At 40.7% G+C, this 101,844-nt stretch overlaps 9 protein-coding genes and 1 long non-coding RNA gene across 11 annotated transcripts; 6 read left to right on the plus strand and 4 right to left on the minus strand.

Annotated features, from left to right (window-relative positions):
- Positions 1-7,851: 7,851 nt before the first annotated feature.
- Positions 7,852-23,544, minus strand: LOC111841398 (inter-alpha-trypsin inhibitor heavy chain H3). Its single transcript, XM_072718475.1, has 23 exons — positions 23,455-23,544; positions 17,754-17,904; positions 17,122-17,151; positions 16,829-16,852; positions 16,314-16,480; positions 16,113-16,217; positions 15,733-15,895; positions 15,489-15,599; positions 15,170-15,298; positions 14,076-14,192; positions 12,660-12,828; positions 12,319-12,444; positions 11,673-11,854; positions 11,204-11,389; positions 10,971-11,107; positions 10,590-10,750; positions 10,237-10,263; positions 9,912-9,959; positions 9,701-9,814; positions 9,282-9,483; positions 8,594-8,766; positions 8,175-8,286; positions 7,852-7,992 (listed from the first exon to the last, which is right to left on the minus strand). Exons 2-23 carry the CDS (start codon positions 17,841-17,843, stop codon positions 7,854-7,856), a joined length of 2,712 nt encoding a protein of 903 aa, XP_072574576.1. The 5' UTR covers positions 17,844-17,904; positions 23,455-23,544; the 3' UTR covers positions 7,852-7,853.
- LOC140577680 (uncharacterized) lies at positions 23,058-26,062 on the plus strand. The gene is made up of 2 exons (XM_072697771.1): positions 23,058-23,140; positions 24,233-26,062. The coding sequence occupies exon 2, from the start codon at positions 25,045-25,047 to the stop codon at positions 26,035-26,037; it is 993 nt and encodes a 330-aa protein (XP_072553872.1). The 5' UTR covers positions 23,058-23,140; positions 24,233-25,044; the 3' UTR covers positions 26,038-26,062.
- Positions 26,063-28,914: 2,852 nt separating this feature from the next.
- LOC111859265 (stonustoxin subunit alpha-like) lies at positions 28,915-40,145 on the plus strand. 2 transcript variants are annotated; one of them, XM_023841791.2, is made up of 3 exons: positions 28,915-29,054; positions 30,748-30,829; positions 37,884-40,145. In XM_023841791.2, the coding sequence occupies exons 1-3, from the start codon at positions 29,049-29,051 to the stop codon at positions 40,010-40,012; spliced, it is 2,217 nt and encodes a 738-aa protein (XP_023697559.2). In that variant the 5' UTR covers positions 28,915-29,048; the 3' UTR covers positions 40,013-40,145. The 2 variants fall into 2 exon arrangements, with proteins under 2 accessions (XP_023697559.2, XP_023697558.2); XM_023841790.2 differs by lacking the exon at positions 28,915-29,054 and having other exon boundaries at positions 30,710-30,829.
- Positions 40,146-47,807: 7,662 nt separating this feature from the next.
- On the plus strand, positions 47,808-55,675 carry LOC111859276 (cytochrome P450 4V2-like). Its single transcript, XM_023841805.2, has 11 exons — positions 47,808-48,071; positions 48,255-48,367; positions 48,738-48,823; positions 49,426-49,616; positions 49,866-49,935; positions 51,581-51,707; positions 51,850-52,023; positions 52,202-52,304; positions 52,500-52,634; positions 53,066-53,245; positions 54,894-55,675. Exons 1-11 carry the CDS (start codon positions 47,879-47,881, stop codon positions 55,055-55,057), a joined length of 1,536 nt encoding a protein of 511 aa, XP_023697573.2. The 5' UTR covers positions 47,808-47,878; the 3' UTR covers positions 55,058-55,675.
- Positions 55,676-57,415: 1,740 nt separating this feature from the next.
- Positions 57,416-60,227, minus strand: LOC140593538 (uncharacterized). The gene is made up of 6 exons (XM_072718454.1): positions 60,116-60,227; positions 59,791-59,859; positions 59,651-59,698; positions 58,976-59,020; positions 58,239-58,852; positions 57,416-57,719 (listed from the first exon to the last, which is right to left on the minus strand). Exons 2-5 carry the CDS (start codon positions 59,842-59,844, stop codon positions 58,265-58,267), a joined length of 735 nt encoding a protein of 244 aa, XP_072574555.1. The 5' UTR covers positions 59,845-59,859; positions 60,116-60,227; the 3' UTR covers positions 57,416-57,719; positions 58,239-58,264.
- Positions 60,228-61,759: 1,532 nt separating this feature from the next.
- LOC140593548 (uncharacterized) lies at positions 61,760-62,713 on the minus strand. The gene has a single exon (XM_072718476.1). It carries the CDS (start codon positions 62,711-62,713, stop codon positions 61,760-61,762), a length of 954 nt encoding a protein of 317 aa, XP_072574577.1.
- Positions 62,714-70,331: 7,618 nt separating this feature from the next.
- On the minus strand, positions 70,332-73,509 carry LOC111859277 (uncharacterized). The gene is made up of 8 exons (XM_023841807.2): positions 73,338-73,509; positions 73,150-73,210; positions 73,023-73,070; positions 72,196-72,243; positions 71,874-72,083; positions 71,692-71,724; positions 71,514-71,570; positions 70,332-71,413 (listed from the first exon to the last, which is right to left on the minus strand). Exons 1-8 carry the CDS (start codon positions 73,373-73,375, stop codon positions 71,099-71,101), a joined length of 810 nt encoding a protein of 269 aa, XP_023697575.2. The 5' UTR covers positions 73,376-73,509; the 3' UTR covers positions 70,332-71,098.
- A 10,663-nt stretch (positions 73,510-84,172) lies between these two features.
- LOC140577681 (uncharacterized) lies at positions 84,173-85,642 on the plus strand. Its single transcript, XR_011981831.1, has 3 exons — positions 84,173-84,238; positions 84,544-84,588; positions 85,189-85,642. It is a non-coding gene; the product is annotated as an uncharacterized lncRNA (long non-coding RNA).
- Positions 85,643-92,091: 6,449 nt separating this feature from the next.
- Positions 92,092-93,704, plus strand: LOC111859268 (uncharacterized). The gene is made up of 7 exons (XM_023841795.2): positions 92,092-92,149; positions 92,232-92,300; positions 92,430-92,480; positions 92,821-92,859; positions 92,961-92,993; positions 93,093-93,131; positions 93,309-93,704. The coding sequence occupies exons 2-7, from the start codon at positions 92,238-92,240 to the stop codon at positions 93,702-93,704; spliced, it is 621 nt and encodes a 206-aa protein (XP_023697563.2). The 5' UTR covers positions 92,092-92,149; positions 92,232-92,237.
- A 4,017-nt stretch (positions 93,705-97,721) lies between these two features.
- cnga1b (cyclic nucleotide gated channel subunit alpha 1b) lies at positions 97,722-100,432 on the plus strand. Its single transcript, XM_023841793.2, has 7 exons — positions 97,722-97,822; positions 97,941-98,003; positions 98,084-98,134; positions 98,222-98,290; positions 98,379-98,483; positions 98,787-98,893; positions 99,045-100,432. The coding sequence occupies exons 1-7, from the start codon at positions 97,722-97,724 to the stop codon at positions 100,430-100,432; spliced, it is 1,884 nt and encodes a 627-aa protein (XP_023697561.2).
- The last annotated feature ends 1,412 nt before the right edge of the window (positions 100,433-101,844 follow it).

The raw sequence follows: 101,844 nt of genomic DNA on the forward strand, positions 1-101,844 counted from the left end.
AAGATTTTGTGTATTTCATTACGTTGATTCAGCTGCTACAAATTATAAAAAAATTTTGTATACTCTTAATGTAGCATACATTTGTTTTTTATGTGAGTTGCTGGAAACAACTTTTGTACAAAGACAGACTGGGTTATTAAAAATTGCTGGAAATCAAATTGTTTTTTGCCCCCCCCCCCATCCGATTAATCGATTAATCGAAAAAGTAATCGACAGATTAATCGATTATCAAAATAATCGTTAGTTGCAGCCCTAAAAGATATAATTAAAAATTTTATGTAATTAACATACTTAAAACAGTTGCTAAATAATCATAATATATGAACCTATATTTTTAGAATTTAGAAGTGAAATTATGGGAACCACTTCGAGTAAATCCCTGGAGGTGGCAGCCCTTGGAAGACCCTTCCAGCTGGGGATGCTGTATGATGGTCGTAACGATTGTCTCATTCCAGGTAAGTCGCTAAATCAAACAACTATTTCTGGTTCATTATCAGATTGTGCAAAGAAAGATGAAAGAATCATGCAGCTCAAGTTTTCTCTGACATAGAGTCAATCAAAGAGTTGAAGGCAGAGGGTCCACTGAACGTACATGTGACCCTCACAACAAAGCAAAACGTTTTCTAAGAACAATATCTGTTATGAGCTAAGATCTTTCATAATTTCTTAAAGGAAAATACAACTCAAATTTTTTTAAAGTAAATATGCTTGCTTTTTAAAAGAAAACATTCAAGCAGGTTAACTGTAAATTGTATATATTTAAACAGTCGACCCTTCTGCATCATGACTTTCGCCATCTTGGTTTCAATATATCGCGGGGTCAGCTTAAGAAATTAAGCTGGAATTTTTTGCTAGTTTTTAGGAGTTTTGGGAAAGATGCAGCTGACACACAAAAAGAATTATTGAGAAAAATTTCACTTAAAGAACATTATTGCCCTATACAGGAATTACATTGTGGGATCATGAAGACCTTCAAAAAGACACAGATGAAAGAATTCAGCACAACACTGAATTTGATGTCATTGCATCTGATTCTGTAGAGGATAAGGCATGGGCTCTGGATGTTGATGCTTCACTAAAAGCAAGTTTCTTAGGGGGATTGGTTGAGGTACAGGGATCTGCCAACTATTTCAAAGACACAAAAGCTTCAAAAAAACACACACGTGTTACCCTGAAGTATAAAACAACAACAAAGTTCATGCAGTTGTCTATGAGTCACCTTGGACGAGGAAATATTAAAAACTCATATGTGTTTGACTGGGGAATAGCGACACACGTGGTAACAGCAGTGCTGTACGGTGCTCAGGCATTTTTTGTTTTTGATCGAGAAGTTTCAGAAACCGAGGACCAGCAAAAGATTGAAGGGAACCTTAAAATGATGATAAGGAAAATAGGACACTTGTCAATCGAGGGAGAGAGTATCTTAAAGCTGACAGACACTGACAGAGCTACTGTTGAAAAGTTGTCTTGTAAATTCTATGGGGACTTTGCTCTGAAACAGAACCCTGTTTCCTTCCAGGATGCTGTAAAAGTATACACAACACTTCCAGATCTGCTGGGTGAAAAGGGGGGAAACGCTGTGCCAGTCAGGGTGTGGTTACTCCCCCTGGAAATCTTAGATTCTTCTGCTGCCAGAAGAGTGCAACCAATCAGTCTAAGATTTGTAAATCAGACACAGAGTGTGATAGATGACTTCAATGAAATAGAAATGCAATGCAATGATATTATGAACAGAAAAGTTATTAGATATTTTCCTGAGATTGGCCACAGGGTGAAATCCTTCAAGGATATGTGTCTGGAGTACAAATCAGTTTTTCAGATTTCTTTGGGGAATAATTTACCATTAATTCGTGGAGGTATAAAAGAGGAAAGTGTGCTTGCAAATACATTATCAAAGAAAGAACAGTCTCCATTCAATAGAAATAAACTTAGTGAATGGCTAAACTGCAAAGAGGTAGAAATCAACATACTACAAACATACATTGATATGATGGAAAACACAAAAATAGTGGCATCAAAGAGTGAGCTTGAAAGTGAAATCTTCAAAAACAGAGGTAAGAATACAGTGTGTTTTGCATTCACATCACTGCATGAAGAGGAGGAACCATACCTGTCCTGCTTGTCCAGCAACTTAAAGCCTCTTTCAACTTCAATGCTAACAGAAACAACAGTGTCAGAAAAAATGAAACAACAAGCAATCCTCTTCACGGATTTTGCAAAGGCAAACAAGGAGAGTAAGAAAACACACTTTATAGCAGCATCCATCCCTAACGATAAACACAAAGGGGCAAGTATTTACCTTTACACAGCAGGAGTCCAAACAAATGATCACTTTGAACCCCCTTCGAGACCTGTAAAACCAACAGCAACTGACATCACTCATGATAGTGTGACAATTAAGTTGAATCATCCCCAGTATGGATCCAGCGATATCACACACTACCTGATTGAGTTCTCTGATCATGAATCAGATAGCTGGCAATTTGTTGAAGTACCCAAATCTAACCTAGAATGTACTGTGTCTGGACTGCTTGTCCACACAGACTACAAGTTCAGATACAAGGCAGTGTGTCCAGCAGGTGTCAGTTTAACCAGTGAAACTGACAGCATTAAAACTCTTCCCACAAGTCCTCCTGGTAGGCCAGAACAAACAGATGTAGACTCAGAGGAGATTACAGTTACTTGGAAAAAACCTGATATGGTTGGACATGGGATCAGCATTGAAAACTATGTAGTTGAATACAGAACTGCATCATGTGGAAAAAATGAAAATGAGGCAGACTGGATGAAAAAGACTAGTAAAGACAAAGTCTGTAATATTACTGAGCTACAGCCAGATACAACATATGATGTTAGAATTACATGCAATTGCGGTGAATCTGGTCAAAGCAAAGAAAGTCTGACAGTCTCTATTTCAACATTGTCAGGAACCACAACACTAGCTGAGAAGATAAAACAAAAGAGTGAATGTCTCAGCCAAGGGGTCCCCTCTGTGTACAAGGTTCCCCTTCAGGACATATGCACAAATTTAAAAGGATGCAAAAGATATGCTTTCGGCAAAGAGAACATTAGGGAACATCGAACCATTATGGTCATTGGGGCAACAGGAGCAGGAAAATCAACCATAATAAATGGAATGATCAACTATATTTTGGGTGTTAAGTGGGAAGACGATTTCCGATTCAAATTAATTGATGAGGGGACTTCAAAATCACAAGCGGAGAGTCAAACATCCCTTATCACTGCCTATGAAATTAATTATCAAGAGGGATATACAATAAGCTACTCCATCACTATCATCGACACCCCAGGTTTTGGTGACACAAGGGGAATTGAGAGAGACAGAGCAATCACTGAACAGATCCGAACATTTTTCACCTCCGACAGCGGTATCAGCGCTATAGATGCCGTTTGCTTCGTAACTCAGGCCTCACTGGCACGACTAACACATCCACAGAAATATGTGTTTGACTCCATACTTTCCATTTTTGGTAAAGACATAGCAGACAATATCCAGATGCTTGTGACATTTGCAGATGGACAGAAGCCCCCAGTTCTAGAGGCCATCAAAGAGTCTAATGTACCATGTATGAGAACAGAAAAAGGGATTCCTGTTCACTTCAAATTCAACAATTCAGCACTGTTTGCAGACAATTCTACTTCTGTCAATATGAAAAACAGCACTGAAAATGAAGATAGTGGTAATGGAAATTTTGACAAGATGTTCTGGAGTATGGGTGTGAAGAGCATGAAGAACTTTTTTGATTCATTAATATATTTGAAAACCAAGAGCTTGAGGCTAACTAGGGAAGTCCTCAAAGAGCGAAAACAGCTGGAAACTGCAGTCACAGGCCTGCAACCACAGATCCGAGCTGGTTTGGCCAAACTGGATGAAATCAAAAAGACCCAACAAATAATTCAGGAGCATGAAGCAGAAATAAATACAAACAAAAACTTTGAATTTGAAGTAGAGGTGATGATGCCAGATCAGATTAGTATAGAAGGATCTGGACAGTATATAACCAACTGTCACCAGTGTCATTTCACCTGCCACTACCCTTGTACTATTTCGGATGATAAAGATAAGACACGTTGTGCCGCCATGAACTCCAAAGGCAACTGCAGAGTGTGTCCTGGCAAATGTCACTGGAATGTGCATTATAACCAGAAATACAAGTGGCAGTATAAAAAGATGAAACAGAAGAGAACATCTGAAGAGCTTAAAGCAAATTATGAGAAAGCATCTGGTGCCAAACTGACAGCTCAGGAAATAATTAAAAAACAAGAGGAGGAAATTCAGCGTCTTCAAGATGAAGTACTGGATCTAATTGAAACATCGCAAAGATGTTTAGCTCGACTGAATGACATCGCTTTAAAGCCCAACCCACTTTCCACACCAGAATACATTGATTTGCTGATTGAGAGTGAAAAGGCAGAAGCTAAACCTGGATTCCTGCAGCGAATTCAGTCACTTGAAGCTATGAAGGAGCAGGCATTGATTATATCAAAGGTCAGCAATGAAGAAGAACTTTTACCACCTGAGGCAAGTAAATATAAGGAAACGCCAGAAGGGCAAAAACAAAAAAAATGGAAATTAAACTTATTTACAAAACATGGCAATAATGAATGATTTTTTTTTTATAGAATAAATCTTCTACCAAGGCAGAGAACAATAATTTCATTAATCACAAGAATGTGAAAAAAATATTTTAGCTTGATTTCATTTTCACATTTAATGAAGAAGAAAGAATTTGGGTGGGTTTTTTGTTGTTGTTTTAATGAATTTTTATTCATGTGTGTCTTCATTTTGTGCTTCCCTAAAACAAAACCTAAGTCTGCAAGTTAGCCACAACAAGTTCATCATTTTACTTCAGAAGGGTTTTGTTGTATATAACACCAACGTTCAATAAACAAGAGGAATCCTGCTTAAAAAAATCATTTCTCTTGATTGTTCTTGTTTAATTTACAAAAGAATGTGAATGAATTTGTGTTTGATAGATGTATTAACTTTAATCTATATCAGCTTGCAACTGGACATTTAATTATTTGATGTAATTAAATATTTGCAATACAATAAAGATGAAAAGTGAATGGTGCAGTATTAAAAAATGACTGAAATTATTATTAATTATTATTAATGCTAATAAACATCAAAAGGAACACTTTCCTAGCAAATAATATAATACATCTAATATTATTAAATAATAATATTTGATATCACTATCACCAATCCATCTCCCATAATCAGTTATCCAGTGCAGTGTACAGGGGAGACACCCTGAGTGTCATACCAGTATCACAGGGCTCACTATCACAAATCCATCTCCCATAATCAGTTATCCAGTGCAGTGTAGAGAGGAGACACCCTGAGTGGGATACCAGTATCACAGGGCTCACTATCACAAATCCATCTCCCATAATCAGTTATCCAGTGCAGTGTACAGGGGAGACACCCTGAGTGTCATACCAGTATCACAGGGCTCACTATCACAAATCCATCTCCCATAATCAGTTATCCAGTGCAGTGTAGAGAGGAGACACCCTGAGTGTCATACCAGTATCACAGGGCTCACTATCACAAATCCATCTCCCATAATCAGTTATCCAGTGCAGTGTAGAGAGGAGACACCCTGAGTGGGATACCAGTATCACAGGGCTCACTATCACAAATCCATCTCCCATAATCAGTTATCCAGTGCAGTGTACAGGGGAGACACCCTGAGTGTCATACCAGTATCACAGGGCTCACTATCACAAATCCATCTCCCATAATCAGTTATCCAGTGCAGTGTACAGGGGAGACACCCTGAGTGTCATACCAGTATCACAGGGCTCACTATCACAAATCCATCTCCCATAATCAGTTATCCAGTGCAGTGTACAGGGGAGACACCCTGAGTGTCATACCAGTATCACAGGGCTCACTATCACAAATCCATCTCCCATAATCAGTTATCCAGTGCAGTGTACAGGGGAGACACCCTGAGTGTCATACCAGTATCACAGGGCTCACTATCACAAATCCATCTCCCATAATCAGTTATCCAGTGCAGTGTAGAGAGGAGACACCCTGAGTGGGATACCAGTATCACAGGGCTCACTGACATTGACTCATCCCGCATATAATCACACACTGTTCACTTACAGTAGTGTTTGTTTATTACACAAGGAACATCACAAGACAAACACTGTGAGAACACACAAATTTTGTATATACTCAGAGACAAGGGCACAACCACTGTGCTGCCCTGGTCATAGGAGCTGTATTCAGGGGTGGAGGAAAGATTTTTGTGAATCTGCTACAGTGTTTGGGTGCGCCGTGCTAATTTACCTGTGGAGAATGGTGCGTCGCATTAGTTCCGCTTTTGGTGCTCACGTGTAAAATAAGTAATAAAATTGATTTTCATAAAAACACATCGTCCTGAACTGTAAATTCAAATTAATCGATAAAATCAATGTATCGCCCACCTCTAATTATATGTGGTGTTTTAATCATAATTTTTAAAAGAATAATAAATAGTTGAAAAAATATTTTTATCAGTGATTTTTTTTTTCTTTTGTTTTTTATTTTTTTTATTTTTAGGTTCTTAAGTTTAGCTCCTCACATTCCTCACCCAGACAGTTGCATAATATTGGTTTGGGTGATGAACTCTCTCAAAACAACTTAATGCTGCTTTACAATTTAAAGTCATTGGTCACCTGACCCCTGGGATGAATATACACCCTATCAAGTTTGTACCCCTACTTCCCTGTGGAGCCTGGAATAGGTCGCACGGTCCTACCCAAACATCTGAGTAGGCAACTGGAAGATGGATGGATGGCAAGTTTATCAAAAGAATACGTAAGAGTAGGCTGGCAATGCAAACGCACCAAGTTCCGTCTTATTTGTCAAAAGTATCGTCCCACCCAAACTGAGGGTATTATTGGCAGAAAATGTTTGTTTATAAAATGTTCATGCTGACGGCAGCCTAATTTTATTACCACCACAGAAAACCTGCCTCATTCCCTCTCTGTTTTCCTATCCTGCCACTCGCCCTGTACACGAGCAAAGTGAAAATAGGAGGGGGGAGAAGGGCCAGAAATAATAGACAAGACAATGCTGCAGGAAATGACCAAAGAAGCTGATGTAACACTTCCTGCTTGAATCACTTGAAAACGTAAACGCGTGCTTGAACTGTGGGATTTCTTTCTTTTGGCAGATTTTAATTTGTGGAGATGTTTTATGAAGTTGGCATTCTTCATCTGTTCACCTTTAAAGTGGGTCACCTCAAACACTGGGATCTCAGCCGCATGCAGACCCCTAGGAGAAATACACTAAATGGACATTTCTGAATGAAAGTGCAAAATGTAAAGTAGTTCCAGCTAAATGCCTATTCACAGTCTGGGTGGGACCTGTAGTCCTGTACAAACTCTTTTCCAAGCATTTGATAGATGCTGTTGACTGACAAGTGATTGGTGACCACTATACATTTAAGCTCCTAGGGATCAGTGTGTCCTCTTTGAATGTTGGGCTTGGGGGAGGTCAGTATGTCATTCAAAATTGCACCATACAAACTGGAACATGATGTTTCTACAAGAACTGGAGGAAAGAATAACAGCGATATGGAGGCAGATTGTAAGGCATGGGAACCACTTATTTGAATGGGTAAATGTTTCCCAGGTAAAACGAAATAAGGCAAGGAATATAAAATGACAGCAAGGTGTTTAAGATATTATTGGTTTATAGCTAACAGATTTTTGTCATACACATCAATATGCTGGTTATTAACAAAATTAAATTAATAGTCTCCATTTTGTCATATTTTGTTATTGTCTTTGAAGCATTTCAACGATTTGGCTGACGGTTTTGTCGCTCAGCTGGTCTTGAATATCTCGGACACCACATAGTCATGGTGAGTCCCGTCGATGAGGCCCATTCCATTGCTGTGCACGAACCAGCAGGGTACACCTTCACCATACTCGACATTCCTGCGGAAATCTCTTTGCCAGCCCCTGTAGGTCCGAGAAACATCCTTAGGTGAGCAACACTTCCTGGTATCATATGTTTCCATGTTTCTCTGTGTTGTATTATGTATGGTGTGCTTGTGATCAGGGGACAGATTCTGATGCACACGGAAAGAGAAAGGTGCTAAGACCAGAAGGCCAGGAAGAGAGAGATCTGTGCAGATATTTACCAGGTGACGGTGAGCTGCTGACCCTTCACCCTCATGGTGGCATCTAGTTTGTCTGCATCCTTTCCTGCATGCAGCTCACCAACCTTAAACTGCAGGCCGTGGTAGAATTGTCCTGTAGGGGGCAATGGAGGCCAAATAGTGTGGAACAATTAATACTGAGGTTCAGTTTAGAAGAGAAGTCAGCAGAAAAGTCGATTGTGCATAGCTACTGTTTTACACGTGACCAATGTCTGCTGTTTACGACCAGCAAGCTACCACTGAGGTAGCGCCCCCAAGCACTACTCCCCGGGCGCTGAATTAGCTGCCCCCTGCTATGTCACGATGTCACATATGAGTTAAATGCAGAGGACACAACCCCCGCAGGGGTTTCTCAGATGTTGTTGTTACAATCTCAGGGGACAGGGCCAGTCAGATCTTACCAAGGAGGCCATGAACTTTGCTGGAGAGAAGGTGGCTGTCTAGAGTATAGAAGCCCAGGTAGTCCCGGTGGTATGGGTGCTTCTTCCACACCCTGTGCAAGATGATAACAAACTTGGCCGAGTCCCTCATAGTGACAGTAAGACTGCGCTCCTTTGTGATCTCAATTTCCACGCTGCATAAGAAAGAGAAGAGAGAATCAGGTCGGATTCCTGATTGAATGCACTTGACAGAATCTCAAAACTGAACAATAGTGGTGTAAAGATGCATCAATACATTGAGAAGAATTGATTATGAAGGTGGCCTGTCGACTGTATGGATCCGTAATGTCAAAATTGATTTCTGGGGGTAAAATCCTTCTTACAGATAAAAATACTTCTAAACTCGCTTTTATGTGCTGCAGGTTTTTGTGCAGCGCCTGCATGCAAATTTCTGATGTATAGGATGGCAGGGGGATGTTCATAGTATTTTAGTACTATTTTGTGGTTTCTCTCTATCAAAATTGTGTCTTGAAAACAGTAAAGAGTCAAAAGAGAGCAAAATTTTCAAAACATGATTAAAAACAAGAGGAATCACAAGCTGGGGGGCTAGAAAATTTGCAACGATGCAGGATGATCATCAACCTGAACTTCAACCTGTCTGTCTTTGTGTAACATGCTCAGCATCTCTTTCAGTGTTTTTCAAGCTCACCCAGGGCCCCTGAAAGCCCTGTTGTCAGACCAGGAGAGTAAAGTCTTCCGCCTGTCCTGGGAGACAGTGATGCTTTGAGTGGTTACCTCCACTTCGAGGTTTAGCCTTTGGTGAGCTATCCCAAACCGTCCAAAGTAGGTGTGGACTTTGCTTCCTGGGTCCACTTTCTTATCCCCTATGGTCTGGCCATTGACCACAATTCCTGCAGAAATCACGTTAGTGTGAACCTACAGTTGATTATCAAATGATACTTTCAAATATTTACTTATTTAACAGCATTAAGGCATAGAATATCCTCCTCTTAAAAGTTGTGGAGTTTTATCAATCTTTTGTCCTCTGTAACAGATTTACTGTGGCTTATTGCAGCTTTTACCATAGTCACTAGGTCTTTTTCCAGTATTTCCAGACTAAAATCGCACCTGATAAAGGGTCTTTCACCAGGTTGAAAATTGTGCCTGGGACATCATCAATGTTAAAGCACAAAGTGTCATTCAGGTCTGCAACTTGGATGATAAAATGGGGATCTCCATCCACTGGGGAAAAAAGCAATTTTAGATGTATTTATTTTTCATGTTTTTCATTAATGCTAAGTGACTGCATTTGAAAACCACATAGAAGCTGTTGACATACCGCTTGTGACTGCATGGTAGTTAGCTGCAGGCTGGGGTATGGGAATACCTGTGTTCAGAAAAAGATTTATCTATTTATCTCTCACAGCAGCTACAAGCTTACAAAATAAAAAGTTTGATGTGGTTTTTTCAGAGTGATGCTAAATCTATTGATGGTTAACTTACGTGCAAAATGCATAATACTTTGCTAATATTTCAGCTGTATTATGTTCAAAATATTAAGTAAATTTCCTATATATCCCGCTGGGATAAAACAAGTTTGATCTCATTGACCAACCTGCATTCTAACGCAGAGATTATTATACTTAGAAGTAACTATAACTTACCAGCATAATTTGGCCTATGACGTTCATCTGCAAAATGACAAAAGTGAGCAGTGGTCATAACTTTACAGTACATGATTCAGGTAAGAGCTGGGATATTATTTATGGCTTTGATTTAAAGTTTATCAGAGGGTCATATCATATTGGCTGGTTTCCCTCAATCTATTTCTGTGTGATTGTAATATATTACTGGCATATGTTTACTATTTGTAACAAATTTCCTTGATTTTTCACCCGGCTTTGTCAATTAAATTAAATTAATTAGGAAATAATTTTGTAGCTTGTGGATTCTTATAAAGAAAGGCCATCTAGCCAAGACCCCAGAACACCCCCAAACTGAAAAGCAGGACTCGCACCCTCAGTCAGCTTGTCTGCAATCATGGCTTCCTCCGGTGTTTCGTCCTTCTGAGGTTTGGTCACCACCATGGAGGTAAGTGGAGTCACAAAGTTGTAATGCAGGGACAGTGCCAGGGCTTCAGCCGTCGCATTAGCCTTCTCCTCCACTTCACCACTGTCCCTGTGGAGGCCAACAAGACAAGAGGATCCATGATTACTCTGCCTCCTCATGTACTGTATGCATGCATCACATGGAAATCTGGTGGTTTAATATTCCTTAACCAAAACACACCAGAGACAGGGCTAGTAGCAGAAATTCGAAAGGCATACCCTAGTAAACAACACTAGAATTTTATCAGATTAGCATATTATACTGCCATGGCAATGACATTCAGCCCAACCTTTTGGCAAGTAACTGCTGAATAGTAAGATACGCCCACAGACGCTCAGTGAAGTCTCCGAAGATGTATTCCTTTTCTGGAAAGATGATATTCCAATCCTCAGCACTTGCTTGACCCTGGAACTTGATGTCATTCATCTGGAAAAAGTATAATGTGGTAGTTCTTAATTGTACTGTTGTGTTTGGGACAAAACTTTCCTACTTGGGCGCAAAATGATGGAAGTAATCTCTCACCCCTTGTGCAGACACCTCAAAGATGAAGTTTTGTAGGTCATCATCTGATACCTGCCCAGCGACCACAATCTCTGAGCCGTTGAAGAATTGCTTGAAATGGTGTTGGGTTAGCCTATTAACTGCATTGTGGGGGTAATTCAGGTGCACTTCGGAGAGCAAAGGGCTGGCCACTTCACTGTAAAAGCCCTTTGGCAGAGAGTAGCAAGAAATGAAACGCAAGATCAACACAGAGGTCTTTGCAAAGAAATGTCAACACAGAATAGGTGATATACGGATATGCTTGTGGTAATGAAACTGAATAGATTATCTGTTGACATGCATCCACTAAAACGTGTATTAACACCACATATTCACACTTCCAAGTAGTTTGAAAAAGACAATGATTGTTGTATTGCTTTGCTTTTCATTCCATATTAGTTACACCCTTATCCCATTTGCCCGCCAGGGGAATGGTTGGCTGACACAGTACCGTAAGCTGGAGCACAGCATCAGAATCTTCATAGATCCTCCTGGCTAAGCCATTATTCTGCTGGGCCATCACTTCCAGGAAATTGTATTTCAGATTAAAGCCAAATCCCAAGCAGAAGAGAGTCATATTCCCTTGGATTGCATTCCGCACATTACTCAGAATTGCTACTGGAGATGTCACCCCTATGAAACACATGCACATGGCATAAACATATATTTGTGTTAATTCTGATTGTATTTATATGGAAAATATTTCTGTTCAAGTAATCTTTACTGTTATAAATACTATTTTCAAATCTGCATTGAGGCATAGATTTCTACAGGTGTCTTAGTTCTCAGTAATAATGCTCATTTCTCATTTTTATTTACATTGCATACACTATTCTTCTACCTGAAATGGACCTTGGACATGTTATTATGTTCACGAATGGAAATACATTTCACTACCTATAAAACATGAAATTGCATAGAAATTTATTAAATTCAACTTCCTGAAATTCCAGTTCACTTTCAATTCTGCATCTGACTTTTTTTCGAATTACAATTCCTGATTTGAATTGAGACTGATGAGTTTATTCATGAATAGCCCTGAACCTGCTACATATAAACTGATGACTCTGTGATGGTGAAATATAACTGAGACAGACCTGAAGTGGGATCTCCATCCGTCAGGAGGATTATCATGGAGACACTGTTGTCTGGCAGCTTGTTTTCAGCAGCATCTTTGTAGAGAAGGTCTACAGCCTTCAGCACAGCCTGGTTGATATCAGTACCTAATAGGAATTGTTGGGAGGGGGTGATTAATGGGAATGTTCATGTCTTACCAAAACATTACAACCTCTGTGATTTGATTTTGAGAGTAAGATAATGCCAGACAGGAGGGGATGTGGCAGTAAGAGACAGAGAGACTTTGGAACTTTGGACAAAAAACTGCATTTGACTGCATTTGAGAACCACCTGCTTTGCATCTATACTTTGACATACTCACTCCATCTGGCTTCGATTTTCGAAACAAAGTCTTTTGCTTGAATCACATTCTCCTCTGTAGCCTTGACCAGGGACTCTTTCCAATACTTTATCTCATTATCGAATAAGATGAGTGTGAAGTGGTCATCCTCATGGAGATCATCCAGGATAGTGTGCAGAGCTTCACGTGTCTGATGCAATGGAAAATATGTGAGGAAGACATTAGAACAGATATATCTTATTCATCCCCATGGCAAATTGTGGTCTGCTCTCCATGAGACACACACACACAAGTTTGGGGTTAACAGCACAGGGTCAGCCAGCATGTACCACCTCTAGAGCAATTTGGGTTAGGGGCCTTGCTCTACTGTCCAATGGTGGCATCATTCTGCCAGGCATAAGATTTGAACCATCAGCTTTTCGATCACGGGCACACAGTCCTAAAACGCACATGAGCCACACAGCTAAATTTGAGTATTTATTCAGGTCAAGTCAGGCCAGGTTGGGGAGCTTGCGCTGATGCAGTGTGTTGTCACACTCATCACGTGATGAAACACCTCGGGATCCTAGCCGATGACCCCCTAGGCAGACACGTGATGACCCCCTAGGCAGACTTTAAGAAGTCATTAAAGGCCTGGATCTTTTTTTACACAGGTTACTCACAATCCCAGATACTGAGACTCTCCGCTCAGTCTCTCGAGAGCCCCGATCAGAGCCTCCATTGACGCCACAAAGATCACAGCATCTTTGGCAAAGTCAAGATCAGTAAATCTTTCTTCACCAAGAGATGGCCCACAGCTGCAGGATCCCACAACCCAAACAAGCATTGAACAGAATGGGAGCAAGAACACATCCCTGGGGAACCCCAGAATCAACTGAGGAGAATGTGGAGGTTCTCCTTCCACTCTGCACAACACTCACAGTACTAGTGTACAGGCCAGCCATGATGTCCAGCAACTTCAGGGGGATCCCACAAAGTCTCAGGAAGTCCCACAGGTAGACATTTATTTTGATGTTGGGTCGGTATTTAACAGGCACAAATGGGTGCCCTTTGACCTGAAGTATTAAAAATGCCTCCATATGAAGGTACTTGAAGACCCTGGTACTTAATTTGTGATACAGAGGATATTGGGACAAGTTAACAATATAATCATCATTTCTGCATGTCAGACTGTTTATTGTACCAGTGAACACAGAGTCGAACGTAACAGTTTATCAGATCAATCCCCCAAAATGAGCTGCTTTGTCTTGCCAAGATGCTGCTGCAAGGACATTCTGTGATACTTCACCCCAGTTGCTTCTGGGATACTGGCTGACCCTGTGCTCTGGTGCTCATTTGTGTGTCAACTATGAGCAAAAGTGTTTGCTAAATATAGAAATATACTCCCATAAATGGAGTTAAACGTATTCCTGAGGTAACATGATCAGGTCTCCTTACCTGGGCAATTTTTTTTCCATACATGGACCAGCTGATATCTATCACAAAAATGATATTCTTCTGTACATATGGCAGATCCGCAGGAGCAAAAAAGTGCACAAAATACCCGTTCACTATCTGGAAAAAAACGACATTGTTATCACACACACCCTCCTTCCTAATGCTTGTTTGCCTATGTTTCAGTTACAAAGTATCATCAGGGCACGTAATGTTATGGAATATAAAGGCTTTGATATTATAAAAAGAATGAAAATCTATGACAGCTATGAGAGCTATTAGTCTATGATAGGTTTATATATATATATAAAACACCACAGATTTGATATCATCACGGAGAGGCTCACGGCTCTGCAAAGGATTTTGGATGGCGGAGACCAGCATGGACATTAGAGGAGCTGCGAAATTACAGTTTCTCGCCTGAAAACCCAAACAACCCCATTTTATCTGCTTTTGGCTCCCCCCTAATCAGCACGGGCCTTGGCCAAGGCCGCTGCTGAGCTCAACAACTCCCCCTGAAGAACAAGGCAGTGAGACTCTCTTGCATTCCTCTCCCCCAACCACAAGGACACCCTACCCCCATCCCACGCCTTCGCCGCTTCATACCCCCAGTGTGAACGAGCGGGTCCTTGTACAGCGCGGATTGGCTGCAGGAACGGATGGCTGTTTGTCTATGCTGGACTACCTCCACCTCCCCATTCCCCTCCCCTGTTGCAAGTCTCGACTTAGTGTTGTGAGATGTGGTGACTATGTGCTTATTGCTGAGGTGTTTTTTTCTGTTCCTATATTGTACTTCCTACTGGAGTACAGTCTGGGGGCTGTTTTTTTTATTCACCTCCACTCTCCTAACGTAATCTGTTTCTCTGAGTTTTCCTACAGTCCCCTGTCTTCCTGACCTGTCTGCCCCCCTGTAATGTTTGTGTATGTATGGTCGGGTTGATGGCCTCCTTTTCGCTGGTACTTGTGACTAGTGACATGGTGAATTGCAACAGCAATAAAGGGAATCAATCAATCAATCAATCAATCAATCAATATATGTCTATATCAAATTGTATGTACTTTTGCACAGAAGGATCTCCAGTGAAAAATAACCAGACCTGTATGTTACCAATGTCTTTCTCTCGCTTCAAATCATACTTAATGAATAAATCTCCATCAATCAGTGTGCCATCACAGGTGGGACAGGTGCGTTGCTGCTCCACTGTTGGCCTGAAGGCCACGTGTGCCTGGGGGGGTGAGGGGGGTGGCAGAAGGGCTGGTGAAAAAGTGACTTCCAGACCTCACTGCTGCTGTTTTTTTTTTTTAACATTTCACTAACATTCTAACCACAAGCACAAATGGTTTTACTTTTAAATCGTTTGCTGCTCTTGGGCATTCTCTTAAAATGTTTAACTATATCCAGGCTGACCAACAGACCTTAGTGTCAGTGACAGTTTTCTCCACTAGGGGGAGCAGCTCATTTGTGACGAAGGTGCCATAAGCATCGAGAAAGGCAATGCCTTGGGGTTCATAGATGTCTGCTATGATCTGTTGAAGAAAGATCAAGGAACTGCACTGACATTTGTGTGTTAATGTCAAATAAGATACTCAAACATGGCAGGAACTTGTGAAGCTACAACCACAGCTTCTGATGTGTGTAATGTGTTTGCTCATCCAAGACCTCAAAATTCTGGACCAGCTGCTTGGGTTTGACCCGGATCATGAGCTCATACTGGCCCAATTGACGCTGAAGCAGCTCCTCATACGTCAGCATGAAGGTCACATCACTGTGTGCCGCAATGTTCACAGACACTGAGAACTTCTCCATCTTCCTGCCCGATGCTCTTTGGACACAAAATCAGAAAATATGTCAGATAGACATGGCTTTCCAACCAAACCAGACCAGATGTTATGTCAAGTAAGACACACTTCCAGATAAAGAGCCAGAATGTACCAAGATGTGCATGCACATGAAAGACAGTATATGAAAACAAAACACCATGATAATTTACATTCCTTTTATGCTGTGTCATATATGTCCAGTGGACATCCTTCTCGCACCTGACTAGTCCAGCTGTTTGGCCTCTGGACACAGCCTTTTCAAACTGCTCTTTGGCCTTCTCCTTTTCTTTCACCTCCCCCACATAGATTTTTCCTTCAATCTCCCTAACATGGACACACATTGGCATAGACACACTTTAAGCATCACAGCCTGTAGTTATCAGAGTGTCAAACATGGTGATAAAAGAGGGATGAACTTACATGCTGAAATTGGTGATGAAGGCCGTTTTAGGTAGCTCGACATCAAAAAGGACCTCTTGGGAGGTGTTGGCCCTGTTGACCACCTTAGAGGTCATGACAGTATGAGCAAAGCGAGACGCCACCTTACAGTTCACCGTCACACTTTGCACTTCAATGGCTCTCTGATCCTGAGAGAAAGAAGATTTGGGGGGGGGTCAGAGTTGTGTGTAAAGATTGATATCTTATATGTAGTGTAGCGCACTGGGTCTGGCAATTTACAGCAGTAAGTAGGGACTTGTGCTTCTCAGCATTACAGTGTATAAAATAAGCTGGTCCAGGTGTCTTTCTACCAGAAATTTGTAGCATAGCAAGATGATTTGGGAATGGGAAGGAGGATCACATGATCAAAAGGTCAAGGGACATGAGCAGATCTTTTATAGCTAAACATTTTTGTGGTCATATTTCCCGACCAGTGAGCTGAAATTATCATTAAAATTTCATGCTGTTGTAGTAGATGGATAATTCTTCACTCTTACCAACACATTTTCAGGGCTTCGTTTCTGTTGAATAACAGATAACAACATGAGAAGCTTAAACACAGCACGGCAAACAAAGAGAATTGATTTCACTTTGAAACTGCACACAGATCAATTGAGATATCCCCGGGTCAGTAATCTGATAAACATCCATCCCTCTCACATGGGGATTTTATTTTCACTGACTCAGTCAAAATGCTGTTTTTGCTGCATGCAGAACAGGGATTTTCGTCTGGCATTCAAGCAGACAGTTAGCACTGGTTAAGCGACAAGAAACCATTTTCAGTCGTTACCTTCATCACCCTTGGCTCAGTCTCAGGACCCTGGAAGTGAGAGAATATGGTGGATTACTGATGCGCTGGACAACTGCATGATTCCAAGTGTGTTTTCTGCTGGGTGCTTTGGGCTGAGTCCACAGCACAGATTTGTAGGTCTTTGCAGAATTCTGTGGTCATTGCATTGCCATACTGAATGAAATCTTGTTTGATTGTTATGTCTGTTAAATGAGGCTTTACAGCTTTAAGCTCTCATTACCACAGCACTTCCAGTGACTATTTGTGGTAGCACCTGGTAGCTTGTACACACTTGTATTAATAACCCACCACTTAACTGACATATGCATTTGTAGAGAAACTGTGATTTCTAGCATATCTTCTGCCTGTAGCTTTGTCCATAGCACAGCTGACATTGGGAATAGCATTAAATCATCACTGTAGATGATGTCAGCAGTGAATTACAGTCTATTGAAAAGGGCTGAGTTCAAAGATCTAAGATTCCAGTTCATATTCTTCCATTTATTCTTAATAATATCTCATTCCTGGGCTCCGATATTGGCGTAAAGCAGATTGATCACTCACAGAAGCAGGACAGGATCAGTGAAGGCACAGAGTAGTATGAGAGGAGCAGCATCGCTGTAGCTACTCACCTGAAGAGCAGTGTCCCGAGAGACGAGGAATGCGGGTGATACAATCGTGGGTATGCCCACACACAGAAGCAGTACTGTCCACCATCCCATCGTGGGGCTTCAAGGGTCTGACACACAGTCAACCAGAACACGCTGAAGTAACCCTCTCCCGCTGCAGGGAAAGGTGGTGGGGGATGTAAGGAAAAGTAGTAAAGATGTGTTAGCTAGTAATGATCAAGGGGGAAGCCAGGGAGAGAATGGGGGCTCCAGTCGGCACCACTAGGGTGATAAGGAAGATGATTGAATTACAATGATCAGAAAGTCTCCACCCTGTCCTGCCCCATCCCTGCCCCAGGCTCCTCACAGTCCAGGGGGTCACTGTGGGGGTTTGTTACAATCACACCCACTTCACGTATTTAACTGGACTCTGGACTGACTTGTTCATACTGCTTTGTGGTGTTCTCCTTTCCTTTAACCTCCCCCATTGATTTTTCATTCAGTCTCCCTAAAGGCACAAACATTTATGTGTGACAAAGGAATTGTGCCAGAGTCATCACACTTTAGGGGAAAATGTGTGAAAACTGGGAGTCACCGTGGGTAGCACTGGGAGTCACCGTGGGTAGCACTGGGAGTCACCGTGGGTAGCACTGTCGTCTCCTGAGTCATGTTTGAGTCCCAGCTCTAAATGTGGGATTTTTTGCCTCCATGCTTGTGTGAGTTTTCTCTAGATATTGCAGTTTCCTCCTGCATGCAGTTAGGTGAAATTGTGTTTCTAATATGCCCATAAGCACAACCTTCTTTGGCCTGTGACCCCTTTTTGACATCGCAAATTTCTGGCGACCCCCATTGACATTTTTTTTTTCTTGAATTAGTTTTTGGTTGTTTGTTGTAACATGTTGCAAATACAGAGTAGCCAGATTAGTGCACAAAGTCACATTTTATTTTCCCTGATCACATGTACAGTTTGGCGAGCTTGTCTTTACAAGGCTGAAATCATTTTATTTGAACTCATTTATATTTATTGATATTTATGAATGTGAAAGAATACAGTTGTTTAAGATTGTATATAGAGCTGGGCGATATGGCCTAAAAATAAAATCTCTTTTTCACAATAAATCCCATTTTTTCGATATTAATCGATTTTCCCCTCCCCTACTCAAAATCATGACTACAGATGACAAATAAATGGTTCGACACAAGTTTTAACTTTATTTTGTTTTTTTGTTTTTTCTTTAGGGTTAAAATGCAATCTGACAAGCCAAAAAAGATGCTTGTAAGTGAGATGGCAGACCACGCCATTATAAACAGTTTTAGAAACTTTTAGCATGTTAATGAATCCCGGCTTTTCCACAGTATGTATGGGCACCATGTCTTTTGTATTATACATCGCGACAGCGTTTGCTATCGCCTCCCACCGTGCCCCATTCTCATCATATGGCACACAGTTTGAAAACGTGTCAGGGAAGGTTGTTTGCCTAACTTTGTTTACACTTCTGCCTGCTCCTTTTCAAGCAAGGAAATCCAAAGGTGTAATATTATGATGGAGAATGTGGAAATGTTTTTTTTATCTGTTGTTTGTTTGAAATAAATAAGAATGAATGAATGAATTAATGAATGAATGCATGCATGCAGGTGCTTGAGGGAATGATTCTATAAGGCTGTAACTAATCGAAACGAGAACTGACTGGCACGCCGGCAGGGCAGGGTGACCTAATCGAGACAGATAGAGGGAGCAGACAGAGAACGTAAGCGGCCCTTACTTATGTTTAGCCTTCCAGAAGGACAAGTACTAACCGACCAACTAGAGCAAATGTCAAACATGTGGTTGTCACGTAGACGGAAGGTACCGAGAGAGGGGGGGGGGGGATGCCCAAAGGGCTTTAAAAGGGATACAGCTGATACATATGGCTGAGCTTCTTCCTGTACATGCTGAATGTATGTCAGATAGTCGCTCCCTGACCGCAATCGGTAAGAATAAACCGGTGACCTGCAACTTCTCCACGTCTCAGCTGTGAATCTCTTCTTATCAACGGACCCGGTGGGTGGCTGAACCCAACATGCTGCAGCTATTTTCATTTCGCTGGGAGCTGCAATTTAGGTGCTGGAAAAAAATTGTCGTGCTGCTTCCTTTGGTTGCAACAGTTTTTAAACAGACTTTGCAACGAGGACTTGTTTGGTCTGCGTCCGACGGCGCAAAACTGAAGCAGTTGTGAGTCCATAAAAGCGGCTATAAACTGATTCAGTGTTAAGGAGGTAATAATGCGAAATTGAGAAGATGGAATCGACGGTCTGCTAACTGGTGATAGGGCTGGAAATTCAAAAATGATAAGGGGAGTGATCTGAGATGGCAGTCTCAGATATTCCTCTAAGAGTAATGGAGAGACCATGAGAGATAATGAGGTCTAATGTGTGTCCAAGATGGTGTGTCGGCTTTATCCACTGAGTGAGACCAAAGTCTGAAAGAACAGATATGAACTCAGTGATCAGAGGGGCAACAGACATGAATATTATTGATTAATTCATTAAAATCTCCACAGGTCAAGATATTATCAAACTTAGGAATACAATCCGCTAAAAATTCAGAAAACTCTAAAATAAAATCCCTATTCTATTTTGGTGGGCAGTAAACAATAGCAATAACAGGGGACATGTAGCCTAATCTCAACCACAAATAATTGAAGCTCGAATGACGAATATATGTTGGTGGGTAAAGGGCGACATCTGGAGTTGTCTTTGTAGATAGATGAAAGGCCACCACCTCTCCTAGACACACGGGGGGAACTGAAGAATGAGCAGTCAGGAGGGAGGAGTTCTGTGAACGTGATGTTATCACCTGGTTTGAGCCAGGTTTCAGTCATCAGGAGAAAATCCAGACGATGGGAGGAAAAGAAGTCCTTCAGGATAGATGTATTATTTGTAAGTGATCTGGTATTCCATAGGGCCATACGTACTGGGTTTCCATCAGTCTGCAGGGGGACGCAATGAACGATCCCTGGATACAGCCTCGCCTGGAGATCAAAGTGGGCCGACAATGAGGAAGCAGAGACTCGGCACTTGGATCAACTAGTTAGAGTCACCGGTAACAGCACCCAGCATGTATGAAATAGCTGCTCCCTTCACATAAAATTCCAAGTGATGGAGAATAATGAGCAGCATGAGAGAACGAAGCGAGGAAAGTTCTCAATCTTACGTGGACTCCGCCTCTCTTACCGCGTCTTTTCCATCACCAGTTGTGGGGCAATACACAGGGAGGACGCTGAAAGGAAGCCGGTAAAGGGCCAGAAAAGGGCCTCGATTGTCCGTAAAAGTCACCGATTCACAGGTCCGTTAATGCGCTGTCGTGAATATTTAGGAGAAGTGAGCGATCGTACACTAGTAGCGATGATACTTTCCGTGGTGAGAGTAACGGAAACAACACAGCAGATAAGTAAAACAGGAGAGGCAGACGGCAAAAGCCACACACCGGCGCCATCTTACTTCAGTTACTGCACTGAAACTCATCATTTTATTGGTGAGGTAACAGCTTTAATGTACAAAAAGATCAGCAAATTGCAGAGAAGACTGAAAGACATACACGACCATTCATACATCTTCCAAACAGTACAGGTTAATAGGAAGATTAGGCCCAAGGCAATGCAAGGGGATACACTGGATGGAATGCCAGTCCATTACAGGTCATGCACACTATAAACAATTATAAGACCAGATCACTTCACCACATTTTTTTGGACTGTCTGTTACAAGCAGGCATGGTGAAAAGACGAAGGGACGATTCACGTTGCAGCTCAAACAAAACAAAGGACACAAGAAACAATTGGAACCAGGAGGGTTTAAACACAGGCAGGTAGACCTAAGGAACTAAAACAGAGAACAACATGGGAAGAAACACAGCAGCACAGGGACAAACACAGGAACAACTATCCAGAACAACTACAATGACCCACTGGGGAAGAGACAATGGGCGGAAACTAAATACACATGATGATGAATATCATATGAATATGACAAGTGTGAGGCATAGATATTAAACCAAACATTAGAAACGAAGAGTAACAAGACAAAGTAGAAGGTAATTAACAACACTACGGATTCAAACACTGGGAGATACTGGGAACACTGGCAAAACCGAACATAATAAAACTAGACACAAGCAGGCAGCAAAAGGTATCAACAAATCTGAAACCGAAATACATGAACACAAGAACATAACTTTGAGGAAACAGAATCAAAGGCACCAACAAAATATAAAAAGATCCAAAATGGTGAAGCTGGCCTCCAGCCAGCCTTACACCCATTATGGAGGGTTGATAAGAGAGCCTGCTTGGCCCAATGGCAAATGGCACAAGGGAACACAGACCGGAATAGCCAGCGGCACCAGCTGGACAAACAGGCAAATAACAGGCATGGTGGATCCTGACAGTCAAAGGGAAACTGCAGGTGATTGGAGAGAACATTATTAGCATTTTCCACTAGAGGGCAGACTAACATAATGAATTATTATTTCTACCATTGTTCCTCAGTCTTCAGACTGTAATTTGTTATATTGTTTAATGGTTGCCGGGCTCTATGTGTGCAGACTTTGCATAGTGTACATAGATTTTTTTTATTATTTTGCTTTAACCTGTTGAGTGAAACATTTAAATGATTTTATGTGAATTCCTAAGTAGCTGTAGAAATATTTGACTCACTTTACTCATAATTAACATAACATGTAATTTATGTACAAAACTAACTGGAATGAGCTTACAATATGTGTATTTTTCTGCAAATATAATGTAACAGGTCCCGGTCATGGACCATTACCAGACTGAATCCCTGTAAAACAGGTGAAAAGATGACGCAGCAAAACTGGCGCTTCTGGCTACTACAACTCCGCTCAGCAGAATCTTTAATTCACAAATGGCCGACATACATTTTGTTTTCCTCCCATACAGCTTTTCTTGCATTTACTTTACAATATCTGAGTGTCATTCTCACGTGACTTCAACCCAAGGATTAAAACGGTAAGTCAAATAACAAATAAATAATAAAACAGTTTTTACTTTTCCCTTTAACATTTCGCATGTTTGGTACCAGTCACTGGTCTGCAAAACTACAAAGTACTGTACTCAACTTAAAGAATACTCAATATTTTTATGCATAAAAATATGTTTTACATTTTTATAGTACGTAGATATGTTTTATACTTTAAAGATATTGAATTGTGTGTTGAAAAGTTTGATCTGTTAGACATGAAAATGATACTGGCGCTTTTATTTTGAAGCCTGTGATGGCAGAGGAAAAACAGGAAGCAGGAAGTATGAAGAACTGTAAAAAAAAAAAAGATGTGAAGTGTGGTTGCATGTGGGCAGTTTCTGCTGTGTAATCTAATTCAATCCATGGTGTGCATCCTTCAGAAAGCAATGGCTGTGAGTGTTATATATTCTTTACATGTTTGACATTTGTTAGTAACTAGTTTTTGGACAATTTTGGTATTTGTGTGAATTTTAACAGCTTAATGTGTAGTGCTCGTAAGTTATCATCATTGTACACCATGTTTATGTTAATGTAATTCGTCATAACTATCCTTTATATACCTAGTGGTTTACAATGTTAAGCATTCTGATTTACATGTTGCTTATATAGGAGGCCCTTTTTCTTTAGTTTCACTCCAATTCAATGTTGTAATCTTGACTTATCTGTGGTATATGAAGTCATTAAAGGAGCAAGCCCGTTCTCTTACCTGACTCTTGAAAAGGAGTTTGTGCTGGCTGTTTATCTCTGTTAACACTTCGGAAGTAAAACACAAAGAGAGAACAGTGCATAGATCATTTTGTCTTGGTCATTTATAAGCAGCTCGCAAGCTAGCGTACCTTCGGAGCGTGTTTAGTAAGGGCAGGTGACATAGGACGCTACGCTCAGAGCACACAATCTCCTGAACACATTGACCATTTATTTTTTTCTTAAAAAAAAAAACCTCTCAAAGAAGAATACTGACATTCAGTACTTGTTTCACCGCAGTCATGTTAATCTTCCTCATTCTACGTGTCTTTTTTATTTGACTTTAATGCACTTTATTTTACTTTTTATATGGACATACTTTTTGTTACAATTTTGTATTTGTCTGGAGAAGACGATTCAAAATAAAAATTAGTCACCATGTTAATCTACATCAATCCAAAGTTTTTATTATACTTTATTTTGCTTGTTTTATGGGACATACTTGACTACACTTTTGTAATGTGGACTAGATTTTGTTTACAGTTCCCAATAAAATATGACAAAATGCTAATTATATTTGCCTTTTTTAATTTATTGAAATGTAAAGAATTGTGTGAAATTTCATCATTTTGACTACTAACACCAGTATCGAACCGAACCAAATCGTATCGTGGGCATTTCTGAGGTTTCAAAAATAATTGAATCATTTGCTTAAGGAATCGATGTTGTATCGTATTGTGAGGAAAGCTGTGATTTACACCCCTAGTATTAACATACACGCTCTGTGTATCTTCACTCAGTTACAATGGGCAGCTACCCTGTGCACCGCCATGGACTGCCATCTGGTCAAGGGCGTCACCTACCCCGTGCCCCGCGATGGACTGGCATCTGGTCAAAGGCGTCACCTACCCCGTACCCCATGATGGACTGGCATCTAGTCAAGGGCGTCACCTACCCTGTGCCTTGCAATGGACTGGCATCTGGTTGAGGACGTCACCTACCCTGTGTTCTGCAATGGACTGGCATCAGGTCGAAGGCGTCACCTACCCCGTACCCCATGATGGACTGGCATCAGGTCGAGGGCGTCACCTACCCCGTACCCCATGATGGACTGGCATCAGGTCGAGGGCGTCACTTACCCTGTGCCCTGCAATGGACTGGCATTTGGTCGAGGGCGTCACCTACCCCGTACCCCATGATGGACTGGCATCAGGTCGAGGGCGTCACTTACCCTATGCCCTGCAATGGACTGGCATTTGGTCGAGGGCATCACCTACCCCGTACCACATGATGGACTGGCATCAGGTCGAGGGCGTCACTTACCCTGTGCCCTGCAATGGACTGGCATCTGGTCGAGGGCGTCACCTACCCCGTACCCCATGATGGACTGGCATCAGGTCGAGGGCGTCACTTACCCTGTGCCCTGCAATGGACTGGCATTTGGTCGAGGGCGTCACCTACCCTGTGCCTTGCAATGGACTGGCATCTGGTCGAGGGCGTCACCTACCCTGTGCCTTGCAATGGACTGGCATCTGGTTGAGGGCGTCACATACCCTGTGCCCTGCAATGGACTGGCATCAGGTCGAGGGCGTCACTTACCCTGTGCCCTGCAATGGACTGGCATCTAGTCGAGGGCGTCACCTACCCCGTGCCCCGCAATGGACTGGCATCAGGTCAAGGGCATCACCTGCCCCGTGCCCCGCAATGGACTGGCATCAGGTCGAGGGCATCACCTGCCCCGTGCCCCGCAATGGACTGGCATCAGGTCGAGGGCATCACCTGCCCCGTGCCCCACGATGGACTGGCATCTAGTCGAGGGCGTCACCTACCCCGTGCCCTGCAATGGACTGGCATCTGGTTGAGGACGTCACCTACCCTGTGTTCTGCAATGGACTGGCATCAGGTTGAAGGCGTCACCTACCCCGTACCCCATGATGGACTGGCATCAGGTCGAGGGCGTCACTTACCCTGTGCCCTGCAATGGACTGGCATCTGGTCGAGGGCGTCACATACCCTGTGCCCTGCAATGGACTGGCATTTGGTTGAGGGCGTCACCTACCCTGTGCCTTGCAATGGACTGGCATCAGGTCGAGGGCGTCACCTACCCTGTGCCCTGCAATGGACTGGCATCAGGTCAAGGGCATCACCTGCCCCGTGCCCCGCAATGGACTGGCATCAGGTCGAGGGCATCACCTGCCCCGTGCCCCGCAGTGGACTGGCATCAGGTCGAGGGCATCACCTGCCCCGTGCCCCGCAGTGGACTGGCATCAGGTCGAGGGCATCACCTGCCCCGTGCCCCGCAATGGACTGGCATCAGGTCGAGGGCATCACCTGCCCCGTACCCCGCAATGGACTGGCATCAGGTCGACGGCATCACCTGCCCCGTGCCCCGCAATGGACTGGCATCAGGTCGAGGGCATCACCTGCCCCGTGCCCCGCAATGGACTGGCATCAGGTCGAGGGCATCACCTGCCCCGTGCCCCGCAATGGACTGGCATCAGGTCGAGGGCATCACCTGCCCCGTACCCCGCCATGGACTGGCATCAGGTGGAGGACGTCACCTGCCCCGTACCCTGCCATGGACTGGCATCTGGTCATTTTTTAATAAATGGGTCTAGTTAGTAATTCAACAGGGATTCAAATAATTATTTCCCTCACTGTATATATTCATTTTCACACATTTATAGCATATTAATGTTTATATTGACTCAAAATAGATTTTTAAATAAACACAATAATACAGTGAAACATTTTCTTTTTATTACTTCATGCACCTTTCCCCTTTTGTCTACACACAATTCACAGTGCCATGGCAAGTCAGCGCCTGGGAGGCTTTGGCTCTGAGTAATGCAGAAATCATGGAACCATCGGTTCTATGAAAACAGAAACAATAGACCATCATTTATGCTTATTAAGTTTTTTAAGGTATGTATGTGCTATTGATTTCTGTGTTGGTTGGTTTAACATCATGAGGTCACATGGTGCAGTAGCATAATAGCTTTATTTGCACGTATACGCAATTTTTAGTTGCAAAAAATATTTCAAAAACACGCCTTGTGACACATGAGGCACATTATTGTCTGCACAGTTGGTTTGACATCACAAGGTCTCACGTGCGGGAGCATAATAGCCTTATGTACGTGTACACGTCATTTTTATTTGTAAAAAAAAAAAATCACGATGAATAGCCTTGTGACTCATGAAGAACGTTATTCTCGATGCTGCACAGGTGGTTTGATATAATTCACTGGAATGGTTGAAGCGCATAATAAGTTTGCATTTTGAATGTCAAATGAATGTTGAATATTAAACTGACTTTACGCTGGTTTCCAAGTTCCTCCTAACTTCTCGGAAGAGCTGAGCGGCACCGGCGTGGCGGAGGAGAGGAAGCGCAGGTACACGCGCACGTACTCCGCCGCGGGCACTCGTACACACATCGCATACTTCACACGCCCGTATATCGCGTCCGCCCTTTCCTACCTGCTCAACACCCACAAGTTTTCCCATTGTATGTTGTAACTTAATGTTGTTTTGTGCTTAATATGTGGCGTTGTATTTTGTGAAAATACAAAAACACAACAGACATACAATGAAAAATACGTTACGGTTCTGAAAACCGTATATGGCCATTCCCGGAGTGTGGGACTGGACCCTGTGTCTGCCTGGGGGTCGCCAGCCGGGATCCGGAGGAGTTTCGCTGTGTGGTGGGGGGCGGCAGCGCGCTGCATCAGCTCATGTCCCAACCCAAGGCCGGCCCAAGCCTTCAGGGGGCCCTAAGCAGAATTTTATTTGGGGGCCCCTCTGTGCCACCAATATGACTAATTATTGTCAATCCTTTATTATTCGCACACTATAAATCTAACACACCCAATATAAATTTTATTTTTTTGTAGCTGTGTTGCTTAAATCATACCAATGTTTTTACCCTTGCTATGATCTTTAATTGTAACAGTAGCAAACCCACAGGAGTAGTCAGGTGTTAATTTGCACTTTAACATTCAAAGTCTTGCAGTACCAGTTGGCATACTTAATGTGGTGTACTGAAAAGTGGCAAAATAAACTAGCATACAATGCTCTTACTGTAAACACTTTAAGCACTTTAATTAATTTTTTTTGCAACATGTAAAAAGTGCAATACAATCAACTTCAAACAAAATAAATAATATAATAAATAATAAAATATAAAGCTAAATACCAAAGAACTACAAATTAGTCATACAAACAGGATATTTTTATATGAAAAGACAAACTAACTCAACTTTACATTCCACCTCAGTATTCCACTTTCCTTTAAACTGTTATCAGTACCAAAGTTATAAAACAGAAGCTTATTTTTTATTATGCATCGATAATTTTTGTTCGTCTCATCCTTTTGCACGAGCATGAATTGACGAGCTGTTAGCTGCCGCTGCTGATCGCTTAAGCGGAAGAAGTAACATTACCTTGCAATTTAGCCTCGTTTCGTTTATACTCATTTTTTTTTTACTTACCTTTATCTTGGTGTTTTTTCTCTTCCTCTGATTTCTTCCGTTTTCTTTTCTCTACACCAGAAAGATATGTCCTTTTTTGTGACATTATTAATTGTTTTGCTGCAGTGACGCTGCTTCTTCAATGAATTTAAGTTAATTTACCTCAGGCATCGTATGGCTGTCATACTCCAACTGTGCATGCATCCTGCAGCAGCCAGTTAAATAATATTGCGTTGTTTTTTTTTAATTGAATAATGGATTTCATTACCAATATGATATCAACTGAAATATTAAACATATATAAATGAAAAAATAAAAATAAAAAAACGATGTAATTTCATGTACTCTTGGGGGGCCCCTGGTGGCCACGGGGCCCTAAGCAGCCGCTTAGTTCGCTTATGCCTTGGGCCGGCTCTGTCCCAACCTGACCTGTTCTGTTCTAATAACAGTCTAAGGTACTACTTGGGCTATCGCGCGCATTTTAATATGGATTTAACATTTCAGGACAGCAGACATCAGTTTAGTAAATTTGGAAATATACCTCTTGTTGCAGTATAATTGTGTATCAGATGTACAGTAACACTGTTCTTGTTTTCACGGAGGAAAAAAAATACATTAGTAGCTGGATCTTTATAAAATATCTGGTACTCTTTACAAAGTGTGGTTAAAATACTGTTACCCCACACAGCCTAGATGACACTTATAATTATCCCCAAACGAATTTAAAAACGAACTTTATGACGGGGTCAGTACAAATGTACAAAGGGTGTGTGGGATCAAAATGTTTAGTGGGGGGGGGGGTTGAAGAGTGCAATTAAAAGATTAGTTACCAGAAGTTTTAAATGAAAGTATAAATGTGTTACATTTTAGGACTGGGAGGGGGGGGGGCGTTTCCCCAGCATTAAGCAAATTAACTTGGTCAAAGCGTTGTAATGAGTCATTATCAATTTGCCTGAGATATTTATCATCACGTTATAACGCGAAACGGCAAATTTTATTGCCTCATACTGACCGCGGTCTCATACCGGCAGCTACACGAACCGAACCCGTACACTTCCGTTTACAGCACTGTCAAGATCAAACTAAAAAAATGAATTTCGTTACATAAATCGCTGTTCTGTTGTCATTTGGGGTCCAAGTCCTCTCAATGCAGGTTAGTCAATCGTTTATCATTTTGTTTAACTTAAACTGTAAATGTATTCGGATTGATATAGTTTTTAATATCAGCGTACGTATTACACTTTAATTTACATTTAAGATAAAAAAATAAGGGTATAATATCCTGTGGAAATGGTGAGTGACGATCGATAGGCCTACGTTATATGAGATATACCTTAAAAATTCCGAAGTCGGTTTGTAGCCTACTTATATGCAATATATCACCTAGAGTAGGCTAGCCATATGCATTATATGTAAATAATGCTTTCTATAAAACAGAAAAACACGATGTCTCTATTGCTGCACTGTTGTTCCACACCTCCAGCATTACGGATGGAGTTGCATTCTTGGTTCTTTGTGAGCAGTTTTCAAGTTTAAAAATAAAGGCAAAGAATATGACAGTTTTACATCCAGTCAGTTCGCATTCATGTCCAAAGTAAATAATATAGACTGATCGAGAGACGCCTGACAGTGGATGTAGTAGAACGATATTATTATCTAGTGTCGGGATTTTATATTTGCATTGTTATTTTCTGCAGAGTATTGTGTGTATATTACAGTCCGGTGATCCTGGTTAAAAATGAGTCGCAAGTCGACGCGCACTGTATAATGGCGAGTTATAAAAATGGTGAGACCGCTAAAATAGTTTAGAAATTCATCAGTTTTCAGTTTTATTATTAAGCAAGGGGCAGATATTTCATAAATTGATGTACGGCTATCGAAAAACATGCCCGGCCTCAGTCAGTTAGTATTGTGAACATGAGACTCGGGAAATAAGTTAAATATTCCTTGACGACATATTCCGTTATTTTAATTATTTCGGTTTACAAAAATGTTATTAATGATAAAGGAAACCCCATCAATAGTTCTTGGTCGTCAGGCTTATTGCAAAGCCATAGACATGCAAAGCAATGCTCGAAGAATGCAACACCTCAGATATCCAATGATTTTCAGTCACATTTTTATAGTGAATATTTTATATCGAAAATTGTTATGAAATGGTACTTATACTGAGCATGGAGTTATGATGAAATAAACCGCCTCAAGCTAGTTCTGTGGTTGCAGGGCAGGGACTTATAACTACAGGAAATACCATTTATATTCTGCTTAGCAACCAGACAGGTGTGGAGATGTAGTGATTTCCAGCCCCACAGTGGAGATCCCCCTAGTGGTGGTCGTAGCTCAGTGTTCTGCAGCCAGAACACCCAGGGGAGGTGTTTTGGGCATGTCCAACAATGAGGAGGCCCTAGGGCAGACCCAGGACATGTTGGAGAGACTACATCTCTCGGCTGGCCTGGGAACGCATTGGTATTCCCTAGGGGAGCTGGAAGAGGTGGCTGGTATGAGGGAGGCCTGGACATCTCTGCTTAGACTGATACCCCGCAACCTGACAGCAGATAAGCGGCAGAAAATGGATGGATGGATGGATGGATGATGATGATGATGATGATGATGATGATTGGGGCGACACGGTGGTGCAGTGGTTAGCACTGTTGCACACACCTCTGGGACCTGGGTTCAAGCTGTTATCAATACAATTTTAAAATGATTTTTTATTTTCCTAAATGTTGCTTGTATGCCTCCAAAGCTCAATTCAGAATAATTCATTTTAAACGATAGTTTAGTATTTTATGTAATTTGTGACATGAACACAATTATGAACTCAAATCATGGAAACTGACTCACAGACGCCCCTGGAGGTGGCAGCCCTTGGAAGACCCTTCCAGCTGGGGATGCTGTATGATTGCCGTAATGATTGTCTCATTACAGGTAAGTCGCTAAATCAAACAGCTGTTTCTGGTTCTTTACCAGATTGCATAGAGTTTTCAATGAGAGACCACATGTTTTAGAGCAGGGTTCTTCAACTCTGGACCTCGATTCCAAATCCAGGCCATGTTTTCAGTTCTCCCAGGTAGTTGTTTAATAATTACTGATTCTGATTGATCAGAGGCTTCACACCTGACTGACAGGTAAAGGAAGGCTGGAAAACCAGCAGTGCTCGGACCTCAAGGACCGTGAGTTGAATAACCCTGTTTTAGAGAGTTAAATCTATACTGTGAAGAGGCTCCACTAAGTGTATAGTTCATGTACCTTAACATGTACCTTAACAATACACGGAGTATAATTTCAAATCCCAGAGAACACACATGAACTGCAAATATGATGATATTTTTTTCATATCAAACAATACTGATAATTATTACAGTATAATTCAATTCAGTGTTTCTTTACTTCATTGTCAGATTTTTGCTTAAAGTTCCCTTAGAATTGCCTTTAAACAGATTCATAACATGGAAAAAGACAAATAAAAGACTGCAAACTGGAATTTAATTTTAATTAAAAAATCACAGAAAGCAAACGTTTTAATCGTAGGGCGTAACACTACAAAACGCCAACAATATGTTTTGTTTCTAGTTTTTTTTTCTCTGACTGCCTCGCTGTGCATTCTAGGGAACAGGTGTGACTAGGGTTGGGCGATATGCCCTAAAATTATATCACAATATTCTCAGAGATCTTCACAATATCAATATGTATCACAATATTCTAAAATTAATATGTAGGACACAATAAAATATGATGTGGTTTTGAGTTTTTCCAAATTGTTCTATTAACAGTTATAGAGAATGGTATAATGATAAATTATCTTGATGAAATTTGTGTAAAAATAATTATGCAAGGTAAATTATGCAAGAAAACAAGTGTTTAGGCTATATATCGATGCTCACAATATTCAAGTAGATGAAGATTAGAATGTTCATAGTCAAGATACAATATTTTATTGATATATTCCCTATCCCAATTTGCAAACCTCAATTATAAATTGCTTTGGATAAAAGTGTTGCATAAGTGAGTTCATGTAAATGGACCCTCACAACAACTTGGAATATGTAGTAAGTTGGTCATAATTTCATACATGAATGAAAAAAAAACAAATTATCCTTACTTTAAAGACAGGGATCAAGCAATATCACTTGTGAGCTGTGGTTATTAAAACAATTTACGGCGAATGCAAGGATTGGTGCCATAGGCTTTATGACTGGGGTGACACAGTGGTTAGCACTGTTGCGGCCCACCTCTTGGACCTGGGTTCAAGTCTCTGCCTGGGTTCCATGTGTGTGGAGTTTGCATGTTCTCACTATCATCATGGGGTTTCCTCTGGGTACTCTGGTCCCCCCCCCCCCCAGTCGAAAAACATGGACAACTGGAGTTACCAAATTGCCCATAGGTGTGCATAGTGTGTGAGTGTGCCCTGCGATTGGTTGGCACCCGATCCTGGGTTGTTCCCTGCCTTGTCCATGTAGTAATGAGCCAAGCTGCTGAAGGCAGGAAACTGAAGTGAGGACACTGGCTTCTGTCAACTCATAGTTCCACTGTCCAGAGACTGTAGCAGGCAGCTATTTGAGCTGAGATGGTCATCTGTTGCAATATGGAAGAGCCCGGGCGAACTCCTTGGGAGTCTTGTCTGTTGTCCCAGTATATGCTCCGGCCGCAGTGAGTGACGTCTCACTGCCGGAGACATTTTACTCACAACTTCACTCGGTTGTTGATGAGTGCCCACGAGGTGACACTGCTCTGGTCATGGGTGACTTCAGTGTGACCACTGGGACTGACAGGGCTGACTATGAGGATTGTGTCAGTTCCCATGGGTTTGGAGACCGGGGTGAGAGTGGCTCCATGTTCCTTGACTTTATAATAATAATTATTATTATTTTATGATGTTAATCATCATTTTATTAATGCCTGTGGGGAAATTGTCTTTTTTTTTTTTTTTAACACCTCCGTCAACTTGCTCTTTGCAAGCAAGCTGTCTGTGAAGGGCAGCCACCCATGGCAGCGCCCAGGGAGCTGGGGTTAAGGGCCCTGCTCAAGGACCCACAGATGTGCTGAGGCTGGGTTGGAACTGGTGACCTTCAGTTTACAAGCACACAGGCTTAGCCCACTGAGCCACATGCTGCCCCCCACGTCTGTGAAAGATCGGGGTTGCGGGTCACTGGATCCTGGTTCCAAGACCCTGAGTCGCATCTTTGGACCTGTTTCTTATGAGTTTTCAAGCAGTTTATGTGAGGAACTTGCAGACTTGGGTGCAACTGCTGACTCTAATGTGATGTGGGAGACCTTCCTTGGTAAGACCCTGAAGGTTGTTGGTGTTGCCAGTGTTCCCAGAAGGAAGTGTTTCGTCTCACAGGGCACCCTGGATATTATCGAGAGCAGTTGCAACGCACAACTTGGTGGCAACTCCAGTCTGTAGCGGAAACAGTGGCTATGAGTGTTCTGAGGGCAGATAAGGAGGTGTTTGTTAAACAAATCTGTGAGCAGGTGACACACCATCTATAATCTAGTTATCCACGTCCTGCTTATAGAGGAATCAAAGCACTTTGCACATCTGAATCTGTTCCTCGGAGACTTACAGTCAGGACTGGTGCTGGGACGATCCTTACGAATGACACTGCAGCTGTGACCCGCTGGGCTGGCTACTTTGAGCTGTTGTTTAAAGCTGACCCTCCAGCTAGGACGTTGGACATCTCTGGGTCACGGTTCTCAAGGCTGATGCCCCAATCAGCTGTGAACCGCCCAATCTCACTGCGATTACATGTGTGGTGAATCATCTGGGGGCAGGGAAGGCCGCAGGGATCTGTGGAATCCAGGGTGAACTTCTCCAAGCTGGTGGTAAGGCTGTCCTCTGAGCATTACAGGCAATCTTTGTTTCCATTTGGGCGTCAGGCATCATTCCTAATGACTGGAAAATGGGACTTGTAGTCCCTATCTGGAAAGGGAAGGGTGATCGCCTGGATTGCGGCAACTACTGTACAGGGGGATAACACTGCTTTCAGTGCAGGATAAGGTCCTTGCTAGGGTCATCTTTAATAGGATCCGTGAATGCTCGCTCGCCTGTGAAGTAGTCTGGTTTTATGCCTAAGAAGTCTACCACAACCGTGTCCAGGCTCTGAGGGTTCTCATCGAGTGCAAGCACGAATATTGGTTCTTTGCAGCCTTGGTTGATTTTCGTAATGCATTTGACTCAGTTGATCGAGTTCCCTGTGGGACATCCTGAGACTTCAGGGGACCCCCCCCCCCCAAAGTTGCTGGACGTCATAGCCAGCCTGTACACTGGTACTGTGAGTGCTGTGCAGAGTGGAGGGAGAACCTCCGCGTTCTTCCCAGTTGATTCTGGGGTTCGCCAGGGGTGTGTTCTTCCTTCTTCTGTGTTCAGTGCTTGTATGGACTGGGTTTTGGGCAGGGTCATGGGGTCCAGCAGCTGTGGGGCATCCGTTGGTGAAGAAGTATTTACTGATCATGATGATGCTGTGATCTTCGCAGAGTCAATGGAGGCTCTGACCGGTGCTCTCAAGAGACTGAGTGAGGAGTCTGAGTGTCTGGGATTGCAGGTATCCTGGACAAAGACCAAGATCCAGGCATTTAATGACTTCTTAGGCACAGCTGTCAGTGGGGTGAGCGGCATCCCCCCCTCGGCAGGGCGAGGAAGCAGCAGCGGCGAAGCACCAGGCAGGGAATGGAGGCGGTGTAGGTGTCCCCCCCCCCCCCCAGGGTAGGGCTAGGCGGCGCTAGTGTCGTCCCCTCCAGGCAGGGCGAGGAGGTGGTGCCGGCCGCATCCCCCGGTCAGGGTGAGCATGTGGCAGCGGCATTCCCCCCCCCCCCCCGTCTCTGCTTCCTGCGGCACGAGCGAACAGAGGTCTGCTCAGTATTTGGTTCAGGCGATGGGCGGAGCTCGGCAGGTACCTCAGGGACTGGCGAGAGTGGGGAGTCGGTCCCCAGGAGCTCCACACTGTTCAGTGGAGCCAGGGATTGGGCAATAGGAAAGACACCTTGATCACGGACAGCTAAGGCAAGGTAAAGCTTGGCGGCTGTTTCACCTGGGTCCATGGGGGACGGGTGGAGCCCCAATACCTCTGGATGCAGGCAGGGAACCTGGGGAGACTGGTGGAGCTTGTCAGGTAACTGAGGAGCATCAGGGTCAAGCTGCAGTGCTTCACGTCGACGAGGTAGCTCTCCACTAGCTCAAGTTCTTCCACTTCTGCTCTATACACTGCCTCTTGCAGGAAGTCCTCTACTTGCTCGATGAGCTCTTTCAGCACCAGACTACCCCTGTTCCACACTTTTCGGAGCAGGTCCTGACACTGACCCCATAGAACACACCAGGCAGGATCGGGGGACTCCACCTGGACGGGTGGAAGCTCCAGCAGGGTCTCCTCACCACCACAGGAGGCCCAGTACGGTGTCAACTCTGGAGCGGACACTGGGTCGGGAACAGGAACCACGGGAACTGTAGCTAGGATGGGAACAGGAACCACGGGATCAGGAATCGGGACTGGGACTGGAGCCACAGGATCTGGTGTCTCTGAGGCTGGGAGTAAGGGCGTAACTTTGGCTGGAACATCAGGGGGAGTTGAGGTCTCCACCCATTACAAGGGAAACATGATTATTGGGGGGGTTGTATTAGCTGGTTTTGATTTATTGGGGGGCTACAACCCCCCACCCCCCCCCCATAAATTACACCAATGGCTGGGAGGCAGGAAGCCATTGGGAGGCAAAAAATTGGGAGGGAAAAAGCATAGACTGCAACGGAACCCAGAAGGACACCCACCGTATATTCCTGTCTGCGGTCTCTCCGCTTTTTTTTCCTTCTGGCGTGCAGGAATTATAGGGGTCTGTTTATAGTCTGGCAGCACGATTGACAATGAAGGAGGAAACACACAGTCCAAGGCTACTTGCTGGATCATTACCCCAGAGATCCAGCTTCTCAGCTGGGTCAAATTCGTGAAGGAGGTGCAGATATTCGGAATAGGAAATCCATTCTAGGATCTCCCTTGACTGGTAAGCACTGGCTTGGGCCGTGGGGTGCTCCTGTACCTCAGGCTGTATGAGCCAGTAGATCACCTCATCCACCATGTCCTCAGACAGGAGAGGCATCTTTTCCTCTGAGTCCAGTCATTATGTCATGACTTGGGAAGGAGGGAGGCGAAAGCAGCAACACAATACAAAAGGGCAAAAGGTCAAAACAAGGCTGGGAGAGCAGGGGAGGAGCACAGGGTAACCAGAAGGGTAACCAGAAGGGTAACCAGAAGGGTAACCAGAAGGGTAACCAGAAGGGTAACCAGAAGGGTAACCAGAAGGGTAACCAGAAGGGTAACCAGAAGGGTAACCAGAAGGGTAACCAGAAGGGTAGCGCAGGCAGCAGGATCACACATGCAACAAAACAATGACCGGACTGGGGAGCTCAGGATGACGAGGCACTATATACACCACAGATGAGGGAGCAGACGAGAGGCACCTTGGATCATCCACACTATAGCTGTAACGAGAGGCAGGGTTAAACGAGGAATAGCTGTGGCTCGTTAGCACCTCACCACGGAGAACACAGGAAAAGAAGGCATGCGGGGCGTGACATATACGATGTATATCTATATTTTTATGAAGTGCGGAAAAAAATGCAGTTGTAAGTCAAAGCAATACAAGATGTCACAAAATCACTTTAACAAAATAAAGGTTGAAGTCCACAACAAATGAATTTACAATTAACTAACAAGCCTACGATATCTGAAAGTGCTTTCAACAATGTAATGCAAATAAACTATAGGTTAAGAACACAATGCAAATATAAACAAATAATTTGAATGTAAACAAGATCTAGCTGGCCTAAGTGTTCTGGAAATGTATTTGAAATTATATGAAAATGTAGCCTACAGCAAATGGCATAGAATAAAACAAAATGTGCAAATAATGACCTGTCACTTACATGCTCTCTATTGTTTTAACAATCGGGTTAATAAGCTGTAGCCTATAACAAGTACGTTTAGGTTTTCCTTTATATCAATATTGTGCACAAATGTGCAAACAGAAGCTTGTAAAGCCAGCCTGTCTTGCTAAGTACGTAGCTCATGCTGAGGTGGTCTTATCTAAGCATTACATCCCAGCCTAAACAGTTTGATAAGTACTTCCCTACCATCCGCTATTGACTAAGTGAAAATTAATTTGATATAGTAACTTGCAATACTTGCACTGTCACTTTAAAAAGAATATTGCGCTCATCTTTTCCTAACCAAGTTCAGCTACACACAGACCACAAACAATCAAACCCTTTAATAGCCAACCGTTAACATTTTTTTTACACATCAGCAAGTGTCCATGTGCAGTTCGTATAAGTATCACACTGTCCAATGTTAAGTTTATACTAATTTCATGAACTGCTTGTGCAGCTGGGTTGACCCCGTCATAGAATGCATGCATGCGAGTGGGGGCTGCAGTTGCTAGCAGAGCAGAGCAGTGGAACCTACAGCAGTTAGTGAGGGAAAAGAAAAAAGACTTTCGAAAAACTGAAATGGAACATTGTATAAAAACTTCAAAACTTCATTTAACTTGATATAAAATACCACCTCAATCCATATCACACTCCATATCACCCTACCAAATACAGAGTTACTTAGAATTACTTAATATAAAATACTGAATATGTTGCACCATAACTAAACCTACAGTACAACTGCATTTACAAAAGTTATCAACACTAGTTATACACATTTCAGCAATGGATACAAGCTTGTTTCTGTCCAGTTTTTCATTGATATCACAGAAGTTACCTGGCAAAAAAAGTACATTCCTACTTTATAGTATTTGTGAATAAAATGATTATTTATCTGGAGAAACAAAGAATCCTTGATTATGGGCTTTATTTACTTCATCAAATAATACAGAAAGTAATTGTGGAAAAAAAGAATTTAGCTTAATTTAATAAAAAACCTATTCCTGGCTCAGTTACTGAAATACATTTTATTTAAACCACTAACATGATTATTTTCCTATGCAGGAATTACAATGTGGGATCTTGAAGACCTTAAAAAAGACTCGGATGAAAGAATTCAGCACAACACCGAATTTGATGTCATTGCATCTGATTCTGTAGAGGATAAGGCATGGGCTTTGGATGTTGATGCTTCACTAAAAGCGAGTTTCGTAGGGGGAATGATTGAAGTGGGTGGATCTGCCAAATATCTTAAGGACAAAAAGGCTTCAAAAAAACAGGCACGTGTCACCCTGAAGTATAAAACAACTACGAAGTTCATGCAGCTGTCTATGAGTCACCTTGGACAAGGAAATGTTAAACACCCATATGTGTTTGAGAAGGGAATAGCCACACACGTGGTAACAGCAGTGCTGTACGGTGCTCAGGCATTTTTTGTTTTTGATCGAGAAGTGTCAGAAAGTGAGGACCAAAAAAACATTGAGGGGAACCTGCAAGTGATGATAAAGAAAATACCATCCTTGTCAGTCGAAGGGGGGGCTTCCTTAAAGCTGTCAGACACTGACAGAGCTACTGTTGAAAAGTTGTCTTGTAAATTCTATGGGGACTTTGCTCTGAGACAGAACCCCGTTTCCTTCCAGGATGCTGTAAACGTATACACAACACTTCCAGCTCTGCTGGGTGAAAAGGGGGAAAACGCTGTGCCAGTCAGGGTGTGGTTACTCCCCTTGGAAATCTTAGATTCTTCTGCTGCCAGAATAGTGCGTCAGATCAGTGTCAGATTAATAAATGAAACACAGAGTGTGACAGAGTACTTCAATGAAATAGAAATGCAATGCAATGATGTTATGAAACGAAAGATTGTTGCACACTTTCCTGAAATTGGCAAAAAGGTGAAATCCTTCAAAGATATGTGTTTGGAGTACAAATCAGTGTTTCAGAGATCTTTGTCAAGCATTCTACCATCAATTCGTGGAGGTGGAACAGAGGAATGTGTGCTTGCAAACATCCTAAGAAAGAAGAAACAGTCTCCTTTCAATAGCAATAAACTTAAGAAATGGCTGGACTGCAAAGAGGAAGAAATCAACCTGCTCCAAACATACACTGACATGATGGAAGACACAAGAATTCTGGCTTCAAATAGTGAGCTTCAAAGTGAAATCTTGAAAAATAGAGATAAGAATGTAGTGTGCTTTGCTTTAACATCACTGGGTGAGGAGGAGCCGTATCTGTCCTGCTTGGCAAACCACTTAAAGGCTCTTTCAACTGCAAAGCTAACAGAACCAACAGAGGAAGATGGGAAGGATGTCGAGCCGTGTGAGTTTTACTTCTCAGATGCTGTGTCAGAAAAAATGAAAGAACAAGCAATCCTCTTCATAGATTTTGCAAAGGCAAACAAGGAGAACAAGAAAACACACTTTATAGCTGCATCCATACCTAATGATAAGCACAAAGGGGCAAGTATTTACCTTTACAAACATGGGATTAAAAAAAGTGACCATTTTGAGCCTCCGTCAAAGCCAGAAAGACCAAATGCATCTGACGTCACTCATGACAGTGTGACAATAAAGCTGAGTCACCCCCAGTATGGATCCAGTGAAATCACACACTACCTGGTTGAATACTGTGCTAATGAGTCAGATGGTTGGCAATTTATTAAAGTACCCAAATCTAACCTAGAATGTACTGTGTCTGGGCTGCTTCCCCACACAGGCTACAGGTTCAGATACAAGGCAGTGTGTCCAGCAGGTGTCAGTCTAACCAGTGAAGCTGAGAGCATTAAAACTTTGCCCACAAGTCCTCCTGGGAAGCCAAGACAAAAATATGTAGGCTCAGAGGAGATTGTAGTTTCTTGGACAAAACCTGATTCAATTGGCCATGGTGTCAACATTGAAAACTATGTTGTTGAATACAGAACTGAAACAAATGAAAATAAGGCATACTGGGAAAATAAGACTAGTAATGGTGAAGTCTTTGAAATTACTGGACTAAAGCCAGATACAGCATATTATATTAGAATTAAGTGCAACTGTGGTGAATCTGGTCAAAGCAAAGAAAGTATGACAGTCTCTGTTTCAACATTGTCAGGAACCACAACAGTATCTGAAAAGATAAATCGAAAAAGAGTGAATGTCATAGCCAAGGGGTCCCGTCTGTGTACAAGGTCCGCTTTCAGGAGACACACACAAACTTAGATGGATGCAAGAGATATGCTTTTGGCAAAGAGAACACCAGGGACCATCGAACCATTATGGTCATTGGAGCTACAGGAGCAGGAAAATCAACCCTAATAAACGGAATGATCAACTATATTTTGGGTGTTAAGTGGGAAGACGATATCCGATTCAAATTAATTGATGAGGGTGTTTCGAAATCACAAGCAGAGAGCCAAACATCCCTTGTCACTGCCTATGAAATCAATTATCAAGATGGATATACAATAAGCTACTCCATCACTATCATTGACACCCCAGGTTTTGGTGACACAAGAGGAATAGAGAGAGACAGAGCAATCACTGAACAGATCCGAACATTTTTCACCTCTAACAGCGGAATCAGCGATATAGATGCAGTCTGCTTCGTAACTCAGGCCTCACTGGCACGACTAACACATGCACAGAAATATGTGTTTGACTCCATCCTTTCCATTTTTGGTAAAGACATAGCAGACAATCTCCAGATGCTTGTGACATTTGCAGATGGACAGAAGCCCCCAGTTCTAGAGGCCATCAAAGAGTCTGGTGTACCATGTCCCAGAACAGATAAAGGGATTCCTGTTCATTTCAAATTCAACATTTCAGCACTGTTTGCAGACAATTCTCAGTCTGTCAATATGGAAAATATTGATGATGAAAATGAGGAAGATGGTGATGACAACTTTGACAAGATGTTCTGGAGAATGGGTGTGAAGAGCATGAAGAAGTTTTTTGTTGCCTTAACAAGTATGGAAACCAAGAGCTTGGGGTTAACTAGGGAAGTCCTCAAAGAATGCAAAGAGCTGGAAACTGCAGACACAGCTCAGCTCCAAGCTGTTGGAGCAGATCTGAACAGAAAACTCAAGATCAAAGAAATAATGCAGGGGTATAAGCTGTAAAACAAATAAAGACTTTTAATTTGTAGTGGAGATGATGAAGCCAATTCAGAAAAGTATAGCAGGATCTGGCCGGTGTATCACCAACTATCAGCAGTGTTAAGTCACCCGCCACTATCCTTTTTTTATTCCTGATGATCAGAATAAGGCAGGTTGTTGGGCCAAGGATCTCCCAAGGAAACTTCAGAGTATGTCCTGGCAAATGTCTGGAAATGTCTGGAATGCACAGCCGGATCTAGAAGTGGGCAGAGGTGAGCAATACCCACCCAAATTTTTGCTCTGCCCACCCAATTGGTCAACTTTAGCCTTTGCCATCTGAATCTGCCAATCATGTTTATAAAAAATATGAAAACATATGTATAAAGTAATGTTATTTGTTACATAAATGAACTCAGGCGAAACAAAAAATGTACGTTTTCATGGCTGGCAAATCTCAAGCATCTGGCTAGACTGGAAATCTTACACCAAATCTATATTATTCCATTATAAAACCTAAAATTAGCTACATCAAAAGTGTATTTACACGGTTAAATACAAAAGCAGAGTATTTGCAATGTAAGAACTGTTACATATGTTTGCAGACATCTCGAATTGAAAATCTCATTCCAGCCATCTGGCCGAAGTTCTATGTCACGTGACAATAAAAATATAGTCAAAATGTTTTTGAATTGTATTGAATTAATTTGATTTGACAGTCAGGTATTGATTACATGCAATGTTGATACAACTAATAGGCTACTTAAATATATATCACACTAAATAGTTAGACCAGGGGTGTTAAACTCCAGTCCTGGAGGACCAGAGCCCTGCACAGTTTTTGGTTCACCCTCATTTAACACACCTGATTCAATTCCTTGTGCTAATTACCACAGAGCTCATAAGCTAAATAATTTGTGGTGGAACAGGGAAAGAGTTATGCCACACAGGGCTCCGCCCCCCAGGACTGGAGTTTGACACCCCTGAGTTAGACATTATGATGTTCTGGACCTTTGCTTCAAGAAATTTTCTCTAACTGGACCTCTTTAAATTTTATTTGAATATCTCTGGTCTAGTGTGTGTGTCTGTGTGTGTGTGTGTGTGTGTGTGTGTGTATATATATATATATATATATATATATATATATATATATATATATATATATATATATACACGCACCTAAAGGATTATTAGGAACACCTGTTCAATTTCTCATTAATGCAATTATCTAATCAACCAATCACATGGCAGTTGCTTCAATGCATTTAGGGGTGTGGTCCTGGTCAAGACAATCTCCTGAACTCCAAACTGAATGTCAGAATGGGAAAGAAAGGTGATTTAAACAATTTTGAGCGTGGCATGGTTGTTGGTGCCAATCTGCTCAGTTACTTGGATTTTCACGCACAACCATTTCTAGGGTTTACAAAGAATGGTGTGCAAAGGGAAAAACATCCAGTATGCGGCAGTCCTGTGGGCGAAAATGCCTTGTTGATGCTAGAGGTCAGAGGAGAATGGGCCGACTGATTCAAGCTGATAGAAGAGCAACTTTGACTGAAATAACCACTCGTTACAACCGAGGTATGCAGCAAAGCATTTGTGAAGCCACAACACGCACAACCTAGAGGCGGATGGGCTCCAACAGCAGAAAACCCCACCGGGTACCACTCATCTCCACTACAAATAGGAAAAAGAGGCTACAATTTGCACGAGCTCACCAAAACTGGACAGTTGAAGACTGGAAAAATGTTGCCTGGTCTGATGAGTCTCGATTTCTGTTGAGACATTCAAATGGTCAGAATTTGGCGTAAACAGAATGAGAACATGGATCCATCATGCCTTGTTACCACTGTGCAGGCTGCTGGTGGTGGTGTAATGGTGTGGGGGATGTTTTCTTGGCACACTTTAGGCCCCTTAGTGCCAATTGGGCATCGTTTAAATGCCACGGCCTACCTGAGCATTGTTTCTGACCATGTCCATCCCTTTATGACCACCATGTACCCATCCTCTGATGGCTACTTCCAGCAGGATTATGCACCATGTCACAAAGCTCGAATCATTTCAAATTGGTTTCTTGAACATGACAATGAGTTCACTGTACTAAAATGGCCCCCACAGTCACCAGATCTCAACCCAATAGAGCATCTTTGGGATGTGGTGGAACGGGAGCTTCGTGCCCTGGATGTGCATCCCACAAATCTCCATCAACTGCAAGATGCTATCCTATCAATATGGGCCAACATTTCTAAAGAATGCTTTCAGCACCTTGCTGAATCAATGCCACGTAGAATTAAGGCAGTTCTGAAGGCGAAAGGGAGTCAAACACCGTATTAGTATGGTGTTCCTAATAATCCTTTAGGTGAGTGTATATATATACACACACACACACATACAATTTTCTCAAACAACATTTATGTTGCCAGTTCTTTTTGTAAATGACCACATAATCATCAGGGAGCTTTATTTTGAAATTCACGAGACGGCGCGAGAGTAGTGCTGTGATGAACCTTCATTCATCATTTATCTAAAAGAAAAGTTCATTCAAATTTCAGAAAGGGGTGCAATTTATGCTGAGGCCAGCCTAATTTTTTATATCTTCCTGTAAGCATGTAAATAAATGGCCGCATACATATATTTCCAATGGGCAGTGGTTGCCTGACTTTCCCACAATAAAAACTTTGAGTTTCCATCATTTGATTATAAAGGACACAAACTGCTACATTCCATCCTTAAATTGCTACACCCAGAATTGTTCAAATCACACTGAGTTAGATGAGGGGACCCAGCCATCAAACACACACATGGAATGGGACTGATTTCATTGCATGATTCAGCACAAAAAGGACTGAAAGCTGTGTGCTGCATAAAGAAGGTATTTTACTTAACACGTGACTCTTCACAGCATATAGGAGGCCATGTATTAACACCAGGCACAGAGGTCTGAGCTACTGATTTCAATGCTGAGCCACAAATGATGGGAAATCAGCACATTTTTCATTTAATTTAAATTAATTTGTATGAAACAGTCACAAAAACACTGCACTGAAACTCATCATTTTAATGGTGAGGTAACAGCTTTAATGTGCAAAAATATCAGCAAACCTTAGAGGAAATTGAAAGACATACATGACCATTCATACATCTTCCAAACAGTACAGGGTAACAGGAAGGTTGGGCCCAAGGCAATGCAGGGGGATACCCTGGATGGGATGCCAGTCCATTACAGGTCAAGCACACTATGAGTAATTAAAACACCGAATCACTTCACCACATGTTTTTGGACTGTCTGTTATGAACCGGCATGGTGAACCGATGAAGGGACGGTCCATGTTGTGGCTCAAACAAAACAAGGGAATTAATTTTAAACAAAACAAAAGGAACCACTAGGAACTAGGAGTAATGGGACATGGGTGAGAGTAATTAATAACACTGCAGATTCAAATACTGGGAGATACTGGGAACACTGGCAAAACTGAACATAATAAAACCAGACACAAGCAGGGTAAAAAGGAACAAAGGTATCAAGCTGAGGGGAAACAGAATTAAAGGCACAAAAAACCTAAAACACCCAAAGAGGTGAAGCTGACCTTGAACCCATCACAGAGGGTTAATAAGTGAGCCTGCTCAGCCACACGGTGGTCCAGGTAACCCCAGAACACATCAGGAGCAAAAACCAAGTGGCACAAGTGTGGCAACTAGCTGGATAAACAGGCAAATGACAGACAAGCCCGGGACGGATCCTGACAGTCAAAAGGAAACTGCAGGTTATCGAAGGGAACATTATTAGCATTTCCCACTAGAGGGCAGACTAACATAATGAATTATTATTTCTACTGTTGCTCCTCCATCTTCAGACTGTAATTTGTTACATTGTCTAATGATTGCTGGGCTCTATGTGTGCGGACTTTGCATGTTCTCCCTGTGTGGTTAAGGGGGTTTCCTCTGTGTTCTCCAATTTCCCCCACAGTCCAATATTTTTTTCATATTGCCACATTTAGAAGTGTACATGGAATTTTTTATTTATTTAAACTAGTGTAGTGAAACATCAAGATGATTTTATGTGAATTTTTAAGTAGCTGTAGAAATATTTGACTCACCTTACTTATAATTAACATAAAATATAATTTATGTACAAAACTAACTGGGCTAAGCTTACAATATGTGTATATTTCTGCAAATATAACACCTAAAAAATGTCTCAGGCCAGGTTTAACAGCTAAAATGATGTTACTCCAGAGGTCACTGTGCAATGTTTTCACCCTGTCCATGGCCCATACATATCAGTGCATCCATCTGTGCTGCTGTACAGATACACCTGGCTGAACTTTAGTCCCAGGCACACGACACAATAGTATTAACATACACGCTCTGTGTATCTTCACACAGTTACACCTGGCAGCCTTTCTGGTGTATGGAATGATATGAACTATGGAGGATTAATGCTGGGGAGGGGTGTGGTGCTCAGCACTGCCTCACGCCTCTGGGAGCAGCGTTAGTCTCCCCTATGGCTCCGTGTGTGGAGCTCGCATGCTGTCCCAGTGGCGCAGTGGGGTTTCCGTGTGTGGAGCTCGCATGCTGTCCCAGTGGCGCAGTGGGGTTTCCGTGTGTGGAGCTCGCATGCTGTCCCAGTGGCGCAGTGGGGTTTCCGTGTGTGGAGCTCGCATGCTGTCCCAGTGGCGCAGTGGGGTTTCCGTGTTTGGAGCTCGCATGCTGTCCCAGTGTCCCAGTGGGGTTTCCGTGTGTGGAGCTCGCATGCTGTCCCAGTGGCGCAGTGGGGTTTCCGTGTGTGGAGCTCGCATGCTATCCCAGTGGCGCAGTGGGGTTTCCTCCTGGCACTATGTGCCCCCACCCCCCGAAGTCCAAACCTGACTAACGTTAAAACTGGAATTACCAAACTGCCCCAATGTGTGAATGTGCCCTGTGATGGGTTGGCACCCCATCCTGGGTTGTTTGCTGCCTTGAGCCTGTAGCTTGTGGGATAGACACCCCCATGACCATGAATTAAAAGATGGGTTCAGAAAATGGATGGATGGATGGATGGGTTACTGCTAATCCATCGCACACTTTGCACGTTCACAATGCTGCTGCAAGCTTCAGCAAAGCAGCAAAATAACTATTAAGCCAAATCACTTTTCTTTTTGAGAACCTCCAGTGCAAAAATGTGAAAAGCGTGACTCTCGTAGCCAGCAGAATATCTGCATTAACACCAAAGCTTCTCTCTCCATCTCTATGAGACTCTGATCTCCCTGTCATGAGAAGATTTTAGATGTTTCTCCTCTGCTGGTGACACCTGGATCACCAGTCACAGTGCGGAGGCCTAGAAAAAAGGCTCCAGTCAAATAATGCGACACAAGGCACAAAGTGACACTGTCTCTAACAATAACCAGAGTCTTTGGTGTCTGTGAATTTAAAGAGTCATTTTGTGAGTCTTTAAATATTTGCTTGATAGAATAGTGGGTGGGTTGAGTAAGTGGCTAGAACATGAATTGCTACTATAATTGATTGTAAGATAGGAGTCTATACACACCTCTGCAGACAAGCAGCTGTAGACAACACTCACCTATAATCAGCATACAAATACATAATAGAGGAACTTTATTCATCTTTGTGGGCAAACTGGGGAGTTTTCACACATCTCATCCTGAGAGACATGTATATATACACAGGGAAGGGCAAATTTTGGGGTCAGAACACAGAGGCGGCCAGCATTCCAAGAGCAGGGATTACTCTGCAAACCACAGGATTTGAACCCACGGACTTCTGGACACAAACACAGAGCTTTAACCTGCGGAGCTGCACACCATTCTATGTGTTGATCGTCATATATGTCTTCTTACCGGGGCTGGAGCCCAGGGACATCTGCTACAAAGGGGCCTCAAACAACCTAATTTAATAAAATTTAAAACCCAGAGTTGCCAGCCGTCCCGTATTTTCCAGTATCTTCTTGTATTGAAAAATAAAATGCTGGGTCCCGTTTTGAAGCAATATGGGATGTGGTCTGTCTCGAATTTTCGTACCCAACTGCCTTCTGGTCGAGGGCATCACCTACCCCGAGTCCCATGATGGACTGGCATCTGGTCAAGGGCGTCACCTACCCAGTGCCCCATGATGGACTGGCATATGTGAGATATGTATCTCGTTATAATGCGAAACAGGGCAAAAAAAATTTTTATCCATATTGTCTCAGAAGAGACAATATGGATCAAAAATATAATTTGGACTGGGTTCCGAGTACAGTGTTTTAATTTGTTCTTAGTTAATCTACTAAAATTATCAAAATTTAGTTCAGTTAGTTTACCTAATTTGCATTTTGCAATAGACAGCTTCAACACAATATGTAATAGATTTCCCTGCATTTTGTAATAAATTATTACATTTTGTGGTGGTTTTTATAAAATGCAGAAGTTGCTCTTTTTTTAATTGAATTTGAATTTAGTGATCAGTGGTCATTGTTGACACACCACAGCACACAGTGCACAACAACAGAATGTGTCCTCTGCATTGTGCTTGGGGGTGGTACCTTGCTCAGGGTACCTCAGTGGTGCCTTGCTGGTCGGGGATTTGAACCTGCATTCTTTCAATTACAAGTGAAAATGTAATATTGTGCATTTTGTAATAAACAAGCAAGATGGATGTTATTACATATCGCATTGTAATAGGGTTCCTGATTAACTTCTCCCAGGACTTTTATCAAGAATGGAAGAATAACCTGGGGGCAATTAACCAGTACATCAAAAGAAATATGCCCTACATCATGCAGCTGGTATCAGAAGACTTTCTGCGGATGTATAGACTATATGGAGCCTTGTGGTATGCTGGTATCTAAACAGTTAACACTGAAAATTCAGCTGTTATTTGGTGTTGTATAATGTTTTACTATGCAGCGATATGGACGATGAAACTGTCTAAAGTTCAGCTGAGATCATTCCATGCCAACAAATGTAAATACTGTCGCCCTGGATTAAGTTGTAGTAGTAACTAACAGCATTTTAATAGAATGGCAGTTGTTTTTGGGTTGTCTGCCCTTGGAATTACTGCTGCAACAATTTTTGTTGTTCTTCTAATTTTTCTCATATGCCAGCCTATTAGAGAATATATATTGAAATGGATTGAAATGAAACCCATACCTGGATTGGAAGGTGCTTACCCAATCCTGGGAAATGCACTTAATTTCAAGTCAAATGCTGCAGGTAAGAGTTATTTAAAGACTAATTTGATGTAATATTTTAGGTGAGCATTGATGTGTACATGGACGTGTGGCATGTCACCTCTCAAAGTCTGCAGGTATTTGTTTGTGGCATGTGAAAAACATAGCAAGTGTCTTTTAGATACTGTGCAGTGATCATTTTTATTATTTTATTAATTTTTTTTAGACTTCTTCTGTCAGGTGATTGAAGGGACAGATAAATTCAGACATTTACCACTACTGAAGATCTGGGTAGGACCCATGCCTTTCATTGCCTTGTACCATGCAGAGACAGTTGAGGTAAGTAGAGTACAGCATGTCTACTCTTGTAGCTCTTTAGAGTGGAAGGGTGTTACGACCAGTAGAAACCAGTATAATTTTCACCCAAGCAAAACTTCAGAGTATTAATATTCTGGTGTTTAATGCCACCATTAAACTTACTGCTCTCTTGCTCACTGGGGGCTTTGGGGAGGGATAATGTAAAGCACTTTGGGACATTGTAATGTTGTGAAAATGTGCTATACAAATAAAACTGAATTGAACTGAACTGTCAATTCAGTGTTCAGGAAATATAGTGCACATTTCCTGCCATTAATTTAACTTAGTATTCCAGATTTAAATGTAGCATCAATGCTTAACTGAGCTCTTTATAGGGCTATTTTTTTCTCAGTTGGTATTGAACAACCCCAGGCATATGGACAAATCCTACAGCTACAGGTTCCTACACCCTTGGCTTGGCACTGGTTTGCTTACCAGGTTTGTTGTACTTTTCATACCATTGAAACAACAATATACCATTGAAACAAGTCACCATAGAAAAGAATTGGTGTAAGTAAGAGTAAACCTTTCTTCATCTGGTGAGCATGAGTTACACTCTGTCAGGTACAGCCACCTTAAGTAACATGATTTCCATAAAAACTTCATTCCACCACAATCAGTCGTTTCACGTTATAAACCGTTTTCCCAAACATTCCCTATAGCATGTCAGCATGTTCCCAGTTAATGTCTGGTAGTAACACTAAAAGGTACGAATGAGAGAGAAGAACCTCCAAGATCCAGGTCTGAGCAAGTTAGCTGAAGTCTTCACCACTCAAAAGATAGACTTGTCTCCTGCTGCAATGTGTGTTCTGCAGTATAGATACTTAGGCAACGCTTTTTAGAAAAGTATTTCTGAAAAGTTAAATACGCATAAATTTATGTTTGGCAACGTTAGGGCAGAGTAGGGCCTTCAGCCCCAATTCTTCCGGGGGCACTGTCTGTTCTTGCTCTCTGATCCTCACTTGTACATCACTTTTATGTTTGCTAAAGTAATCGGCTGAACCAACATGACTAAGGCTTTTCATGTCCCCTTCATGCAGCACCGGTGAAAAATGGCGTCGGCGTCGGAAGATGCTGACACCCACCTTTCACTTCTCCATCCTGGCCGAGTTTCTCGAGGTGATGAACGAACAGGCAGAAATCTTAATTAAAAAACTGGAGAAGCATGCTGGTCAAGGGCCTTTTGACTGCTTTCGCTTCATCACTCTCTGTGCACTCGACATCATATGTGGTGAGTATTTGTCATAAATTACCTGGCGTTTAAGCAAACTTTCATAAATGTGGAAGACATAGCTTTAGAAAGAATAAAGTGTGACATTCAGATACAGACACAAACAATTTCAAATGACACTTGATTATATGTCAATAACAGGGAACGTGATAATACTTTGAAGAGCATCTAAGCAGAATGACTACAGGAACACATCAGTAAGTCAACAAAAAGATACTTATTTTTACTTATTTTATGTTTTTTTTCCAGAAACTGCAATGGGTAAGAAAATAGATGCACAGCATAACTCTGACTCTGAATATGTCCAAAGTGTGTACAAGTAAGTGATATTTTAAAGAAACAGATAATGACCTTGCAGTAAGCTGGTGTCTGGGCTCTGCATCTGTGGAGTTTGCATGTTCTTCCTCTGTGTGGGTTCCGCTCTGCATCTGTGGAGCTTGCATGTTCTCCCTCTGTGTGGGTTCCGCTCTGCATCTTTGGAGCTTGCATGTTCTCCCTCTGTGTGGGTTCCGCTCTGCATCTGTGGAGGTTGCATGTTCTCCCTCTGTGTGGGTTCCGCTCTGCATCTGTGGAGGTTGCATGTTCTCCCTCTGTGTGGGTTCCGCTCTGCATCTGTGGAGGTTCCATGTTCTCCCTCTGTGTGGGTTCTGCTCTGCATCTGTGGAGGTTGCATGTTCTCCCTCTGTTTGGGTTCCGCTCTGCATCTGTGGAGGTTGCATGTTCTCCCTCTGTGTGGGTTCCGCTCTGCATCTGTGGAGGTTGCATGTCCTCACAATCCACAGACATGTACTTAGGTGAGCTGGTGACTTTACATTGCCCTCCATGAGAATCTATAGCCTTCTGGTAGACTAGCATTCTATTTAAAGGGGCCAGTTCCTTATGTTTCCAGGTATAGGCTCCAGGGCTGAAGATCGATGTATAGAATATTACCTTAACTACAAACTCATAACATGGATTTTTCTGCATTTTAAAGTAACAACATTGATTTGAGTAATACAATAACAGAACAGTTACCCATTAAATATGTAGGTTATGGTTCGAATTCAGTATTTTTCCTGTACATTCCATTTTCCTAACACTGTTTAATACAGTGGATAATACTGTATAAGCTAGGGGTGGACTGCATACATTTCCACTGTATACATTTCCACTCCACTATGGTATGATTCTGAACTTGGTTCAATGCTTGTTTGCTTGTTTATTTGCTTGTTTGTTTGTTAATATTCCTCGATCTGCCTGATGCACACATGTGTATGAACACACACACACACACACACACACACACAAGCACACGAACAGACACAAACAGGCACACGCTGCCAGAGCTACATCAAGAACATCAATATGCTATTTTGTGGGGGTGTGGTGGGGTGGGGAGGCTGTTAAAGGAGGTCTATCTTGTTCATTTTCACTGTTCATAATTATTTTTTTGTGGTCTACTAGAATAGTTTTACATGTCTCAGAGTTCTAAAAACACATATTTTTCTCATACAGAACATCGCTATACATCCTTAGTCTGAAATGCCCTGTTAGAGCTTTAAGCCACACCCCTGGTGAGCCCAGTGTGCTCTGATTGGTCAGCTTGCCTCACACATTCTGCCCCTGTCTTACAGTCTGTAGACAGATGCTTTACAGATAGGCAGCCAATGAGAACTGTGTTCAGTGTGACAGTGTGTGTCACAGAAGTAAGGGCTGGAATTCCAAGGTGTTTCAGGCAGATTAGAGAAGAGTACTGTCTGTGGTCAGAGTTATTCCCTTTGGCGTGTACTTTGGGCTTTAAAATGTCACAGACCATTTACCTGCACATAAATAATCAATAGGGTGTATTTCCCACAAAGCATCAACACATCATCTCACAGCATTAAGATCTGCGGTGCCTCTTGGTGCTACATAATCGTATAAGCAATGCCTCCTAATGTCTTACATTCTTTATACATCACTCATAAAAGACTATTCTTTTGAAGGATGAGTGACATCATAACTCGTAGACAGAGAGCACCTTGGTTTTGGCCTGATTTTATCTACAATTTGCTTGGGGAGGGAAAGGAACACACGAAGAGACTGAAAATTCTCCACTCATTCACTGAAGGTGTAAGTAATCCGCACGCCGTCCACGATAGAACAGCGAAAAGGCGTCTTGCAAGCCAGCTTAATGCTGTGAAATATTAGGGCAGCATCTGATTCATAGGCTCAAGAGATAACAAGTCAGTGAAATAAATTCTTTATTGTGCAGGTTATTCGAGAGAGAACGGAGCATACGGACAATACAGAATCTGACGGTGAATCTGATCGAGGTACAAAGAAACGAAGGGCCTTCTTGGATATGCTTCTGCGAGCCACTGATGAGGATGGAAACTACCTGAGTCACAGCGATATCAAAGAGGAGGTGGACACTTTCATGTTTGAGGTATAAAAGTCATGAAATGCACTAAACAGAAAAATTACCTCATTAGGCAATTGTTTATATTTAATGACGTTTAAAATATACACCTGTGTGTGTGGGAGATTGTGTGTGACAATGAATGCTGGTAAAATTTGGTGTGCATGCTCATTATTATTGATTTTGGTTTGATGTTCTGTGTCAGGGTCATGACACTACAGCCGCATCCATGAACTGGGCTCTTCACTTATTGGGCTCTCATCAAGAGATTCAGAGGAAAGTCCTGCAGGAGCTCACAGAAGTGTTTGGTAACTGTGACAATGTTTATAATCCAGTGCACTGTAATACTGCGATCTGATGAAAGCAATCCATTGGCACGAACAGTTTGTCACTTTGCTGATTCATGTTGAATTATTATTATATGTGCAACATTTTGAGTAGTCCAGGCTGTCTATGTGCAGCCTCTAAATTGTTCCGGTTGTATATTGTCCTGCATTCCTCAGGTGCATCACAGAGGACAGTCAACACAGACGACCTAAGGAAGTTACGCTATCTGGAGTGTGTAATCAAGGAGTCCCTGCGTCTCTTTCCCTCCGTGCCCTTGTTTGCACGCAACATATGCGAAGAATGTCAGATCAGTATGTGCCAACTGACTGTGAGACTGTTGATGAGAAATGTTACATGAGTCAGATCACAGAAATGCTTGTTATAATATAAAATAAAATGACAAATACCTCCCAACACAATCTACCCAGATAACATCATGTGAAGTTCTAAATTGCTTAAATAAAGATGTCTTTTTCTCAACACGAGAAAAATAACTGCAGTACAACTAAAGTAGAATGACACAATGGCTTTTATATTCTATCATGTATTTTGGGGGTCTCCTTCATGCATTATGTACATTATAAAATGTTATTTCCAAATTCCACCTGCGTTGATGTGGCTGGATTAGTCTTTATTCTGAGTGATGTCCACGCTTGTTTGTAGTATTTTCCCAGGGTTTTTCTTTATATACTGTTGCTTGTCTATTGTTTTGATTGACTTTTTAACCAATATCTTTGTGTAGATGGCTTCAAGGTGCCCAAAGGAGTGAATGCCATCATCATACCATATGCATTGCACCGTGATCCCCGATATTTTCCTGATCCTGAAGAGTTCCGCCCAGAACGCTTCCTGCCTGAACATTCTGCTGGCCGACATCCTTATGCTTTCATTCCCTTCTCCGCAGGATTGAGAAACTGTATAGGTGTGTAAAATTTATATTAGTCTGCTTTCAGTTCTAACATCTTTAAAGCATTTGAGACTAACACAAGTACTCCATTTAGATTTAACAGCACTGCACATTTTGGTTCACAAAACAAGCAACTTAATGATGAAAAAGACATTTTAAATTAATAACCCAACAGAGGCTGAGATGGGTCTCATCCTAGTTTTGTAATAATGATTTTGAAAGTATTTGGTATCTAGAATGGATTATTCAATTAGTATCTGATATAGAGACACATGAGAAAGTGTCTAATTAGCATCAGAATCCTTTTTATTAGCCAAGTATGTTTCCATAAAAGAAATTTGCCTTGGTGGTGCTTTTACAAGACGTTACAAAGAACATTCAATGTTTAGCACGGCATGGGTAGTATAACAATGATATGATAATGTGTATTGTTTTGATTGACTTTTTAAACCGTGTCTTTGTGTAGATGGCTTCAAGGTGCCCAAATGAGTGAATGCGATCATAAGTTTAATAGGAATTGCTGCCTTAAGCAGACAGAGATATAAACACATCATTAGGTCATTTGCATGAACCACTCTAGAATCTGAGCATTATTTATGGTCATCCATGAACTTCAGAACTTATTACAGTATCTTTTTACATAGTATCCAATAGTTCTTGGTCATTTTTAACCACATTGGCAACTGAATTTAGCATACACTATCTTGCCAAAAGTATTGGGACACCTGTCTTTACACACACACAAACTTTAATGACATCCCATTCTTAATACATAGGCTTTAATATAGAGTTGGCCCACCCTTTGCATCTATAACAGATTCAACTCTTCTGGGATGGCTGTCCACAAGGTTTAGGAGTGTGTTTATGGGTATTTTTTACTATTCTACCAGGGGAGCATTTGTGAGGTCAGGCATTAATGTTGCACGAGAAGGCAAAATTTACACTTGGTACAAAGCAGTCAGATAAGTACTGTTCTCCTGGCAACCATCAAACACAGACTCGCCCATCGGATTGCGGCAGAGAAGCATGATTCCACTGCACGTGGAAGCACGTGTCCACTGCTCTGGAGTGGCGTGCTTTACACCACTGCATCTGACACTTTGCAGTGCACTTTGTGATGTAAGGCTTGGATGCAGCTGCTTAGCCATGGAAACTCATTCCATGAAGTTCTCTACACACTGTTCTTGAGCTAATCTGAAGGCCACATGAAGTTTGGAGGTCTGTAGCTATTGACTATGCAGACAGTTGGCAACTTCTGAACACTGCATGCATTGTCCTCAGCATGCGTTGTCCCCTCTCTCTGATTTTACGTGGCCTACCGCTTCGTGGCTGAGTTGCTGTTGTTCCCAGTTGCTTCCTCTTTGTTATAATACCACTAACAGTTGACTCTGGAATATTTAGTGGCAAAGAAATTTCACAAATGGATTTATTGCACAGGTGGCATCCTATCAAGTATCAAGGTACCACGCTTGAATTTACTGAGCTCTTGAGAGAGACCCATTCTTTCGCAGATGTTTGTAGAAGCAGCCTGCATGCCTAGGTGCTTGATTTTATACACCTGTGGCTATGGAAATGATTGGAACTGCAATCAATGATTTGCAGGGGTCTCCCAATATAGTGTATGAAAGCAAATTGCAATAATCTGTACTTGTGCATCGGGCAGGTCAACGCTTTGCCATGATGGAGGAGAAAGTCATTCTGGCATGGGTACTGCGGAACTTCCACGTGGAGTCCTTTCAGAAGCGAGAGGACCTGCGACCATTAGGAGACCTGATTCTAAGGCCCGAGCAGGGCATCTGGATCAGACTACAGAGAAGGGTTCATTAGACCCAGCTAGATGGGTCTTAAACCTTGCTTTTGATATGATGTATAGTGTATAATCTTAAATAATTTTCAAATCAGTTTTCTCACCACTATCTTTCTTAGCAAATGTGCTATTTTCAATCAAGTTCTTTCATATGTGTGATTCCCCAGTAGTGGAATGAGCTGCCAAACCACATCTGGTCATCAGAGTCCCACTCAACCTTCAAGAAATGCCTTCAGCCCCATTTGTTCCTGGAATCCCTCTACTGGACTGATACCTCTCTGTGTTCCCTGAATGCTTTTAATGGTGTCCTTCATGATCATTTGATAGTTTTATTTGATTCTTGCTTTGTTAGTAAGTGTTGTGTAGGTCCTGCTCCAATACTGCTGACACTTGTAACTGCACATTAATTGGAAGCTCAGTCTAGCTGCATTTTTACCTGAAATATGACAAGACATATGGTAGCATTGTCATAATTGTCTCACATGTATGTTGCTTTGGACAAAAGTGTCTGGTAAAAACATTTAAGTGGGAAATTCATTCCTCCTCATTCATTGGCCATTGCATGAAAATGTTATTTAAATCAGGGAATTGTGAATGCTGAGAATTAGATAAAATAAATTCCATCCAAATAAGTATAATGAGAGTATTTTCATCAAAGTGTGATAAATGACAAATGACTCTTGGCTACCATGTAAATGGCATTCTTTTTGAATGTCCAGTCGTCTGTCTGGTTCTCCAGATTTCCCAGTGACATATTCCTTGTTGTGCTGACTATGCCCCCCCCCTTTTTAATTTAATCTTTTCCAAACACCTTCTGCACTGTGGCTCTTATTATTTACTTGGGCTTTGCATGAAAGTTCAGGCTCGATTTGACCATGAATCCACTTGATTTTTTTATCTTACAGTCTTGCAAAATCATGTCCAGCACCAAACTTCAAAGATGTCAGTAGTCTTCCTGTCCTGCATCTTCATTGTTCAGTTTTTACAATCATAAAGAGTCAGAAAATACTGCACTTTTACACTTTTTTCCAGGGGAAGCCCTACATGGAAGCTGAAGCTGCAGACCACATAACTTAATCATTAAAGCGCATGAACCACACTTAGGGGCTCAGCTAGAATTTCTAGGCTCCCTGACAAAATGACATCTTGGACCCTCACCCAATTTTATGTATAATATTATGTACCCAAAGGCCACTATACAGTGCCGGGCATCCTAAATCTGCCAAGGTATCCATGCCCCAACTGCGCCCTTGTCATAATTCTTGTAGGGAAAACTGAAAGGCAGATGATTGTGAGGGATGAGGTTAATCCAAAAGATGCTCTAACATAACTAAAAACTAACATTTTTAACATTTATTTTACAGAACTGGTCCCCTGTATAAGAGGTGAGAGATATTTAAATATTTTACGCAACAGCAGGTCAAGCAAGCTGAGCCTGTAGACCTTCTGGACATTGTATACAAGATCAGAACTTGCGGCACATGTCCATCAGTACCAGCGGATGTCACAGTACATAGTCCCCAGTGGCCCCCAAATCCCTCTCCCCACTCAACTCGGACAGGTCACGTAGATGTGAGGTCTGCAGTTTACAAAGGTGAGCAGGGACATTGTGAGGCTGACTAATAGTGAGGGGGATGCTGGTTGTTCCGTGTAAACAAAACACATAATATTGTTACACAATTGGGTCTATTAGAAATTTTTTGCTGAGCCTGAAAAAGAATTACAATTTCTACAGGAATACTAGTCAGAGGTCGCATAGATGTGTTTACTGTTGCAGACCCATATATCACCATGTAATCCATTATAATTTGAATCCATGTGAGAGCCTTGTGGTCAGTCTCAGTCTGGATCAAACTCTCTACCTGAGAGATAGCACTTTAGACTTACAAGGCCTGACTTGTCCTCCTTTCTGTAGGTACCCCTATTATGTACTACTCCCTTAAGCTATTCACACTTTGACATTGAGGGTCAGTCATGCTTGATTACCATCCTTCAGAACACTCTCCAGGTTGTGCAGGTAGTCCTCCCTGGTGCTATTATAGATCAACATGTCATCTAGGCAAACCTCATGGCCATGTAGCAACTCATCCATGAGGCATAGCATGTGCCATGCAACTCAGAAGGCATTACAATTAATTGGAATAACCCCAGTGATTTTTATAAGCAGTAAAGGCTCCAGATGTTTTCCTAAAGGGTCCTGCTAATAAAATTTATAGAGGCCTAATATAGTGATAAAATGTGTAGAGCCGATCCTTTCTAGTAGGTCATAGAGTGCAGTGGTCCTGAAGTTTCTGAGAGTTGATCTTTTGTTTAAAGCAGCATTCAGGAGAGCAATGTAGAAATACTTTATTGTCTGCTTGTATGAATATATGAATGAAATATAAAATATATTAGCTTGTTGTCTAAGGAGAATTACACCAAATGATAACAGACAGGGGTTGGACTGATGCCCATGCACTCTGTTACTTGAGTCTGAGTTTAGATAGATAGATAGATAGATAGATAGATAGATAGATAGATAGATAGATAGATAGTATTGATTCCAGAGTTATGCTATCCTACACCTGACCAGTAGAAAATGGCTTTCCCCAATCTTGCTATTGTTGTTCATATTGCAGCCATTGTTGTCCCAAGTGTCTTCATTCATTTCCATTTCACCATTCTTTTCAGCTGCTCTGCTGCCTGGGAATCACATTACATACAAACATGTAAAATCAGTTTTATAAATAACTGAAAACAGATTTACAGTATAAAATGCATATGGGTATGTTGAGGCAGATAGGAAGGGGGCTCGTCGTACCTTAATGTGAAAATGGTGCTGTTGTTAGTCAGTGGTATTGTGCTATATGGTGGTATTGTTGGTAGTTACTGGTATTGTGCTATATGGTGGTATTGTTGATACTGTATATGGTGGTATTGTTGGTAGTTACTGGTATTGTGCTATATGGTGGTATTGTACTATATGGTGGTATTGTTGGTAGTTACTGGTATTGTGCTATATGGTGGTATTGTTGGTAGTTACTGGTATTGTGCTATATGGTGGTATTGTGCTATATGGTGGTATTGTTGGTAGTTACTGGTATTGTGCTATATGGTGGTATTGTTGGTAGTTACTGATGTTATACTGTATAGAGAGAATGGGAACGTCACCCATCCTGGATTATTATGTGTCAATTGGTTTGAGTTTGCAAAACTATTTACCTTCTTTTCCCTGATCTCCTTCAGCCTCACTTGCCTTCATCCTCTTCTTTGTTCTTTTCTTCATTCTCCTCTCTTTCTTCTTCTTCTTGTTGATTATCTTCTGCTCTTCCTCCATCTTCATCTTCTTGTCCATCTTCTTCATCCTCCTCCTCCTCCTCCTCCTCCTCACGGTCTTCCTCATCATCTTCATCCTCTTCATCATCTTCTTCATTGTCCTCTTCTTCATCTTCCTCAGTTTGGCCTTCACCATCTTTTTCCCCATCACCATCTTTATCCTTGTCTCCTCTGCCTGTGTTTTCTTTTTCTTCATTATTGTCTTCTTTATTTCCTTCTTCTTCCTCTTTTTCACCATATCTTTCTGCCCCTACATCTTCCTCCTCTTTATTTTCCTCTTCATCTCCTTCTTCATTTCCCTCTTCTTCCATTTCACCATGTTCACCTTCACCTCCTTCTTCCTCTTTCCTGTCTCCCTCTTGCTTACCTCCCTCTTCTTCCCCAGTTTTACTGGATTCATCTTTTATTTCCTCATCCTCTTTCCCTTCACTTTCTTCCTGCTCATCATTGACTCTTTCAGATTCATCTTCACTGCCATTCTTCAATTTGCGGGAATCATTCTACAGAAGTAAAGGTTAGGGTTAGTGTCCCTTCTTAAACAAACCAGAGTTACGATACTTTAAATATTAACAGCTTTCAAAGCTATTAGTAACAACAACTTAAGAGACATAAGGAAAAGTTACATCTTCTGTAATGTTCTTCTCCCTCTCGGATGAGTCACTGTTTTCCTGCAGAAATAACAAGAAGACTCTTAACTGGTGCTATTGTTAGTAGTTACTGGTATTGTTACCCTAAAACATTTTACTTTCCAAAAGTAACTGGAAAATATTTCTAACACTATATTCATGCCACAAAACCATATTAAACAATATAGAAGAAACAGGGCTACTAAATTCTGAATCAAATATTTACAGAAAGCTCTTTTTTCAGTGTAATTAAAAGGGAAACGTAATATTTCAGGTGAAACATAAAAACAAGCTTACATACAATTTATGTCACTCCAGCCCCCCATAAAACCCCCTCATCGGTCCGTAGAAATATCAGAATCTTTTTTTTTTGCTAAGTATAGAAAAGTACACAGAATTTCTTTTGGTGCAGGTGGTATCACGACATAAACAAAACACACATACAAATAAACATTTAAAAGTAAAGATATAAGGATTTTTTTTTCCTTTTTTTTTACAGGAGATATGCAATGCTGAGTCAAGCATATGGACAATATAAATAAATAAATACATAGATAATGGATGGATTTAATGTGCAAAGAGCTCAGGTACAGTGCAGATGAGTTCAATTACTTACTAATATGTATATAACAGTAAGAATTTTTAGTATATAATGTATATACATATACATACCTGTCTGCTTTCCAAACAATCTGATCTGGCTATCCGTTGCCGTTGCGCCTACAAACATCATAAAACAATTAAACATTGAATTCATTTGCAAGTACTTCTACATGTCATCACTCAGCGCTAAAAATGGCAAACATACGTACTGGTAAGGCGTAAGTTGCTGCCAAAAGGCTGATGCAGAGTAAAGCAACCTTCATTTTGTAGCAGTCGGCCTGGAGATTAATCAACAAATGGTTTTGTATATGTCACAATCATTAATATCAATCAGTACCAAAAACTGAACACAACAGAATAAATAAATCTGGTCATGCAGGTCCTTCGCTCCCTATTGAAATGGATGCGTAGTGTCATTATTTCATTTAGCAGTGTTATAACTATAACACTAAACCATAATGAATTTAGAATGTATATTTTATTTCTCAATGCCAAATATGAAAGTTTATATAAATATCTTAGCATTGGACTTACCTTAATGTATAGAGACAAAAAACATCAACCAAAGAATTCCTTTTCAAGCTCAGAATTCAGTGAAACCCTAACCCCATGGCACAATTTAATATAAACAGGGCCCATGTTTGATTCCACCAATAGGAAGAGAGGCAGAGAGACAGAGCGTTGCTCTAATCGGCTAAGTCACCAAACTCCAGAGTGTGAAGTGCAAGCAGAGGTACACCACACAGCTGCTGTGGTCAAGCAATAGCCAGAGAAAGGAGTTTTAATTGAATAGACTCAAATTTCACAGTTTAACAGTCATGGTTTTAAAGGGCTAAAATGGAGACCAACATCTCTTTTAAATAGCATTTTTCAGAGAGATCAGATTTTTAAGTGAACCAAAAGGTTTTGATTCGAGTTTCAAAGATGCACATCCAACATAATGTCCTCTTACTTATAATTCTCACTTCCACCTGTAACAAATTCATAATAATTTATATTTGCCAACTAATATTTTTTAATGAAGTTAATATATTATTTGTCAGCTCCTGAAATGAGAGGCTCAGTGCTGTAATAATAAGTACCTAAGCTGAAACCATGAGATAATCTTTTTACAGGCCTTTCCCAGACAGTCAAAAAGGGAAAAAAGCATGTTTGTGTGACAGTCACACCTACATACTTACGCACAGCTGCGATACAGCTGAAGGTCGAATGCCTACACAGTGGTTGTGTTTATGACATTTGGCATCTTTCCAAAAACCTAAAGTCAAGTAAACTTCGCTCAGGCTAACTTTAGCAATCTTGCACTCAGTATACTGCAATTAATATCTTTTTCCTTTTGTTTTTTAGTTCTTAAACTTTCTAACGTTTAACACCTTCTTTGCCTAAGGGGGAATTTTTGTCAAGTTATAAAAATAACTCCCAGCAAAGTTCCTCTCAGAAGAAAAAAGACAACAAATCAGTGTATAGTGAGGCAGAGTGCAGTGCATTTCATAGGCTTGAATGTATGGAAATTTAATTAGAAGCGTATGTGGAGAAACATTAAATGCAAACTCAATTTAAATAACAACATATCTGAGAAAACAGAAAAAAATCATTTTTATTTTCCTTTTTCAATTACTACACAGTCCATGTTCCTCTCTGTACACTTAAAAAATATGTCCTTTTTTCATTCATGGATGAATTGCTTCATTGAAATGAATGTTCTCTTTTATTTTGTATTTTATTGTTTGTTCATTATTAACATTAAATAATATATAAAAGTGAACACAATTTACAAAATGCAAAGTCAGAACGTATTTTGCACCTTTACTTCAATGTTTGTATCCATAAGTTGCCAATATACAGGAAAAAGAAACATGATTTAGATTTGGTGGCAATCATTTTGAGATACTTATGACATTTAGTATTGTTTTTTATGTCTTTTTTATTTCTTCATTTTCTCCTCCACTGTTCTGAGCTTCTGTATCAGGTTGTGGTGCTGATTGTTTGATTAGAGTTTGAGGACTTCCTAAAATTGCTGGTTGGGTACAGTTATTGTCGCTATATATGATGTTAGCATAGTAGCCAGGCCCAATGGTCATTAGAATTTCATCAATTACTGAAATCACTTAAATTAGAAGAATTAATAGTCACTGGATCTACTGGATTTCCCTTAAATCTCTAGAATTATTAGAACTGCTAGTCATTAGAATTGTCTGAATCACTAGAATTGCTAGAATTAATGCTGGAGTCATTGGAACTACTGGAGTCATTAGAGTCACTAGAACTGTCTGAGTCACTGGAACTGCTGGAGTCATCAGAATTACTAGAACTGTCTGAGTCACTGGAGTCACTGGATCTACTGGAGTCATTAGAATCACTAGAACTGTCTGAGTCGCTGGAACTACTGGAACTGCTGGAGTTACCAGAATCACTAGAATTGTCTGAGTCACTGGAGTCACTGGAACTACTGGAGTCATTAGAATCACTAGAACTGTCTGAGTCGTTGGAACTGCTGGAGTTACCAGAATCACTAGAATTGTCTGAGTCACTGGAGTCACTGGAACTACTGGAGTCATTAGAATCACTAGAACTGTCTGAGTCGCTGGAACTACTGGAACTGCTGGAGTTATCAGAATCACTAGAATTGTCTGAGTCACTGGAGTCACTGGGACTACTGGAGTCATTAGAATCACTAGAACTGTCTGAGTCGCTGGAACTACTGGAACTGCTGGAGTTATCAGAATCACTAGAATTGTCTGAGTCGCTGGAACTACTGGAACTGCTGGAGTTACCAGAATCACTAGAATTATCTGAGTCACTGGAGTCACTGGAACTACTGGAGTCATTGGAACTGCTTGAGTCATTAGAGTCACTAGAACTGTCTGAGTCCCTGGAGTCATTTGAATCACTGGACTCACTGGAACTGGCACTTTTGTTGTCAGAACCAATTGATTCATCATGATTACATGAACTTGAATCAGCTGAATCACATGAGTCATTTGTAGTTGTCAAAAAACTTGAAGTTCCACCAAATGGATTGTCCCCCTGCATACTTTGGTCATCAAAATAATATGAATCTGGTTGTTGTTCAGATGATAAGACTTTTTCTTGGTTTGGCACCTGCTCTTCGATTATCTTTCCATTCTGCATCTCAAGGCCATTTTCCTCGGTTTGATCGTTAGCTTCTCTTTTTTCCACTTGATGTCCACTGTTGTATTTGTCTTGTTTGTTTGTGTGAATACTGCTATTTTGATGATGGCTGTACTTGTGCTCATTCTGTAACAAGTAAAAATGATCAGAATAAAAATTTATTCTATACGTTAATAGCAACAAAGCTACATGTATCTTCATATTATGCACTGGGACATTACTCCCACTGAATACATTTCCATCTGTGATCTGGAAATAAACACAGTTTAATAAAAATATAAGCATGACTCAGTCAAATTCAATCAATGAGATCGTAATAGTAGTTTTCGAGTATATACTTACAGCATGCACACTTTCATCATGTGAAATCTGCAACGTATAATGAAAAAAGTAAACAAATCCTTCCAAAAACCTCACATTAGTCAAATATAAATAATGTATTGCACTTACAGGAATGGCACTCAGTGTCCCAAACAGACAGAAGAATAGTAGTGCAAGTACCATGGTGGCTTTTTTCTATAATAAATGATATATGCATAATATGATCATCTTTACAGAACTTCATGAAAAATCAATACATACTAAAATGGCATCAAACATTCTGAAATAGATTTTAAAAATGTTCAAAGTTTCATATAAGCAATAAAAAAACAGCACTGTTTAGTTTTTAACACTCGAACTCCGACTACTAGAATCGCTGTAAGCGGTCATTTTGACCGCTCATTTATTATTTTATATAAAACATTAATAATCAATATACAATTAAGCATAAATTCATTTTCATTTTTAGAATAGGTAATAAAAATAATAATAAAGCATCAGGACATGAAATAAATCAATGAATGTAAACATTTATTTGATTGACAACCGTCGAACTGCAAATTTGAATTACAAAATGTAAAAAAAAAAAGTTTTATTAATTCTGTTAAGAAAATTCTAAAGATCTTTATTTAAATTTAATTTTAATGTATTTTTTATATAGGATGCTGGGACATTGTACCTACCTCCTTGTTCTGCAGGTTTATATGCACCTATGCAATTGAGTGACAGCAGAGAGGCTTCTGAGGCGAAGTGATTCCATTCTGCACGTGTCTATTTAAACATTCTCTAGAGCAACAACAAAAAAATGCAGACAGAATGAGAAGTGACGTCACAAGGCCTAATTAGCGTTCTTTAAAGGGGGTAACAGCATTGTACTCCTCTTTGTCTTGAACAGATACTTACTTTAAAATACACCTGAGGATTGTTAATGATAAGGCTGCCCACAACATAATTGTGAGTTTTATTGCAGATATATGTTTTGCCTTCTAAATACATACAATTACTCCCGGAAGAAAAAGGAAAGCTTGTATTTATTCAGCTCCTTTCAGATGCATAAATTTCACTAGGAGTCATTTTCCAAGATGCATGTTCAGTATTGCATCTTATGCTGATTCAGTCATTTTCTTTATCTGGGTTGGAGTTAATTCTTCACAAGCAGTCTAGCAGTCCTAGTTTCTCATTTCATTTCATCAGGATTAAATAGACTCAGCCTCTTTTAAGCATGGAGCAAATATAAGAATTTATAGAAAAATACTCCGTACTCATGGAGAAATGCTAGATAAAAGGACTCTCCTCTCTGCCGACATTGAGAAGAGTGTCCTCGAATCAATAAATTGAAAATCAATAAATTGGAGATACATCGAGAACTGCAACAAGTTTGCACCAGTTTGGAATACAGTCAGACTGAAATCAGGGCTCTTAAAAATGACCATTTTTAGCAAATCAGCTTAAAAGAGATAAAGAAAAATCAATAAATACAATGATTAAGGATTCACAAGGAAACAGCTGATATTTTCCAGAAGACATAAACATTCAGAAATTTCAGAATTCAGCAGTCAATTTTATCCTTCTGTTAAAGATTCAAATCCATTAGATATAGACACTTTCTTAAATAACACTGGTGCCACATACTGAGGGTGGGGAATTTTTTTTTGAGCCCATTTATATATTTTTGACTATCCATCCACCCATTATCTATACTGCTTCATCCATCTGGGTCACGGGGAAGCTGGAGCCAATCCCAGCATCTTTGGCAGAGAGGCAGAGTCCACCCTGGGCAGGCCGCCAGTCCACCACAGACAAACAGCCACACCTATGGGCAATTTAGAGTAGCCAGTTGACCTAACCTGCATGTCTTTGGACTGTGGGAGAAAACCCACCCATACACGGGGAGAACATGCAAACTCCACACAGAAAGGTACCCTGGGTGACCTGGGGAATCAAACAATAGACCTGCCTCCAAACAACAGAATCTTGGTTTTCTGAGCATTTAGTGATAAGTTGGTTTCTGCCATGCAGGTTTTAACCTCGTTAAACTAATTAGCTAAGGTAACAATATATGTGGTGTCGTTAGGCGTAACCGGAATGTATAATTGGGTGCCGTCGGCACAGGAGTGATAGTTAACATCATGTTTTCTTATTGTGTTTCCTAATGGCAGCATGTAAAGAAAACAATAAAGGACCAAGCACTGATCCCTGTGGTTCTTCATATCTGACCGGTGACATTGACAACGGAGTATTTGACACTTGAACATACTGATACCGATTACTCAAATACGCTTTGACACTATTCCACACGACCCAACCTCAGATTTAAGTCTTTGTATTAGGATAGAATGGTCAACCGTGTCAAAAGCAGCACTAAGGTCCAGAAGCATTAGCACAGTTGTGCTGTCAGCATCAGTTGCCATTGTTATGTCATTTACGACTTCAGTTAAGGCATTCTTTAATCACGTCAGGATAACTGTTAGGCCTGTGGTTACTATTTCTGTGATGTTTTTCAATGTATTTAAAATAATAAATATATAACTTTTAATGAGTTAACTTGTTTGTGGGGTACATTGTTTTAAACATTAAATAAATATTGCTATGTGGGGTAAACAGAACAAACCTATATAAATACATATAGTATAAACCTATTGTGAGTTATATAGCCTAATCTGGAAAAATCACAGTAGGCTAAAAACTAAATATATCGCACAGAAATCAGGGGAAAGTTGAATCAATGTTTTTTATTCTCAGTTAGAGCACTGTGTTGCTTTGAAAGGCATTGCTCTAGAGTGGTTCAGGTCCTATTTGTTGGAGTTATTCTATCGGTATTAATGACTGTGTGTCATTATCAGCACCATTGTCCTGTGGGGTTCTTCGAAACTCTGTTTTGGGGCCAATCCCGTTCTCCTTGTACATGCTTCCTGTATGGTCAGATGTAAGAAAGTATGAACCTATTGCATTGTTATGCAATTGAGATTGATCTGCCCCTGAAACAGCATAACATGGACTCACTAAACTGATTTCTAGACTGTTTTGAGGACATTAAATCCTGGATGGCCTCTACCTATTTAAAATTCAATGATAGTAAAACTGAGGTACTCTTAATGGGGCTAAGTGATGCACATCCATCAAAATTAGGCTCCCTGGAGGACTTTTTGAAACCTAAAATTAGAAACTTAAGTGTCATAATGGATTATAAGCTTAAATTGGACAAAACAAATTAACTCTGTAGTTAAAGTTAACTTTTTCCAACTGAGTGTTTTAACTATGGTTAAGACCTTTTTATCTTTCACTGATCTGGAGATGCAGGTTTGATCAGTCAAGCTTTCACACCTGCAGATTGTCTAAAATGCTACAGCATGTCTTCTTACAGAGACACATAAACAGGAGCTTATCACGCCAACACTGGACTCCCTCCACTGGCTCCACAGCATGGTCAAGCTCCTTCTTACATTTCTGACCTTGTCCACGTAAACCATCGACATCAGCAGACTATGTTCTTCTAATAGTTCCAAAATCTAGATTGAAGCAAAGAGGTGATCGGCCATTTGCAGTCATTGAGCCAAGTTTTGGAATGAATTACCCCTCTATGTAAGGGGTTGTCATCTTTTAAATCTTATCTCAAAGCGTATTTTTATTCCGTAGCTCTTAACTCAGTTTGAGAGCCTTATTACGTGCCGTAAGGTTTTGGGTTCGTACCGCAAGGGTTTGCGTTTTTTTATGTATTGTGTAATTTGCGCCTGTTATGTTCTGGTCGGACGTCGTCACTTCCGGGTTAGTCGTAGGAGAGGATCGACCACGCCAAATCCCCAGCTCCAGTTTGCTCCTCTGCTTGTGCTTTGTGCTATATTCTGTTTTGATTGCTTGTGTACGACTCTGGTCTGTTTTCTGGTTTATTGCTTTTTTCTTTGCCCCATGATTTTTGATCACCTGCTCTCTGTATTTGCCATTCCTGTGTACTGACCACCAGTTTATTTGTATATTTGGATAGGGAGATAGTAAGAGTGACTGTCTTTTGTATTATTTTTCCTTTGTAGGTGAGTTAGTTTGGGACTCGGTGAGGTAGATTGTTTGTTGTATTGGCCTGGGTCACTCTTGAAGGCTGTAACTACATTATGGTGAGCAAACTTGTAAATACACACTCGGCTTATCGTCCCTGTTTTGTGCACCGTGTTTGTTCTGCCCTCCCCCCCCACACATCCACCCACACATCTATCCTGATGCTCTCCAACCCCCTAGACTGGGGTTCATAACAGCCTTTTTATCATCCAATTACAAATTATCCACTTGTAAATTTGGCTTTTATTTGTTAATTACTTGTTTCTATCTCCTGTTTTTATTTTCAGTTTTGTTTGTTTCATCCCCATGTTATTTGACCCGGTTTAGATCAGCTAGTCGCTGTTGGCCCTGTGGTAGTTTTTATTGGGACACTGTCCGTGTGTTTATGTTCAATGCTTCTGTATCTTGTTGTCATGTATGTACGTGACTCACAAATCATATTGTGCAGCACTTTGGTCGACTACAGTTGTTTCAAAAGTGCTTTTAAAATAAACTTAAATTTGAAATTTGAACTAGCGATGTCTCTGTGACATAGAAATGCTTTGCTGGAGGATTTTCAAGCATTGTGGAGACATTATGCCAATGCATGTGTACTGTCTGTGTAGTTTTATTTTGATGTTATTGCTGTGACAGTACAAGACAAGATAACTGTCAAATTTTATCGATCACTGCACCTAATATCACCCATTCATTGTTCCAGCATAAGGTCAGTTGACATTAGACTGATTAAATAAAATTTTAGGGGAATAGACTCACGCAAGACAAAAGTAATGAATAATGAGCTCATTTAAATTTTAATTGCGTTATTTAATTTGAAAAGGTAATTGGTTACATTTCTCATTACCACCAAAAGAGGTGGAATTACAGTATTAAAACGTATTAAAGTAGCCTCTAAATGTAAAGTTCTTCTTGCAGCTCAGTTTGGCCCATGTGGATGTTTTCTTGTTATCTGGCAGGACCGCGGAGGAGGCCTCTCTCTCGTGCCAAGGTCGCAGGCACAGGCAAACAACCTCTGTACCAGCAGCTTAAGCACAGCACAAGGACAGACACTGATATTCCTGCCTAAGGCCTAAAGCCAAGTGAATGCCACTAAGCCCCCACCCAGGCTACCCCACACTTATTTCCCGCAGAAATCCTTCCACAAAAGAACGACATAGAAAATAACAAGTGGGTCGGAGCACTCTTCAGTTTACAAGTGAGGTACGAATGGATTTGCAATTGGACGATTGATCTTAAGCGTGAGATAATTAACTAAATTCAGGAAACAACTGCTTTCAGGAAACACACCCTAGATATTTTGTTCTTGAACAGGACTTGTACAGAAAGATACAATTGTTTGCCTTTTATAGACAAGTAACAAGAATCCTGCTGGGGGCAACATGGGGCGCCGGGAAAAAAAAAAAATGCAATGGTGATATTTGCGTGATCAGTTTTCTAGCTATTATTTGCATGTCACATCAATGATATCATGTAATCAAGTGGGTCAATTAACCTTGTTGGAATGGGTGACCTGATTCTACTTAGGCAGGCTACCACTGAGAAGTACGAGATGGGACGAGGGAGGGGGGCAGGGCTGGATTGACCTCAGGTCTCCCCACTGGAAGCCCAAGGTAGGAAGAGTAGGGGAATCTATCAAGTACAGTAGTGCACCTCTAACTCTAACTGTACAGTACCAGTGGCACTGTTAGGCCTATTTTAGCGTGGCTTTAGCCCCTGTATGAACTGGTTAGATCATTAGAAATAATAATTACAATTACTACAATTACTGCGCGGCATCGCGTGGACTTCGGCAGACCGGGGTGGTGGTCCCCATCTTCAAGAAGGGGGACCGGAGGGTGTGTTCCAACTATAGGGGGATCACACTCCTCAGCCTCCCTGGTAAGGTCTATTCGCGGGTGCTGGAGAGGAGGGTCCGTCGGATAGTCGAACCTCGGATTCAGGAGGAGCAGTGTGGTTTTCGCCCTGGCCGTGGAACAGTGGACCAGCTTTATACTCTCAGGAGGGTCTTGGAGGGTTCATGGGAGTTTGCCCAACCATGTGCTTTGTGGACTTGGAGAAGGCATTCGACCGCGTTCCTTGGGGAATCCTGTGGGGAGTGCTCCGGGAGTATGGGGTGCTGGACTGCCTTATAAGGGCTGTTCGGTCCCTGTACAACTGGTGTCAGAGCTTGGTCCGCATTGCCGGCAGTAAGTTGGACTCATTCCCGGTGAGAGTTGGACTCCGCCAGGACTGCCCTTTATCACCGATTGTGTTCATAACCTATATGGACAGAATTACTAGGCGCAGCCAGGGCGTTGAGGGTGTCCGGTTTGGTGACCTCAGGATTAGGTCTCTGCTTTTTGCAGATGATGTGGTTCTGTTGGCCTCATCTGACTGTGACCTTCGGCTCTCACTGGAACAGTTCGCAGCCGAGTGTGAAGCAGCTGGGATGAAAATCAGCACCTCCAAATCCGAGACCATGGTCCTCAGCCGGAAAAGGGTGGAGTGCTCTCTCCGGGTCGGGGAGGAGGGCCTTCCCCAAGTGGAGGAGTTTAAGTATCTCGGGGTCTTGTTCACGAGTGAGGGAAGGATGGAGCGGGAGATCGACAGGCGGATCGGTGCGGCGTCAGCAGTGATGCGGGCGCTGCATCAGTCTGTCATGGTGAAGAAGGAGCTGAGCCAAAAGGCAAAGCTCTCGATTTACCAAGCGACCTACGTTCCTACCCTCACCTATGGTCAAGAGCTGTGGGTAGTGACCGAAAGAACGAGATCGCGAGTGTAAGAGGCCGAAATGAGTTTTCTCCGCAGAGTGGCTGGGCTCTCCCTTAGAGATAGGCTGAGGAGCTCGGTCTTTCGGGAGAGACTCAGAGTAGTTCCGCTGCTCCTCCGCATTGAGAGGAGCCAGATGAGGTGGCTCGATGCCTCCTGGACGCCTCCCTGGTGAGGTGTTCCGGGCATGTCCCACTGGGAGGAGGCCCCGGGGAGGACCCAGGACACGCTGGAGGGACTATGTCTCTCGGCTGGCCTGAGAACGCCTCGGGATTCCCCCAGAGGAGCTGGATGAAGTGGCTGGGGAGAGGGAAGTCTGGGTTTCCCTCCTGAGACTGCTGCCCCCGCGACCCGACCTCGGATAAGCGGAAGTTAATGGATGGATGGATGGATGGATAAAATATATTTCATTATATTTTCTTTAACTAACAATTTTATAGCCATCTACAGTAAAATAACTGGATCAAATAACTAAATAATGAATTTTCACCAATAAAACTTAATTATATAAACTTTATTATAAACACTCATTTTCGATGACAGTTGTATTTTGTAAAAAGTTCAACATATGTAAGACAACAGAAAATATCTGAGTATATGTTATACATAAAAAGTACAAGATTGTACAGTTATATATTTTCAATTTCTGAATAGTGAAGCATATATAATGTAAAATGTATTCAATGGTCAATAAAGACTGTATACAATAGTTATATAGATAATATGACTAAAAAATGTTGTATTTGGTGGTCTATTACTATTACATTTGATGGCATATTGCATATTTCATACAGTACAATGCAATATGCAATGTGATGTAGCACGTCATATAAACCACACTGTAACATAACCCTCTATTGATGTTTTTTGGGGTCCTTTGGTCCTTTGGTTTATCAAATTCACTCACTATTACATGGTGTAAAGTTAGCCAAATTTGTTACTTTTAAGTTCAATCTCAGAAGAAAATAATAATTACAATTGGAAGCCTTTTATTATCATTACACCATTTATAATGCAATTGCAGAGCAACTACCCCTTCAGATGTGAGGAAACAACAAACATTCAAGCGTTTACACAGTAAATGTAAAAAAAATATACATTTACTGTGTAAATGATTGAACGTTTAAATGAGGCTGGCATATTGATTTTGAATGCTTATCACTTTGATTTAGCACAAAAATTGAAAAAAGAAAAAGTAAACATTTTTTAGAAGAAAAAAAGACGACACATGCTAGGATACAATGTTTTGTGGCATAATTACCACAGTTACGGATCCCTCTGTTCATTGTCAGGCCTTAATAAGCCATGGTTTGGATCAAACAGGTCATCTGATGTTTGGAAAGTATATTGTTTGCTCTCACAGTCATCTTGATTTATGCTGCCCTGGCATCCGCCTACAAACATATTCATTGTGGGTTCATTGCTCTCTGTATTATCACTGATCTGGTTAGTAGAGTGTTTTCTTTCAGCATGGTTTACCACCAGAGTGTCTTCCTGGCGGATCGGTTCGTCCCCTTTGTCTTTGTTCTCTGTGATCGCATCCGCACTCTTCACAGTAGCCTTGAACACCCGCATCCAGCTCTGGTTTCAATAAATCAAGAACATAAACGATATCAGTATTTGTATCTGCAGCCTCCAACAGTACACTGTATGCTTTAAGTAAAGATAAGAGTGTGCTCACATTCAGAGTCTGCTCTTCCTTGTCATCTCTTTTGTCTACAGCTTGAATATGGTCACTCTGTTCAGAGTTCAAGACCATAAATAATAAGTAAGCAGTGATTTCGACATACAAAGATGCGTATGGTTACAGACTTCAATTATCTTGTCTTGTGCAAAAAAATGCAGAATAATGAATTTACCAAGTTTTCAGGTGTATTGTCTTCTTCTGAGGCCTGTGAGTAGAAAGACCATGAGCATTTCTTTTTGATTCTCAAATGAACAGATTTATTGAGTGCTGTGTAGAGCTACCCAACCCTTTAGATGCCCTTGCTGTCAGGCCACTACCTTTGAAATGACAAGCTATGGCTTTTTATTATGTTACCGTATTCTCTGAGGTGTTCTCAGAAGTATCTTCTGAAGTATTTTCAGAAGTATTCTCCGAGGTGTTCTCAGAAGTATCTTCTGAAGTATTGTTAGAAGTATTCTCCGAGGTGTTCTCAGAAGTATCTTCTGAAGTGTTTTCAGAAGTATTCTCCGAGGTGCTCTCTGAAGAATTTTCTGAGGTATTTTCAGAAGTATTTTCTGGCAAACTCTGGCATAGCAATAAAGAGTGAATTAGTGATATATTGGTGAAATACAGTGTTCATATTAAACTCTGTGTAATATTTATGTAATTTTAGCTTGCACAATTCATCAGCATCTACCTCAGGTCTTTGATCCAGACTTTGTGAAAAGAAACTTTGTAGCATGATCTGTGGATAACAACAAATGTGAAAGAAATCTGATAAAATACAGAAATAAGTTACTGCTCATTAATTGTCTGAATCATTTGTAGATTTTCTGCCATTGAATTAATGATCGAAATTCTTCATTATGTTTTTAGAGGAAAGATCTATTATCTATTACTTTTTGTTTGTTTTTGGAATCTCAGAAAGAACAATACAGACAAAACCTGAAACACTAAAGACATCTGACGACATTTGTCTCTAAGTCCTAAGTATTTCACTATTTCACTTATTTATCTCCTTGTGCAAACATAAACCAAAGACCAGTCCAATCGTTTAAACGATCAGGATAGAAAAGAAATGATGATTTATCGTTGTTTTTTTTTTCTTTGCTCTTTCAGAACCAATAACAAACTAAGACAATCCTAGCAAACTAACTAATGGAATTTTTTATAGTAAATTTATTCAATTTTGATGTTTTAGACAAAAATGTTCTTAAGAAAAAGACTGTGACATCTTATAGTACATAAAATGATCCTGACAGCAGTAATTTTATAATCAACTACTAATGAAAAATAAATGGAAACATAATAATAACCATGGGAAACACATTTGAATAAATAACAGAACTTTGCTTCCGGAAATAAAGAAGCAAATCTAAATACAAAAAAATTTACACAGTACATACAGAAATGTCTGAAACTGTTGATTATAGTGCACCTTAATCCTCTTGATTTTTATTTGGACCTATCAAAATAAATATGATGCATAATGATTAAGTCTTGTGAAGTTACAGTATTACTCACAGAACTTGTCTCTTGAGGATGATCAACCAAATCATCTTTCTGAAATATCTGTTAAATGAAAGTAAGCAAAGTTAATGTTTGAGAATAATAATTTAAAAACGTCATTTTTAATTCAATGAAAACTTACTTGTTTAGCAAAGGCAGTTGGCATATAAAGACAGCAAACCAATATTAAGGCTGACTTCATCCTGGTGGAAAAAAAAACCAATGTGAATACAAAGTCTGGCAGATTTCAGTCAAATGAACTAAATGAATAAAGAAAAATATTAACACAGTTCCTATAAATGTAAAATCTGTGTTTTTTCTTTGTAAGACCTGACTGATTGAGTGAGAAGTGGATGAAGGCTCTTCATTGCTGAGATGGTCACAAGCAGCCCTTAAATATCTGCACCGACCCACAGCTTCACAGAGCTGTTTATGAAAGTTTCGAAGACAGAATTATCCTCACAGTCCTCTGTGCACCCACCACTCCCCCATGACATGGTCACCAAGGGTCCCCCACTCCTTCACATTTATTGTGAAACACCTTGTCAACATGGCCTTCATTTGGAAGGATGTCTAATGCAGAAGCCACTGAGCAGGGCCTGCGGGCTTCAGGGCACCACAGCCAGGGAGGAGCACGATTCCTGCACAGCACCCATCTTCCTGTTTGCATGTTCATTATGGAGAAAGGAATTTGGAGGGTTGTGCATCATACAGCCAAAGAATTGCAAAATATCTTGCATATGTATTTGGCTTTTTACAATTGTCAGTCTTATACCAATACTTTCATACATTTTAATGGTGTGAAATAGTTAAAATGTGCTTAATGTAAAGTACATATGCAAAAAGAATCTGAATCAGAATATTTATTGTCCTTTTTCACATTAAATGCACATTCATAATACATTTATGATGCATTCCTAAGCAGCATGTAAGTATACCTTAACATCTAACAGACCTTAACATCCTAACATACCTTAACATCCTAACAGACCTTAACAGCCTTAATGTACATTAATAAACATTATAATATATACTAGATATTATATTAAATATTTGTATAAGAATAATTAGCTAAACTGGCACTTGTAAAAAAGCCAAATACATGTGCAGAGACATTTTGTAATGGAGAGCTACTGAGTATCAGACAAAGGGATTTTGGCAGTTTTTCTGAGTCCATTTTTAGTTAAATAGTTGGGATTTATGGGCGAAAGAATCTCAGCGTGTGCCAATTCATTATCCATGTCTGCTAAATGCAAAAAAAAAACTGCAAGGAATATTAAATATTTGCTAAATGAGATCCTTTTGTTTTTTAAGTATTATTTTATAGTATTTCAGTAACAACAGTGCAGAATACAGCCTCACCCACCACAAGCACATAGCAATTCATGTAACTTCCAGGTACATAATTGTCAAAAGAATTGTGAAAATTTCACGTGTATTAATGTGAATGATTAATGAATAAATTTGATTAATTATGTTTTGATTTATGTGATATCAGTGAATATTAAATGGTGCTGTACATGCCATTTATATCCACTGTGCATGTCCATTAATGCGTCAGTGTATGTTCTGAACACCCATGCTCTCTGCCTGCCTTCCCACATGTCCGGGTGGTGTGCAGGTTGGGCACCATCTGAGCTGGAGTTCGGGTTCAGTACCATGGAGGCGTGAGATGGTGGATGTGACTTACAAACTGTAACATTGATTACTTGGGAGGTTTGGGTGATCTGGTTTTGGATCTGGTGATCCATTGTGATCTGGCTTTCTTTTATTTCTCTTTCTTTCCATTTCACTGTTTTTGCATTGTTCTCTCTTTATCGTGTTGCGCTGTATCACAACACACCCATGTAAAGCCCTTGGGGTGACTCTGTTGTGAAAGGCACTGTATAATATATAAATGGAATTGAACTGAATTTTGTTGGTCAGAACAACAAGCACTTTAGCACTGAAACACAGAAGTAAAAAGACAATAGTCATATCTATGATTGGACTGGAAATGTAATGTCATAATATTCACAGAATAGCTCTTCCTTACGGAAACGGTCCATCTTCTGTAAATGTATTGTCATTGTACAGCTATTGTCCTTGTGGCTTGTGTGGGTGCTTCAGAAACACCACAGGCATGGTGAAGACAAAATGAACTGCAAATCTATTTTAGATTATGCAGTTTACCACATGCACATGTCCTCTTGTGTTTTTAAGTAGAAATACAGCTCGTATGTCGAAAAGTAAGGCAATCAGTAGGGTGATATCTCTATATATCCTGAAACAACTCAGGGTTAAAAATAAGTAATGTTCTGCGGAAACATTATCATGGGTTTGCACATACCAGCTCAGAAACCTTGATTCCTTTGCTTTTTTGGGAAAATTAAAATTAAATCAGACAGAAGGGTGTGTAAACTGCACCATAAATATGTGGCTTTGTGGTTAAACCAGCCAATATTTAATTAAATGTTACTGTATAATACAACTAGCATATAATTACTCTGCCAAAAACAAAGAACAATTTAAATGTTAAAGGTATCTTAAAATCTTTTTCTATAAGGATATTCAACAATCTGTTTACCTCCTGAATGTGAGAACAGAGGAGAGGAAACAAAACTCTATCATTTGATAGAAGTAAAAAACCCAGCTCTTCAAAGCCCCCAGGCATGTTAACAGTAAACAGGCCAGAAGGCATTGCATGCTTTATGTAATGCTGTCTTGTGTGATGTTGTCTGTGGATAGTCACACCGTCTGTAAGTCAGCTTTTCTCTCCAGACCAGTAGCTCTGCCTGTGGTCTGCTATACCTACAGGTGAAGTCAGTTGGTGTCCAGTCTTCAGTCCTCTACAGACCAGTACCTCTGCCAGTGGTCTGTTATACCTACAGGTGAAGTCAGTTGGTGTCCAGTCTTCAGTCCTCTACAGACCAGTACCTCTGCCCGTGGTCTGCTATACCTACAGGTGAAGTCAGTTGGTGTTCAGTCTTCAGTCCTCTACAGACCAGTACCTCTGCCCGTGGTCTGTTATACCTACAGGTGAAGTCAGTTGGTGCCCAGTCTTCAGTCCTCTACAGACCAGTATTTCTGCCCGTGGTCTGTTATACCTACAGGTGAAGTCAGTTGGTGTTCAGTCTTCAGTCCTCTACAGACCAGTATTTCTGCCCGTGGTCTGTTATACCTACAGGTGAAGTCAGTTGGTGCCCAGTCTTCAGTCCTCTACAGACCAGTATTTCTGCCCGTGGTCTGTTATACCTACTGTACAGGTGAAGTCAGTTGGTGTCCAGTCTTCAGTCCTCTACAGACCAGTATTTCTGCCCGTGGTCTGTTATACCTACAGGTGAAGTCAGTTGGTGTCCAGTCTTCAGTCCTCTACAGACCAGTATTTCTGCCCGTGGTCTGTTACTGTATACCTACAGGTGAAGTCAGTTGGTGTTCAGTCTTCAGTCCTCTACAGACCAGTATTTCTGCCCGTGGTCTGTTACTGTATACCTACAGGTGAAGTCAGTTGGTGTTCAGTCTTCAGTCCTCTACAGACCAGTATTTCTGCCAGTGGTCTGTTATACCTACAGGTGAAGTCAGTTGGTGTTCAGTCTTCAGTCCTCTACAGACCAGTACCTCTGCCAGTGGTCTGTTATACCAACAGGTGAAGTCAGTTGGTGTCCAGTCTTCAGTCCTCTACAGACCAGTATTTCTGCCAGTGGTCTGTTATACCTACTGTACAGGTGAAGTCAGTTGGTGTTCAGTCTTCAGTCCTCTACAGACCAGTATTTCTGCCAGTGGTCTGTTATACCAACAGGTGAAGTCAGTTGGTGTCCAGTCTTCAGTCCTCTACAGACCAGTATTTCTGCCAGTGGTCTGTTATACCTACTGTACAGGTGAAGTCAGTTGGTGTCCAGTCTTCAGTCCTCTACAGACCAGTATTTCTGCCAGTGGTCTGTTATACCTACAGGTGAAGTCAGTTGGTGTCCAGTCTTCAGTCCTCTACAGACCAGTATTTCTGCCAGTGGTCTGTTATACCTACTGTACAGGTGAAGTCAGTTGGTGTCCAGTCTTCAGTCCTCTACAGACCAGTATTTCTGCCAGTGGTCTGTTATACCTACTGTACAGGTGAAGTCAGTTGGTGTCCAGTCTTCAGTCCTCTACAGACCAGTACCTCTGCCAGTGGTCTGTTATACCTACAGGTGAAGTCAGTTGGTGTCCAGTCTTCAGTCCTCTACAGACCAGCATTTCTGCCAGTGGTCTGTTACACCCATGGCCTGAAGTTTGTGATTCCAGTAAAGCAGTAAGTAATAATATGAACAACATTGTGGGTGACAGGAGGCACCCCCTTGCCTCCACATTTGACAATATTTATTAAAAATATATGTACGTTTTCATTTGTCCCACAAGCCATTAAGTTTTGAAACTAAAATAAGCACAGTAAAATAAGTATGATGTTCAACTGGTCTGGTCAACCTAATCTTTTGGAGTATGGCTGCTGGTGTCTGTAATGCTGTGATGTGTATGTATATACATATGCCTACTGGTGTATGTAATGCTGTGATGTGTATGTGTATACATATGCCTACTGGTGTATGTAATGCTGTGATGTGTATGTATATACATATGCCTACTGGTGTATGTAATGCTGTGATGTGTATGTATATACATATGCCTACTGGTGCCTGTAATGCTGTGATGTGTATGTATATACATATGCCTACTGGTGTATGTAATGCCGTGATGTGTATGTATATACATATGCCTACTGGTGCCTGTAATGCTGTGATGTGTATGTATATACATATGCCTACTGGTGTATGTAAAGCTATGATGTGTATGTATATACATATGCCTACTGGTGTATGTAAAGCTATGATGTGTATGTATATACATATGCCTACTGGTGTATGTAAAGCTATGATGTGTATGTATATACATATGCCTACTGGTGTATGTAAAGCTATGATGTGTATGTATATACATATGCCTACTGGTGTATGTAAAGCTATGATGTGTATGTATATACATATGCCTACTGGTGTCTGTAATGCTGTGATGTGTATGTATATACATATGCCTACTGGTGTCTGTAATGCTGTGATGTGTATGTATATACATATGCCTACTGGTGTCAGTAATGCTGTGATGTGTATGTATATACATATGCCTACTGGTGTCTGTAATGCTGTGATGTGTATGTATATACATATGCCTACTGGTGTATGTAAAGCTATGATGTGTATGTATATACATATGCCTACTGGTGTCTGTAATGCTGTGATGTGTATGTATATACATATGCCTACTGGTGTCTGTAATGCTGTGATGTGTATGTATATACATATGCCTACTGGTGTCTGTAATGCTGTGATGTGTATGTATATACATATGCCTACTCGTGTCTGTAATGCTGTGATGTGTATGGGTATGTGTATATGTACTGTATGCCTACAGGTGTATGTAATGCTGTGATGTGTATGTATATACATATGCCTACTGGTGTATGTAATGCTGTGATGTGTATGTATATACATATGCCTACTGGTGTCTGTAATGCTGTGATGTGTATGGGTATGTGTATATGTACTGTATGCCTACTGGTGTATGTAATGCTGTGATGTGTATGTATATACATATGCCTACTTGTGTATGTAATGCTGTGATGTGTATGTATATACATATGCCTACTGGTGTCTGTAATGCTGTGATGTGTATGTATATACATATGCCTACTGGTGTATGTAATGCTGTGATGTGTATGTATATACATATGCCTACTTGTGTATGTAATGCTGTGATGTGTATGTATATACATATGCCTACTGGTGTCTGTAATGCTGTGATGTGTATGGGTATGTGTATATGTACTGTATGCCTACTGGTGTCAGTAATGCTGTGATGTGTATGTATATACATATGCCTACTGGTGTCTGTAATGCTGTGATGTGTATGTATATACATATGCCTACTTGTGTATGTAATGCTGTGATGTGTATGTATATACATATGCCTACTGGTGTCTGTAATGCTGTGATGTGTATGTATATACATATGCCTACTCGTGTCTGTAATGCTGTGATGTGTATGGGTATGTGTATATGTACTGTATGCCTACTGGTGTATGTAATGCTGTGATGTGTATGTATGTACATATGCCTACTTGTGTATGTAATGCTGTGATGTGTATGTATATACATATGCCTACTGGTGTCTGTAATGCTGTGATGTGTATGTATATACATATGCCTACTTGTGTATGTAATGCTGTGATGTGTATGTATATACATATGCCTACTGGTGTATGTAATGCTGTGATGTGTATGTATATACATATGCCTACTGGTGTCTGTAATGCTGTGATGTGTATGTATATACATATGCCTACTGGTGTCTGTAATGCTGTGATGTGTATGTATATACATATGCCTACTGGTGTATGTAATGTTGTGATGTGTATGGGTATGTGTATACGTATGCCTACTGGTGTCTGTAATGCTGTGATGTGTATGTATATACATATGCCTACTGGTGTATGTAATGTTGTGATGTGTATGTATATACATATGCCTACTGGTGTCTGTAATGCTGAGATGTGTATGTATATACATATGCCTACTGGTGTCTGTAATGCTGTGATGTGTATGTATATACATATGCCTACTGGTGTATGTAATGTTGTGATGTGTACGCTCATAAATGCTAAGTGGAAGCAGTATTGGAGCAGGAGCCACACAGCAACCTATTATAAAGCAAGAACCGAATAAGACTCTAATTCATTGACATGGTGAAACTTGTGGCAAGTATATGAACAGAGTATAAACAATTTACACAACTCACACAGGGTGTACAGAAGTTACACAGAGTATGCACAACTTACACAGAGTATACTGAGACTTGGTTGCTTCTTGGCAAGAGGTTTCTTGTTCTGCACAAGTCAGTCAAACCAAGCTGACTGGATCACATGCTCTTTATTTGTTGTTATCCTATGTTATTTCTGCTGTAGTTTATGTCATTATGATTTAAGAATTACATGTATTATCATTAAACCATGGGAATGTTTAGTCATTTTGAACATTTTTGTTCTTGAAGCAGCTATTTCATTCAAGGCATTTTTACCAACTATGTTATAACTGTATATTATGTCAGCAACATTGTTTCTGGTGGTAAATGTGACGTGATTAACAGTTTTAATAAACTTTTATTCTTCTTCTTTTTCAGGGAAAGTAAAATTTAAACTGACAGAAGGGTGTGTAAACTGCTCCATGGTAAATATGTGGGTTCATGGACAAACCAAGAAATACTTAATTAAATGTGAAAACTGATACTATGTAATATAACTAGCATATAATTACTCTGCCAAAAATAGAATATAATTTAAATGTCTAAGCTTTAAAGAAGCCCCACTATCGAACTGCCATAATTGTCTTTATTCAGGCTAATAGTATATTTAAAGCAATTAAAAATTAATCAGAACAGGATTAGGTTACTGGGGAGATTTTCACACAAACAAATTTATTTGTGGGTGTGTGTGTTTATTTTGTTGTGTTTGTTGTGTGTGTTTATTTTGTTGTGTTTGTTGTGTGTGTTTATTTAGTTGTGTTTGTTGTGTGTGTTTATTTAGTTGTGTTTGTTGTGTGTGTTTATTTAGTTATTTCCTTATTTATGCACGGGATTGGTTTGCTGTATATTTATATATCTGGAAAACATTATATATATATTGCCTTAGGGGGCAGTTTGTGGGGCAGTGGGCTAAACCCTCCGTGCCTGTAATCGGAAGGTCACCAGTTCAAGCTGAGCCTCAGCATGTCTGTGGGCCTTTGAGTCAGATCCTGAAATTCCAGCTCCTTGGCTTCTGCTACAGGTCGCTACCCTTCACTGCTGTTTTCTTTCACCTACAGAGAGCAAGATGGGACAGTGTCTAAAGAGAATCCCCCAAAAGGATCAATAAAAAGAGTGTGTGTATGTATATATATAAATGAGGTTTTAATAGTTTGGGGAATTATATTTTTAGACCAGTGTCCTCCAAGCAAAATGAAGAAAAAAAAAGATCGATGAAACTCTCTAATTCATTAGATTGTTTGTGTTGCAAAGCATTCTTGAGTGTGAGGAAGGTGTTATATAAATTAAACTTAGCAGGTTATGTGTGTATGATTCGTAAGATAATACATCTGAACAGACATGGCAATAGCTCATCTTTGTTTTCTATCTTTATGCTTTTGAACTGTAGCATAAAGCATGTTTGTCACTATACTGCCATCTTGTGATGAAGTTACAACAAAAGAAAAGATAGAATAGCAACCCCTTTACATTTATATTGTAACATCTGGCTGACCAAGGCATCGCAGCCATGAGGAGGAATGAGGAGGCTTCGTTAAAGAGGAAACAAGGTCCTTTTATTTAGTTCTTAAAAGGACTAACATAGGCACCAACCAACCATCGATTCACACATAATGGGAAAGCACAAGGAGGTCTGACATTGGACTGTAAGACACATATACAGAGTCATTTATACAAAGACACGCGAGGATTGGACAGGGTTCACATATGACCCAGGCATGGACACACATGACAATAGGGAATACAGCAAGTATTTATAATTACACAAACAAGGGGCTATTTACAGTAATCAAGCATGCTCTGCTGCTACCCTACAAATATTAGTAATACATAATATTTGTTAGTGTAAGTCATACTAAATATTTAATATTACACTTCGTGACTTGGGTCTCGGCATCCAGTCTCCCGCACGTTAGCTGTCTTTGTGACCATGGAATCTCACGTTTCTCACACTAGCATTTAGCATTTTTAATAATGGGTCCAAAACATAGTGCTTCCAGTGCATAGATTAATAACTTTGTACATGCAGGGACATAATTTTAATGGTTTGTATGTTACATAGTACGGTCTGGATAGGAAATGGCAAAGTAATTTGACATGCAAAGTGCTGTGTTCAGTACTGTTTGTTTAGAAATTGGTAATAAATAGACTTTTAAGCTCTATTTTGATGATCTAACACAAAGCATAAAATGCAAAGTGCAACTAACATTTTTGGGCGTGTCCAAACCCATTTTGCTATTTTGATGGTGGAAAAAAACTTCACGCCAGCGCCAAATGGTTGTCCTAACTCTCTTAATTTTTCAGAGAGGTGTTTTGGGTGTAACATGCAATAAACCAATCAGAATGGCATGACAACTCACCCTTAAAAGGCAGGGGTGTATGAGCTATGGTCGATAGCTGTTATAAGGGGGTGTTTTCGGCTGAGGAGACGGACCTGCTTGTGCGCGAAGGGGAAGTGCGGGTCTACATCATTTACAGGAGCACCACTGTTCCACCTAAGCCGTTTGTGGTGAGGCAGCCCTGGGATGAAGTAGCAGTGAGTGTGTCCTTGTTTTCTGGCATCAACAGATGCATCTGCTCAGGGCCAAAAACAATATAATGATGTCAGAAGTTGGGGAAAATAGAAGCTCACTGTTCAATGAGCACAGTGGCTGGGAACTGGGGGATTAGAGGTGGGTGACACCAGTATGTAAATATTTTATCATTTAGAATTATAATAACAGTGAACTATTTATGTACATAATTACTGTAAATTAAAGGATAAAATAAAATTGTATATAAACCAGTCAGGAATCTTTCAATTGTTTATTTCAAATTAATATTTACATTGAAATGCATATGTATCTGCACCGGCGGTGAGTACATGAAAAGTCATTTTGGTGCCTTCGGCGTCTCACCGACCCACCAGGTTTGTCACATCGTGTCTAACGAACATTGTGCACCTACACGTTTCTAAAATGTGCCGCTTAAATATCGTTTAACGATGCACCACTGACTTTAGACATGGTTTTTTGTTGGCCAGGATTACAATGTCATTTCCCTTGCTTAAAATGGCAATGCGCCTACAATGTGCCGAGCCACATCTCATTTGAAAAACCCCACTCCTACAAGTGGGAAAAGCACACGAAATCATGTCATTTGGAAAACATGTGCGATTTCTGCTGGTGTCTATAATTAGTGAATTTCCACATTGGTGGGAACCTGCCGCACCTAACCCTAAGCCCTAACCCTAAACCTAACCCTCATGAATGTGAAGGGGGTCACTGTACACTTTTGTGGATGTCAAGTAGGTAAATCTGTGTCCAAGTTTATTATACCAATCATATGTTTATTTTGCTGACAAAGCTGTAAGTGGACCTGATATTGATACACAGATAAATGTCGATAAATGTCGAAAAAAAAAACTAATTTCCAGAAAACCCGATCCCTTTTTCTAAGATATATCAGTTAAAAACATGAATATACAGTGAAAAAAATACAGATCAGTTTCAGTTTTAAACCTCAAGACCTAGTATACATAAATCTGAGGTACTGGATCCGGGCACAGATTAAAATAGAAATGTGACTTGAAATATTTTAAGTTCCTATAGCAAATAAAGTGTTTTCCGGGGGAGGGGGCAGTGCAATGCAGTGGTTTTTACTGTTGCTTCACACCTCTGGGACCATGGTTCAAGTCTCCGCCCTGGCCCCATGTGTGTGGAGTTGGCATGTTGTCCCTCTGTCATCAAGGGGCTTGGGGCAGTTTCTCCCACAGTTAAAAAACACCCTAAGGTACATCAGACTGTCCTGTGATGGGTTGCTGCCCCATTCTGGGTTATTCTCTGACTTGCGCCCGTAGACTTCAGGATATTGGACAAGCGGGTACAGAAGAAATTTCTTCTGATTTATGCTAATATGCAGTACTTTAACAGTGTTTCACCACTTCTCATGCTTATACAAACTCTTACGCCAAGGAGTGTCATTTGGTGGCTAGAGGGTTGTCTGTTGGGTGTGGTTTTCAACAACCTACCATAAACTGCAAACTGTGTGAAAAATAGTATCATTCGAAAAAGAATTACTTGGACACTCTGGCAGCTGTTCAGTCGACTTATCAGAGAGGAGTTAAGTTCTTGCCAAAAGACCATGAAGTGAAACGAGATGGAAATCAGATAAACAGATAAGTCTTCTAATAATGTTAAGTGAATGTTTATGATAAAAAGAATGTACATTACTCAAGAAAGAGTACTTACCTTCTGATGGAAATATTTAAACATTTTAAAGTTGGAATAGAACTCAAATATTCACATTTATTTCAATTGCTTTTTCATATAAAATGTTTTGTGTACTTAAAGTTGCAATGTAACCTGTATATGGTGTTGATTCATACAGTTGGCAATATGGTGACCACAGTGATGATCTTCCTGACCCTTTGGGTGACTTTTCCTGGAACTGTGAGTATTACATGTTTGAATAAAGCCATGAATATGAGGGCATGAGTGTGAATGAGCATTGGTAAAAGTGTGGAACATGCAGCATACTTTACATTTAAATGTATTTCATCACTGAAATATATTTAAATGAATTTAATCATTTAATAAATTAGTTTATTGTTTCAGCTCATATTTGTTTATTCATTGTTTCCATTTAAAATATACCTCAGAACAATTGCCAACAACATTCACTTTTAAATATGAATAATGTCCCATATTAACTCTTATGGTATGAATTTGACATGAATACATTTGGCTTTGTGCAGCTTCCTGGAAAACACCATTATCTGAGTAACTCAGGCAGCGATGAGGTAAGAACCTGCAGCCGTTAAGGGTTAGGACAGTTCTGATTAACCTGTAAATTATTATTGTTATTATTGTGATTATTATTATTATTATTAGTAGTAGTAGTAGAAATAGTTCTCATCATCATTGTTGTTGTTCCCCTATAGAGGGAGTGCCCCCTTTTCACATTATATCCTACTTATTACTGTTGTTGTTTATGTCAGTGTTGTTGTTGTTTACCTCTTTCCTTTTTCATTTACAGGCAGTGCCCTTTTTCACATTCTGTTCTCCTTATTACTGTTGTTGTTTATGTCAGTGTTGTTGTTGTTTACCTCTTTTCTTTTTTCATTTACAGGCAGTGCCCTTTTTCACATTCTATTCTCCTTATTACTGTTGTTGTTTATGTCCGTGTTGTTGTTGTTTACCTCTTTCCTTTTTCATTTACAGGGAGTGCCCTTTTCACACTTGATTCTCACTATTATCATCATCATCATCTTGATCGTTGTTGCACTTTTCTCCTTTTCCTTTAGAAAGAGTGCCCTTTTCCACATTTTGTTATTATTATTGTTATTATTATTATTATTATTATTATTATTATTGATCTTGTAGTCTTTTTTCCTTTACAGAGAGTGCCCTTTCTCACATTTCTGAAGTCCTACCTTCCGATGCCCGCACCCCCACGCTTTGCACTGCCTGTCTGGCCTGCGTTTCCAGCCGCCTTCCCTCAGCCAGTTCCCCCTCCCTCACCAAATCCAATACCCATGCCAACCCCTTCTCCTGCCACCACTCCGCGAGGTGACAACTGATAGAATGGCCTTGATCCCCTGAGATGCTCCCAAATCTTTATTGTGACAATGAACGGTTTGTACTTACTAAACAATGAACCTAGAATTAAACTGGCACAAAATACAGAATTAGATTTTTAAAAAGGCCCTTGCCTCTTAATCTTACATGCACGAGTGCATATTATGAGTAAAGTATAGAACACAGCCCTTCTAAAAAGAAAATAATTTTGATTGTTTTGTGCAATTGTACTGAACAAAAATGCTATTTTGATGCATTAAATGCCTTATTGTTTTATATTTTCTTTATAACTAGTATTGGTTCTTATAAATCTTTTTCACAAGAAAATGTTTGCCATTTAGCAAATTACATGACCATCTGTTTCACTGTCAGCCAATAAGAGTTTATGTTGCTGCATGGCTCCAAAACAAGGGGTCTGTCACAGTGACGAATGTAGCATCAGTCTGCAAAACTCAGAAGCTTCCATTTCCATGAAGTGTGATCTTACTCTGGCTTTCCAGGTATTGGCAGAAGCAGATATGAACCTTGGCTTCTGTTCAGTAATGATAGCTGTCACTTGGTCTCCTGCCTAAGCCTTATTATCATGGGATTACTGTAAACCATGACTTGTGAAGACCTGACCCATACAGGAGCTGTTGAGTAATACATACTTTTTGTTGTCTTCCTCAGCGGTTTGTCTGACCTCATACATACCATAATCTTGCAGAAAATAATAACATAGCTAATATTTAGTTGGGAACAGTTGCAACATTTAATTTCGCTTGTGTAAAAATAGGTATAAATATCTAATACAGCTGTTTTTTGTGTGATGTTTAAACATATTGAAAATGTTACACTTTGGTAATTGTTTTTTCTGAGCAGTCATGGTGGCTCAGTGGGCAGTACTGTTGCTTCACATCTCTAGTGTTGAAGGCCAAAGTTCCACCTTTGTGCTGCATTTGTTTAGTTGCATGTTCTCACTGTTTTGCATGGGTTCCTCCTGCAGTCAAAAGACATGCACTTTAGCAAACTGGTATTTCTAAATTTTCCTGCGATCAACCTGTCCTAGCTGTGCCCCTGCCATGTGCCCTGTGATGGACTGGCATCCCGTGCAATGTGTACCCCAGCCCTGTGATGGAATGGCATCCCATGCAGGGTGTGCCCCAGCCCTGTGCCCTTTTAAGTGATTAGAAGATGGATGGATGTTTTCTGAGCACCGCCAGTAGCTTTACGCTCAAGTATTGTATATGGTACCTAACATGAATTAAAATTTATTCCTGCATGAAAATGATATGGTTTATCTAATTTCTTTTTTGTTATTATCTAAAATAATGGAACAGAGAGGTGAATTAGTGGATGACAGTGTGAGCTAAGTTCATGATAAATGAGAGTGGCTCGACAGGTCACTGGTTTGAATCCCATGTATGGCACAGTAGTCATATCAGCATTCAGCCTTTGAGCATCACTGAGCCCAAGCCCAAGTGGATCTGTGTGCATATGTCCTACTATAGCATACTGATTTCAGGGGGGGTGGAAATCTGTTCCTTGAAGGGGGCACGGGCCTGGCACTGAAATATGCTGAACTTCCTTTACCGCCCGCTGAACAGTGGAATGACAGACATTGCATATCATGCATAGGTGTCAAGGGGCTGCTTTCGATTTCTGGGAGACCCCCAGTACTTCCAGGAGTGGGATGTCTGATGTGTGTATGTCTTAAAGGAACATAAGAGTAAGGGACTTCTGTATATCTGTACCTGTACGGAAGGGAAAATAAAGCATCAACAAGTAATAATAGAGAACAGTTAAATGTGTGTAACACAAAAGGAGAACATGACACAGCCTGACACTATGACCTGGTTGGTCATTTGAATTGAGCAGCTGTATGAGACAGACATTTATCACTGAAGTGAGTAAAAGGGCAACTGGAAACCAAAGCCATGCCTGCTCCACATCCTTCTCGGAAACCAAAGCTAGGTCTGCTCCACATCCTTCTCAGAAACCAAAGCCAGGCCTGCTCCACATCCTTCTCGGAAACCAAAGCCAGGACTGCTCCACATCCTTCTCGGAAACCAAGGCCAGGCCTGCTCCACATCCTTCTCGGAAACCAAAGCCAGGCCTGCTCCACATCCTTCTCGGAAACCAAGGCCAGGCCTGCTTCACATCCTTCTCGGAAACCAAAGCCAGGCCTGCTCCACATTCTTCTCGGGCTCCTCCTAGAACCTAGAGGTCGGCAACCTTTTTAAAGCAAAGAGCCATTTTCTCCTAAATGTCTGACCCAACATTTTCAAATAGCCACAGTGGGCAAAGAAGGGGGATTGAGATATGATTTTTTAATGTGATATGTGTGTATATGCATTTAACACGAAAATAAAAGTTATTGTAAAGTACTTATAAAAACTATTATAGATAAACTATTTTGGGGGGGGCATCTCAGGTTTAAATCACTCGGACGCGTAACAGCGCAAAGGTGACTGACAGTACAACACTGATTAGTTCTGTAGCGATAGTCTTCACCCTCATCCCTCCTTTCGTTTGGCTCTGTAGTCATCTGCCCTTCACTCTCCACTTCAGTACTGTAACTCTGCTGACCGAGCAGTGCAAAATTTCCTCACCACTCTGAACTCAGCTGGCTATAATATGTAAATCGGAGAAAATATAATCATTTTTACGAAAACCTGGGAAGGCATGGTGATGATTTATTACAAAAAGTATATGAAAGAATTAGGAATCCCAATAAACGTTCAAGCGTCCATCCAATCTCAGGTGCTTAAGAAAACTCCGGAAAGCATATCATTTAACCAGAGACGTAATCTCATTTTAGCGAATGACTTTGAGGAAGAGGTAAATTATGCAGTTAAGACACAACAGAAGCGTGTGACAAACTGCCTCATTCACATATAGCTAAAGAAATATGTAAACGAACAATAATAATATTAACACATAAATAAATGATTTATCTTTATGAAAGTATTATCATAATATTAAGACATGAAAATGTGAATTTGTCTATCGTTATGAGAAGAGATGCAGCCACGTGATCAAAGCCGCAGGATACCGACCCCTGGCCTAGAAGCTTTCAGAAAATCACAAAGAGATTCCTTTTCTTTTATTTCGTTTTTATGTATTACAGATTTAATCACCTGTAATGGGCTCCCAGGCCCAGAAACACAGAAGGGCTCAGAAATTGAAATGGAAGTGCAAATATAGATTTTATTACAGGAAGAGAAGGAACAAAAGAAATTGAATTCAATTCTTTTCCATTTTATTGGTATACTGTATCTTGACAATATTGCATTGTCTCAAAGCGCTTTACAATATTCTTGCTCAAAGCCCCCAGCGAGCAAGACAGAGGTGACGGTGGCAAGGAAAAACTCCCTAGAAGAAACCTTGAAGAAAGGTTACTCCCTGTAACCTTTGGAGGAACCAGATTCAAATAAGGTGTCCATCCTCCAGGGGGCAGCAGAGGGAGCCCTAACCCTAACCAGACCCAAAGGGGGAGCCCATCCACCAGGGGGCAGCAGAGGAAGCCCTAACCCTAACCAGACCCAAAGGGGGAGCCCATCCACCAGGGGGCAGCAGAGGAAGCCCTAACCCTAACCAGACCCAAAGGGGGAGCCCATCCTCCAGGGGGCAGTAGAGGAAACCCTAACCCTAACCAGACCCAAAGGGGGTGCCCATCCTCCAGGGGGCAGTAGAGGAAGCCCTAACCCTAAATGAGCAAGGACCTGGCTTAGCCCTGAACACTGGACATGTAGATAATGGCAGGGAGACCAAGGCCTAAAAGACTGGGGGAGGTGAGGGTTCCCATCTACAGTGATCACAGACAGGGAGCTGGACAAGGCATAAGGCCAACAGACACTGACCCAGGAACACAGTCACGGCAGTGATTTATACAGTGAGAGAACACAGGTGTCCTCTGTGTAGGATCACACATGCACATATCACAGGGCCTAAATTCCAGGTGGCCTGAGACAAGGCTGAGCCTGGTACGAGAGGCACCAAAGGGGGGTTACACACACAAACACACACACACAGATAACCAGGGAGGCCAGCACTCCAACTTTTATTGCCCAGAGATTTAGGGACCTACAGACAAGCAGAGTGGACCTAATGGACAGGGGTCCCTCGACTTGGCACACAACCCCCTCCCCATACACTCTGCCTTACATATCACTCACCCAACAGACGAACACCCTAAATGAAATTTCAGTTAAGTTTGGCTTTTGTATACCCTGTATATTGATTTACTCACGACTACTAGTCTCAATATACAGATAGGTTATGTTTGTATGTGTCCTTAGACAATCTTAGTGTTTTGTGTGCCACCCTTATAACCATGTTCACGGAGTATCACCTATATTACCCCTTTGCACTTGAACACATATAAATTTAAATAAATAGATAGGTATAGCTACCATTGTATATATGTTCTCATGGTATACCAGAAGAATCTGGAAAATTAGTGTAACCAATGTGTCCTAACTTTTAGAGAGTCTTCTTTGTTAACCCCCCCCCCTTCTCTTCCAACATTCCTTGGTGGTCCTTATCTGATCTTGGTGGACAGTCACCAAGTTTCTTTGTTGTAACATGCTATGTTAAAAGAACTGAATTAAGGTGTATCTTATCCATTCTGGAAAAGATGAATTGGCATAAGCCACACCAAACAAAATATGTTGTTTCCAGATGTGCAACTTATATTGATATTACCACAAACTTAGGGCCACGCCTATCTATGGATAAGATGTGCTGTTTGTAATATGAATATTTGATGTAATGTCTGCACAAAGTGTAACATCTGTTGAGATGCAACCCAAAAAACCTGTATCGTATACTGATGTGAATCAGTCACATAGATAAAAAAAACTAATTGTTTAATCAATTAATGCAGATGGTATGAGGTATGTACCTGTGAAGCTGGTATGGCATGTTTGGTGTCAAACTGATTGTTAATCACCCCTGGTTCCAGTGATTACCATAAAAGTGGATGTATCAAAGGTTATAACAGCTTAATGAAAATCATCAGTAAAGGGAGAATCAGTCGGGCCATAAATCCCAAAAGGACTGATACAGACCCCCTTCCGAAAGCCCGCCAAATGGATGGCCAGCCATTGGGCCAGGAGTCGAATTCCTGGTCATCCCTATTCATGAACTTTAGACCATAAAAACCTGGACCTCAGAACAAAGGTGCGCAGAAAACAACATCAGCCGAGGCAAACAGATCATCAAGCGCAGAGAACAACCATCAGCCTGAGGAAAGACCATCAGCCCGGGAGAAGAGAAGCCCACAGAAGCCCTCCGGTGAAGGCCCAGCTGAACAGAGAACAGCACCCAAGACAAAACTTCACCAGGAGAGAGAATCCAAAGGGGCTCCACTCCACTGCTCCAAACGCCGCGCCTTCCTGAGTGCCATCAGCTTATTATTAGCCTCCGTCATTGAGTGTCCCACACTAAGTTCCTGCCTCTGTGCGATCTTGCTACACGCTCTGAACCTCAAACTCGCCTGAAACATCGCGAGACTCTCTCTCATCGGCCGTGAGGGGAGCTTCGCTACCAATCGTTTACATTACCTGGTGATGCAGCTCGCTGGACGAGCCTTCTAACCCAGGTTACTAAGCGATACTGGTAATTAGTGAATCCCATTTAAGTCTCACATTAACAGACTCACAGGGATACCGCAATCGAGTTTGGAGGAGCCGACCATTCGGCATAAAGATTGGTTAATAATCAGCATTAAATAATAATTAATTAAACTTTAATTAATTTCAAACATATTGGTGGAGATATTAAAAATTACCTGAGCTAATAATTCCTACATCTGGTACGGTCATCAGCGATTAGGAAACACAATAAATGGCAGAGGCAGCCCTGGTCAGTACCCCAGGGACTGGGGGCGCTGGAGCCCTGGCGTTCATGTTACATTACCAGTATCTCTGCTGAATGACAGCACCTTTTCTTTGTGCCCTGTTTAAAAGCCCAGACAAAATGCCGAAGTGGACGACCAAAATACATTTCTCAGCAATAAGAGCAGCAGAAAACAACAGCACGCACTATCATGATCGGTAAGAGCTCGTCCAGAGCCTGCTGACGCAGTGATGGATCTAGCTGTGACATGGCGGGACGCCTCTCAAATGGGCCAAAGCTGCTTCTTTAACGGGAAGGTTTATGAAAAAGCAAACGTGCCTTTATATTCGCTGGGAAATGCTGACGAGCACTGGGCCGGGTCTGTCTCCATGTCCACATCATGGCGCGACACTCGGCGTACATTTATATTCCGCAGGCGGCACGGCGGCCCCTGCCCGCTTAGTGCATCATCACAGAAAAGCTTCACATTATAGGCTTCATGGTAGTCGTGACTCATCTTGCGCAACAACACTTTCGCAGGAAAGTGGCATGAAAATGCAACAAGACCTGGAAACATGTTCAGGAATGAGATGTAAAGATTTTGCATTATATGACTCAAAACCGTCTTTTTAATAACACTCTATTTTAAAGTTGGACAAATTAAGACAAAAAAACTATTCTTATGCATGACCACCAAAGTCATATTTCACATAATGACGTAATGTTATCTAATCATATCTGACTGTGTCTGGAAGCAGCACCATGACACATAGAGCTAAACCTACCATTGAGAAGCTATGAAAAGAGCACATTAAACGTGATGTGTCTGCACTGCTCCCATCTGATTGGCCATATTCAAAAGTGGGCAAAGCTTAAATTCTGCTGGAATCCACTGACATTGTCATAAGACTTCTGTGTACGGAATATCAATTAGCTCGCTATCTTCTGAAACATTTTATACAGGTAAGATGCTGTTCAGTTACTCTTCACCTATTGTGGATTTCATGATTTTCCTAGTTCCTGATAATCCTCTTTGCATTGGCAGGTTACAATGTTTCTGATGGGTCTTGTGTTCTTGACCTTCTGCTTTTTGGGGTGCACTTCTGGGAAACCAGTAAGTAGAGACTTTATTTTCTGGGGCTTTTATTTCTATAGTTATACTTTAACATCCGATCTGAGAAGAGCACGGAATACAAACTTTTAATACACCAACCACAATGTTTTTTAAATTGTTTCCTGCCAGATACCATCAGCAATCAATGTCTTACCCTTAATGATTCCTCAGCTACCAGTGGTAAGTCTGTTAGTAAGATCGTGCTAAAGTGATTAAAATAATCAGCATTATACATACAGACACAGACACACAGTCAGACACGGACAGACAGAATCACTTACACAGACACATAGTCAGACACGGACAGACAGAATCACTTACACAGACACAGACATACAGACACACACAGACACACTTACAGACATACAAACACACTGACACACATACACAGACAGACACAGACTGACACAAACACACAGAATCACTTACACATACATACAGACACACACAAGGTGAAAAATGGTGAAGAATTTAAAAAGCTGTGTTTTAAGCTGTGGCCTCATCTATTCCTGCCAATCAGCTGACAGATCCATTAGCAGACAGTGATGCTCAGCCTCCGGTAAGGGCCTCGTCACATTGAGAGCATCAGTATCAGTCATATGTGCCATTTAAAGAAATTCTGTGTATCTTAGAAGCTTCTACATTTATGCTTCTGTATAGGTGTATACAGTGATTATCCAGCAACCTGTGATGGTAAGAGCTCAGTTTGTTTCTGAAGGATTGCAAGATCTATAAAATAGTTTTAAAGACTCTTAAAAATGTAATTTTCCTCTGTTCAATGAATTGTCCCAGGCAGGCTCAGTGAGTTCCGAAGAAGTGATTCAGCCACCGGTGAGCACAGTGAATCTTAATAAATATTATTACACTTAAAATCTGCCGTAAAATCTGTTACCAAACTACCTTAGGTCTCATTAATCTTTCTAAAAAGCACAAAGGTTATTGTTTGATGGGTGTCACTTTTTGATGGCTTTTACTGGGCACAGTTCCTTACAGCTACTCTCATTACAGACTGTGTACAGAGGGATTCTAGTAGCCATGATTCCTGGTAACCAGAACATGGGTCTTACAAACAGTGGTGGGAAATCAGACAGAGACACCCCCAGCCCGGATGGCCTCTCACGCAATCCAGAAGTCCATGATATACCAGATCCATCTCCCAGCACAGCAGAAGGTCAGGGAGGTGCCATGTCCACTCAGACTGCTGGGAAATCTCCCGTGGGTGTACAGCTGGGGACCAGGACAGCCCCCCCGAGCAGCAGACAAGCACAGCGACAGACAGCATCTCCATGGAGACCTCAGGAGGCTGTTTCACTGTCATCCCGCAGGATGAAACCTGCGGAAGGGGCCAAGGGGCAAAGGCGAGAGAGGAAGGGGATATCAATGCAGAGAGGAGACGCCATTTAGCATATGTGAAGTACAAAATCGCAGTTTGTCTTTGACATACATCATTAAAAATCAGTGTCATTTGTATCAAAATACTTGAATTTTATATTTTGTATTTCTTGTATTTTCAAAATACAAGAAACCGAAACCCCATTATATATGAGCATTGGTGTAGGAATGATTTCAAAGGAATTAAAATGAATAATAACTGATTATTATTATTATTAATGATATACTATTACTTATTCAGTTTTCTGTGGTTTACTCATTTGATTTTTTAATATTATTAAAAAAATGTTTTTTTTTTGTCACAAGTAGGGGTTAAAAGTGTAAAGACAAAAAAGCAAATCTTGAAGTTTCATAAAAAAGATTCATATTAAGACACCACGGGGTCAACACCGTAAATTGTCCGCATACCGGCATGCCTTGTGCTGTACTGATAATAAGAAGATAATAAATTTAAACATGAGAGGAGGACATTTGCCCCATCAAGCTCGCTTGGGGAGAACTTAACTAATAGCTCAGAGTTGTTAAAATCTTATCTAGCTCTTATTTAAAGGAACCCAAGGTTTTAGCTTGCACTATACTAACAGGAAGACTATTCCATTCTACACACTGTGCAAAGAAGTGCTTTCTCAAATCTAGCTTAAAATCTTCTCCCATTAATTTCCACCTAAGGCCACAAGTTCTTGTATTTGAACTAATATTGAAGTAACTATTTGGTTGAGTGAACAGCATTGAAAGTTGTTAGAATCTTATATACCTTTGACAAAAGTTCTGGAGAAAATAGATGCTGCTCAACTTCACTTATATTTGGAGAGACACAAGATACTGGATTGTTTCCAGTTGGGCTTCTGCCCAGGACGCAGCTGAAACTGCCTTGACCAAAGTCGTAAATGACATAACAATGGCAACTGATGCTGACAGCACAACTGTGCTAATGCTTCTGGACCTTAGTGCTGCTTTTGACACGGTTGACCATTCTATCCTATTTCAGACTTAAATCTGAGGTTGAGTTGTGTGAAATGGTGTTGAAGTAGTTTAAAGCAAATTTTTTACTAATTGAGCAGTGCTTGGGGGTAGTACCTTGTTCAGGATTGCTAGATTATTAACAAATGAAACATGTATATATTCTTCATTCATTCTTTAAGATTACATCCTTCTTCCTGATCCGTACTGGTGTATCTTAAGTATATTCTCGGATTTTGGCAAATGTAAATGACAGATGGAGAGAAAAACAAGGGGCTCTGGCCCCATCATAAGAGTGGAAGCAGGGAGGGCCTCTGGCTTCAGTATCTGTTCAGTGAGAAGAAGATGAAGGCTGTAGAAGCTGCAGATAGTTTGCTTAAATGAGATTACGGGATATGGCAGAGTGCTGACAGGGCAGAGCAGGAAACAAGCCTAGTGAGAGTAATCCAGGGATCTCTGCTGCTCCAGACTCAAGGTGAACCAAACCCAGGGTGAGATCCATCTATGAGGAGGCAGATTCAGATTTTTACTGTTTAAAAATCACCTCCAAATTACTCATTAACTAATGCATCTTTTGCACCTCAGATTTAAACGGGTATTTAAACCGTACAGCTAGCAATCAGAAATATATGGTGACACACATAAACCGACTGTCATTTTTTGTTACTGAAAACATGCAACCAATGTCAACACCTGCAATGTCATCGTGATTATTTTAGAGCATAAATTCATTTATGTAGGTAAGAAAAACAACTCAGCAGTGATCCTCTTTCATATTAATGAGTTGCCTGTCAGGTGGGGGTGGGGGGGTCACAGGGACTTTGCAACTGTCATTTGTACCCAAGTCTAAATCCCCAAAGCCTCCTTCGGGTCAATGAAGTTAATGACAGCAAAACAGTCAGACTGAAACTGATAAATAGTGATGCTATTTGACTCACTAACAGTATGTAATGTTTCTCTGAGGAATTAAAAATGATTTTGCCTTTGAGGATGTAGAGGAGCCTTTAGGTACGCCAGGGAACAGGATATAGGGAAGACGAGCTTCGGGTAAGTCATTTCATTTCACTACTAAATTTTACAAGAAACATGTAGTTTATACAGATTTATTGTTATATTCCATTTAGAGAAATATATTTGAGATACATTTTTAATCAATGTTTGAACAAAAGCAGTATCACATTTCCTTTCTACCTATTAAAGTAATGCCTTGTTCCCTTTTTTAAATCCAGAGTAGAGAAGATGAGTTATTGTGGAATACTTAACTGATATTAACATTTGCATGACTGTGAATGTCAGCCTGGACTCTGTATGTGATTATCACGTTATAAGGATATTTTTACAGCCCAGTGGAGATTATGCACCCTCAAATTAAGGTGTAAAGAGAGGTCCAGTCAATACAGTGTTTGGCAGATACTCCATATGCATATACCTCCATATGTGGGTGATTCCACTGAATTCGTGCCATTTGCATGTTATAAATCTTCAAAAATAAATTTCATTTCTTCATCTTTTTCAACATTGAATAATAACATATACGTGTATTTAGCTATTCAAAATGTGCAGTGATCAGTCTCAGGTAACTTTATTTCATTTTGTCAAAGTTTTTGGATGCAATGTGGTTGCATTTTTCTCAATCCTGTTATAAAAATCTCAAGCAACTGTTTAAATATCAATTGAAAAACAAATCAACGAGTTCTTTTGTATTCCCCTCAATAAAGTGTGTATTTTAAAGAAATTATTGGTTACATGTCCTACACACACACACACACACACACACACACAAACACATTTTGTGTGTGCTTAAAAATCACTATACAGTATGTGTACTTTTACTGAAAGTATCAGGACTTAGTTTTATCATAAAATTAGCATATTCATGAACCATGGCCACATGTCAAACATAATAGTATGATGATGTTGAGTCCATCCAAGCAACTTATTAAAAATGCATATATTTTTTTTAACAAATAAATGAATTAGATCTTAGAAATAATCTGAGTAACAGGACTGAGTATTGAGTTTGACTACCTCAGACATACTTACAATATCATCAAAAATACAGGAAAGAGAGAGAACTTACTTTTGGTTTTCCTGTGGTCTTCAGGCGACTGAGATGATGCAAGTTATAGGTGAACATGCCATTTGTGGAAAGTGCCAATTTTTTTAGGTGCAGTAATGTATTAAGGTAACAGGACTGCGTGAAAACCTGGGGGCACCACTAAAATGTGTATTTTAACTAGAATATTATTGATTTATATAAGATTTTTAAAGGTTTTTAGTCATATTTCATGGTGATATGTAGCATTGCTCAGGTGACATATTTGCTCATTGGGACAGGTGACATATTTGCTCATTGGGACAGGTGACATTTCTCAGAGTTCTATGTAGTTCTCATTAATGTTTTACATTATGTATGTTAAATTTGCAATGAGGACAATGCAGAGGACACTCTGCTTGATATCAACATGTATTATAAAGCTAATTTTTCATGTGTATTTATAAATATAATGTCCTGGGGGCAGAAATTGCACTGATTCGGTGGAATGGCCCATACTGTAGATACTACAGCCAATTCACATAAACATATATGCTGATCTACTGGAGCAGGACCTGCTTATGTAGTGGTGAGAAATGCAACAGTACATAGAAAATCTATAGACATAGATCAGGGGTGAGATCTGAACCCTTGGAGGTGTCAGACTATAATTCTGTAAATGTGTGTTGGGGCATATAAATGTACAAAGACACACACACACACACAGACAAACACATATGTACATATATATAGTTAGATCGATGGTGTGTAAACAGCCATGAAGAACATGAAGCCAGTGTGATAATATTCTGAACTGTTCTTTGTATGGTAGCCCCCACATATTTTAAATGAAGAATCATTTATCTGCCTCATTAATATGAGATTGTTCTCATATGCCTGTTTTTCTTATGCACCCACACATCCACTCATGCTTCATTGCTGTCTAATTAATCTAGTTTAATTTGCTGACAATAGCAGATGGTTTCTGGGTGCCCCCTATTATCATCTGAAGGATAACAGACAACACAGCACTGATGTCATCCAAGATCAAGCCACAACGTTCCCCACTAGTCCATCGTGGAACAGTGCTGCAGGACAAGGATACAAGCACACAGGAGGATGGTAAAGGGCAAACGTAAGCGAGAACTTATTACACATGTAAAACTAACCCACAGTGACATGAAGATCGCCCATCTTACGTGCCTTTCACATGAAGACCACTCTCAGTGATATCAGCTCATTTTACTTCACAGAAATAAGTGTGAGTCTGAACCAGCTCTCCGCCTCAACCTGAACAACAGCAATAACAATGCGGAGTGAGTATGGGCTCAACATCTCCGAGATGAACATACTGTACACATACCTGCATTTTTCAGCTTAAACTGCTCTCTTTCAGAGGCAAGCAGAAAAAGAAAAAGGAAAAGAAGGACAAAAAAGCAAAAAATGAGTAAGCATATACGCATACCTTTATTAAAACAATATTCTGAGCAAAAATGATGATCACAGTAATAAGTTACTGATGTTTTTGTTTTAGGAAAAAGGAAAAGAAGGACAAGAAAGAAAACACAGAGAAAGAAAAAGAAAAGAATGAGAAAACGGACACGTGGGTTGCAGCAAGTGTGTTTACGTCAAAGACACATCAATTCTTTAAATTCACCCGCCGATTCACTCTTCGTGCTTTTTCTTTGCAGGCCAAAGGAAATCTATGTTACCGACCCGGCCAGCAACAGATACTACCACTGGCTGATTGTCATCACCATGCCGGTCATGTATAACTGGACCTTAATCATTGCCAGGTAGCAAAAATCTGGTGGAACGCTGGCTGTTCGTTAGTATTAAGAGCATCAAGACAGAAAAACTGCAAATAAACCTAAGTAAAACTAAGCATGTCCCAGTGGCCAGTGCTGATTTGTCCTTAACATATGAAGGAGGCTGTTTGTTCAGCTCATTCTAATGAACCTTTCCAAACATGCATTGCTAAATACAGTGAGAATCAATAATGCTTCTGTATTGACTGAAAAATATAAAGTAAATAAAAAAACAATAAATGATAAAATCAGTGCACAGTGCTAAAACTTTTGTTGTTTGTATCTTTGCAGAGCTTGCTTTGAAGAATTACAACAGGACTATCTCATTTTGTGGTTCATCGTAGACTGTTTATCAGACATCGTATACTTGGCTGACATGGCGTTCAGGACCAGAACAGGTAGCTTAATTTAATACACGATAAAAATATCCAGAAATTGACAATCCTGCAGACATTTTCCCATCCATGCAAATATAAAATATATTTAATAATTATTCAATTTATTGTATTGCATATTAGTCACTGGTTTGTTTTTCTCGAATTTTTGCAGGATATCTTGAGCAGGGCTTGCTTGTGAAAGATGAAATGAAGCTGCGTCAGCGATACGTGGAAAGCCTGCAGTTCAAGCTCGACCTCATATCAATGATCCCAACTGACATCCTATACTTCAAACTGGGACTCCGCTATCCAGAGATTCGCCTCAACAAGTTGTTCCGTGTTAATCGCATGTTTGAGTTCTTTCAGAGAACAGAGACAAGGACCAACTTCCCTAATGTCTTTCGTATTTCAAATCTCGTCATGTACATTGTAATTATCATCCACTGGAACGCATGTCTGTACTACTCTTTCTCCAAGGCTATTGGATTCGGATCAGACACGTTTGTTTACCCTAATGTCTCACACCCTGAGTACGGACGTCTGGTCAGAAAATATGCATACAGTTTATACTGGTCCACCCTGACTTTAACTACCATTGGTGAAACCCCTCCCCCAGTTCAGAACTCTGAGTATTTTTTTGTGGTTTTTGACTTCTTGGTGGGTGTTTTGATTTTTGCTACCATTGTAGGTAATGTTGGTTCCATGATTTCCAATATGAATGCAGCAAGAGCCGACTTTCAGGCCAGAATTGACGCAATAAAGCAGTATATGAGCTTTCGAAAGGTCACCAAGGACCTGGAGAAAAGAGTCATAAAGTGGTTTGACTACTTGTGGACAAATAAGAAAGCTGTAGATGAGAGAGAGGTGCTGAAATACCTACCAGATAAATTGAGAGCTGAAATTGCCATCAATGTCCATCTGGACACGTTGAAGAAGGTTCGCATCTTCGCTGACTGCGAGGCAGGGCTGCTGGTGGAACTGGTGCTGAAACTGCAGCCTCAGGTGTTCAGCCCTGGGGACTACATCTGCAAAAAGGGTGACATTGGCAGGGAGATGTACATCATCAAGGAAGGAAAGTTAGCAGTGGTGGCAGATGATGGCGTCACACAGTTTGTAGTCCTTAGTGATGGAAGCTATTTTGGCGAGATTAGTATTTTGAACATCAAGGGCAGTAAAGCTGGAAATCGCAGAACTGCTAACATTCGCAGCATTGGATACTCAGACCTCTTCTGCCTGTCCAAAGATGACTTGATGGAAGCTCTGACAGAGTACCCTGATGCCAAGGCTATGCTAGAAGAAAAGGGAAGGCAGATCCTCATGAAAGATGGCCTCCTAGATTTAGAAGTGGCCAAGCAGGGCCCTGACCCTAAGGACATGGAGGAGAAGGTGAACAGCATGACGGGCACCGTAGACCTCCTGCAGACCAAGTTTGCCCGGCTGTTGGCAGAGCATGAGGCCGCACAGCTGAAACTGAAGCAGAGAGTCAATAAGCTAGAGAAAAAAATCATAATCTCCTCTCAAACGGTGGACCCAGTCGGTGCTGCAACTGCTGGGGTCTAAGAAAAAAGTAGAAAGGGAATGTGAGAAAGAAATAGGAAAAAGAATTAAAAGCCATGTTTTTCCCTTTCAAAGCTTGTGCAAACTTTGTGCAGTTCCTCACATAAAAATAAATCCAAAATTGTATATTATATACTATACCAAATTTTAATATATACAATGTGTATTTTAATGCCATGTTTTAATATAAAATTTAGGCTATACGTATTTATGAAAAGGCATAACATTACAGCCATGTTTATTGTGGCTTATGAAGCTCTCATCTATAATACACCTTAGATACCTTTTGTAATGCAGTACAAAGCATCCTTAATGCTTATACTAACCACTGCAATGCATTAAAGGGCATCTTTAGTACATTATAGATGGCAGCTTCATGAAGCATAAGTATTTATAGCCATGTTTATAATGGTTTATGGATGCATTATTATTTGTTATGAGTGTGTTTAAATGACTAAAACATGACCTTAAGTGTTACCCAAAAGTATTATTGCAATGATAAAATTACAAGTTAACTTTATGAGGTACATTATATGAAGATTATAAGAATATATATATCTGATTGGACATATACTGGATTAGAACTGACAGAAAAATAGAACCAGACCAGAAAAAAACCAAAGAATGGCACAGAAGATTAACTTGGATAAATGTTTATTGACAGTATTTGAGCATTTCTTAACTGTTACAATGTCACAAGTTGAGTGGAAAAATGACTGTGATCTATCTTTAGTTGAAAAAACAAGAGTATAAACTGAAATCATTGTGCAGTGTTGGCTTAAAAGCTCTGAGACTAACAAATCTGTTGGTTGTATAATACTGTTTGTTATTCTGTTCACTGATTATGTGGATGTTATTGCATCCTTTAACCTGCAAGGAGGTAAACTCTAGCTCCAGGAGCAGATTTGGGCAGACTTGGTTTAATTAATTGGGATAATACCTGAAATTTAAAAGCAAAGAAATAGAACAGAATAGACAACTTTTGTAGGCGAACAGCATGATATTATACTGTAATTAAATATATTTCTGGTTTTGTTTGTTTATGAATCAGGAAGGTACTCGATATAGTAAGCCTTTAACAAAATAACACCTGGTGTCCTCGCTCACTCTGGCAGTACTTAAATCCTTCAATCATTACAGAACATTGTATTTCTTGAAACAGGTTACCAATAGCTTGGGGGCATTATCCCAATGACAGAGTTATTGGACAGATTCCTGGATATTCCTGGAGATGTCCATCCTGTATCAACGACCTAACCTACAAATAAATATTTAATCACCAATGAGAAATTTAGTACTATTACTAATCGAAAGGCAAGCAAAACTGGGTCAGAAGGGAAGAAAATACATACAATGAAAGTGCTTTACCCGGGAGTACTAGTACTGGGGAACTTTACATTTTCATGACATAAACA

Source organism: Paramormyrops kingsleyae, chromosome 12 (assembly GCF_048594095.1).
Source record: "Paramormyrops kingsleyae isolate MSU_618 chromosome 12, PKINGS_0.4, whole genome shotgun sequence".
NCBI lineage: Eukaryota > Metazoa > Chordata > Actinopteri > Osteoglossiformes > Mormyridae > Paramormyrops > Paramormyrops kingsleyae.

Bases quoted from the DNA above. Each gene is read 5' to 3' on its own strand.
- LOC111841398 (XM_072718475.1), bottom strand. From the start codon at position 17,843: ATGGGATGGTGGACAGTACTGCTTCTGTGTGTGGGCATACCCACGATT. The intron at 12,829-14,075 runs GTAAGGAGACCT...CCATTGCATCAG, and splicing joins ATGGAAAAAAAATTGCCCAG to ACACGTGAAGCTCTGCACAC. The intron at 11,855-12,318 runs GTCTGTCTCAGT...TGTGTTTCATAG, and splicing joins GGATGGAGATCCCACTTCAG to GGGTGACATCTCCAGTAGCA.
- LOC140577680 (XM_072697771.1), top strand. From the start codon at position 25,045: ATGGACTGGCATCTAGTCGAGGGCGTCACCTACCCCGTGCCCCGCAAT.
- LOC111859265 (XM_023841790.2), top strand. From the start codon at position 30,730: ATGGAAACTGACTCACAGACGCCCCTGGAGGTGGCAGCCCTTGGAAGA. The intron at 30,830-37,883 runs GTAAGTCGCTAA...TTTCCTATGCAG, and splicing joins TAATGATTGTCTCATTACAG to GAATTACAATGTGGGATCTT.
- LOC111859276 (XM_023841805.2), top strand. From the start codon at position 47,879: ATGGCAGTTGTTTTTGGGTTGTCTGCCCTTGGAATTACTGCTGCAACA. The intron at 48,824-49,425 runs GTTTGTTGTACT...CCCTTCATGCAG, and splicing joins GGCACTGGTTTGCTTACCAG to CACCGGTGAAAAATGGCGTC. The intron at 49,617-49,865 runs GTGAGTATTTGT...TTTTTTTTCCAG, and splicing joins TGCACTCGACATCATATGTG to AAACTGCAATGGGTAAGAAA.
- LOC140593538 (XM_072718454.1), bottom strand. From the start codon at position 59,844: ATGAAGGTTGCTTTACTCTGCATCAGCCTTTTGGCAGCAACTTACGCC. The intron at 59,699-59,790 runs GTACGTATGTTT...TGATGTTTGTAG, and splicing joins CAGCAACTTACGCCTTACCA to GCGCAACGGCAACGGATAGC. The intron at 58,853-58,975 runs GTAACTTTTCCT...TTACTTCTGTAG, and splicing joins AGAAGAACATTACAGAAGAT to AATGATTCCCGCAAATTGAA.
- LOC140593548 (XM_072718476.1), bottom strand. From the start codon at position 62,713: ATGCAGAATGGAAAGATAATCGAAGAGCAGGTGCCAAACCAAGAAAAA.
- LOC111859277 (XM_023841807.2), bottom strand. From the start codon at position 73,375: ATGAAGAGCCTTCATCCACTTCTCACTCAATCAGTCAG. The intron at 72,244-73,022 runs GTGAGTAATACT...TGTTATCCACAG, and splicing joins ATCCTCAAGAGACAAGTTCT to ATCATGCTACAAAGTTTCTT. The intron at 72,084-72,195 runs GTAGATGCTGAT...TTGCTATGCCAG, and splicing joins GTCTGGATCAAAGACCTGAG to AGTTTGCCAGAAAATACTTC.
- LOC111859268 (XM_023841795.2), top strand. From the start codon at position 92,238: ATGTTTCTGATGGGTCTTGTGTTCTTGACCTTCTGCTTTTTGGGGTGC. The intron at 92,481-92,820 runs GTAAGTCTGTTA...CCTGCCAATCAG, and splicing joins TGATTCCTCAGCTACCAGTG to CTGACAGATCCATTAGCAGA. The intron at 92,860-92,960 runs GTAAGGGCCTCG...GCTTCTGTATAG, and splicing joins ACAGTGATGCTCAGCCTCCG to GTGTATACAGTGATTATCCA.
- cnga1b (XM_023841793.2), top strand. From the start codon at position 97,722: ATGTCATCCAAGATCAAGCCACAACGTTCCCCACTAGTCCATCGTGGA. The intron at 97,823-97,940 runs GTAAGCGAGAAC...TTTACTTCACAG, and splicing joins GAGGATGGTAAAGGGCAAAC to AAATAAGTGTGAGTCTGAAC. The intron at 98,135-98,221 runs GTAAGCATATAC...TTTTTGTTTTAG, and splicing joins GACAAAAAAGCAAAAAATGA to GAAAAAGGAAAAGAAGGACA.